General features: G+C 48.3%; 2 protein-coding genes and 1 long non-coding RNA gene across 6 annotated transcripts in view; 1 reads left to right on the top strand and 2 right to left on the bottom strand.

Annotated features, from left to right (window-relative positions):
- The window catches only part of TTC9 (tetratricopeptide repeat domain 9), a 32,666-nt gene extending 12,236 nt beyond the window's left edge, over positions 1 to 20,430 (top strand). Inside the window, exons 2-3 of the mRNA XM_040641716.1 lie at positions 14,396 to 14,578; positions 16,220 to 20,430. Of these exons, the coding sequence (XP_040497650.1) occupies positions 14,396 to 14,578; positions 16,220 to 16,299 (263 nt within the window). The 3' untranslated portion in view covers positions 16,300 to 20,430. The remainder of the gene's footprint in view (positions 1 to 14,395; positions 14,579 to 16,219) is intronic.
- Positions 20,431 to 34,865: 14,435 nt separating this feature from the next.
- On the bottom strand, positions 34,866 to 48,545 carry LOC121105219. Of its 2 annotated transcripts, none has more exons than XR_005837674.1 (4): positions 47,837 to 48,545; positions 40,082 to 40,417; positions 37,241 to 37,300; positions 34,866 to 35,148 (listed from the first exon to the last, which is right to left on the bottom strand). It is a non-coding gene; the product is annotated as an uncharacterized LOC121105219 (long non-coding RNA). The 2 variants fall into 2 exon arrangements; XR_005837675.1 differs by lacking the exon at positions 47,837 to 48,545 and adding an exon at positions 47,263 to 47,445.
- Positions 48,546 to 62,207: 13,662 nt separating this feature from the next.
- MAP3K9 (mitogen-activated protein kinase kinase kinase 9) lies at positions 62,208 to 137,876 on the bottom strand. Of its 3 annotated transcripts, XM_040641715.1 has the most exons (12): positions 137,474 to 137,876; positions 130,186 to 130,599; positions 93,886 to 94,066; positions 84,255 to 84,403; positions 83,153 to 83,328; positions 78,793 to 79,033; positions 77,209 to 77,331; positions 75,501 to 75,654; positions 72,996 to 73,064; positions 71,484 to 71,596; positions 69,744 to 70,547; positions 62,208 to 68,435 (listed from the first exon to the last, which is right to left on the bottom strand). In XM_040641715.1, exons 1-12 carry the CDS (start codon positions 137,874 to 137,876, stop codon positions 67,951 to 67,953), a joined length of 3,312 nt encoding a protein of 1,103 aa, XP_040497649.1. In that variant the 3' UTR covers positions 62,208 to 67,950. The 3 variants fall into 3 exon arrangements, with proteins under 3 accessions (XP_040497649.1, XP_040497648.1, XP_040497647.1); XM_040641714.1 differs by lacking the exon at positions 72,996 to 73,064; XM_040641713.1 differs by lacking the exons at positions 62,208 to 68,435; positions 72,996 to 73,064 and having other exon boundaries at positions 68,835 to 70,547.
- Positions 137,877 to 143,308: the final 5,432 nt, after the last annotated feature.

Here is a 143,308-nt window from a genome sequence, read left to right as displayed (position 1 = left end):
TGATCCCACCATGAACCTGGGACAGGTCCCCATCTCTCTGAGCTTGTTTCCATTAAAGGATGGGAGCGATAATATGCACCACACAGGACTGTGATGGTGATTGACATGAAATGATACATGCACACGTGCCTAACACAGGGCCTGGCACACAACAGGCGCTTCATAGATGATGGTTTATGTAACTAATTCCCACTCCAGGAGGTACTAAGACAGGAGAGTATGTGAGAGGGGAGGAAAAAGGACTCAGCAAAGGAGGTTATGGGGGAAGATGGGAAGCAAGGGAGCAAACAGAGGAGGACAAAAGAGTGGTCAGTGGCTCCAGGGCAGGGGAGGTGAGCAAGGCGTAAACCAACAGCCTTCCGTGTGGGTGTTTCCTACCTGTTGAGTTGGGTTCCCTGGGGAGCCTCACAAGCAAGCAAGCTTACTGGTGGGAAGGGGCGATGGAGGAAGGCAAGACCTCTGTGGGAGGGAGACATCCAAGGGAGAGGCTGTGAGGCCGGCAGCCTCATGCCTGCCCTGCCTGCCCTGTTGGCCGCACGCTGGGGGTGCCAGCTCCCTGCACTTCCTCCCTGGTGTCTGAAGAGGAAAGCCTCAGGCTTGCTCGGGCATCCTGAGAATGAAAGCACCACTTTTCTACCTTTCTCCAGTGTATTTAGGAAACAAGGAGTTTGGGTCCTATGTGCTGGGGCCACTGCCGGGACCCCCTGGTTTCCTTCCCCGGTCCCCCCCCCATGCCGTTCACTCTCCCCCCCAGTGTCTGCAGGGGGGCGGGAAGTTCTGCTCCCCCTTGTTGCGTCTTCCCTCTCACGCCCCCTTCGGGCTGCAGAGTTCCTAAAGGTTACGGGGTACACAAGGAGTTTACATCTCAAAAACTGAACATTCAAAATTCTTTTTCGTAAGACTCAGTTTGGCTTGCAGACTACCAGGAGTTTTCTTATTGACCGCTGAACTTTTCTGGGCAGCTTCTAACAACCTACCATGCTTCTCACTCTTTTTTCCCCCTCCGGCCCTTCTCTGTCTCTGAGGCTCTTCCGCTCTCAAATTCGCGTCCTGTTGAACACAGAGCAGTTTGCTCATTGTTTTATCTACCTTTCTTTGCCTCCGACTGCTCTCAAAGTCTCACCTTACCCACTAGAGCAGTTGATGAGGGCATTCTTAAAAAAGGATAATTGCTTCCCGAAGAGGAGCTCTGATGCCTCCTATTACAATTCTTCACCCAGATAGAAACACATTTATTTTTCACAAGATTCAGGTTGTACGGAACAAACGTTGAACCACCTTTGTTTTCCCACCAATATTTTCCACTAAAAACATGTGTTCAGTATCACTCAGTATTTTTCTTCAGCATGATTTCAATATCTGTGTCATGTTCCATTGTACCCATGTCTCGTTATTTATTTAAGCCATCTCCTCCTGGTGGATATTTTGGTTATTTCCAGCACTTGGCAATTCCATGTGGTGCTGCCCCAGAGAGGCCACAAAAGTGCTCTTTCAGTGACATCTGTGCCTGTCAACTAACGTATCCTCCAAAACACCTGGTGACATGCTGTTTGCACTGGTGCCGTGGAAGGATGGTGGGAAAGACCACAGGAACAGGAGAGACGTTGCTGGGTCATGAAGGGGTGGCTGGAGAGGTGGTCAGACCAGGGACAACATTCTTTAAAGTCCAAAAAGAGAACAGGATGGGATTTGGGCTTCTGAGATTTCCCCTCCTCCTGGCTCAGAATTCCTGCCAATAAGCAAGACAGGTGTCGTGCTGGGCCAAAGCCAGCAAGGTAAAGATAATTCGGGCAATGGGCTTCTTCTGTTGCTGGGTATGTACTCATCTCCACATCCCCAAGGGCCCCACTGGCCCCTCCAAATCCCACTTCCAACCCAACAAAAGGGTGTTAATGTAGACTGCAATAAGCAGGAATCCTGTCCTACGTTCTTCCTACTACTCCCTTCTCTCAGTCTACCACAATGAAGTCAAGAGGGAGAGTTAGGGGCCACAGGGGTCCTATGCTGCCATAGGACCCGGGTGCTTCCCTCATGAACGGTGGCCTGTGACAGGCCCCAGCAACCTGATCTGTCCTCAGGCTTCAGCGTTACAACTCTGTGGAGCAGACTCTGATATCCCTTAAAGGACTGTCAACATGAGCCTTCAACGCATAGGATTTTCAATGGGTTTTTCACCTTAGCTCTCTCACCTGCCACTTTGCCACCTCAGTGCTTGGCCAAGAAAGGGTGAAAAAGAAGAGTATCAGCTCCCTGAAGATAGCAATATCTTTTCAACGCTCTCCATTTTCCTTACGAGGCCCCGGGCATGAGCCATGATGAATGAATCTTTATCAAATAAGTTTACTAAGAGCCTCCACCCAACATTGTGTGGCCATGGCAAGAGGGACACAGCATCCCTTGTTCACGCAGCCCTTGACCGCTGGGGACGTCCACGTGAAGAACTCAAAGGGTGGGCAAAGTAGACCTCTCCAAAACTAGTGTTGCTAACGCAAAGAAAACAAAAGAAACCGTTGGCGGTGTTTGTTTGAATCAAATGCAAGCATGTGCTGGATTGGAAGAGCAGAAGGTCAGAAGCGAATGTGAATGGAATCAGAGGAGAATGGAATCAGAATGGAATCTGTCCACACCAGACAGAGCCACACGATTCGTGGTAGTGGGAGCCGTGGCATCAGTCGGGGGAGAGCTCTTGTCTGGGCACCAGGCAGGGCAAGTCTGGGGTGGATCTTCCTGCTCTTAGAGCTCCCCAGTACCTTGGACTCAGAAAAGACCTTTAGAGATCATAGGGTCCAGGTTTCCATTCTTTACCACCAGCTCGGCTGGAGTGGAACCAACATGGGACTTGGGTTTAGATAACACTGGCTCTTTCCTTACACGTCAGATGGACCTAGCAAGTCACTTAACTTCCTTAAGCCTCAGCTTCTGGAAGCAGAGCTAATAATACCTATTTCCCACAGTTATCCTGAGGGTCAAGTGGGTTGTTAAACAATTTACAAGTGTTAGGTAGTGCTACTTATGGAGCATACAATGTAGGCAAACCAGAACGATGCCATTTTGCTGTGTGGGGGTTTAAAGATGCCCCACACAGGGGCACTTGGGTGGTTCAGTCCTTTAAATGTCTGACTCTTGATCTCAGCTCAGCTCTTGATCTCAGCGTCATGGGTGCGAGCCCCACATTAGGCTCCAGGCTGGAGCCTACTTAAAAAACAAACAAATGATGCCCCACAGATACTATCTAGAAGGGCAAAGAAGACATGTTTCGTGAATAGCTGCAGTGATGGGCGTGACCCCACTAAAGGGTCAATTTGATGATTGTACCTGTAGATCTGACCTCATTGGAAAAAGACTACCCAACGTGAAACCATTACCATCCGCTACTAGGAAAACAATAATTCCCCAGCAAGTTAGAAATACAAGGAGATTACCTGACCTTGATAAAGAGCATCTACAGAACAATTAAGCTAACGCCATCCTAAATGATGACAGATTGACTTTTCCCTCAGGACCCAGGAATTGCCGTCTCAGGCATTTGCCCCAGAGAAATGGAAGCTGTCTGTGACTGCTCATAGTAGCATTCTTCACAGTAACCAAAAACCCGGGAACAGCCCAGATGTCCATCATCAGGTGAACGGTCAGACAATGGTTACTTCCACACCGTGGGTACGACTCAGCAGTACAAGGGACGAACTATTGGTCCATGCAACAATTTGGATGCATCTCAAGGGGATTATGTGGAGTGAAAAAAAGCCAGCTCCCAAAGGCTTTCTACTGTATGATTCCCTTATGAAATGACAAAATTTTAGAAAGGGAGACTAAACTAGTGGTTGTCAGGGGTTAAAGAGGACTTGGGGATACAGGAGGGACATGGATATAGTTTTAAAAGGGCAGCAGGAGGGATCCTGTGGTAATGGAACAGCTCTGTAACTTAACTTTGATAGAGGAATCTACATATGTGATAAAATGGTATATAACCAAACACACGGAAGTACAAGTAAAGCTGGGAAAATCAATCTGTGGATTCTATCAGTGTCAGTATTAAGGTCAATTTATTGCACTGTAGTTTTATAAGATGTTACCATTTGGGGGAGACTGGGTAAAGGGTACACGGGAGCTCTTTATATCATTTCTTGCGATTGTATGTGAATGTACAGTTACCTCAACAAAAACTGCAATTAAAAAGTCATACCGTGGGAGTTAGTTTCACAAACACCAGCGCAGGTAGGGCTTGGTTCAGGAAGACACCAGAGACCCGTCATGTCAGTCGTATTAGGATAACGGTAGACTCTCGATGGAATTGGAGATGCTAGTGGTTTTAGAACTTAACAAAAAAAAAAAAAAAAAAAAGCCTTGGTGGAAACCCTGCACTTGGTTTTGTTTGTTTTCCTCTTTGATGCAGAGAAACAAATACGGTAGGGGGTCCTAGAGAGTTGTATAGGAAGCTTCCAGATGAGAAGTGTACATGTAAAGTGAGCACAGTTGGGCACCGTCAGGGCCTCACGCTTAGGCCTCATGAGACGCAGAGCGCGTGCCTCAAATCGGTCCTATGAAGGAAGTGAGTTAAAATGCATTACAGGCAGTTGAGCCTCCTAGGAGGGCAGCGTGTCTAATGCCTACGAGCACACTCTCGGGTGCCACGTGCCTTAGGTTCAAATCCTAACCATAACACGTAGTTGCTTTGTGACCCGGAGCAAGTGACTGAACTTCCTGAGGCCTCAGTTTCCCCATCTAGAAAATGGGCAAGATACTAGGGCCTACCTCTTAGGTTATTATCAAGATGAAATGAGTTAATGTGTAGAATAGTGCCTGGCCCATTCATGCTAAAATAAAAGTTATCTGCTCTTACTCTTATTACCCTTCTGGAAGGATGGATGAACACTGCTTACAGGGCTACATTCTCTTGAGCTCATCATGGAGCATTTCAGCCTTCTGCTCTGTTTCTCCATTTCCCTGGCCTGGGCTCCTGTTCTCCAGGGAGAAGTCTCTAATCACTCAGAAGAGAAAAACCCAAAACCTCACAAGCTGATCATCTGACTGAGAACAGTTGTTTTCCCACATGTGCAGATTTTTCCAGCTCTAGGACTTGGCCACCTGGGACCTGTTTGACCTTGTGGGTAATCCTGGAGCTGCTCACGGCTGTCCTGGGCTCTCAAGGTTTAACCAGCTGCGTGGTCCTTAAGAAACATATCTCCAAAATGCTAGAATATGAAGTACCAGCTCAGGAGGTGAAGGCCCCTGCAGGTGTCTACTGGGGACTTCTTAAAAATGTGTATTAACTGCGCTCCACCTTAGCCCTTTGGAATCTGCGTGGCTGGGCATGGGATCTAGGATCTCCATGCTACACAAGTTTCCACGGATGATTTAATGCGAAACAGTTGCCTGCAGGGTTCTCATCAGATGTCAGAGCTTTTTCATCCTGCCAGCAAGCCTTCAAGGAAAAGGTAGAAAGCAACCATAATTATCTTCATGTTTATGCATTTGAAAGTTGAGACCCAGAGAGGTGAGGTGTTTTAACCCAAGGACATATGTGTAAATGCCAATGCCAGGGACGCTGTCTTGAATCAACTAGCTCAGAGGCACTGAACCTGGCCAGCAACTTCTCTGCTAAAAATACTTCCCCCTCCCCTCCCAGACTCTCTAAAGCCCTATAGAGTCAGGAACCAGGCGTATTCATTTTCCTGCCACCGCTGGCATTTAGAGCTCCTAGCTCTCCTGAATTATGAGGACCCCAGAGGGGCGCAGCTACTTTGGGTCCATCCCCTCCCCATCCATAAAGCTGTCAGCCAGATGCTGGCTGGGGAACCCATTCATCTGTTTGCAGCGAGGGCGCAGGTGCAAGCAGTACTAGCCTTAGCTGTTTGGGGGGTAGAGGGGTAGAGGCTAGAACCACCCGTTGAGGCTGTCTCGTGTCCAAGCGAGACGAAAATAGGCCCCGAGCCCCACTCCATTCTTTCCTTTACGCCCCTTTTTCTGGCTGCAAAGCCACTGCTGTAATGTTCTCTGCATCTACCCACCCGCTCCCAATAGAGAAAACACACCTTTGAAAGGAAAACGGAGAGGTCAAACCAGGCAGCAAACCTAGGCTTGGGAAACACTTGGAGCAAGTGTGAGTTTATGTACGTCCTCGCCCACGAAACAAAAACGAGAAATCAAAAGAAGACAGTTGTTTTCAGAGCCCTGAATGCAAGCCTTTGTGAACGCAGAGGAGAACATCGGCGCCTTCGTGGAGGGGTGGGGTGGGGTGGGTCATTGCAGTCCCAGACATGGAGGCTCAGAAGTAAAATTTTGGCCATTTCACTGCCCAGGCCACATTCCCATTGTTCTGCCACAGAAAGACCCTGTTCTCCCCCCTCCACAATGTCTCTGACCTCGTCTTGAAAATTTGCTTTAAATCAAGCTTTAGCTCTGTGTATGTGTCATACGCCGTGTGTGGGACTCAAAATGGAAATTTTCTCCGGTGATTGTACGTGTTGCTGGGGAAACCATATTTGACAAATGGTTTCCTAAAGAGCTAGCATTTATGAGAATCTGTTTCTGTGCCCAGCACTGTGTGAAGCATGTAACATACATTAATTATCTCATTTTATCATCCCAAGCGTTCCCGCAAAATAGGTATGATTATCTCCATTTAATACCCGAGAAGAGCGAGGCTGAGGGAGATTAAGTGACAAGCCCAAGGGCCTGGGCTAGTAGGTGGCAGAGGCTGGACTGCAGCCCAGGACTGCATCTCCAAGATGCAGCGATGAATGTTCAGCCAGGACACCCCAGAGCTGGCGCAACACCTCGTGCATCTTGGGTTTGGCTCTGATCTGTCCCAGTTGTTAAACAGTCCCAGTGTCACCCCTGCCCAGATCCAAACTCCATCCACTTCACTACTGTGCCGTTGCCCCTTAAAATAAATCTGAAAACCAAATAATTTTGTCCCCTTGGGGGAAATTTTCCCCCAGTAATATGAGCCCACCTCTCAAAGGGATCACCAGCAAGGTGTATTCGTTTCCTAAGGTGGCCGTAATAAAACACCACAAACTATGGCTTAAAATACCAGCCGTCTGTTGTCACGGTTCCAGAGGCTAGGAGTCCGAGGTCAAGGTATGGGTAGGGCTGGTTCCTTTTGCGAGCTGTGAGGGAGAGTCTGTTCCATGCCTCCTTCCTAGCTTCTGGTGGTCGAGGGTTCCCTGGCTTATAGATGGCCGCCTTCTACCTGTGTTTTTTCACATCGTCTTTCCTAGGTGTGTGTCTGTCTCTGTGTCCAGACTTCTCCTTTTTATAAAGACACCAGCTGTATTGAATTTAGGGCCCATCCTAGTGACCTCATGTTGACTTCATGACCTCTGCAAAGAAAGGCCCTTTCTCGGGGCGCCTGGGTGGCACAGCGGTTAAGCGTCTGCCTTCGGCTCAGGGCGTGATCCCGGCGTTATGGGATCGAGCCCCACATCAGGCTCTTCCACTATGAGCCTGCTTCTTCCTCTCCCACTCCCCCTGCTTGTGTTCCCTCTCTCGCTGGCTGTCTCTATCTCTGTCGAATAAATAAATAAAATCTTTAAAAAAAAAGAAGGCCCTTTCTCCAAATAGCCTCACATTCTAAGATACTGGGGACGAGGACGTCAACAGCTCTGTTGGGGAGGACACAACTCAACCCATAAAGTGAGGCAACCACCTTTTCCTCACTCCCGGCCCCAGTCTGATCTTTCCTTCCCTCCCATCCAGCCCATGCTTCCCTTCTGGGCAGCCGGTAAGGGCAAATTGTAGCGAAATCAGTCGTAAGAAGAACCCCAATGGTTGCATGAACTTGTTCTTCTTCCTCTCATTCAGTTTGCCTTCATCTCATGCCAGCGAGTGGCACTTTGCCCAGGCAGTCACTATGCCCTGCGTGCACCAGGAAAAACAAAAACAGAGCAGGTGCCAGAGCCAGTAGAACCTGCCATGTTTTAGCCTGAGGTCTCAGTGTGGTTGCTTTGGGGAACATCAAACATAGGATTTCCACTGTCCCCAGTGCACCACTGCACAATGGGGTTCTTTCAGTTGCTGGTTCTCTAGCTTTTTCCTACCACGGACCCCTTTGCAGAGCTAAGAAAGCCTGCCAGCTCCTTTAATAAAACCATACCCTAAACACCCAAGGTTGACAGTGAAAGAGGAATCTCCATGTGCAAGGATGGTTGGAACTTAATAGCCCAATTCTTGTCCCCCAAATTTACCTTTCTCTTGTAACTTGCACCATCCACCCCTTCTGTCACCACTGTAGGCTTGGGGAAGGCTTTTCTTTTCTAATACTTCTTCCCAGCCATGACTAGAAGCTTGTCTGAATCCTCCATGGCTTGGCTGATTCCAGGCGGTAGCATTTATTTAAACCCATCTGAAGACCCAGAGCCCAGAAGGTTAATAACTTTGCTCTCAAAAGGGCTTCTGGGTGTGGTTGTCTGGGAGCCCAGACCCATCTTCACATGTCCATTGTGGACATGTCTCCCCCCTTCATATGCCTTCTGCCACTGACTGACTGCATCTTTGAATCCAAATATATACCCAGAGTCGGGGCCACAGACGGGAACAAGCTCTCTCTTCAACCAGCATGAGACCTGCCTTCCTCAGTTCTCAGCCCCTTCTGCTGAAACTGACCGACAGAGGCAGGGCTTACTCCTTTCAGGAAATATCTTGCCCCAGAGCCTCGCCTTGGGAAGAAGACCACATAATCCAATCTCTATGCAAAAAACAAAAAACAAAAACAAAAACAAAACAAAACAAAACAAAACAAAAAAAACCAAGAGGCTCCATGTGGATGGAAAGTTGTCTTACAGAAGCCCTTTTGATCACTGCCCAAGTTCCGAGTGTCCTCCCCACCAGAAGATGCCTCACCATAAGTAGTAGGGAGAAAGAGTTCCTTTTGAAGAGGAACCAGTGAAACAATGTCGTCCTTCTATTAAGTGGCCAGCATTTGTATTCATGGGCTGTTAGATTGAAATGGAAAGTAGAGATTATTCAGCCAAGTGAAGGTCTCTCCTTGTACAGACGGAAGACTGAGGCCCAGAAAGGGAAAGTGATTTTCATACTGTTGGCTAGTGGCAAAGGTGGGACTAGAATCTAGCTCTTCTGATTCCCAGCCCAGTACTCTTCAAAATACTGATCCATTCCATATAGCAGAGCACATAGACTGTCATATTATAAACCCTAATTCAAATACAGACCTGGTTACACCAACGTGGAAGAAATTTCCGAATCATCAGTGAATCCAACATGGCAGTCTAATCCCTCCTGGATGAAGGGCTCTAACCACATGAATGTTTCAGAGGTTCCCTAATGCTAGTCAATTCTGTCTCCTAGATGCCTCTTAAACAAATCCCTCTCCCCTGTCTTTCTGCCTCCACTTGAATCAACCTAGTCAAACCATTTCATCATCCCAGAGTGACTAAGAATAAAATCCCAGATCCTCAACATGGACCAGAAGGGTCTGCGTGTCCTGGTTTCCCCTTGCTTTTCCAGCTTCCTTCCCATTTACCCTTCCCTTCAGTCTCTCTGCTCCAGCCAGGCATAGTTCCTCAGAAGTCCTCAAATGAGTCAATCTCCCTCTTCCCCCTACTCTGGATCTCTTTCTCTGTTGGTTCTGCCTGAAAGCATTTTCTCCTTTCCACCTAGATCACTGGTTCTCAAAGAGGGGGGCGGTATTTTACCACCACCACCACCACCACCCCGGACATTTTGCAATATCTGGAGATGTATTTTTGGTTGTCACAACTGGGCTCTAGTGGGTAGAAGCCAGGGATGTTGTTAAACATCATACAATGCACAGGACATCCCCCTATAACAAAAAACTATCCAGCCTAAAATGTTTATAGTGCTAAGGTTGAGAAACACTCCTTCTTCAGAGCCCCGCTTAAATACCACTTCTTCCATGAAGCCCTCCCATGATACTTAAATTGGTTGAGGGCCCCTCCCCCTCAGTGTGCTCCCTCTCTTCCCTTCTTCTCAGCTCGGCACATGGGAGTATTCGAGATAATGGAACGTCTGCCTTCCCCACCAGCCCATTAGTTCCAGGATGGAATGGCATGTTTTGTTCACCACTGATCCCAGCACCCTGTACATGGCGCAGGGAAGTTAGGCATTGCTTTTTGCCTTGTTGACCCTGGAACACAGAGAAAGGTAGTTTACACAGGCGATGTGGCTTTTACCAGGGGTTACATGGAAAGGCTTCAAATGCAGACCCACAGAGACCCATGGTCAAGAGCACAATGGAGATCCTGGCAGAAGTGGGTGGATATCATAATTCTATCACCTCCTAGTTGAGTGACTTTGAGCAGGTTACTTAATTTCTCTGGAATGGGTTGCATCTTATGTAAAAGAACCTGTTTCTTGTAGTTACCATGAAGACGAAAAGACATAGTGGACGAAGGTACCGAGCACCAGCTCTGACACAGGGTAGGGGATTAACCACGGAGAGCAAGCAAGGGCACTGGGTTGATGTGACCGTAGCCCACGGGCCCTGGGCAGTGGACACAGGGATGTGGACGGAACATCAGGAGACTGCGGTCAACCGCTCCTTCTGAACTTTCTCCATTCTAAGGATGTGCCTACAAACATCCTGTCTTACCTCTCCCTTAGGCTTGTTATGTGAACCCCAAGTAACTCCCCACCCAAATTATGGGGATACCTAAAAATCCCCTGTAGGTAGGGCTGAAGGTAGCTTTCCAGATGATCTCTTACCCCCTCGACCCCAGACCCCCTTAAGAGCTCTGGCTGGCACCCCAAGTTCCTTGTCTGGGTTCCACCCCAGCCCAGCCTTCAGGACGGCAGCCCATTCGGACCCAAGCTGACTCTAGATTTCTCCATCTTCCTGGACTCTGCCTTGGTGCCAACAGGGGCCCCATACCCTGTAACCTGCCTGGCCCCACTTCCCATGGGGTCTGAAACCTGGTCCACAGCCAAGTATCCCAGCTCCTGCTGGGTCTGGAGTCACAGGGGAATTCGAAACACGTTCAATGAAGGACTCCCAGGTTTGATGGCTATTCTTCCTTCGCCCCTGGGGGTGGAGGATCTTTTCCATTTCCGGGCCTTTTGGTTTCCTTTCCCCACCACCCCACCCTCATTTGAGGCATTCAAAAGCTGTGTTTAAAAGAGACAAAGGCCCATTTCCTACGCTGCTCAGGTCAGCCGGCAGAAGTGTGTGTCTGGAGATGGACGGGAAGAGGTCTGCCCCGCCTGGCCAGAGAGGACGCCAGAGGAGGCACGTGGGGGCCCAGACAGGAAAGGCTTTAGCGTGAGGTCAGGTGTTGGAGCCAAGCCCCACACAGGTAGCCAGTGAGGTCCACGCACAGGAACCCCTCCCTGTCTGCAGAGCTGTGTGAGTACCAGGGTGGGCTCCAACCGCTTGGGGGGCAGGGAAGGGTCCCCACAGCTGAGGGAGGAGAGGAGAGGGAGCTGCTGGCATCCGCTCGGCCAGACACCCGGCTGCCAGCACATGCTGGTTTCCTGCGACCACAGCCACCCACGCCCAAGAGGGTAGCAGCCCCTCACTTCTGTCTCCTTGTTTGGCTTTCTGCCCTGGGGCCTGTGAAACCTGATGGGTCAGTTTCTAGATCTGGGCTGATGCTCTTCCACTTCCTGGTTCTCACACCTTCAGCTTCAGAGACTGTGTGGTTCACCTCCCCCTCAGTCGGCAAAAAGGGTGTGGGTGGGTATTTTTTTCCCCCAAAATGTCCAGTGAAAGATCTGATCTCCTGATCAGCAATTCTCATCCCTGGGGAGTTATTTAAGGGATCAAAACAGCTGAAGTTAGACCTCTGAAGGTTAAATCAGTAACTCGCCTCTACCCAGAGAGAGAGCGGTCCTCCCGTGTGCGAGGGTCTGAGCACAAGGAGGAGGCATCAGCCTACCCCCGCCACCCAGTCTGGTCTTGGCGGGAAGAGCACTTCTGCCTCCTACAGCTCTCTCTCCCTCTCTCTCTCTCTCTTTTTTAAAGATTTTATTTATTTGAGAGAGAGAGAGCATGAGGGGAGGTGGGGCAGAGGGAGAAGAAGAAGCAGACTCTCCACTGAGCAGGGAGCCCCATGAGGGGCTTGGTCCCAGGACTCTGAGATCATGACCTGAGCCGAAGGCAGACAGACGCTTAACCAACTGAGCCACCCAGCTGCCCCGAAACATTGGTGTGATCTCATGGAGGGGGAGGTAGCTCAGCAGGGTGGGGAGTTAGGGGAGGCAGGGGAGGCCACTGGGCGCACAAGGAGAGGGGCATCACTCCCCAGGGTCTCATGAGCTTCCGGGCCCTGGCTCTGGCCCTGCAGCTGATGGCTGGTACAGAAAGCTTCAAGGGGAGGCGGTTTACTCAGAGACGGCTGATAGAACATAGGAAGGGGCCCCACCACGGCACCGGCCAGCCTCAGCTCCCTCTTACCTGGTACACGGGGCCTCCTCACAGGTCCTGAGGTGTGCTCTGTACGGGCTGGGCCCTGGCCCATCAGAAGGCCCCTGCTCCCAGGAACTGCAAGGACAAACTTGTGTGAACGAGAAGTTGAAGATAGTCGGAGGCAGTTGTCACTGAAGGGGTGCACGGTTGAAAAGAATTATAATAATATTAAATGACACTTAGGGTAACTTACTCTGTGCCAAGCCCTGTGTTAAATACTTGACTGCCATTATTTTATGAAATCCCCTCAACAACTCGATAAAGAACTTGGGCACTGGAGCCAGGCAACTCTGATTTAAATCCCAGCCTTGGGACGCCTGGGTGGCTCAGTTGGTTAAGCATCTGCCTTCGGCTTAGGTCATGATCCCAGGGTCCTGGGATCGAGCCCCACGTCGGACTCCCGGCTCAGTGGGAAGCCTGCTTCTCCCTCTGCCTGCTGCTCCCCCTGCTTGTACTCGCGCGCTCTCTCTCTTTCTGACAAATAAATAATCTTTTCTAAACCAATCAATCAATCAATCAATCCCAGGCTTGCCTCTGCCATATATGTGCCCTTGGGAAATGACCTAATCTTACTGGGCCTCAGTTTCCTCACCTGTAAAATGGGAATAATAGTAGGACCTACATCATGGTGTCCTGAGGATTATGTCAGAATACAAGTAAAGCAATGCTACAAGGATCCCACAGCAGGTGAGCCCTTGACGAGTACTCGCCACCGTTTGCGTCATTAGTACCTCTTGCAGCTTATTCCTCGGGCTGCCACAGCACAAGTCTCATGAACTGGCAGCTTGAACAATAGAAATTTATTGTCTCATAGTTCTGGAAAGTAGGAGTCCAAGATGGAGGTGTTGGTAGATTTGGTTCCTTCGGAGGGCTGTGAGGGAGAATCTATCCATGTGTCTGTCTTACCTTGTGGGGGCTCAGACGTTCTTGGCCTATGGATGGCCATCTTTTTCCACGTTTCTTTACATTTTCTCACCTCTGTGTGCTTCTGTCTCTGTCCAAACTTCCCATTTGTGTTTGTCCGTTTGGGCTGCCATAACAATAGCATAGACTAGGCGGCCCAAACCACACAATTGATTTCTCACAATCCCGAAGGCTGGGAAGCCCAAGATCAAGGTGAGAGTCTGCTTCCTGGTTCATAGACAGCCGTCTTCTCACCTTGTCCTCACGGCAGAAGGGGAAGGGAGCTCACTCAGATCTCTTATAAGAGCACTAATCCCAATCGTGAGGGTTCAGCCCTCATGACCTAGTCACTTCCCAAAGACCCTGCCTCCAAATACCATCACACTGGCGAACGGTTTTCAACATATGAAAGTTTCAACATTTGAACAGTTTCAACATATGGTTTTCAACATATGAATTTTTGGGGAACATAAGCATTCCGTCTATAGTGTACGTTTTTTTTTTAATTAAAAATTTTTTTTAATGTATTCATTTGAGAGAGAGAGAGAGCAGGAGCGAGCAAGAGCAGTGGGGAGGGTCGGAGGGAGAGGGAGAAGCAGGCTCCCCACTGAGGACAGAGCCCAATGACGCAGGCCCAATTCCAAGACCCCGAGATCATGACCTGAGCCAAAGGCAGACCCTTAACTGACTGAGCCACCCAGACGCCCCTATAGTATGCGTTTTTATAAAGATGCCGGTCATATTGTATGGGGACCCATTCCAACGACCTTGCTTTAACTCGATTACCTTTTCTGTAAAGAACCAATTTCCAAATAAGGTCGCAGTCTGCTGTACTAGGAGTTAGGACTCCAACATATCTTTTTGGAGGGAACACAATTCAACCCATTATACAAGGTTAAATAACTCACTCAAGGTCACACAGCTTGCTGGTGATGAAAGTGGGCTCTAGAACCCTAGATTATTTGATGACTAATCCCATGGCAATAAACCCCAGCATAAAGCCGCAACACTACTAAACCTTTCCTGGGCAGGGAGAACGAACCAGAGAGAGCCATTCAGAGTCCTCTGTGTCATAGCATTTTCCCTTCCCTCTCCCTTCCTCCGTAGCCTGCCTGCTGCAGGCTGAGCTGGTGAACTACGAGCGAGTCAAGGAGTATTGCCTCAAAGTCCTGAAGAAGGAAGGAGAGAACTTCAAGGCCCTTTACCGGTCTGGTGTGGCCTTCTACCACCTTGGAGACTATGACAAAGCACTCTACTACCTGAAAGAAGCAAGGACCCGACAGCCAACAGGTAAGGTGGCGACTGATGTTTTCTTACCGGCAGTCCCCTCTGGCAGCCCCGGAGGCCTCCCCATCGTGGCGCACAGCTGTCATGGATGGCAGGGCCAGGTGTGGCTCAGGACCTGAAATGAGGAGCGTAAACAGTCCACGTGTTTGCCTGGGGTCTGGGTTCCAGGGAGCTTGGGCACCTCCTTTCAAACAGAATATGGAATTCTTTGGGGTTTTTCCAATCCAGAAGCCAGCTCTCTCCACTTACTCAATAAATACATACTGAATTCTTAGTTTTTGCCACGATTTGTGCTGGGTGCCAGGGATGTAGATGAGAAGACAGCGTCCGTACTTGTGAGGACCTCACACTCCAGTTGGCCAGACAGAATACGAGCGGCTACCCTTGGTGCTGAGCTCAGCATCGTACTGGAAGCACGCCCTGACTTCTCTGGTCAGGTCCCATTTCTTAGAGCCTGCATTACCTGGACCATTTGCTCAAATTCCTTTCCACCAGCTCAGCCACCCCTTCATTCCACACACATTTACTGAGCAGATACAATGGGTCAGGCTCTGTTGTAAGTGCTGGGCAGATAGAGGAGTTTATGTTATAACAGAGGAGGATGGACAGTAAACAAATGGACAGATAGGTAATATAATATTTAGTCGTGCTAAGTGCCAGGAAGGAAATAAAGCAGAGTGAAAGAATCAGGAGGAAAGGGGTTGCTGTTTTACACCAGGTGGTCAGGAAGAGCCTCTCTGAGGAGGTAACATTGAAACAACAAGTTTGACTTGGTGTCACCATTGTTGTTCCCATGGCTGATATTTTAAAAAATGCAATTCTCCGTCCAAGAAGAATTTAAGAACTTCAGGATCAGTTTGCAAATATCCAAATGTATACTTTTTTCTATGTTCCTAAAGAATGCCCCTATCTTTAATGTGTCACTGTTTTTCGGGGGTTTTTTTTCTGTATATAAATCATGTTCTATACTCTAAGCAACTTGAGGACTAAGAACTGGACTCATTTAACAGAATTTTCTTGAATACCTCCTGTCTGCCAGCCCTGCTAAATGCCTCACCTGGCATTTTTGGGCATTAGACAGCATTCATTCCTGCTTCCTGAAGTATAACATCCCAGGCAGCCCCCGTAACCCTTGTCTCCGGCTGTGTGCAGAGCTAGACAGCTGTTCCAAGCCACGCCCTGCTTACTAATTTAATGCAGAATTGGGGGAAATGCCTCCATTTCTCCGGAGGTGGCTGCCTGACCTTTCTTACAAGGACAAGAGTAAGACAATGAAGCAAAGTCATTTTAAACTCTTCAATTTAAAAAATTTACATTCAATTAATATTTATTGCTCATTGGATGAAGCACTTTTAGACTTCTCTATTTTGGTCCTGCCGGCAATGACCTGACGAAGGTACTATGCTCCCCAGGGCGGGCAGGCGGCAGAGTCTGACGCAGCACTTAAGCACGGGGCTCCCTGGCGCCTTCATCTCTCCAGGGGCTCGGTTCTCCGTTAGGTCACAGCGAGGATGAGGATCCTTACTTTGCACGATTGTCATGAGAGGAAATAGATGATGAAGGGAAAAAGCGGAGCACAGAGTAGGATTCCGTGTCGACGGGTCCCCCCGCGAGGTGCTCCCTAAGGTGTTTCTCTCCTCACAGACACCAACGTGGTCCGGTACATCCAGCTGACGGAGATGAAACTCAGCAGGTGCTCGCAGAGAGAGAAGGAAGCCATGTAACAGCCGCAGCGGCCCCAGAGCGGGGCCTTGCAGGCAGCCCCCTGGAAGGGGTGAAGAGCCCCTCCTGGGCTGGGTTCCCTGCTCCCCACTTCTGGCTCCCCCTTCTTCTTCCTGCTGCCCCTCAACAATCCATCTGCTCCCAGTGTGAAAAGAAGAGAGACCTGCAGCTTTGGAACCTGGCAGGTTGCTGCCACGGAGACTCCCCTTCTGTAGCAGGTCAGCTACTGGCAGGGCCCTAACTTCTTCGGGGACAGCTGGAGAGGACTCTTACAGGGCCGAGAATGCTGCTGCAACTTTGACTTTGGCCAGGGCTTCTGAGAGAGCCAGAGCCCGGCAGGTGGACCATCCCAACGGCAGCAGGCACGGAGCCCACGGGCTGGACCCCTCCACACTTTCCAGACAGACCAGAGCATCTCAAGGCAACCGTGACAAATCCAGGGATGAGACAAACAGCAGAAGCATCGGGTTAGGCCAACAGACCGTGCTTTTGTACACTGGATTCCCCACCCCCACCCCCAGTCACCTCAGCCCCTGCCTCCCTCCCTCCACTTGTTGTCTCGGCCTGGCTTTCTTCTCGCCCCCTCGGGGATCTGAGACTGCCAGGATTCACATGCCACTGAAGCCCACTCTCAGTGCCCTCTGGTGACCACACATACCATTCTCCCATACTCCCACCCAGCAGGCAGCTGTGGCGGCGGAGGGGCAGGGTGAAGCGGGCCAGGGGCTGAGCACATAGGTGATGGAGGGGAGGGGAGATGACATCCAGGGGAAGGAGCGTTGTAGAGCCTGCGGGATGGAACTGTGGACTAAGTGAGTGTAAATAAAGATAAATCAACAGGCAGCGGTCCTGTCATTTCTGTTGGAAGCAGCCCACTCCCTCGCTGTCACCCCCCCCCCCAACTCTGAGTCAGAGCTACTTAGAGCCAGGCAGCACGGGGCTCCCCCTGAAGCAAGGGGCCGTTTGTCCAGTGGGAAACAATGTTGGCTGCCGCTTCTGTACGTTAGAGTGGGCTGGCGTGGTGGAGACTGCCCAGGGACTTGGCTCTGTGGGAACTCGTACAGCCTCCTTTTGATGAAATTATCTGGACTCAATATCTAGCACATAGAATGTGTTCAACAAATATTTGTTGAATGAATAAATTGTGACTGCAGACTGGCTCTCCTGCCTTAAACTAATTTTATCCCAGCCTAGTCTCCCGATATCTATGCTCTTTACGCTCTGCCATGTTGCTTCGGTCAAATAAGAAACATTTACTGAGGGCTTATTGTTTGCCTATCATTGTGCAATACGCTGTGGGACAGAGGATAGAGTCCCGGTCTTTAAGGAGATGGAAGAGTTGAGAAATACTCATATGAGATTATCACCAATGACACCTTTAATTTATATGATGCTTTAAATTTTTCAAAGCACTTTCGTGTATTTTTTGTGGGATTAGTGAGACAATATTGTACAAATTAAAATATATACAGATGCAATAATGTTAATAGTTAGCGTTTATTAAATGTACTATCCTCAGACCTTTACATGTATAATCTCATTTCTTTCCTGGAATTACCCTATGAGATACTAGTCCCACTAGGTGGATAAGGAAACTTAAAATCCAGAAACATTGACTATCCCAAGGTTATATGGCCTTACGTGACATAGCTAGGATCTGAACCAGGTCTGTCTGACTCCAGAGCTCCGGCTGCTAACTACCCTATAGTTAGTTGCTGCTCTGCAAAGTATTATATTGAGTGGTTACAACCATTAGGGAGCAGGACAGTGCGTATTCAGTTGAAAAGCCCTGACTATGCTAATGATGGTACGTGGGCTGCCTCTGTATTTAGCCCAAGGTTTAAAAAGGTCTGTAACACCAGACTCCCTAGTGGTCAGGGCAGTGACAGGCCAGAAAAGACAGCTGAGACCTAGCAGTTATTTCTGTGTATTATTCATTCTACTTTCTGATGTCAGCACATATCCAAACCCACCTAGCGTTCCCCCAGCATTGGGGAAGGTTCACAATTATAGGTAGAGATTGAAAGGAAACACAAAGTTAATTATGGGTTCTTTGTGTAATCAGAGGCTCTACCACTGCAGGATCCCATCACTGCTGAGGGGCCCAGAAGCCAACAGTCCAGGTTATATTCACATGGCTCCTGAAAGGCTTCCAGCAGGGCCTTCAAGAAGGTGCTAGAAATACCCAGGGGCCTGCAGTTGCTTGCCTATAGCTCACTTCCAGGCAAGAGGAAAAGGAAAATGCTGTTACAGCTGCCACATTCTCCCCCCACCCCTCTCCGAATCTTCTGTCTGCCCTCTTCTTCCAGAATGGCTGCACGTGTCCCCAGCTCAGAACCGTCTGCAACATACACAGCACAGGCAGATGTGCAAAACTCCCCCGTTCCCAAGCTTCCAGCCCAGAAAGCTTGCGGGTTGGCAAACTGCTTGTCGGTCAGGGTCTGAAGGATGAAGATGAGGTCAGAGGTGGACTGCAGAACCAGTTCAAACCAGCAGGGCCTTCCTTTGGTCTTCCTACCATCAGGAAGGACTTGGACTAACCATCCCCAAAACAGAGCAGAAGAGAGGTCTTGCCTCAACAACTAAGTTGGGGCCGAGCCAGACAGATGGGGATAAGATTGTTGCCATCCTTCTAAAGAGAAAGGTGGAAAACTAGAAGTAGGTGAGGACAACCCTGGGCACAGGCCATCTGCCTGTCCCGTGGTTCACATACACTTGCTTACTGGAATCCATTCACTGTGACCCAAAGTTAAGTGATCCCAAAATAAAAAGTTGCCTGGGGGTGTTGTTCGATGTTTGGGGTGGAGGAATTGAACTTGCCGTGCATTTGTTCAACAGAGACTTCAGAAAGCTGTTAAGCAAAATCAGGTCTATTCACCTTAGCAGAACTTCAGCTTCCTGCTCCCCATCCCTCCCCAAAACAGGGACCGTGATTTAATGACACGCTTTGTTTGCAGATGTCACTGCTGGACTGTACCTGGAGCACTAATCCTGGATCTGACCTGCTTTGTCATTTCCTGCTTGGACTTTTGTGATAGACTCTTTGGGGAAAAGATTATACTTTTCTTGTTATTGTTATGAAAGCCTCACATGTGTATTGTAGAAATTTTAATGGGGGCGGGAGAGACAAACTCCAACCCATCATCTACCACCCAAGACAAACATTGCTATCCTTTTGGACTTATCTTTCAGTTCTTTTTGGTATAAATGTACACATGCACATGCAGTTTTTTTTAACAAAAACTGGATTATACTGTATATATACTCTTTAGTAACTTACTTTTCAAAATGTGTATTTATATTTTAGAATATGTAATACATACACAGATACAAAATTCAAAAAGGACACAAAGCTCTATAGTAAGAAGTAAATCTCCTTCCCACCCCATCTGCCAGCATCTAGTTTCCCTCCAATTACTTGTACTGTATATCCTTCCAGAAACATTTATGCATTTTCAAATATATGTGTATATATTCTCTTGTCATAAATGGTAGCATATCAGACTTTTTTTTTTTTTTTTTTTTTGCACTTTGGGCTACTTCACTTACTAGAGCATGAACGAAACATTTTTTGTGTGTCTCCCAAACTTTCTCAACAGCATCCTCATTATGCAGCTAGACTCTCACTTGGTAACCCGTCTCCTTTCAGTGACTATTTCATTTGTTCCCATTCTCTATTGTAAATAATGTTGCAGCAGACATTCTTGTAGCTAAATTTTGCACACACCTATGGCTATCTCCTTGGGATAAAATCCAAGAAGGAAATTGCTTGGCTATCTTTAAGAATTTTGATATATGCTGCCAACTGCCCTCGGAAAGTCTGTACTAAACTTCACACTCTCCTGTTCGCAGGCTTGAGAGTGCCCCGTTCCCTGCAACCTCACTAACAGTGGGTATGGTCACTTACCAAATCTTTACCAGTCCAGTAGGAAAATAATACTATGTCAATGTTATTTGAACTCACTTCTTTGATTATTAGTGAATAACATCTTCAAATGCCTATTGACCATTTGTACTTGTTTCTTTGTGATTTTTCTGTTTATTTGATATTGGTATGTTTATCTTTATTCTCAATATGTAATTTTATTAAGAATATTATTTTTGTCAAGAAACATTGCAAATATGCTTTCCAAGTGCTTTGCTTTCAAATTTTGTTTATGGTGCTTTTTGACACACATAAATTCTTAATTCTGCAATTAATTTGGGTCTCTGTTGCCAGCTCCTTCTGCCTCTGGTTCACCCTCTCGTTGCTGTCAGCGCTCCCCTTCTAAAACACAATCTGATTATGTCACTCCACAGCTTAAACACCCTTAGTGGCTCCTCACCACTTTTAGGATAAAGGCCAAACTCAACATAACACCCAAGGTCCTCCATGTAATTCCTCCCACAGACTCTTGCAGGCTCCTTCCTGGTCCTCTTCCAAAGTTACCCTACAATTCACCATTGCACAGCTCCCTGTGATGCCCCAAGCCAATCACTCTGGGTCTCTGGGCCTTTCCATGCGGTTCCCTCTGCCTCGTGGGCCATGCCTCACCCCTCCAACCCCCTCTTTGCCTTGCTAACTCCTATAGGACTCGACCGAGGCCTCACTGCTCCAAAGCTTTCCTTGACCCCATGGTCTGTACTCCTAAAGCAGCACGAGCCTGCCTCTGCATAGCATTTGCTACAAGGAACTGGAACCTCCTGTTGATGTTTGTCTCGCCCACTACCTGGCTATTCCTTGAGGCAGGCACTGGGGTTTCTTCATTCTGTGCAGCCAGAATGTTCAGCACAGCGCCTGGCATGCAGTGCGTGCTCGATAAATGCTGAGCCCTGAATCTGGAATGAATGAATAATGGATTCAGTGGCTAATGTTACTTGGGGGAAATGCAAGGCTGGACTGGATCTGTGCTTCTGAGAACCAAGAAACCCTAGGAGACTCGGGTTGGAACAGAAGCCACGTGCTCCAGTGCTGTGCTTTCCAGAACATCAGAAACACTTGAAGTAGCTTTTTAAAAATGCATAATCTCAGCTTCTGCCTCAGACCCATTGATTCAGACTCCCGGGGATAACACTCAAGATACTATAGTTTTTTTTAATGTCCTGAAGTGTTTCCGATGACCAGCCAGGTGAAGCAGTGCTGTGAGGTAGACCAGCAGACAAATCAGAGCACCCAGCTCCACCATTTCTAATCATGTGAGCTCTAGGAGTGGGCAGATAGAGCTTTGTTTGAGTACCAGCTTTGATGTCCACTAGCTGTGTGTGATCTTGGGGCCATTGTTTGAGTTTTCTGATCCTCATTTTCCTTCCCTATATATGAGGATAATTTTATATTCCTTAATGGGCTATTGGGAGGATTAAGAAATAACTTGTCTCCTAGCTCAGTGCCCTGCACAGAGTAAGTATGGAATAAACATTCATTTCCTTCCCCCAACCCCCTGAGCCCCCAGTTCCTCAGTTATGGTATGGCTAATACCTTTACGTTCATCCTCCTGTTCCCACCCTGCACTCTAGAAGGAAGGAACTTCCAATAGGCCTTCAGATTACTCTCTCAAGCAACAGGACAAAGACTTGGTTGGGGGGATGGGGCAGAGGAAGCCACATACTACTCTCTCACGTGGCCTCTCCCAACATATCAGAGACTCCACAACAATCAGCTGGAATAATTCTGCTGGTTGGCAGAACCAAGCGTCTTCTAGTCACATCCAAAGATCAACCCAGTTTTCTTCCTATGGTAGCACACAGGAGCCAGTGGCTTCTGGGCTGCAAGAGGAAGGCGACTATCAGGAAAAAGAGTAGTCACTGCCTATTTCCTCCCAACGTCCTGGGATCCTAGTCACATGCATCAGAGCACGAGAGACTGGCTGTGAGGCCTAAATAGCTGATCTGCAGCTGCTCTGATTAAGGCGTCCCCGCGTCCTGCTCCCAATACCTACATGCTCTCTCCCCCCAGCCCAGGGCGGGCCACACAGGGAAAATGCGTTCAGCCCATCAGGCATGACAGAGTTCAAATTACCAAGTCAGCATGAAAAGTCCCACTCTAAATGGACTGAAACTGGATTCTATTAAAAACCACACTCAGTGAGGCTCTTGGCTATTAATATTTGCGAAGACATGGAGGAGGGGGGAGGCAGAGGCCCCTGCAAAAGGTTGGGGATCTCAGCTGTTCAATTGAATTGCTTGTCTGGAAGGAAGCCTATAGTTGAAAGTCAGTTTGCCGTGTTTTCAGCATCTCACAGCATATTAGGGCTGGGAGGAATCTTAAAGCTCACTAGTTTAACCTTTCATCTTACAGCTGAGGGAGGAAGTCCAGAGAAGGTGAGTATTCAAGGTCACACAGCTCATCAGTAACAAAGCCAGGACTGGAAATAGGTCACTTTTCTGACAACAAATGTAATATTCTGTCCACTGAGCCAAAATACACTTACACAGCACCTATCTTTAAAAGAAAGTAATGTTGTAAAATTATTCTCTTCTAGAGAAAGAAGGAACATAGTGCACATTCATTCATTCATTCCCTCACTCAGTATTTATCATTCCACTCACTTCATTATAGGTGGTTCAAAGGTCAACAAAGTATTTTCCCTGCTTGAGAAGCTTAGAGTCTGTAAAGAAGAAAGAAACGTAAACAGGCAACTTCAAATCTGTGTAATAAATATTACAAAATGCCATGGGCATACCAATCCTGGAGGATCACTGGAGATTTTCCTGAGGGGGTCCCAGCTGGTAGAGCAGAATAGGTGAGAAATGAGTGAACTTCAGGGTCAATGGCAAGGCTCTACTATTCCTTTTCTTGGATATAATATGAAAGGATTTGAGACACTCAACATGAGCTATCTTTTCTCACCCTTTTCCTGGTTTTTCAAGCCTGGGCTCAGGCAATGTCACTTTTACCACCTGTGTAGGCCCAAGGGCTGAGAAGTCACAGAAGACCTTACAGGTTATATCTGATTAAATCCCCTCTGTGTAGAACAGGGGCGAGAGGCTACATGTGGTGTCTCTGATTGCAGTCAGAAGCTCTTCAAGACTTGTGACTTCCATAATAGGCAAAAATCCTACACCAGGTTTCACAAATGTAGCTCCAGACGCATAGTGTCATGAGCGCCCTGGATTATTCCATTGTTTTGTGTTCTTTTATTTTCTCTGATTTCATCCTCTTTATTCTAGAACAGCGCTGTCTATCCGAAATAAAATGTGAGCCACCTATGTAATTCTAAATTTTCTAGCAGCCACAATTAAAAAAGTAAAAGGAGGCAGAAAAATTACTTTTAATAATATATTCTAAGCAAAAATAAAGTTAAGAAAATAACCAGAAAGAATAAAATACTCAGGAATAAATTTAGCAAAAGAAGTACAAAGCTCAAACTCTGAGGACCACAAAACATTGTTGAAAGAAATTAAAGAAGAGTCAACTAAATGGAAAGACAGCTCATGTTCATGAATTGAAAGATTTGCCATTCTCAAGACGTTAAGTTCCCAACTGATCCATAGATTCAACACAATCCTTATCAATATCCCAACTGACCTCTTTGCAGAAATTTACAAACTCATCTTAAACTGCATATGGAAATGCAAGGGACCCAGAAGAGCCAAAACAATCTTAAGATAGAAGAGCAAAGCTGGAGGACCCATAATTCCCAATTACGAAAGCTTGCTACAAAGCTGTAGTAAGCAAGACCATGTGGTGTTAGCATAAAGATAGATGATAGATCAATGGAATAGAAACGATAGTCCAGAAATAAGCCCTCACATTTACAGCAGATTGATCTTCAACAACGATACTAAGATATTTCAATGGAGGAAGAAAGAGTCTTTTCAACAAATGGTGCTGAGACAACGGGGTAGCCACACGCCAAAGAATGCAGTTCGACCACTACCTTACATTATACACACAAAAAGTGTATTCAAATGGATTAAAGACCTGAATGTAAGAGCTAGAACTTTAAAACTCTTAGAACGTGGGTGTAAATCTTTGTGATCTTGGGTTAGGTGATGTTTTCTTGGACGTGAAACCAAAAGCACAAGCACAATTTTTTATTTTTAAAAGACAAAACAGATAAAATGAACTTTTTATCTATTAAAATTAAAGACTGGTGCTTCAAAGGACACCATCAAGCAAAATGACAACCCACAGTATGGGAGAGTCTCCCATCTTTTGCAATCATGTGTCTGATAAGATATGTGTATCCAGACCATAGAAAGACCTGTCTGTTGGTCTTCCTGGCTAAGCGCTGTGCAAGGCCAAGGGAGGTCCTGTCAGAAGCGTCTCGGAAGAGGGAGGTAGACACGGGGATGGACTGTAGCAGTCGCCCATGGCCACGGCCAGCATGCGCCGGTGCAGCACGGCTCCCACCCACAGGAAGAGTGGGTCCATCAGCCACACAACGTGGAAGCAGACGAGCTGCTCCCACAGCCTCACACTGAAGTTGTGCAAGATGTCCCCGCCTGCAGTGGCCCGTGGCCCCTCCACCGCTCACCCAGCCAGACCCAAGCAAGGCTAGAACCAACCTTCTTACACTGGGCTAGAACCTGTCTTCCAGTAGTTTCCATCCACAGCCTGACTTTGGCCCTCTTCAGAGCCAGCCAGGTCTTGTCTTCAGCATGACATTCCCCCATCTGGACTCTTTTTGAAGTCTTCTGTTTTCTGGCCGATATGTTCCAATTCCTTCAACTATTCTTCCCTCACAAGTTTTCCAGCGCGGGCCATTGTCTTTCCCTCCATTCATGTTCCTCTTGAAATGTGACACGTAGAACCACACTGGCCAGCACAGAAGACAGGGGACCCTCATTGTCTCTACGTCTGGACTGCAGAGGTGCCCAGCTTTTTTATCAGATCATTTCACAGCTGGTTTGTGGTATACGTGTGGCCCCATCTTCTATTTATACCACTGATTTTAAAATTGTTATTATTGAGTTATGATTCTGTACTACAATATGCACAGATCTCAAGTGTCAGTGGATACGTCCTAAAAGTGAATACACTCCTGCAACCAACACAGCGATCATAATATAGAACATTGCCTTCACCCTAGAAAGTTCTCTTATGCCCATTCCCATCAATCTCCTTCCTGAAACCCTAGAGGTAACCGCTACTCTGATACTAGCTCCATAGACAAGTTTTGCAAACACAAAACTTGTTTTTGAAATTCATATAAATGGAATAACAAAGTATGGTCACATGGTATTTTTATATTCGTGCACAGTTTTATTCCTATTAAATTTAACCACATTGGTTTCGGTCTGTCCTTTAGAGCTTGTGGTGAGTGTTTTCATCTTGATTCCATCACCCGTATCTGCTAATTTCCCCAACTTCAAGCCACCTACAGATTTGACAATTCCTTCTGTTGTGGATCCAGCATAAAACAAGAACAACGATGGAGAGTGCCACAGCACTCAACTAGAAACCTCCCTTCAATTTTTGAGCTTAGGAGATGGAGCCACTGGCCAAGAGGAGACATGGGGAGATGATCCTGGTCAGTGGAGAGGGCTGGGTTCTGCTTGGAACGCATTGAAAGAGGGAGATGGCGACAGGTCACTCTAGTGGCGTATGTGCTGGGAGGGGGCAGAGCTGCCGAAAGTCTGAGTTCACATGCATAGCAGGGAGCACTGAGGTGGAGGAGGAAAAGAGCTCCCAGGGAGGACATCCACGGCCAGGCCAGTCACCTGCAGTCAGAAGGCCCTGAAGTTTTCCATGGTCGCCTCAGGGGTCCCAAGCTAATGTTATTGGTAGGTCTGTTTTTATGTTTGGTTTGGTTTGGTTTGCTAAGCCCTAAGTGGAGTCTGGCAGGCTGCAAGGAAAATTATTTTCTTAGATTTAGAATCTGCTGCAATTTTTAGAATTGCAGGGAGCTCTGTGTCTCTCCTCTCACTCCCTCACCTCGAAAGCAATGAGTGAGGCTTTGGGTCCAGGCTGAGTGTAGGCTAAGGGCTGAGGGCTGAGAGCTGGAGCTGGGGGAGGATGCTGGAATGTGGTGGCTCTTCTAATCTTTCAGCCAGGGGACGACCCTGCCACAGGAAAGGTCACCTTGCCAAAATGTTGCTTGCATTTTTACTTTTTGGTTACTTTGGATTCGGCATGACAGGGCTCCTGTTTCTTTGACACCCACACGTGGGCTTGGAAATGCAGATAAGCACAGACCTGTGACTGAGGAGGCCTGACCCTCACCGGATCGGCCTTCACCGGCTGCGGGGCCCTGAGCCTGCGGTGGGCCCCCACAACCTCACCCTCATCTATAAATGGGTGAAGGTGGGTCAGAAATCTTTCCGGGTCTCACAATCACCCAGCCAGCATTTTTAAAAATACAGATGGTGGGGTTTAGGAAATTGCATTTTTTTTAAAAGCTGAAATTCTGTTACTGGTTCAGAGACTGATATTTGGGAATCACTGAATTGCATTAATATTCTATAAATATGTGGTAGGATATCTTCGCTGACTCCCAACAGAATTGGCCCTTCCTGATCCATGTGCTTATTTCATGTATTTGCTTGAATTAATAAGCATGTTAATCAAAGATAACAACAGGTTTGGTTTTTTTTTTTTTTTTTTTTTTTTTTTGGTAGAGAAGCTTGAGAGAATATCAAGGGGTAGAAATAAAAACACGGGGTTGTCTGATCATCAGGTGTGGTAGAAATTTCTATGATAAGGGAATGAAGAAATTAAAAAGTCCAGTGCCCCTGTTTGGCACACAGTTCAGTATAAGGAAGGTACCGACACCTTGTTGCCAGCGGACCGGACTGTGTAACCTCTGAGGCAACCTAGGGCTCTCGGGTACCATCGGCACTGACCCTGAGCTTGTAGGGGGGCAAAATTCCTTCGTTTCCTCCATTTCCTTTCCACTCCTTGTGACCACAGCTACCTTTTGAGCCACAAAGCCCCGCTGTCCTGGCCTGGGTCACATCCTGCACCTGCTTGGGTTTGTACCAGCTTCTCGTTAAAAGCACCTGAGGTCTTAGTTGAATCATGTCTTGAGATCCAAACAAGGCAGACTAAAAAGGAAGAGGAAAAGGAGCTGAGAGCTGTTCAATGAGCTCTCTTTGTCAATCATGTTGATCATTTTGCCAGTGAGAAACCGAGGCACAGGGCAGTGATGTGTCCAAGGAGCCATGATGGAGGCAGCAAGAGCACTGCTAACCTGCCTTTTGCTCCTTCAGGGATTCATTGCACAGAGACCTCAAGGTCTCCCTTCAGGATTGCTGGAGGTTGCTTGAACTGATTTCCTGTATCCTCTAGCAGGTGGCAATAGGTGAATTTTAAATAAGAGTATTTATAGAAGTTATCCATTAGGGAATATCTAGTGAATCCACTAATAGAGAAATTATGTCTTGTGATTTAAAAAAAAAAAGCTCATATTGAATATTGCTGATGTTAACTTGTGTATATAAGCCAAGGCAGGAATATTTGATATGTCAGAGGCATATTGGTAATGTGGTTCCCTTTTGCCATTGGTATATATACAAAGACTTTATTTAAAGATGAGCCCATTAAATTATAAAGTTAATTTAAAGTTAATTTAAATTTAAATGGAATCTGGTTCTTAGCATCACATGATGGCATTCTGTCCTGGAACAAAGAGTTTTAAAATACCAGCAGCTCACATATCCTGCCGTGGACAGCCCAGGACTGAGCTAGGTAATTGTGAACACTAGTGCCTCTCACACTGTCATGGGCCCACAGATCACCTGGGAATCTTGCTCAAAGGCAGGTTCTGATTCCGTAGCTCTGGAGCAGGGCCCAAGATTCTGCCTTTCCAACAAGATTCCAGGTGGTGCTATGCAGCTGGTGTCTGGACCATAGTCTGAGTAGGGAGAGAACAGAATAGCTGGACTCCTGAGCAGAGGCAGCCAGTCTGCAGAGTCAACTAGTCAACCCTATATTCAGATACCCCCCTCTGATACCACCATTTCTTTATCTAGCCACATATTCTTTATAAACAAATCACTGTATTCTTAAGTTTGACTGAGACTCTTGAGTATTCCCACCACTCCAAACATCTTAAGAATCAGGAGAAGAACTCCACGCCCCACCTCTACCTCCAACACCTTCTGCTAACCCCTAAGTCTTTCTTTGCACCGGCACCCCCAATCCATCCCTTATAATTTATACTTCCAAACCTATTCATTCCCCATCTTCCTCCCTCCAGCATAATGCCATCCTACACTGAGCGTCTTGGGCATGTGAGAAGTTGGTTAGAGTGACCTCTGAGACCCTAGTCTCCCTGCTACCTTCCTTGGCACCCCCTTACAGCCCCCTCCTCTACTCTCTTCAGGAGCTTCTGTCTCCTTTTGTTCTCTAACCTCCTTTCCTTCCACTTCAAAGGTGGCTTTTAGAGAAAGATCTGAAAGGACTTATTATGACTCCACACGCATGAGTTTTTTTGAGGCAGTTTGCGTTTTAAGCCTTATCATTTAATCAAGGGAGAAAAGTCTCAGGGAACTCAGGTCTGAAGGATAAATGATTGGTCATTAGACCCTGGCTGAAAAGGGAAGTGGGAGAAAGAAGGGCATTCTGGGCAGGAGGACCTATTCTTGCATATCGTTGTTATTCAATAAATGTCTGTTGATGAAACACTGAGGACGAGAAGGGCACATTTAGTCCACTGGGATCAGAGAGGACTCTCCCTGCAAAATCCCTAGGCTTCCCGCCTGAGCCTTTTTGTCCAAATTGAAGAGAAAGAGCTGGACAAAAAAGGCTTAATATGTAGTGTCTTCCCTCTTCCTCCGGCCACATAGGTTGATTTTTCCTTAAATGAGTGTTCTAAGAGTAAACATACTAATTCCACCAGATACCACTTAAAGAAGAGGAAGTCTATGACTGCCGACCAAAAGGCACTTATCTCGACAGAATCAGTTGGTCTTACCCTCGCACCGGCTCATTTGGTTACTTAGGGCTCCATACAGTTTCTCCTTCTGGGATTTCTGCATAGTTATTTGGAGTCTGGCCTCTGACCTCTGGGGCACTGTCAGGAAAGGGAACCAGAACCTAGAGCTCTGCTGGCGGGGGGGGGGGGGGGGCACACCTCAAGCCAATGTGTGACCTGGTAATTCCACCCATTTTCTTCGTGTGGCTCATTTTTCTTGCCTTCACCCTCCAACTCCTTATCTGAGTTATGGGGACCTGTGCTGCTCCCCTAAGAGAGAAGGCAAAAGAGAAGACAGTGGTAAAGTCAGCTCTGGGGCAAATTTTAGGCAGCTAGAGGGATCCAGGATTAGTTTATGACTTTGCACCTCTGAGTAGAAGTATATTAGACTAGACTAGACTAGACTAGACTAGACTAGAATACAGTAGAATAGAATAGAATAGAATAGAATAGAATAGAATAGAATAGAATAGAATAGAATAGAATAGAATAGAATAGAAAAGAAAAGATAGAAGTGTGAGGAATGGGAACCTGGGGATGCCTTAGGATCACAGGTATGGGCCAAGGAATAAGGGCCCAGATAAACAGCCAGTTCTCCTCTTATCGTCTTCTGAAACATCTCCCCGTTATCTCTTGGGTTGGGAACCCGGGCTGCCTCACCAGTAAGTGCCTATGTATAAGAACAAAGGGCAAGATGAATGTGTTAGCACAGACATTTAGAAGGAAATGTCTAAACAAGTGTGGAGTAAGAGCATCGTAAGTATTTGAACCAAGTCTTTTAACGAGTTGAGCATCTTACCAGATAAACAAAAGAAAGGTTCTCATTCACAGAATGTTTAGACAGTGACCAAAGTACTAGCTATTCTAGGGGCACCTGGGTGGCTCAGTCGGTTGAATGACCAACTCTTGATTTCTGCTCAGGTCATGATCTCAGGATCCTGAGATCGAGTCCATGTTGGGCTCCATGCTCAGCAGGGACTCTGCTTGAGATTCTCGGTCTCCCTCTCCCTCTGCCCCTTCCGCTAAAATAAATAAATCAAATCTTAAGAAAAAAAGGGAATATGGGCTTTCACATCATTGGCTGGAAGGAATAGCTCCCATGCTGGCTTCAAGACAGCTGGCAGTCCTGGTGCAGAACAGAGATCCCACCCCCCTGACCCAAGCGAGGAGAGCTCAGATCTTTTCTCTACAGCCACTCCTACTATGCTGATGGCTCCCAACAGAGCTGGTGAGGGAAGAGTGACGCCCAAGAAATGGATGAGTCTGCATCTTGACAACCAAAATTTGCTCTTTTGTTGCCTAGACATCATGCATATAGCCCTGGAGCTTACAGAGAAGTTTCGTTTGCTTTCTGAAAGACAACTCACAAGAAACATGAGAATAAAGGCAACTGGGAACAAGGAAACCAAATTCTGCAGGTGTCACCTTCTCTCACCCCTCATTTCTGCTGACTCACTCCTTCTCCCTCCAGAGATGAACATCTTTAGCTCAGGCTCCCGAGTAAGGCCCATTGCCAGGATGGTGATGAACTTTCCAGGCCTTAGCCTGGTCACCTAGTTCAAAGGCATCCTCTCTGTCATCAGGCCATTTGCAAAGTCGTTGACCTATCTCTCTTGATTTATAGTAGGTTAAACTTAAAAGAATGAGGACTCTAAGAAGCAGAATCCAGAGAAGTAAATATCTCGGATAACAAAATGCTTTCATTGCACAAATTTCACAGGCCCTTAGAGCTTGAAAGGAGCTGAACATGTCTGCAGAGACACACATTGGAAGGACTGGCTGGCAGGAAGAAGGACCATGTGCCAAGTTATGTTTTAGGGCCCGGAATCAGAATTTATGTCACTGCTAGCAGAACAAAGCAGTAGTTAAGCTGAGCAAATCCTGTCAGTGCAACTTGCAAAATATATCTGGGATCTGACCACGTCTTTCCACGCCTGTTATGACCCTTCTGGTCTAAGACATGAACACTACTCCCTGAGCAACATTCTAACAAGACTCACTACCTCTGTCCTTGACCTCCTCAGTCTATTGCAAAGTGACTCTGTTAAAACTTGATTCTCCTCTGCTTAAAATCCTCTAATGGCTTCCCTCTCACTCAGAGTAAAAGCTGAAGTTCTTACTATGGACTACATGATCCAACAAGATCTGGTCCCGTAACACTCTGATTTCAACGCTACCACTCTCCATCTGTCTAGCAACACCGGCCTCCCTGTGATTCCCTCATGGTGGCAGGCCGACCCCTACTTCAGAGCCTTTGCCCTGGCTGTTCCCTCAGTCTGGGATCCTCTCCCCCATCCCATAACATGGCTAGCTCTATGGCTTCTTTCAAGTCTTTAATCAGAAGACGCCTTCTTAGTGAGGCCCTCCCTGTCTACCTCCATTTCAAATATCAACACCCACCCCACCTGCCTGACATTTCACATACCTCTTTCCCATTTTATTTCTTCTCGTCAGCACTTGCCCGTAACATATTACATATTTTACTTATTTATCTTACTTATTGTCTTCTTCTCCCTCTAAACACAAATACCATGAGGGATCACTGCCTTACCTCCAGCAACCAGCGCAGTACCTGGCCCACAGGAGGTATTCAACTGACGTCGGTTAAATGAGAGAATGAATGAAAACATAGTTTGAGAGCTTAAGCCCCTGACATGATCGTGCTGACTTGCCCTCCAGCTGGGAATTAGGAGTCAGGCCTCCTAAAACAAGAACATTCCACCATCCCTGTCCCCAGCTTTTTACAACTCTGTCTCCCCAAACAGTGGATGAATGGAGACACATTTCCCATACTCACACCCCCTCAGCCCATCCCTTCTGAGCTTCCTTTCTCACCCAGGCCCACCCTAGCTCAGAGACCCTCCTGCCGAGTCCAGAGAACCTTACCCTGAATAAGAGCCGTTGTTCAAAGAGCGACAGAACTTCCCATGTATCAGGTCAGTAACGTTATTCCCATTTTCACATGACAAAACTGCCAAGAGACGGCAACCCTACTTTTTCTCTTCCCTGAGAACCTCACATCTACCTGCAAGGGTGGGCTCCTGCTGGCATATTGTTACCGAGGACACACGGGCAACTCCTCAGGCCAGGGAGGCCAGGGTAGAAACTTGACCCCCGTGGGGCAGGTTTCTTTTCCCCAGACAGGTGGACGCTTGTCCTCACTGTCAGTCCCCTCTAAAGGTGGGACGGGGGCATGCACCATGAAAGCCGATTAAGAAAGAAGAAGGAGGGGCGTCTGGCTGGCTCAGTCAGTGGAGTGTGCGACTCTTGATCTCAGGATTGGGGAGTTCGAGCCTCATGTTGGGTGTAGAGATTACTTAAAAATGAAGTCTTGAAAAGAAGCAGAAGAGGAGGAGGAAGGGGAGGAAGAAGGGGGGAGGAAGGAGGAGGAGGAGGAATCAGACGTGCTGAGACAAGCAGGAGCAGAGAACTTTGCAACTCCAGAGAAGGAGAAGGGGGGAGAGGTCATGCCGTGGTCCCACGGTGGCTCTACCACCAGCACCCAGGTTTCCTGGGCGTCTGTCCTATTCTTCCAACTGAGCCCTCCTTTCCAATTAGGACAGACCAACGGGTCTGCAATTATTCATAACCAAAGGGACTTGACTCAGAGAAGTGAAGTAACTTCCCTGATGCTACAGAGCTCCAGAGCCTGCACATTTCTGTAACTGCCAAACCACCCAGACCTCATCTTCCTCCCAGAGGCGGGAAGGGCAGATAGAGGGCACTCCCTCCCAGATCACGCTGTGTCCTTGTCCCTCCTTTCACACCGGATACATTTTGCCCAAAGAAAATTGAGGTCAGAGTAACTTCCAGGGCAGCCTCAAACGGGGGAGGAAGTCACTCAGTGATAAGAATGAGTAGGAAGTAGAGAAGGGCAGCACCATTTTGGTGGGTAGGGATGAGGCATCATGGTTAAGTTTATGTTTTTGGCAAGTCTCAGGTCTTTGAGGGAGCAGGGGGAGCCCTGTCCTTCCCTCTCTGAGCCCCAGCAAAGCCATGGCTAGGAGGGCAGAGGCCAGGAAGGAGTATGGGCGGAGCTTCGCCTTTGGAGCGGGGACTTTGTCCATGAGGCCTCCGGGTCCAAATTCCTCATCAAGGGACTGCATTTAGACTTGCCCCAAATATGCAATCCAACCAGGTGAGGCCCAAAGGAAAGTGGGTCAAAAGCTTCTCTGGGCAGATCCATTCGAGTAGCTGCTCCCTTGGAGCCACTTGAAGCCTGCAGCTCCTGGAGCTCTGTTTATTGACTGTTTATTTCTCTAATTTGTCAAGTACTGTCTGCAAGCTCAAGCTTGCCTCCTAAGTGCTCAGCTTCTAGCCCGCCTCACAGGCTTCCCCAATTTGATTAGCGTACTCTGCACTCCATCTCTTAAGTCATTAATGAAAACACTGATGAATACTGGGCACAAGTCAGACCCCGGGGAGGCCTCTCCTGGGCTGCAGGATCCTCTTGCCCGGCCAACAGCCAACAACTGGGCCAGGATGACCCCTCTTTTCGGACGGCCTTTGCCCACCGTTCCAGAGTTTGCGTCCCCTCTCTTCATTCACTCATTTGCTCACTCATTCACTAATACTGCTAGAGCTAGAGACTTTGCACGGTTCCTGGCAAATGCAGATTCCCAGAAAATGCTGAACAGATGTCACCTATTACTTCTGGGAGGCGCTGCCGGGGAAACAAACGCAGGGACAGCCCCCAGCCCCCCACCGCAGGAGTGGGAATGAGAGTGGCAGCTGCCACTTACCAAACTTCACCAGTGCCGAGCGGAGGATCCTACAGGTCTTACCCCGCCTGTGCTGCCCGCGGGCTCGCTTGGGAGGCCCGGGTCGGTAACGGTCAAGAGGAAGGATCCCGAAGACATCCCCCGTTTTTACTCTGGCTCGTCCACTTACTGGCTTAAACCTTCTTAGCTTTAGATTCTCCCGCTGTCCGTGCGCCCCATGCGGTTGTGCCGAGGGCTCCAGCTGTCACGCACGCACGGCGCTTGCAGCAGCATGCGTGCACGTCGTACGTAATACGCGTAATACGCGTTCCACGAACGCTCGCCCTGACGCTCACTTTGATGAGGTTGGGGACTACAGGTGAGGTTCAGCGGGGTGGGGTCCGGAGCCGACGACCAAGAAAGAATTCTTGAGGCGTCTTTGGTGCAAAATGGTGGTTTATTAAAGCACGGGGACAGGACCCGTGCGCAGAAAGAGCTGCTGCCCCGGGTTGTGAGGAATGGCCCATTAGATACCCTCAAGTGGGGAGGGGGTTAGGGATAGCGTAAGTCTCTAAGAATTTTGGAAGCAAGGTTTCCAGGACCTTGAGGGGGCTAGCTACTGTTGGGAAAAGGTCATTTATTACTGTCTAATAAACCTGAGTCATGAGACCCTTCAGATGTATATCTCGGTGGGCCACATGCTTGGGGGATGATTACCAACACGTATCTTGGGGGGTTAGAGATAAAGGAAGTTTCCAAAGGAATTTTTATATGTTAAAGTAGACTTACAGGATCTTGGTGGAGGGGAGGGGGTCAGGCTAGGACTGCCTTTTGCCCCCAGCAAAGTATTAACATCAAGGCAGCTGAATTCCTAGAGGAATGTCACCATGCCTGTTTCAAGGACTTGTCAATGAGCTGTAGGTAGTAAGGACTGTTTCTTTGTCCTTTAGGGCAGCCAGGAGTGCCTGAGGAATGTCACATACATCCCATGGGGGGGGGGGGTTGTAGGGTGTCAGCTTCTGCTTTGTCCTCAGCTTGCCTTCCGTTCCCTCGTCATTTCCCCCCTGAACAATTTTGACCCTTAAATCTTTAAGGTTGTTGAAGGTGGAAGGTCCCATCTTCTGTAACTTCTTCCTGCTGAATAGGGGCATAGAGATGTTCCTCCCTATGGGTCAACATTGGTCAGTTGGGGAACATACAGGGGAGTTATGAAAGGGGAGGCAGCTGAATCCAACGTGGACAACATGGATGAACCTCCTTGAGGAGAAGGTATTATCTGTTAGCCAGAAGTTACGGTGGTGAAGGAGTCTTGGCACTAGGCAAGGAGACATCAGATATGACAAAACAAGGTTAATATTATAAAGAGAGATCTGAATAAAAGATCTTTGATAGTTGTTCTTTGATAATTTTCCTCCAGTCCAGGAGTTTAAAGCAATCACTAAAGGAAAGAAATCATTTAAAGCACCAATTTGAGCATTCATGTCAGGTAGAAACCCAGAAGTATTTTGTGGTAATCTGGACTGTATACACAGCATTGTTTTTATGCTACCACATATTTCACCTTGTGTAGCAGTTAAAAACATCTAACATCACTCTATTCTATAGAGTGTCACTTAGGGCTTTGACCATGTATTCAAGAGTTTCCATGTGCCAAACAACATTCTCTAGTCTCAAAGAGGTAACAAAGATAGATGCTAGGTGGTCATACCAGTGAGACACAGAACATGTCCACCATGGTTTTAAATTTGGAAGGTTGGCTGGGTTGGTAACGGTTTTAATAATGCATCCATGCATCCAGGCAAAACCCAGAGTACAGTGGCTTATCCAGCAAGGAGGAAGCTATGGACACAGGTTAAGTTGCAGAGCCATTGGGTCCCAGCCAGGAGCCAGTCATATAATACTGGGCCTCCTTGAACTGCAGTCAGGATTTCAAGGGCTACTTGGCTTTGGAGGGCCATACATATAATGATTTCAGGCCCCTATTCGATTGGGGAGTTATGGCTTGGTAATAATCCCCCTTTCTTCCAAATTACACCGTGAGCATGGAGGACCAGGAAAATATATTTAAAGTCAGTATAAATATTTTTAAGGCTTTTGCCAATTGCAAAGCACAGGTGGGCGCTATTAATTCTGTTTTGAGGGCAGACATGTTTGCTGACAGGGCTTTGACCTCAACAGTTTTAAGTTAGACTTGACTATAACATACCCAGTTTTTCTTACCCCTCTTTTCCATGAAACTGTTACCATTGGTGTACCAATTGTCCTCTGTATTTTCAACAGGGACATCTTAAATCTGGTCGACTAGAATAGACAAGATCAATAACCTCTGAACAGTTATGCTCTACAGAAGTACAATGGTCAGGTCCAGGCTTAAGAGTAGCTGGGTTTAAAGTTTTACAGGTTTTAAGTATTATTTCAGGTGTACCTATAAGCATAGCCTGGTATTTAATAAGTCAGCTTCCCATCACCCATTGGTGGCTTTTGCTCTCTAAAACATTCTGGACCTGATATGAAGTCATTACAGTCAGAGACTGTCCCATGGTGAGCTTTGAGGCTCCTTTTTACCAGGAGCGCTGTTGTATGCTCGGCTAAAGACTCTCCTTGTAATTGTATATCCGTAGAGGTGGCTTCTAGGCTTAAATGTAACTATGCAGGATGAAAGCATTAAGAAGCCTTCTTTGTTTGAGGTCTAGCCTTAATATCTTAACAAGGAATCACTGGCGAGTGGGGGGGAAGAATTGTCAAGAGATAAAGGCATCCCCAAGTCATCATCCAGTCCAGTCACAAGGAAAGTGGGGTCATCCATTATCTCCACAAGCCCATAGTTAACCCTATGGAGTGGGGTATGCTCTGGCTTTTAGGGAATGGTTTCATCATCCCAGCCACATTGGTCAAGGTGATAGCTGAGTTATGCAATCGTTGGGGAATCAATCCCATTTCCCAGTTATTCAAGTAATTAATTATATGCCCATGGGGTCCTGTTATTAGCCCCATAGAATAAACAGCATGAAGATTATCTATACATGAGCTATTGTATAGGAATAGAAAAAAGCTATTTCTCTTAAGTTTACCTCAAGTTGTCTAGCTTAAGCAAACATTTAAGGACAATCAGATCTAGAATTTAACATCCACAAAGGTGGTTATTTAAACATAATTTTTCTCTCTAAAATAACCCACATTTCCAGAGATAGCCAAATCAGGACTAATTTGTTTGCAAAACAAGTCTAGTTTTAACAAACTTGGCCTAATTATTTACATAAGCTCAGCAAGGATAGTGACTGATCACACAGATCTTTTAGAATCTGCTTTGCTGGAGCTTTTACAAGGAATCTCCAGGTTGAACGTTTAGTAGCCTCTCCAGGCCAGAAGCCAAGCCAAGTACTTGCCATCAGTCATGCCTGTAATACCTGTAGATTTGGGCAGATTCCTCTCCACGAGGTCCCCAAAGTATCCTCAGGTTCCTGCACCTGCCAAGGAAGTGACATTCTTTACTCACCTGGTGAGGCTGCTGGGAACTCTGTAAGCCAGGTGTCAGGCCATTTCCAGGGGGCTTTATGGCTCCAGGTTTCATAAAGTCAACCTTAGTTCCTGAAAACTGTTTGGTCATATCTGAGTCTATGCATGTCTCTCAAATATGACATTCCAGTCAAAGCCTTATGGTAAAATAACCAGTGTTTCCAATGGTGTCCTGTTACAAGGAGAACAATAGTTATTGAACTTATGCAAATGATTATGATTGCCATGGAAGAAAGAATACTTACTGAGACCTTTTTAATCTCAGAGGGTTCAGGTAGAGAGAAAAGTTAAATGTTTTAATTTGCTTTATTATTATTTCTGTATATCACTGATGTCTTAAGAGGAAGTTTCCTCAATCTGGAAGAGCAAACATTAGAGAACCAGTAATGTTTTAAACAAGAGTGACAACACTATAATCTTTTAGTTAATTTAGTCCTATGTTACTAATTCTTGTTTAGCTTGAATGCAGCTTTAGTTAGTTCTGGAAATTTTTACCCATTTCAGTTTTAGGGTTCCATAAAGATGTCGAATACCTGTACCTGTCCTAAAAAGTCCTTTATATGAATCTCTTTGAAGATGAAACTCATTTTAGAAGAGAATAAGAACAATTACAAATAACAAAAACACAGAATGGACATGGTTAGTAACTGATGAGTTTACAGTATAGCTGGCAAGGAAGTCAGGTTCCTTCTGTGACACACAACACTTCGATAGCCAGAAAAGAGTGATGACGACCTTAAATTAAAACATTAAAACTTTAGGAATTGCGTATTATCTCTAGAATAGTTACAGCATTTACCCAAAGGTAACCTAAGGCTTATCATTTGTTTAACAGTGCTTGCAGAGTAACTCAGCACACCAAAGAAAAAGGCCTAATGAGTTAAAGAGACTTCATTTACAATTTAAATCTTGGTAAAGTTTGTTAAACCCTTAAAATTATAGCATAAGCCTGAATAGGATTACAGATCACTACAAAACTCTATTTTTATTTAACCAAGGTGACAACACGAGATTTGAAGGCAAATATGTAGGGTTCTATAGTTGTCAGCAAAACTTAGCTTAATACAGAGAAGTTTTAACAAAGTAATTGAAGACCTGTTAATGACAAAACATAGAAACTTTGTTTTCTGGGCAAAGAGAAAACTGTTTACATTTTCTTATCCAGAGCAGATGAACAATTCAAGAAACCTTTGTCTTTCTAACTTAGTTTAAATACTGACTTATGTTCCACCTGTGCCCACCCCATTTTCAGTTTTTACCTGAGACACTGGTGGGGAAATCTGGAATGGGTAACGTTAGGTCCAGGGGGTGCTCTTCTTCGCTCCTTGATGGTGAGGGCAGGAGGAGCCATGATGCCTGAGGCACCAAGGACGGTACAGAAGCCAGTTGGGCAGGCCGCACCCCAGGTGGTGCAGAGAGGAGGAGGAGGGGGAGAGAGTAGAGACAGAGTGCTGCCAGAAGGCAGAGAAAGGGTTCCCGGTTTTCCAACTCACCAGCTCCAACAGGAGCAGAGGCCATGTTTTAGCCATTAACCCGGGAAATGAGTGAGGGAGAAGCCCCCACATCTGTTAGAAGGAACAGTGAGAGAAGAGAGTTGAGTCTCCTTTGCTAGGGAGTAGAGGACATTGACGGAAAACAGTAAAGACAGAAGTCCATCATGGTCTAAGCGACATTCCAACACAGGTGGTCCTTACAGCCAACTTCCCTGGGAAACGGTCCGGTCCCCGGTTGGGTTGTAATTCCATCGGGTACTGGTTTCGGCCGGCTCCGAGGGGAGGTCCCTCGGCCAGAAGTGGCTAGACCAGCAATGCAGAGGGGATCACATTAGATCCATCAGGAGAAAACCTCACACGGGAGTCTTGGGAGTCTTAAGATTGGCAGCCGTGCTAGTCACTTAGGTGGCTGTCCAGTGCCCAAAACAGACGACTTTGTATAAGGACAGCAGTACAGAGGGGGCCTCAAGTTTCTGGGTCTTATTACCATCCCAGCCAGGGTACTAACTTCCAGCCAAAAGGCAGGACTTTACCTCCCCATAGAGTAGCCATGGGCTAGAGGATTACAGCCTGAGCAGTCGGCATGAAAGTGTTCCAATAAGACCGTACTCCTTGAAGAGCCCCAGAAAGGAGAGAAAAGGAGGAGAAGGGAAAGTACTCACCAATTTTGCACCGAAGCTCAATGCCCCACGTTTGGGCGCCATTATGATGAGGTTGAGGACTATAGGTGAGGTTCAGTGGGGTTGAGTCCGGAGCCGACGACCAAGAAAGAATTCTTGAGGCGTCTTTGGTGCAAAATGGTGGTTTATTAAAGCACGGGGACAGGACCCGTGGGCAGAAAGAGCTGCTGCCCCAGGGTTGTGAGGAATGGCCCATTATATACCCTCAAGTTGGGAGGGGTTAGGGATAGCGTAAGTCTCTAAGAATTTTGGAAGCAAGGTTTCCAGGACCTTGAGGGGGCTAGCTACTGTTGGGAAAAGGTCATTTATCACTGTCTAATAAACCTGAGTCATGAGACCCTTCAGATGTATATCTCGGTGGGCCACATGCTTGGGGGATGGTTGCCAACACGTCTCTTGGGGGGTTAGAGATAAAGGAAGTTTCCAAAGGAATTTTTATATGTTAAAGTAGACTTACAGGATCTTGGTGGAGGGGAGGGGGTCAGGCTAGGACTGCCTTTTGCCCCCAGCAAAGTATTAACATAGAGGCAGCTGAGTTCCTAGAGGAATGTCACCATACCTGTTTCAAGGACTTGTCAATGGGCTGTAGGTAGTAAGGACTGTTTCTTTGTCCTTTAGAGCAGCCAGGAGTGCCTGAGGAATGTCACATACATCCCATGGGGGTGGGGGGTTGTAGGGTGTCAGCTTCTGCTTTGTCTTCAGCTTGCCTTCCGTTCCCTCATCAATTTCAGGTGCTACAACCACCTGCTGGGACAACCACTCTCTGGGCCTCCCCCACACTGGCGCCGAGAGCCGGGGAGGCAGAGAGAGCCATGGGCCCCAAGTCCTGCCTTCGGAACGGGGTCCAAGCCCAAGTTCGTCTGATGCTGAAGCCCACGTGCTTTATTAGGACAACCTAGAGAGGAAGAAAATGTGCGAAAGTAACCAGTTGACAAGATAGAAAAGCAAATGGCGATGTGAAGCACGGAATATTTCATGAGGCTCAGTAGACCGTCGATAACTGCTACCGCATGATGAAAGTGTCAGCACCATCCTGAAGTTTCAGGAACAGGAGTTTTAGGGTGTCGCAGAGAAGAGAAATCATTTCTGAACGAGGGAATAGTTGGAGCCTTTCATGAAGACAGTAGCATTTAGGCAGCCTTAGCAGATGGGTGTGAGTTGGACACAGTGAGAAAAGTAGAAGAGGCATCCCATGTGGGGAAAGTGGAAGAGTGGGGCGCCCGGGCAGCGCAGTTGGTGAAGTGTCTACTGGTGTCCGAGGGTCGAGCCCCGTATCAGACTCCCTGCTCAGTGGGGAGTCTGCTTCTCCCTCTGAGCCTCCCCCCCCTCATGCTCTCTCTCTCAAATAAACAACATCTAAAAATATAAAAATAAGGTAGCTCAGTCAGTTAAGCCTTGTCTCTTTATTTCGGCTCAGGTCGTGATCTCAGGGTCGTGAGATGGAGTCCACGTTGGGCGTGGAGCCTACTTGAGATTCTCTCTCCCACTCCCCTCCCCCTCCCCCATGTGAGCTCTCGCTGGCTCTGTCTCTCTCTTAAAAAAAAAAAAAAGGAAAGTAGAAGAGCAAAGGCATACAAATGGGGATGTTTAGGGTATATTTGGAAAAAAATAGAAGAATTCCATTTAGATAGTGTGTGGCACATAAGAAGAAATACTTGGGAATGAACTAGAAAAAGAAGGAGACGTACCAGCTTTGATAAATGAGGCCTTGACCAAAAAACTGGCTGAAGCAGAGAGACTTCTAACACTCTGAGGGTCTCTGGAAACTCACACTAGAGAAAGAGCCATAGGAAGGATTGGAGGACGTGGAATGGGATTTCCTTAATATTCGGGCATGAGGAACTTCCAGAACTCCTGTGCCATCATCGGGTGTATGTGTGAGGTAGGGGTGAGGCAGGGCTGACATTCAGCCAACACCTGTGCATAGATACATGTTGCTAAAATATTAACGTGTTTTGAACCTCGAGGACATTGTGGCGAAATAAGCCAGTCACGAAAGGACAGATACTGTATATTCCACTCCTATAAAGTATCTAAAGTAATCAAAATCAAACCAATAGAAAGCAGAAAGGTGGTTGCCAAGAGCTGAGGGGAGGGGGATGGGGAATTAGTGTTTAGTGGGTATAGAGTTTCAGTTTTGCAAGATGAGAAAGTTCTAGAGATCTGTTATACAACAATGTGAATATACTTAACACTACTGAACTATACTCTTGAAAAAGGTTAAGATGGTAAATTTAATGTTACATGTTTTTTATAGTAAAGTAAAAAAAAAAAGTGATTACTAGCCCACCACCCCAAATATAGTAAAAGTGTTTTCCTTACAGCTGGTAAATGGCACTGCCCTGAGCCTCCAAAGGCCCCTCCCCCCCAACCTCCCTGACATGCTAGGAAAGGATTAAAGTTTGGCACTCTAGAAAATCACCCCTGGGGTTACGGAACTTGGCTTGAAGATGCTTTTGCATAACACTTTTTTTTAAGATGGAAAAACACAAGGATTGTAGATTGTATGGGTGAATGGGGGAGGTAGGCAGGGCTGTTGCTGGAGAGTGTTGAAAAGCCAGCAGACCCCACCAGGACACATTGGCCTCAGATCTTCCTCAGGGCGAGATTCCTGGAGAAGAGAGTAAGCCTTGCTCAAGCTCTTTTCCTGCTGAGTCACGGGGTGCAGGCTGGGCAGTGGCAGGCCTGCCCGGCCGTGTGGCTGTGTGATTTGGGAGTTCGGAGGTACAGACCCTGTAAGAATCCCCTCCTGAGCCCAGGGAGATTGAAAGGTCCACATCGGGACATTGGGCACCGTCACCACGCGGGCACACACGTGTCTGTTTGCCTTGCAGGCCCTACTGTTTTCCTGTTGCTTCCGGCATCGGATATCCCCGATCCCTCCATTAGCTTGGCAATGCTGTGGAAGGTGCCAGAAAAAACAGTCCTAAAGAGTTGGTTCTTGTCAGCTTTGGCTCAGTCATTTCTCTTCCTAATGAGCTAGTGGAGAGCCAGTTCTGATAGACATTTACTGCTCATTCCTCTACTCCCGATTCATCGTGCACAAGGCAGCTCTGCTCCCTCTGAAGCACCGGGCAGGCGAGAGGGGCTAGAAGCTGGGGCCTGCTCCCCGCTCCGCTGAAACTTTTCTTCTTCGCCCTAAATATCATATCTCTCAGCCCCTCAGTTCAAATCTAATTCCTCCTGTTCCCCACAGTCCCCTTTCCAGTCCCCAGCCCTTCACAAGAAAGAGCCAAGAGCAGGGGACAAGGGATCTGAGGCAGGATCCCTGATTAGGAAGGGCCCACGGGGGGGGGGGGGATTCCTGAGGTCAGATGGGAGCGGCGCTCCAGGATGAGTGTGGAGGCCCTGTGCCCCTGGTGCCGCTCTTCACTGGGGAGACGGCCCCACCCTTGAGCCAGGAGCTGCGGGAAGGGACTGCTGGACCTCCACCATCTGCCCTCCCGCTGGGTGATGACATTGTTTCTTGCATAAAAGCCAGAGCCTGCCATATGGAAAAAACTTAGAAGACACAGAGACAACCTGAACTCACTCTCCCTCAGGACTGGCTGCTATCAGAGGCTTTTCCACGGAGCCTCTCCCAGGAGAAGAGAGGAGAGACCATGATTGGCACTTAGGATGTAAGCAAGGCAGGAAGAGAGCAGGAAGTGGAGGGAGGGGTGGTGACCACTAAAATGGCCTTTCCTGGCCTCCACGTACAGTGGGGTCCCACCTACTCGTCCCCAGCAGGCTCCTGGGGAAGCGTTTCCATTTTAGCCATTCAGGTCCCCCAGCTGCAGAGGCAGGCCCTGCTCTGACCCCCGCTGGCCTGATGCTCACCCCCCAGTCCAGTGATGGGTGGAATGATGTCAGCCCGCCACTCGCCATTCCCTACTTCCACTCCCCTTCTCGACAACGCCTGCCTAGTCTCGGGCCTACTGTGCTGACAGGGGATTTGGCTCAGCCCATCCTGGGCATCACCAGGGCTAGCCCGGCCACTCTTGGGGCCCGCTCACCCCATCATGGCCCTGGATCCAGTATGCCATGCCTGGAAGGGGGCCTGTCCTTCACGCAGAACTCCTACTGAGCTACGGAACATCAATCTACATTCCAGAAGATAGCAACAGCTAATTTTTATAAAACTCCCCAGGCGCCAGGTGGCGTGCAAAGTGTTTACTCGCATCATTTATTGAGCTCTCCCAAGCCCTCAAGGTCTGTGCTACTGTTAACTCCGACTTCCGGACTGAAGAATCCAGGACAGAAGAGTTTAGTGACATACGCAGAGCTGCACATGCGGAGCAGAGCCTGGGTTCCAGCCCAGGCTGGAGGGTGTTCCCAGCCAGCGCCCACCGCGCTTCTGCGGGGCTGCCCTCCCTTCAGCCTGTGTGCCTTCCTGGCCCCTGGGCCCCCTCTGCTCTCTTTCTGCTTCCCTGGCTTCCTCTCCTCCTCACCCCCACCCCGCACAGCACCTTCTGCCAGGAGAACCAGCGTGGAGGACAGGGAGATGGGAACCATCTCGGCCCTCACAACAGATTCCAGCAGGGGGTTACTCCTGTCTACCCCTCTCTTCCCTGTTTCCCCAGCATACACACATTTGGCCCACAGCACATCCTGTACTCCATGATGGGGGGGGTGGGCAGGGCCTGCTCATTTCACCCCAGGAGGCCAACCCTTCCCCCAGGTCTAGGACATTTTTGGGAAAGAAAAATGGGGGCTTCCCATCCCCCTAGATCCTCTTCAGTTCAGCCAGATGTTTCCTATATAAATATTTTTTCCGCCTGTTCATTTTGGTGGGTGGCCTTTCCTCTCTCCCGCACCACCCCTGCCCCATCCCGGTCTGCCCCTGGCCTCCAGCCCCTGGGAACAGCTGGGGTGGGGTCCCTGGGTCTTCCCTAATCTTCTTTCTTTCTTTCTGGTGGTTGTCTCTCCAGCTGGCTGGATGGCTTTTTAACATTGCACTGAAGGTTTTTTTAAAACAAGTTTTTTTTTTTTAAAAAAAAGGACAAAACTGAAGACCCTAGGCGCTGACCCCCCTGTCTGAGGACTGACCCCAGGCCAGCCCGTGCAGCCTCTGACCTTAGCTGTAAGGCCTGACAGTGAGTAAGGGCCGGGGGGGCCAGGTAGGCAGAGATAGGCAGGGGGCTACACGATTCAGGCTCACTGAAAATTCCGGAAATGCTGAGGTGTAAGGACACCAGAGATAAGGGGACAGAACCAGACCACCTCGTTTGTCTTAAACATCAGAGATGAGATAGTCAAAGGAGAAGTAATCATGGTGCTATCAGGGGTGACGTCAAGAAGGTTCCAGTTCCCTGGTCAGTTTTCTTCAAAGACCAACCACGAAAGACCTCAATGGCAACCCATCGGGACCCCTCTCATTCTAGAGAGCTTTCTTTCTGTTCTCACCTTCACTTAATAAACTGTCACCTCACCCTTTTGTGTCCACAAGGTTCATTCTTTGGCTCTGTGAGACAAGAACCCTGTAACAAAAGCATTCAGTTCATCGAAGCAGCCTTCTTCCTGACCAAGTTTTCCAAAGGCGTGAGATGCCAATGGCCTCTCCACAGGGCTCCCCAAGGCCCGGGGAAGAGAAGGCCAGGAAGCAGACCCAGAGAGCATACCCTAAAGTTTCTGTCAGCAGGGCTCAGGGCATGCTAGGTGATGCCGGTCCCCCGGCGCTGAAGCAGGCTGCTGGCTGCCGGGACAGGCACAGGCCAGGGGTGAGGAAAAGGAGGAAGGCCACCCCAAGTCCCTTGCAATATCTTGTCAGCAGGCCAGTTGTTTTTTGGAAAACACTGCAGAGAAAACAGCAAAAATGAGACAAAGGATTTCCTTCCTCCTCTGGCATGTCAGAAATTCCCCCGGGGGGTCTTTCAGGAGCCATGTGTCTGTCCTTAGAACAATCCTAGACACTGGTCAGATGTGTTAATCTGTCCTGCAAACAGGAAATGGTGAAGGAAGCAAGATTGGAAAGAGGAGTCTGTCTGTCCCTGTCACTGCAGGAGCTTGCCAGTTCTTGTCAAGGGGGATAAGCTGAGGAAATACAGATCTTTCCGCATTGCATTTGATGGGGGGAGCTTAGACCCACAGCTTAGAACTGGGGGTCAGAGGAAAACAGAGCACACCGCTAGAGAAAGGGGCTAGTAGGACGGAAGATGGAGAGAAGCAGAGGCAGTTAGGGGAGGAGACTGTAGGGAAAAGAGAGGGAAGAAGGTGAGATGGGGAAGGAAGGAGGAGAGGGGAAGGAGAGAGGAGGGGGAGGGGAGGGAAGATGGGGATGAAAGGAAGAGAGAGGAAAGAGAGGGGGAGAGGGGGAGGAGGAAGGGGAGAAGGGGAAGGAAGGAGGTGAGGAGGAAAGGGTGAGATGGGAAAGGAGGGAGGAGAGCGGAGAGAGGGGGGAGGGGAGGGCAGGTAGAAGTGGAATCATCTTGACTAGTCTGTCTTCACTTCCCCCGTCTCTCCATTCTCTAGATGCCCCAAGACAGCAGGTTCTGGCCCTGACACTTAGACTGTCTTCCCTCTGTCAGCCTCACCCCAGCCCCTCAAGCCCTACTCCTCGCCTGGAGCAGGTCAGTGGTGGCCACTGGTGTCTTCAGCTTCCATTTCACCCAGCTCAGGTTTTCTCAGTTCATCAGTTCCTCTAACTCATCTCTTTATCACTCTAGGTTTACCCTCCCCCAAACAAAGTCTCCATGCCATTCTTCTCCTAGCATATCAGTTTTCCATAAACCCCTCTTCAACTCCCACCCCCCAGTTTGGTGTAATGAAAAGAACATGAGCCTTTTGTAGCCTAGACCTCAGGGGTTCTCACCCTCAGCACTATTAACCCTGGGGGCAGAGAATTCTCTATCCGGAGTGGGGGGGGGGGCTGTCTTATGCACTGTTAGATGCTTAGCAGCATTCCTGATACTCCCCATACTCAGTGACACATCCCTACCCACCCCAGAGCACCACTTGTGACAGCCAAACATTTCTCCAGCCAAATGTCTCCTGAGGGACAGTATTGCCTCTGGTTAAGAACCACTGACCCAGATTCAAATCCTGACTGTCACTTACTAATTGTGTTCCCCTGGGTAAGTGACATAACTTCTCTGAACCTAAGTTTCCTTGACATTAACAGAGGGCTAATAATACCTACCCCATAGAGCCATCGTAAGAATTATACAATAATTTGAACGCATACTTAACACAGTATCTAGCGCATGATAAGCACTCAGTAAATATTTGTTCTTTTCCCTAATCTGTACGTTTTCATCCAAAAGGTAATGACCGTAGTATATAGTACAAGCCAGAGGGTCCACCACCATTTAGTGCCATCTTCTATGTATTAGTTAGACTATCTCTCTGTCATAAGAAGGGATAAAGTAATGGTGGGTTAAACAAGGCAGGAATAGCTCTCAAGTAACAGTCCAAATAAAAGTAGTCCGGGGCTAATCCGGTGGCTACATGTTGTCAATATCCAAGGGAGAAGGAAAGAAGGGTGACCGGGGGAGACACGCCTCTTCCGTACACGGGCACATTGGGAAGTTGTCCACATCACTTCCACTCACTTTCTGTTGGCCAGAACCTAGTCACATGACCGCACCTACAGTGCAAGGTGCCATATGGGGCCCTCCTGGCTGCCCAAGAACAAAGGAAAGGGGAAAATCAAGTGGTTAACGGATCGAGATCACAGTCATCCAGGACATGAGTCTCCCTCAGTTTGCAACTGTCTTAACGATTTACAAGAGAAAAGCCATCTCCAGAAACCTATAGACTCACTTTCTTGGAGCCCTAACATCACCGTCCCCTCCATAGGCTAGAAAATCTGATATAGGGCTCGTGGGTGGCTCAGCTGGTTAAGCGACTGCCTTTGGCTCAGGTCATGATCCCAGGGTGCTGGGATCGAGTCTCACGTCAGGCTTTCTGCTCAGCAGGGAGTCTGCTTCTCCTTCTCGCTCTTCCTCTGTGTTCTTCCTCTCTCTCTCAAATAAATAAATAAAATCTTTAAAAAAAAAAAAAAGAAAGAAAGAAAATCTAACATAATCATCACTCCTCACAACCCCAGTGCAGTTCTTCCTGCCCACGGGTCCTATCCCTGTGCTTTAATAAAACCATATTTTACACTAAAGACATCTCAAGAATTCTTTCTTGGCCATTGGGTCCGAACCCCCACACCTCAAGCCACACCAAGCTGATGTTGGGGCATGGTCGCCTCTCAATTAGATCACAAAAATAACCTCCTTTCCAATCCCCTTTAATACACTCGCTTCTCTTCAACCAAAGTGACTTTCTAAAACAAGTGACAATGACACCAATCCCCTGATTAAAACCTTTTAAGGACTTAACCACTGACCTTCCAAATTCCTTCATCTGGCAAAAGAATTCTTCGTGCTCTGGGCCATTCTCTGGTCAGCTTCATCCCTCACCTGTCCTCCTATATTTTACTATATCACGTTACTTACAGTTTTCCAAAGAGTTCTATACTCTCTTTTGGCCTCCAGCTTTCACACGTGTTTCACTCTGTCTCAACTCCTTAACTTCCTCCTCTTCTCGATAATTCTTTGTCACTTTCAGGTCTCAGTTGAGACATTACTTCCTCCACACTTCCTTCCCAGGAACCAATTTCCTTCCCCAACCTACAAACACAGTAACACCCTCCCTGGCATAGATCTTTCCCATTTCCTAACCGCTGAACTCCTCTTGTACTCTGTTCATAGCTTTAGGAAAGCATTTATCATGCTGTAAACTGCTTTTGCACTCCTTTCTCCCCCACTAGTACACAAGCTCCTCGAGGACCCAGGCTGTGTCTGATTTCTGTGCTAGAAATTTGTTTGTCCTTCTCTGCTTTGTTGTGAACCCCAAGAGGCTGGCCCATCACAACTACATCAATGGAATGCAGCCAATGGAGAGAAGAGAAGAAGGTGAAGATGTTCCTTCACCAGCTGGATGAGTCCATCAACCAAAGGTCACACAGCTCCTGCCAAGGGGCCCTATCCACAGGGCTCTCTCCTGGATCCTGGGAACTTTCTCTACTCTTATCCCTGCAGCCTAGGACTGATAACCTCTTCCTGATGTTACCAGCTCCCGGGGTAATCCACTGTCCCTTGTTTTCCCATACTCTGTCCTCACTGTTGAAAACAGTCTCTTTATTAAACTGTCCTCAAATTACCAGTTACCCAGTTTAAGTTTGCCACAACCTGACTCATTTACTCTTTGAATCCCTTTCGAATAGTCTATCACATAACTATTGAATGAATATATGAATGAATGAAATGCGGAGAATGACCTAAGCCATTGGCTAGCTCAGCTGTACTCGATTTCACCCCCACTTCACAAGAAGGGGGACAAATCCCTAGTTTAGTAGTTGGAACTGAAGTGAGGCAGTTTCAGGGTTGGCAGATTAAGGGGATCATCGGGACTCCTTTGGCAGGAAGCGTGGTGGGAAATTGGAAGGGGCTGTTGGGCAGATGCCCGCTTACACGAGCAGTCCCCAAGCCCCTCCACAGAGCTTCCAGAGGGCTGAGCAGATCTCCCCCGTGATCACCCCCACAAGAGAAGTCTGTTTACCGCAATGACTGTCCCTGATTGGGTGGGAAACCTCTCAAATCTTCCTTATCTTTCTCTTGGTCTTGCCCCTAGGGAATTGCTTAGAAAATCACTGGAGATGCTGCCTCCTCTGTCCTCCCACTCAAATCCAGCAGCCTGAGACCCAAGCTCAAGAGTGTGGGAGGGGCAAGGCCAATAATCGTCAAAGCTGGATAGGCTGCGTTATGAAGCAGAGTGAGGTCAAGGCTACAGCCTGGGGGCAGGATCCCGGAGATGATTCATACACCTGTGGGGTCCTCCCCGGGTCCAAGGCTGCTGCAGCTACGAGAGCCCTCCGTGCTCATCACAACACAGGTCGCCAGGGAGGAGAACCGATTGCTCAAGATCACACAGTAAGTTCATGCAAAGGAGGTGCCAGAATCTAGGTCCCCAGAGAACAAACCTACCATCTCATTGTAAATACAACACATTGCCTCCTTTTTTTTTCTTTTTTAGTTTCACATTTTCATTTAAATTCCAGTTCGTTAACATACAGTGTAATACTAGTTTCAGGTGTAGAAGTTAGTGAGTCATCACTTACAAACAACACCAAGTGCTCGTCCCAAGTGCCCTCCTTAACTCCCATCACCCATTGAACCCATCGCCCACCCAGGTCCCTCCAGCAACGCTCAGTCTGTTCCCTATAGCTAAGAGTCTGTTTCTTGGTTTGCCTGTCTCTTTTTCCCCCCGTGTTCATTTGTTTTGTTTCTTAAATTCCACATATGAGTGAAATCACATGGTATTTGTCTTTCTCTGACAGACTTATTTCACTTAGCGTAATACCCTCTAGCTCCAACCACTTTGTTGCAAATGGCAAGATTTCATTCTTTTTTGTGGCTGAGTAATATTCCATGGTATATATACACCACATCTTCTTTATCCATTCATCCGCTGATGGTCATTTGGGCTCTTTCCGTAATTTGGCTATTCTTGATAATGCTGCCATGAACGTTGCTGAGGCTCGGACTTCCAGTACTATGTTAAATAACAGCACCACATTGTCTCCTGAGGACAGGCTATGCTTCCAAGATGTCAGGCTTCAGTGGAAGGGACTGTGTGTCCTTCAGTGAAAGTTCATACACACACAAAAGAAGGGCAGACAGACCACAAGCATCACTCGCTGAGTGGTTTGGAGAAGAGAATTAGCCCTGGTGGAGCCGTGGCTACACACCAGGCTCTGGCTACCATGTTGGCAAGGTTAGGAGTCCTGACTCACAGCTCAGACAAATGTGGACCTGAATCTCGTGTGACCCTGGGGACGTGACACAACTTCTCTAAGCCTCAGGTTCCTCTTCTGTACAAGGAAGATAAACAGAATACCTCACAGGACTAGGGAGAGGATTAGATAGAGTAATCCATGTATGATAGTAAGCACCTGGAGCATTTGAGAGCTGGCACTAAATAAGACGCAATGTATGTTTTTATTATTTTTATCTACAGCAGTTGTCTTCTGTAACCCCTCACACCTTCCTTTTAAGAGAGGGAGGACATAGGCTCAGAGGGGTAGGTTACATGCTCAGATTTATGTATTCATGCAAATTCATTAAGCTTCTGCAAAGGACCAGACACTGTTCTAGACACTGGGCACATCGCAGTGAACAAAGCTGATGAAAATCCCTGTCCTCATCGGGCTTCTGTTGTAGCTGGGGGAAGACAGATGACAATCAAAAGTCTAAGTGAAGTGCACTCTATGCTAGGGGGTCATAAGTGCTATGGAGAAGCAAAGCAAGGAAGGAGACGGGGTAAGGGCATGGAGGATTGCAATTTTAGAGATGGGCTGTGGAAGGCCTCCACCTGATGACATTGACCAAAGGCTTGAAGAAGGCAGGGTATAGTCATGTGGGTCTCTGGGAGAAGAATTCCAGGGCAAGGGAAGCGCAAGTGCAAAGGCCCTGAGGCAGGCACCAAGTATTAGAGGGACCGCACTGGGTAGTGCTCAGAAGCAGAGGAGTACAGGGAGGAGCAGTAGGAGAGGAAGTTAGAAAACGCTGTAAATCATGGTGCTGGAAGTTGGGATTTGAACCCGGAACTGATTTCTAAACCCATGCTCACACATACACTCCTTGCCTTGCTGGGCCCCATCACAGGCTCCCTAGATGATTGGCTGGTATGGTTGAGGGTAGGGGAGAGTGGGGTTGATTCTGTTCTTTCCAGAGAGGGCTTTGTATGTTTGAAGTCAGACACCAGAAGGGGGTGAAGAATTTCATTTCCAAATAATATCTCTATCTTCAGAACCAAAAATCAGAATATAAGTTACAATAAATACATGAACTTTTTTTTTTTAAGATTTTATTTATTTATTTGACAGAGATAGAGACAGCCAGCGAGAGAGGGAACACAGCAGGAGGAGTGGGAGAGGAAGAAGCAGGCTCAGAGCAGAAAAGCCTGATGTGGGGCTCGATCCCATAACGCCAGGATCACGCCCTGAGCCGAAGGCAGACGCTTAACCGCTGTGCCACCCAGGCGCCCCAATACATGAACTTAATAAAGAAAGTAGGACAGAATATTTGAGATGAGGGCACCCAAGACATCCAGGAACATGGTCACCTTAAACAAAAAAGCACAAATGCTCTTCGGTCCCAACGAGCCTCAGCTATTTTACCTTCATCTGTCTTCAATAAGGAGCCCTGGAAAGACTCCTCCTGCACTGGCCGGGGGAATGGAAAACTGGGGCTCCCTTAAAGCCCCCATCTGCTGCAGTAGCAGCAAGGTCCAAATGGACAGAGTGTGGGAGGGGAGGCCGGGCAGGCCGGCCAGGTCCTGACTTTGGGTCACTCTCATGAGTGCCTTCTTTCATCCTATAGGAAGAGGACCTTCATCTGGCCCCCTCCCCTGCCCGAGGGACTTGCTAGAAAGGATCAGAGAGCCCCTTGAAAGGGCTGGCTCCCACTGCAAGGAATTGCCAGGTAAGCACACGGTGTCTTCAGGATGTGAGGGGCCTGCGCTGGCGGAGCTGAGCCGAGGAAACGGCTCGCCTTGGAGAGGGGCAGGAACTCTTGCAGACCCTCACGGCCCACTGGGAAGGTTGCCTTCGCCAAGGTGCAGTGGTCCCCCGCGACGCCAAAAGTCACTCTTGTACCATTGCACAAAGCATTTCTGTTCCCTGGCCAGTCCACTCGTCTTCTCCGTCAGACCTTGCCGCAGTCTCCACGCTTCAGGCACCAAGGCGGGGAAACTGGCCGCGTGTCAGGGGTGGGAGTTCCCGCCCCAGGACAAGAGACTGCTCTGTAATCACGGAGGGCCTCAGGGCTACCCCGGAGAGGACCCCGGGCCGGTCCTGCTCATTTTCTGATCGCACCCACCAGCCGAGCGACCTCGAGCGGGTCAGTTCACCGCTCTGGCTCTCCGATTGCTCGTATATAAAGTGAGACGAGAAAGCCTAAGTTCACTTTCTGCGCTAAAATTCTGTGATTTTAAGCAGAGGAAGCGATGGCTTGGGGCATCTGTAATGAGTGGGGTGGCTCCTGATTGAGCTGAGACGGTCCGCCTTTGTTTCAGATCCACGAACCCCTTCAGCTGAGCGCCATGCGGGGGCCAGGCTCAGACCTAGACGGACATTCACACCCGCAGCCACACAAAAAACGAAAGCATTAAAGGGGCTGGTCCTTTTAACTCGGAGCTTGGAAGCCCTGAGGAAAAACAGCAAATAGGTAAGGACACACACACACACACACACACACACACACACACACTCAGCCTCTGCATTTTAACATCAGAGGATCCCTCAGGAGCTGCATCAACAACTTGGTACCCCAGCTGGTGCAACTAAGCCCTCACGCTTCCTTACGTGCCTGGAGCACCACAGTTCAAACTCCCAGCAAGCACGTGCTATGCAATTAAAAACAAACGAACAAACAAGCTCCTAATAATTTTGTTAGAATTTGTCCCTGCCATTCTCCCACTTCCCTGGTAACGCTAATGCTTGTCACCAAACAGTCCGCTGTTCCCTAACGCCAGTCCATCACTCTCCAGCTTCCCCCAAGCGGCCCCGGGTCAGGTGCCATTCACACCAACCATTTTGCTCCCTTCCAACCTGAGCTTCCAGGTCCCTGTGCTACCATTTTTCCCAGTGGAGAGACACGAGATTCCTGGGCTACTTTGGGGGTGCGGAGTGGATTTTGCATCATCAGTGACCTTGAAAGTTGGAAGTGAGACTTCAGATTCCAGCCTCGATTACTTTTCATTTATAAATCAGCTCTGCTTCCTCTGCCTTTCCGGGTTTATCAGCAGAAATTGGTGCCTAAGAGACATAGCAGGGAATAACAGGGGACAGAGAACCCTGAACCCAGGGCCCTCACTTTTGTACATCCTCCCAACCAAACGGAAGCCCCAACTACACATTCCTTTTTTTTTTAAGAGTTCATTTATTTATTTATTTGAGAGACCGCATGCACTGGCGCACGAGTGAGGGGTGGAGAGGGGCAGAGGGAGAGGGAGAAGCAGGCTCCCCACTGAGCAGAGAGTCCTACGTGGGGCTCCATTCCCAGACCTGGGATCATGACCTGAGCTGAAGGCAGACGCTTAACCGACTGAGCCACCCAGGTAAACCCCCCCCACCATGACACATTCTTATGAGAGCTGCAAGCAGCTATAAAGTCAGGGTTCATCTTGTCCCCCTCCCCCAGCAAATGCTCCACTTGGCCCAGAGCAAGGGAGGCACCACAGGGATGCTCAGGGTTGGAATCTCCACATCACATCCGTCAGCAAGACCTGGGTGTTCCACTTCCAAGATGGTGAATATTTGTCTCCCTCTCTTCACTTCCAGGGTCATCACCCCAGTCCAGGCTACCTTCTCTTCCTGCGTGTCAGGCGGACAAGTCCACCGGCCTCCTTTGACAGTCGTGACCTTTCTTGTCCTCCAGGCAATCCATTCTCCACTCCACAGCCTGAATGATCTTTTCGAAATTCAGAGTGGATTATGTTGCCCATGACTGAAGACACTGGTTTCTTTCAATTTAGAATAAAATCCAAACTCTTTACTACAGTCTGAAAGTCCCCCAATGCAGTCCTCTCTTGATGGGCTCCTCATCTTTCAGGTCTCAGCTTCTCAACCAGGAGTCATTTTGGCCCCCAAGGGACTTTCGACAATGTCTAGAGACTTTTTTGGTTGTCATAATGGGGCTGGAAGGTGCTACCAGCATCCGGTGGGCAGAGGCCAGGCATGCTGCTAGACATTCTGCAGCGTGTAGGATGGTCACTGCAACAACAAGCTGTCTGGCCCAACATGTCGATAGTGCCAAGAGTGAGAAATCTGGGCTTAAATTCGCTTCTGAGAGAGGCCTTCCCTGACCATCTATATTTAAAGTAGTTCCCGTCCCCTGGTCCCTCACATCACTAACCACGATCTGTAAATATGTTCTTGTTGTCTACATACTCATCGTGTGCTCCCCCAGGTTGGAGACGAAGCATGTCCTGTTCAGCTTTGCTGCCTCAGCACCGGTCATGTAGTAGGTGCTCAATAGGTACTTGTGGAAAGAAGGGCAGGAAGGGAAGGAAGACGGGAAGAAGAGAGGGCAATCGAGTTTAAATAGCACCCCACTGGAGCACCTGGGTGGCTCAGTCAGTTAAGTGTCTGACTCCTGGTTTCAGCTCAGGTTGTGATCTCAGGGTCATGAGATTGAATCCCACATCAGGCTCCACACTCAGCTTGGAGTCCGCTTGAAATTCTCTCTCCCTCTCCCTCTGCCCCTCCCCTTCTCAGTGCTCTCTCTCTAAATAAATAAATAAAATCTTAAAAAAAATTAGCACCCCACCCACTCTTTCTGAGCAGTATAATGCCACCTCCATCCTCACAGGGAAAATCGACCAGTCAGCTGGGCGGGTTGTACTGATTAGTTTTACTAGAGAATAAGCTGAGCGGACTTTGGAACATTGTAAGAAGACTGTGGTGGTGGTGGCATGATTCCTTCAGTATTGACTTGTTCTTTCAAAGCAATCCACCCCAGGGTAGGAACCATGTCTGTTGCAGCCTCCACGGTAGACCCGGCCCCGGCATGGAGCCTCCCGCCCGGAGGAAGCAGGTTCCGACCAATGTAGAAAGGAGTCAATGAATGAATGAATGAACAAATGAATGAATGTCAGAGGAAACATGTAAAGGCTCAACCTCCAGGGGAAGGCGAGTTGACACCACATCACACCCACTTCTCTAGCAGCTAATACACCCTTTCAGAAAGCCGGCCCCCAGTTTAGGCTCCAGCTCCTTTTGCTGGTGACCCTTAAAAGAGCATTGCCATTAAAAACTTCACCTCTGGAAGAGACTTCTATCCTTTGTCAGCTATTTCATACTGCCCTTGAAAGAAAAATAAATTTGGCTTCGTTTTCCCAGTGCCCATTTATAGTTCCTCACACAAAGCCCAGCCGTTTATACTATTTTGTCACCAGAGGTCAGTTAAGTCCCTCAGGGTTGCCCTTCTCTCCAACCTCACCCCAACTACCTCCTCCTCCACTCAGGGCTTCCAAGGGCCTCTGGGAAGGAGCGGCAGGCTGCGAGGCTCCACAGAGCACTCGTTGCTGGAATGAATCTGCCTAAATTTCACTCTTAAACCCCAGAGATAATGTTATCTTATTAGCAACACAAAATGGAAAAGACTGAGCTCTTTCAGTTTAATCTGCTTAGTTTCCCGGGGCTGCAGGGAGCTTCTCCAAGGAATGTGCTTGGCCTTTGTTAGGGGACATAAAAAAAAAAATAAATGAATAAAGTCCAAAGTATTATTTGGCAGATTTTGCCTATCTAATTTAGATTGTGAAAACCCACTGATTAAGTCCTGGGCCTGTCCCTTTTTTTCCTCCGGAGTCTACAAATATCATTGCTATTAGGAAATCTCATACTATGAAACTCACTACTGCAAATCCCACTTTAATTCCTCTCTCTCTCTCTCCCTCTCTCTCTCTCTGTGCCCCCCACCTTCTCTTTGTTCTCATTAGCGCCATCTGGTGGGCATTCAAGTCCTCTAGTGCTTTCAGACTCCAGAGCGCCTGCATCCGTGTGTGCACTATACCTGCAGTATTTATCTATCTTATTCGGAAGTAAAACCAAGAAAAAAGTTTTAATTTGTTGATTCATTTTAAAATGAAAATAATTATCTTATTAAATGTTTCACATAAATAACATATTTTAATGAGAAAGAACCATATTTTCCAAAACAAAAAAATTCTATGAACAGAGTGTTGATATTCACGTTTGCACATCTTTTAACGTCTGGCTTAATAAGTGACAGCCAAGCTCTAGATCTGCTTTTGCATTCAATCTGTTGCAATATCTTGTTTTGGTTGAAACATATGAAGAAAATCTGGCCTCAGACACATACGTAGTTGGAAAAAGGAGTGTTTTAATAGCTTTTTCAGATAATTGTGGGCATTCTTTTTTGATACTATACCGACACTCACAGGGAAATGAGGAGCCACAGGGAAATCAGATCCATGAACTTCTGTACGATGTTATATTAAAATCCATTGGTCTAGGGACACCTGGGTGGCTCAGTTGGTTAAGCGTCTGCCTTGGGCTCAGGTCATGATCTCGGGGTCCTGGGATCGACTTCCTCCTCAGCAGGGAGTCTCCTTCTCCCCTCTCCCTCTGCCATTCCCCCCACTTGTGCTCTCTCTCTGTCCTTCTCTCTCTGTCAAATAAATAAATAAAATCTTAAAAAAACTAAATAAAATTCATTGGTCTATCTTGGACTTTGAAGAGATTTCTGGTGTATGATTTTATAACTTCATTGTCATATGGAAACTGAGTTATGGAGAACTTCCAAGTGTTGACACATTTCATTATAGAACATCAAAAAAAATCAAATTCATTAATATTGCTACTGATCTCATCAGAAAAGGCTAAGTGTGGGGAAGGTGTCAAGCTCATAACAGACTCAAGTTTTCCAAAACAGTAATTTCCATTTGGAAGCTTGAATTTTGTCATTGGGAACAAATAACGTCGGCTGTTTTCCTTGAAGCAACAGTCCCACTACCTTCATTTTGGGGAAAATATCTGTCAAGTAGTCGAGCCCAAATAACCATAGTTTGCTTGACAATCAGTCTTTTGAGTAAAAACCACGTTCTGTGAAAAAACAGTGGCTCATTCGGCTGGCAACTCAATCCCACAGACAACCTGGGATTTCCATCTGGCACAGAAGGGCTTATGTGAACTTTACATTTCCTCACATAGGATGTTGAAAAGATGGACTCATGAACCAAGATGCAAATAAATTAACAATGTTTCCTGTTTTATCAAGGACATTATTCAGTGAAACTGGCATTTCCGTTCTTGTGAGCACGTGGTGGGGGAGGGGTACAGGACTGTCTAGTTAGCATCACTGCCACAACAGGAGCTGAGGTGCCAGGAGTTTATGCGCCACTGTTTCGCACCCCTGGTGCAGATATCAATACAGCAAAAGGGTAAATAACAGTTCATTATCATTGGGAAAATGGTTTTGACCTTGCAGACCCCCAGGGGTCTATGGACTATGCTTTGAAGATCATTGCTCTTCCTCCCAATATGGGCTGTTGGAGGAAGGAGGGAGGAGCTGTTATCGGCTGTCATTAATACCATTTGTTGAGAGATGGGATCAAGAAAAAGACCCCCTACGCCCCAAACCCTTCACCCCATATGCTATTCTCCACTGCCCGCACCCTTTTCTGATTCTCCATGGAAAGGCTCCTTTAAGACACACTGTCCCACTCACTCCAGGGCAGACTAGACAGAACGGCGGGGGGGGGGGGGGATCCCAGCTGGAAGCACCCACTCCTGCTTCCACCTGGGCTAAAATTTACCTGTGCTGCTTGTGGTCCAGTGATCACCTAAGCCCAACACTCACGATAAAGAAAAGGCTACAAGAACAGAATGGTCTGTGAGGGGAGGAAGGCAAACTAAGCAGTCTGGCAGAGGATGAAAAGCCTCTTCACAGGGGCTGCTCGATGAGCCAGACAGGAAACAACACATGTTGCCGAGGACACGGAGAAAGGGGAAACTCTTACACTGTTGGAGGGAATGCAAGCTGGTACAGCCACTCTGGAAAACAGTATGGAGGTTCCTCAAGATGTTAAGAATAGAGCTACCCTACAACCCAGCGATTGCACTACTGGGTATTTACCCCACAGATACAGATGTAGTGAAAAGAAGGGGCACCCGCACCCCAACGTTCTTAGCAGCAATGTCCACAATAGCCAAACTGTGGGGAGAGCCCAGATGTCCTTCAACAGATGAATGGATAAAGAAGATGTGGTTGGTTGATATATACAATGGAATATTGCTCAGCCATCAGAAAGGATGAATACCCACCATTGACATCGACGTGGATGGAACTGGAGGGTATGACGCTAAGTGAAATAAGTCAATCAGAGAAAAACATTTAGCGTATGGTTTCACTCATATGTGGAATATAAGAAATAGCACAGAGGATCATGGGGAAGGGAGGGAAAACTGAATGGGAAGAAATCAGAGAGGGAGACAAACCATGAGAGACTCTGGACTGGGAAACAACGTGAGGGCTGCAGAAAGGGAGGGGGATGGGAGGTAGGGTAACTGGGTGATGGGCAGTTAGGAGGGCACGTGATGTGATGAGCACTGGGTGTTACATGCAACTGATGAGTCATTGAACACCACACCAAAAACTAAAGATGTACTCTATGCCAGCAACTGAATTTAAATTAAAAACAAAAAAACAAGGGCTGCTCGAATAATCCTTGGGATCCCTGCTACCATCACCCCCCCGGGGCCTCTTTGGTCTTACTTTCAGGCCTCAGCTTAGACCTGGCTTCCCACCTCTCCCCCAGCCCCCAGCCCCGGCCCCCTCTGTACCCCCCCACTACTCTGCCCTTCTTGTGGGCTCACCTGATTTTCCCCACTACGTGGTAAATTCCTAAAAGGCAGAAGCCCTTTTCTGTCTCTTTCGTTGACTCTCAGGAAGTTTAAAGCACAGAGGGGACGTGTTGATGCATTCTTTTTTTAAATGGATGCCCTCAGATGGCGCAGGCCTCTCGGTCCACCGCCACCCTCTACCACATCCTACCCTCTCAAGAACGCGTCCCTCGGTGACCCGCCTGGGCCTGAACACAGCTGGAGTTTGCCGGTCACACTGAATCGCAGGCCTGAGTAGGCCCTCCGTCAGTATGTGTCAGAAGGATGATGCTTCTCTTTTCAGGGTGGGTAAAGCACAGAACAAGATGGGAGTCAGTGTCTCACTGACCATGGCGCCTGGGACTGCGTTTGTCACAGGAGTCCTGCTGTGCCTGGGAACCTGCTTCAGTGCGCCCGGCATCTCCCGTCTCTCCAGGGAGTGTGTGGCCTGTCAGAGGGCAGGGGCCCGTCTCTCTTCCTTACTTCTCTGGCCTGATGCTCCCTGGTGTCCTCCCACCCCAAATTCAACCACTTCATTTGCCAACCACTTAATCAGGTCACCGTCAGCTCAGACACCTGGGGAGGGAGCAGAACGTCTGCTCAGAAAGAAGAGAATGCTCTCGCCAGCAGGAGGCCTCAGTTCTGGCCATCCGATCTTACCTTACCGGGAACAGGAAAGGTACAGTCTCAGGGTGAGGAAGAGCTGGGGCGGGGAAATTGTGCCAGGTGTTTAGGACGGTAGGCTGGGACCGGATCGTGAAGTGCAGGGCCCTCAAGGCCATGCTAAGGCATGCGGATCTCGAGTCCTAGAGACATGGGGGTGTAACGTGACCAGACCTGTGTTCCACGAGCGTATTTCCTAGGGCGGATCTTCTGTCCCAACCCTCCCCTTCTCCCTTGATCACAAGGAAGCCTCCGGGGTCTGCCTTTGAGACTGTGCGAGAGGCTCTCCTGATTGGGTGGCCGCAGCGTGACCAGTGTCTGAGACGAGAAGCAGGGCTGAGCCGCAGACAACCCCCGACTCCACCCACCTTTGCCAAAACACGTTCTCCAACTTGAGCTGGTTGGACTAGGTTGGGTGGGGACTGCAGGGATCAGAGGAGTTGCACATTGGTCTCAGCCTTGAATGAAGCACATTCCACGGTCAAGTCAACAGGGTGCGGTTGTACCCAGCCCCAGCCCAGCTCCTTGCACAGAGGGCGGTGTGCGTGTGCTGCAAATGTTAGCAGCACACAGTGTGCCCTCCCAGGACCTGGCATTCCTAACCAGCTATGCCCTCTAGGAGACCTCTGTGGTGCTTCCTTCCAGAACTTTCTCTTCATGTGTCCTCGCTAGGTTCTGCTTGCACTCTGCAAGTGACTCACCGTTTCAGCACCATCTCTCAATTGGGAGGAAGAAATGAGAAGAGGGGTCAGGGGAGATTCCATTAGGACTTGGAAGCTTGTCCTGGTCCTGGCCATGGTCTGGAGTCACCTTGCTGTATGGCTCAGGTCAGGGAGCAGCCCTGAAGCAAGTGGCCTAGGCTTCTGGAACATCTGCAGAGAACCTGGTGTCATGGGAAAATACCCCAAACTACGAAATTCACCATTCTTTTGCTGAGTATAGAAGTAACATATATTCATCGTAAGTAAAAGTCTAAAAAATTCCAAAAGTAAGGAACACTCTTATTTTTTTTTAAGACTTCTTTTTTTTTTTAAGATTTTATTTATTTATTTGACACAGAGAGAGAGAGACAGCCAGCGAGAGAGGGAACACAAGCAAGAGGAGTGGGAGAGGGAGAAGCAGGCTCCCAGCGGAGGAGCCTGATGTGAGGCTCGACCCCAGAACGCTGGGATCACGCCCTGAGCCGAAGGCAGACGCTTAACGACTGAGCCACCCAGGCACCCCTAAAGACTTATTTCTTTAAGAGAGAGAGAGAGCAGGGAGAGGAGCAGAGGAGAAGGAGACAAACAGATTCCCCACTGAGCAGGGAGCCCAATGTGGGGCTCAATCTCATGACCCTGAGATCACCACCTGAGCTGAAATCAAGAGTCGGAAGCTTAACCGCCCGAGCCACCCAGGCGCCCCACAAGTGATACAAGTGCAGATGCTAGACTCAGAAAAATCCCAGCTCCACTGTTTGATAGTTGTGTGGCCTTGGGCGTGTTACTTGACTCTGATCCTCATTGCCCTCAATATATAATGGAGATAAAATGGGGTCTATTCTTAAAAATGTTGAGTTGTAAATAAGATAACATAGGTCAAGTCTTAACACAATACCTGGCACATTGTAGCTAGCGTTTATCACTAAATGCAATTTCTGCGCCCATGTTATGGAATAATGCCACATGGCCAAACTGCTTTCCAGAAACATGGAACAATTTACATGTCTTGCACACGGCCTATGGTACCTTTCATGGAATCTTCTCCAGCAAGGAGTTTGGTCATTTTTTCATCTTCGCCCAATCTGCCTTCCAAAGATTACGTGGGCCCTGGGCAAACCCACCTTGAAGCTCAGCCAAAGGTCATCTTTCTTCTCAGGCTCAGCGTCCAGCATAGAACCCCACCTCAGTCACCCCTCCTGGGTGGCAGCGGGCCGAGCCAACCGGAAGGCATGAGACTGAGGTCCCAGCATTAAAGTGGGAGGGTGTCAATATCGAAGTTTCAGAAGGCGTCTTCCACATGCCGCTGAACGATGAGATAGGGGACTAAGGCAGCGGGGAGTGGCCCCCAACATGAGTTTTCCCGTCTGCTCTCACCCTTGTCCCTACCCAACGTGTAATCCTGCAAGCGAGAGCACAAAGGCGGCGTGGCGATCCGCTTGCTCCAGGAGAGGCCCAGAGAGGCCCAGTGGCTTCCCCAGGGCACACAGCCAGCAAGTGCCCTTGAGCGGATCGAGACAAGCAAGCCAAGATTTTCCTCACAGCCGGCACATCTTGTCTAAAGTGTGCGACTCCATGTGTGTCCATCCTCTTAGCCCCGTTTACCACTTCCCCGGGAACACCAGGGTGGAGGATGAGAGGGGTGGGAGACGGCACATGCTTGCCGGGGGCTCTGAAAGCCCACGTGGCCCGTGCAAAAGTCAGTTGTGAGAAGAGACAGACTCATCTAGGCAGTGCTGCTCAGTGCCATGTGCCAGAAGGGCCCCTGTGGTCCAGCCGGGGGCTCCAGGGCCTTCGTTATCCACCTCCTCTTTCCCGCTCCATAGCCATGGGTTCTATTTTTCCCCACGTATGGAAATCCCCCAGAAAGAGCCAGTTACTTGGACATTTTGTTTAATTAAAAAGAGGGGAAAGGATAGCTTACGAAGCACATGGCAAACCAGAAGTCATTGTTGTAACAGTTTTATTCAAGTCTGTGTGTGCTCTGGTGGTGGGACCAGGCTCCATCAGCATTACACTGTAATACAAGAGGTTTAGCCATTGAACCAAGCCTGCTTGGCATCCCTAGTTAACAATTTACAGTACCTTGAAAAAAAAAAAGCCAAAGAAAAGAACCTGGTAAGTTTCCCTCAGGACTTTTCTACTTTTAAATATTGTTGACAAATTACAATAACTTAAATCCCAAAGCAAAATGGGAATTCAAGAACACAGGGTCAGGACATATGGACAAGACATTGGCACCTAGGAATGAAAACTAGTAGCTAATTCCAGAGAAACAAAACGAACACAAATGTGAACTTTCACTTTACCCAGACTCAAAGGCTCTACCGGGGAAGAAAATCCCAAAGTGTTTCTGCAAACCAAGTAAAACCTATCTCCAACCTCTTTCCTTAATCCTCCAGAAGATACAGTTTAAATGTGTGCAAGCATGTGAGTGTGTGAGCGTGCGAGTCTGTGTGTGTGTGCGTGTTTAGGATGGACAGTGAGGAAAACCAGAGGAGAAAGCTGACGAGTTCATCAGCTCCCTTCTTTGCTACAACTGGGGACCAAGGGCGTGTAACTCACCACAACGGCTCTTCTCTGGTCTAGCTGCAGCGTGAGCGAGGGACCCAGGGCAAGGCTCCGGTTGGGGTGAGGGGGTGCGGGGAGCCACAGGCAGTAAGAATCAGAAAGGCCAGTCCTTCTGGCTCCAGATTAAAGGAAGGAGCTCAACCTTCAGAACAACAAATGCTGGGGCTCCCTGAGCAGCCTGGGGAGGCCGCGGTGCTTCCAGAGCCCAAGACTGGAAATGAACAAAGGAGGGGGGCGCTGTCGGTATCTCATCAGGACAAATGGAAAATAGTCAACAGTCTGAGAAGTGGACGAGAGGCTCACCTGGCCTGCACAGCCACCCAGAGCTGGGTCAGGTTAACTAGGCACCAAAATCCCGTAACTTAGCCTTCATTAGCCAGGACGCCCGTCTCTGCGTCCCGCCTTCAAACGCCAGTGCCTGCGATGGCAAGTGCCCAGGTGACAAGGCCAGGGAGGTGCTAGGGACTGAGGACGCCCAGAGGCAGCAGTGTTTTCCTTTCTAATGTGGATTTTCACTCATTTGAATTCCTGATCTAAGAAAGCAAGGATCTGTCTGAAAGAAGAGAGCATTTGGGAACGTGCTTCTAATAACAAATGTAGCTTGACAAGAGGTCATCCTCGGGCCTGAAGCCAAGGAGAGAGGCAGGTGGCCTAGTGGCCGAACCATAGGAAACTGTCCTACTGGTTCCGACCTACAGCCACACACACACGCGCACACACGCGCACACACTCTCCACGAAGGGAAGCCATCTAGCAAGGTGAGGCTCATCGGTGCTGGACATTGGGTTCCAGGATCAGACAGCTGAAAGTCAAAGGGCTTCGTACTTCAGGCGGGGAAGGTAGGATCCCCCTCAGTTCGTGGCTGGGCTCAGAGGTCCAGAGAGGGGAAGAAACCTCTGCAACTTCACACAACTAGTATGGAGGCAGTTCTGGTCAACACCAGCCTGCCGCTCCTGCCTCCACGGTCACTTAGCATCACAACGTGTTGTGGGCTGCTCTCACCTCTGACCCCGGCCAGTCTCTGGCAGAGCTTTCAGGAAAAGCCTGGCACTGCAGCGAGGGCAACATCTGCTTCTTCCCCCAAATCCTTCAAGAGGCAACGGAGTGTTTCCCACCTGCCTGAAGGGGCGCCCTCACGTGTCTGAGCCAAAAGCACAGGCTTCACTGAACACACGAGGAAAAGGTCAAGGCTGCCTGAAGCCATCCAGCCTTCAGAGGCCGCTGCTCTGTGCTTTTGTGAAAAGCGAGCTTGAAGAGTTAGCAATGCTCAGGAGGTGTCTCCCTCCCTGTGGGGGGGGGGGGCAAGGGAGGAGGGGGCCTCCACTGTGGGGACTGAGGAGCAAGAGCATTGACAACAAGCCACACCTAGGTGCCCCTGGGGTGTCTTGTTGTGTCCCTGAGCAACCATGGTCTGAGGGAAAAGGGGCCTTGTAAAGAGCCTCATACCAGGACATGTATCTCAAGGGCCGGCAGACCTTCTCCCAAAGATTCTTCCAGGAATTGGCCTGATTCCAGACTCCAAAACAAAGCAGATTCTGGGAATGACTCCTAAACAATATGCGACCCCAAACTGTCATTCTGATGCTGCCTCCAGCCTCCCCGTCTCCTAGTTCCTCCTTCCTGAGACACTAGTGGTGAGGGCCAGCCCGACAAGTGGGGCGATTAGAAAGGATGCTTATAAACACCAGGTGCTACATAAATGCAGAACATGTGTCTGACCACGGGCCCCGTGCTAAGCCAACTCCAAATCACTACTCTTCCAGAAAGCAGACAAGTCCACTAGAGGCTAAAGTGGTGAGACCCGCCCTGTTCATGTCAGCAGTTCATCCTGATGGTAGGCAGGGAGCTGCGTGCTTTGCGACCTGCTCAGATACACGTCCTCATTGCCCTTGACAGGGAAGCAGGCAATGGTTGCTTTTACAGGAAGGAAATTTGAGAGGAGCTAAAAACCAAGCCCGAGGTGAGAGAGCAAAGCAGAAAGTGGAAGAGAGCCACCCTGTTCATGGCTCAAGAGCTCCGAGCCCAACTCAGCAGCCCGCCCAAGCAGCCTTTCAATTTCTCTTCCTTTGAATTTCTTCCTCTTCAAGCATTGCCTCTTCTCTACCAGCAAGTGTATCAGAAGGACAATGTTGCAATTTTGTAAAGGTCAGGAGGAAAGGTTAGCACTATTCAGTGCTGACCCATGTACGATATCGTCACCACCTTCACCATTACCACCAGACCCCTGGGATACTAAAGGATATGAAGCGAAAAACATCCACCGAAGCCTCTTAGAAACAACACATGGGGGAAATGGGGACATCCACTCAGCCCCTGGCAGTGGCCTGGATCCCCAGGGGGGGAAATAGAAGATAATCCTGTTTAGAATCAGTGGAAGGACCCAAGGAGGAAGAGCAGAGAGCAGTACCATCTTCCAGGTAGTGAGCCCCTGCCAAGAGCAGAAAGTGCTCCTGAGGAAAGAGAAGGAAAGAGAACAGGGGATGCTGGCTAATACCACAGCAGGGACTGATCCCAGCTTCAAGGCCTGCTCCTGACCGTGACCACAGAGACCAGGGAGCCAAAGCGGACAGAAAGCAACTCAAACCCATTATCATACAGGATCCTTATCCAACCGAGCCTCGCCCCACAGAGAGAGTGGCGGGCAGGAGCCCGTCAGAGACAGGGTTTGGAGGAGCTGAGAAAGAACTCGTCCGTCTTCGTGCAAGCTCAGCGAAGCAGCTGCAGACTAACCCTCCTTCTGCCTCTTGCATGTGCAATTCTACCCTCAGCAGACCCAGGCTTCCCCTGTCTTCCCTCTGGATGCGGGAGTAATGGGTTCCGTCTCTCACTCAATGCCAAGTGGCCACCGTTAAGCCTACACGGCAACAGTTATACTACCACTTCCAGAAAAGATGGGTGCAGCCTCAAAGAACAAAAAGTAGAAAACGGTTAGTTGCCTCACAGCACAGAGCACTGTCCAGAGCCAGCAGGGTTTGCATTTTGCTGTATGCTGCACCCCACCGAAGGGCCGTTCAGTGGAGCCAAACCCTTATCGATGCATTAGTGACTTAGGAACTGGGGCATTGGAGAGTCCAGGGAAGGGCAAGAACAGACCACGTGCCGCCCTCTCCCCATCAAGAATGAAGGGGAGCCATTTGGTTGGCTGGAACTGTGCACAGGATTCACATTTTCCCCCCTTCTGGCCATGGGGTGAGGGGATGGAGGCAAAAATCATCTCTTTCAGTCTTCACTGCACAAAGCAAGGGAGATGAGACCCAGCAGCAAAGCCCCGGGGACATACACTAAGAGTGCCTCCCACCCAAGGGGAGGTGGTGCCCTTGAGCCAAAGTGCCAGTGAGCTCCTAAAACAAGGAACAATTTGAAAACCAAGGTCACCCCTTTTTTCATTCCCACGATGGGACTTTATCAGTTAGAGAGAGAGACGGAGCAGTGACCAAACGCATGCCCTGAGCCAGCTTTGTGGCTCCCTGTGTTCTGGCCTCCAGGCAGCAAACGCTGGCAGCCTGCGGGCCGTCCTACGACACTTCCAGGGAACTATTCCGTGAGAGAGGACAGTGAAGCAACATTTGGAGAGTCTGGAGGGGAGAGGAGCACCGCCTAAAGCTCTGCTCTCTATCAAGTTTGTGTGTGTGTCCCGCACAAAGAGAACTGTTCACACTTGACACAGGAGGCCTCAGGGTAAGGGGAAAAGTGAAGGTACACAGGAGAAAGCTCCGGAAGCAACTCAACATTCAAGTTAAGGAAACACATTCCAGAAAAGTCGGGGTTGGCCTCTGCTCTCCTTCCACCCCAGTTCAGGGTCCAGAGCCCAGCAGCAGGGGCCACTGTGTACAGAGACAAGAGGCCGTGGTCAGTCTGCACAGCCTGGGGCTCAGAGCTTGCTGCACACTGGGGGCTCTCTAAGCACCTTACAAACATCATGGCCTCACCGTATCCATTTGCGGAAGGTACTAAGGCTCCGTTGTCCTTGAAGGGCATCCCAGAAAACGGATGGCCTGGCTGCGAAGAAATCCCCACCGGTCCAGCTCCCAGTGTCCAGGGGCCCCCACCCCACCCCCACCAATATGCTCTTTTGGAGCAGTGCCAAGTCTCTACCAACCAAACACATAAGCTGAAGTCCACAGATCCCGGGGATGGGAGGAAAGATCAAGGGAAGGGCAGAGCACATAAAGAGCAGACAACAAAACAGACAAACACAGGAACTTTGTCTCTGGCTTCAGAACTGGCACTGGTGAGTGAGTCTCCCAAGAAACGATCCCTGGGATGAGCATGGTTGTGGCAGAAACTGGTCTGGCCGCGTCCAGACCCCGGGTAGGAGATGGATGCCATCAACAGGTGCTGGTTTCTGCCCTGATTTGCATGTTTCCAAAAGGAACAAGGACAGACTCTGTGACCCTCTTGGCTGCCACTAGACTCTGGGTTTCCTCCTCCTCCTCCTCCCCCCAGTTCTCACTGAGGCAGGTCCCCTTAACCCTGCGAGGCTCAAATTAATCGGGGGGGGGGCGCCTGGAATTGCAGGCAGGTAAGTGCCAGATCCGTCAACTCCTGCACCCCACACCGGGCACCGTGCCTTCTATCCTCCGGCTGGCACGTAAGGGCTGAGGACATGGAAAAGCTCCTAACTCACCCCAAATGAGATTCTGATTCGTGGGTGTGGGGGAAGAATGTGGAAGAGGAACAAAATTAATCGTGGAGTATCCAATACTGGTGTTTGGGAAGGCGAAACTCCGGGCTAACAAAAGGACTCCAGGACAGGCTCTGGGCTTCCCTGGGGGGCTGAGGAGAGGGAGCAGCAGACAGATTTGGCTGAGTGACCCTGCAGGGTCACCCTAAAGGCGAGGAAGACTGTGGAGGGTGGGGGACATGCACGCACCCCTCCCTCCCCTACACAGCCAGAGCTGATGGCCACAGCCCCTTCCAGTGGACATGGGTAGAAAGGCCCTGCAGGGCACGGGACCCTCTGAAGTGGCCCTGCTTCCACCCCTTCCATCTTCAAAGTGCATTATCAGTGCAAGAAGTAGGGCTGGATTTCAGGGGGTCCAACTCTGAGAAAGGGCTGTGCCAGCCAGCTCCCCCGATCTCCTCCTGCTTCCCCCTTGGCCGCCCCCAACCCTTTTCACGTTAAGACCAGAACTCTTGCTGAATCTCATACGGGGCAGGCCTGTGTGTGTTCAGTCCAGCTCTGCACAGCGGCACAGTGCTGTCCTGACTCTGGCCCTCTGCGTCCAGATCCAGAAGCGTCCGCTCGGCGGAGGGCAGCGGCCCCGCTTGGAACGGGAGCAGGGCCGGAAGTCCGGGCCGTTCCTCCACAGTGCTGCTGCTGCTAGCAAAGCACGAGTCCAGGTTGCTGGGCGTCTCCGTGCTCGAGCTGTTGGCTGGGGAGGCGCTACGGGCATGGCTGGGGGACACGAACCACCAAGGGTCCAGCCGCTGCCGGTTGGCAGAAGGACGCGGCCGAGGCAGAAACTCCAGGGTCTTGGGTCTCTCCAAGGTGGAGTCCTGCTGTGTGTTCCAGCGCCTTGGGGTTGGGGGAAAGACCACATTGGGGTCAGGGAGACGGGGGAATTCACCGGGGTCTCGGCTGGGGCTGGGGGTTTTCAACATTCCTGGTCAAAGAGACAAAGGGAGAAGCATCAGACGACAGCACCACGTTTCTGGGCCAGGTATAAACTGCTCCCTCCCCACAGCTGCCATGTCCCCAGTCACTTGGACTAACCCAAGTAACAAATATTGAATGAGCACCTACTATGTGCAGGGCAGTGTGCTGGGAGGCACTGGGGATACAGCAGTGAACCAGAAGGCCATGATCACTGTATCTGATAATAAAAATAATCGTGGGACATACGGAGGTCACATCTGTGATGAAAGAGCGTAAGGTGGGACTGTGCTCCACGGGCCACCCTGTGTTGGCGAATAAAGCTTTAATGTAACACGGCCACACTTACTGCTTCCTCTCCCACTACAGCAGCCGTGTTGAACAGCAGTTACAACAGAGACCATGGGACCCCCAAAGCCTAAAACATTTACTATCTGGCCCTTAACCAAGTATGTTTGCTGACCCCTGACGTAAGGAAGCGTCTGTTTATTCCCAGTTCATGCAGTGAATAAACATGTGAGGCAGGAACAAATCGAGGTATCAAAACTCTAAAGATGAATCGTAAGGTCTCTTCCCAAAGAGACACATCGGAGTCCAACAAAGAAAATCTAAAGAGGGGAGGGGCAAGCTGAAGGGGAAAACACAATTGTCATTTACACTCAAATATCGCTGAAATCTCAACTGCTATCTCGTCGTCTTCCCCTGGGAGCGGTTTCAGAGCCAGACTTAGGTCTCTAGGGAGCAGGGGATGGTGGTGGGAGCGAACCAGGTTACGTATGCCCCGGTGGCTGGTGTCAGACAGAGAAGGCGGCCGTACTGGCAATTCACCTGCACCCCTCTCCGCGTCCGGGGTCAGGCACGAGCCAGGGATGAGTGATGTCGGGCAGCACGCACAGGAGGAAGCTTGCCTGTATGTCTGTACTAAGCGGTAATGGCAGGCAGGAGCCCAGCCACACGGCACCAAACACCCGTCCTGTGTGCGGCACGGCCTCCGTTCCGGGAACCTCAGTCTCCGCCTCCAGGAGCAGGCGGAGCGCGGCTCCTGGCCCACCCGAACCCTGCCAGCACGGCACTGCGCGCTCCGAGGCCCAGGGCCTGCATCCCACGGGAACCCTGGCTCTGATGCTTGCTAGAACCGGCCTGTCTTCTGCGACTGACGCACAGGCCGGACAGAAGGCAGCCAGCCTGGCCGCCGCTCCAGCCCCAGGGCGGCACGTCCTGTGAGCTGAGTCGGGAGGAATGGCACTCACTCCGGTACTGCCGCTCCTGGGGGAGGCACAAGGCAGGAAAGAGAAAAGAGGAGGAGGACCGGACTCACCTGCTCCAGGGCTGGGGCTCAAGCCATTGCTGGAGGGGCTCCTGCTGGCGAGGAGAGCCGCTGGCTTGAGGGCCCCGTCAGAAGGAGTCCGCCGGTGACCACTGGGCTGCGCGGGGGCCGTCAGGGTGACGTGGGTGGGAGTCAGGGACTGGTTAGGGTCTCGTTTAAAGCGCTCCACTCGGACGTTGACCAGGGGGTTGTGGGTGCAAGGGCTCAGCGGGGGGGCCTCGACCGGACTGACAGGCATCTCGTACACCACGATCTCATCGCTGTCCGAGCGCAGCAGGGAGCGGGTGGAGTTGCACTCCGAGATGGAGGAGAGAGAAAGCAGCGTTAGGGAGGCAGAGGGGTCTCCTAGCAACAGCATGGGCTCCTCCTTCTTGAAGAGCTTCCGGGATGGGGGGCTGGTGCTCCGGCGAGGACGGCTGGCCCTCTGGAAAAGACCCTCGCGCCTCTTCTTCTCCTCCCGGGCTGGTGGCTCAGGCTCCTCCGGGGGAAGCAGCTGGCACTTGCCAGCTTCTAGCAGGTCAAACCCTAGGCCTGTGGCTGCGAGAACAGCCCCACAGCCGAGCAGAGCCACCTCACAACGGCGGTGGTGGGTGCCGCCCCGCTTGAGGCTGTTGGTGGGCGTCAGCTGCGGGGTACTGGTGGCTGAGTTGACCGGGGTGGGCTCCTCATGGACTCCATCGCTAGAGGGGCCCTCTCCATCCTCTCCACGAGGGAATGGGATACAGAGGTAGGACTGGTTGGGTGAATGCTGTAGACGGCTCTCCCCACTCCTTGGGCCTTCGCTGTCCTCATCCTCTGTGAAGATGAGAGGAAGGGAGGGGAGACAGCAAATGGAATGAAGCAGCAAGTGGAAGAATCTCGTCCTTCTCCCCAACCCTGGGCCTCCTGGCGGAGCGTCAGGAACGCAAAGGTCAAGAGTCTCACAGGCGGGATAAGGAACCGGGCATCGAACCCCCAGGGCTTTGCCCTCCGCACTCAACTGTGACCAACACAAGGAAATCCCTCTCCATTCCAGAGCTTCTTTTCGTGTTTTCAGAAAAGGAAATCTGCTACTTTTCTACTTCTTTCATCGGGACCCTCAACACAAGAGGTGAGGTTCCTAGAATAGTGGGTAGAACAGTAACATTCCTAATTTTTTGCACCTTAAACTTGGAAGGGATCTTGAATTTCTAGGATGGCCCGGAGACCTGTCTTAAGACCACTCCACATGTGAAGGTGCATTTACTCTATCAATGGACCTACTAAGACCTTGGAAATCTTCAGAGAGAAGAGGACTTACTACCTGAGAGAGAGCCTGGAGAAGACCTTACCCGTTCAGCAATCACAGGCCACTGGAAAGCTTCCTTGGAGAAAGATCACAGTGCCTTCTACCACCACCTCCTGTTTTGCAGACTCCCCACATCAGGATACAAAGGAAAGTGACCCCGCAAAGGGAAGTGCCTGATTCAAGGTCTCACCCTCCGCACTGCCCTAAGGAGACTATACCTGGCTCCTTGAGATAGGAGGCCAAGGGCAGGTCCCAATGGCAGCAGTAGGAAGAAACTGTGATTTGGGAAGGTTCGATGAATTGGGAGTAGAGCAAGCCAAGAGGGAATTGGGTGGGAGCCCAGGAGTTGGGTAAAGAGGAGACAACCCCCATGAAGGGGCACTAGGGGTCCTGAAACAGTCCCAGAAGCTTGGCCAAAATTTCCCGCAGGGAACAGTGACAGTCAGGACAAAGGCAATGCTCACCTATCTCCATAAGGCTGGTGAACCCTGGCAGGGCTGGGCTACTCCTCGGGCCCTTCCCCAGGTTGGGGGCACTGGACGACCACTGTTTGTATCCATCTACCAGGGACTTGAGGCTAAATAGGAGGAAACGAGGAAGTTGTGAGAACTGGTTACTTCCCTTACTCCACCCTCACCTCCATGGGCCTGTGCAAATGTCTCTACCTGTGTGCTTAATTCCACCAAAGCCCAAGAGCCTTGGGGTACAGGCAGCAAACATTACTGAGTCCCCTTGCATCACGAACAGAAGTGCACATGCTCTAGGAAAGGAAAGGCAGTGCACGAGCCCACCCCTCCCCATGCTGCTGTGGGGCCGGGGAAAGATCTAGCAGGCAGGCTGGCAGGAGAACAGGAAGAGTGAGGACTGCCCAGCTCTGCCAGGGTCTTGCCCGAGCCCATCTTCTGGGAGAGGCCGTCACTCCAGGACACTGTCTACAGCGCAGTGCTGACCTCGGGGACACCGCAATGCCAGGCGAGCCCCGGGCAGACGAGCCAGCAGACACGGACAGCCAGGCTGCTCCACTCAGACCGTTTCTCCACTCCTTCCAAGCTTATGGCATGCTTAGGCAACTTTCAAAGCCAGCCACTTTTTAAAAACAAAAAACAGTCAACAAAGCTGCGCCAACCCAGTGCACTTTGGGACAGACCTATGTGGGGAGTACATAATACTGTACTCGAGCCCCTGGTTTGCCTGGGAACGGAGGGGAAAAGGGCAGGAGCTTGCTTTCAAATCCCTGTGATGCACTCACACCCTCAAGCCAGTAACTCTGAGGATCCTGACGGGGTACCCTCCCACCCCCTCATACGATGGGGGAATCACAGGCCTAGAAGCACTGTGGACAATAAAGAGGGAAGACTGAGGTAATCTGTGGGTTATAGATTGCCTTGGAAATACCAGGAATATAATCAGAGGTGGCTCTCATTTTAGGGCCAGAAAAAGCTATTCAAATAAAGCCCACCCTTCCCAGTCCATCCTGAGGGAGAGAGAAGGACCTATGTTTCCCCTCATTTCAGATCTCTGTTTCAAGTGCTATCAGAAATACCAGCAAATTCAGGTACATTCCAGCCACCGGTGGTTTCTACCAAAATACACAGCCAGAGATAAGCATCTCCTAAACCCCCAGTCTGGGACTTCTAACTGATAATCTTCTAACATCACCTCCAGCTCTGTGTTGAAGGGAATCCTGATTAGCAAAGTCAAAGCCAGTGCTAAGGACGAAAGGATAAATTGCCTTGGATCGTCTCCCTATAACTAAGGGTGCCAGGAGAATCCCAACAACAGGAGTGGTCAGGGAAGAAAGGGAAAGTCAGACCAACACAGGAAGCTCCCAGGGTGCACGAGGGTACCAAAGAAGAAAAGTCAGCACAGCCTTGGCAACAACGAGGCTCGATTCTATGGGGTGTGCCGTGAGAGCAAGGAAATGGAAGGGAGACTATTACGAACACATTCGATGGAAGGGTGAAGGTTAGACTCACCCCAGGTGGAAATGTGGAGATTCTGATGGGGTACTTAAACCATTAGCTTTCTCACGTCTCTGAGGGGATCTTCAATGAATAAAGAAAACGAGTAGTAGGCAACAGTGGGTGCATCCAACTCAAGCCTGTCCCACATGGGAGCCCTCAAGGCTCAACTCCAACTGTGTGGCCAGCTGCCCTCCTCTGGCCCGGTCAGCACAGCCCACACCATGCAGGAATCTCAACGTGGTGGCCCTGCTTGAGCTGCCACAGCCCCAGGACCTCCCAATCTGTGGGACAAAGGTCCCCGAGCCACCACAGCACAATGCACAGACCGCATGAATCCACAGATCCCAAGCTGTCTACGAGGCAGTACATATGTTCCCTCTGAGATACATACTATTTTTTGAAATGATGGAAATGCAAATTCACTTAACATTACTGAATTCAATACAGCTTTCTGTTGTGACATATTTTCTTCCGTTGATAGGGACTAAAATTAGAAATATTGTCATACAGAGGCTCTCAAAAATGTCTGACATGAAAGAGGTCTTTACTCGAGAATGAATGGAATATACTTTATTTCTTGAATAGGAACTGAGAATCATAAAAAATTAAGTCCTATTTTGAACGTGACAACAGTTTTGAGGGCAAATCTATGCAAGGGGGAAGAAAATGCCAAAATTAATATTTTGGAATGTGAAATGAAGTTAATTTACCAGCAAGACAAAAAATATCTATCAATGAAACAGAACTACTGGGATCCACAGGAAATCCCATCAGGTGAATCTATCAGGAATCACATGAGTGTCAGAAATACCAAGGGATTCAGGGTGACTGAGTTTCTCAGACCCACCTCAACCCTGCTCTACCCCAGGGCTCAAAGGAAATCAGCCTGAGAGCTCTTGCCCTACGTTACCTCCCACGGCAGGGCACTCTGCCATCCCTAGAGGGCTCAGTCACCGAACTCTCACGGCGCTTAGGGAGCTGGCCCTAAATACCTAAATGTTCTTTTTCTTTCTTCCTTTTCCTTTTCTTTCCTCCCTCCCTTCCTTTCTTTGCTCTGTTCCAAGGCATCTAGTAATTTATAAAGCCTGGCTTCAATCTGTTATGCACCAAACTGGTATTTTCACCTTCAGCTCAGATCTGACATGAGAAAACAGATTTTGGACCTGAAATCTTCTTAGTAGTCAAAGGAATCCCAGAGCCAGGAACAGGTCCAGGCACAAGCTCGGGAGAGTCACTGAAAAGGGAGAAGGGGGTTGCTGCTGCTTCTCACACTTAGAAAAGTCAAGAAACAGGATTCCAGATTCTAACAGCAAGAATAAGAGCTATACGCCACTACGCTCGTTCTCCAGGTGTGACACAGAAATCGCACGCAAAGCGCGGAGGGACCCTCAGAGCAGTATTTACACAGGCTCACCATGAGCCAGCGGATCTTGTCCGCCCTTCCCAAGGAGGAACTTACTGAACCCTCGCATCAGCTCCACGAGGTGGGTGCTGACATAAGCCCCGTTTTACAGACGGGAACACCTAAGCCCACAGGGCGAGGCCTGGTGGGGCCAGGATTCACACCCAGGCGGTCTGGGGTCAGTGGTTACGCTCGCCACTGCTAACTACAGGGCAAGGGACTGGCCTCTGAAGAACCGGGACTTGAGACAATTTAACGTGGAAGCCACAGGAAGAACACAAGCACATCCAAGACACAAAGCTGGGTCTCGTGCTTTTCCCAGAGGAGGCGCTCACACCTGTCAGGGTGGCTTAAAAGAAGTTCTGGTGGGCCCGTGATGTCATGAGCACTGGGTGTTAGAGAAGGCTGATGAATCGCTGAACTCTACCTCTGAAACTGTTAATTAATTGAACTTAAAAAAAAAAAAAGTTCCAGTGGCCTTGGAGTTACATCTGAGTGCACTGACTACCAGGGCTGGGTTATTCCGTCCACCCCTGCTTCGGCATAAGCCTCCAAGTCAAGAGAGTCTAGTAAGCCCTGCTCGTCCTTCTCTTTGCTCTGAGCGGACGTTTGAAGGGGACGAGCCAGATGGAAGTAGAACATGTGGCAGAACTCCTCATACTCGGTTACTGCTTGGTCTACTTGCTACTCTGAGCCAGACGCCTGCAGGGGTCAGCAAACTATAACTGGGGGGCTAACTCCCGTCCACCGCCTGTGTTTATGACGTTTTACTGAACAAACATAGGCACGCTCCTTCATTTACGCGTTGCCCGTGGTCTACGGCTGCTTCGGCATGGCAACACGGGGCGGAGCGAAGGAGCTGCAAGAGAGATAATAGGACCCACAAAGCCTAAAATAGTTATTAGCTGGCCCTTTACACAGAAAGTATGCTGAGGGCCGTCCTAGGGGAGGTTCCGGGGAGCAAGGAGATTGGAAAACCGTTGCAAAGAGCAAGAGGCTTGTAATTTCTCAGAAAGCAATGAAACGCACAACAGAGCAGAAGTATTTCACATCGTAGTTTTAAAAGGGAATACCCATCTTTAAGTGGAAAGACTCTCCTGCATTCTGGCTCTTACCCTTCATCTCCTGAGGCAAGCTCCTTCTGACCAAGCGTACTTGGCCCCCACGTCCGTCCTTTCTTCTTGGGGGCCCTCTTCTCGTCCTCCTCCCCTTCCTCTTTCGGGATGACTGAGCTCCGGCCCCAGGTTTTGCTGCTTTCACCTGGTGTCACTGTGAATAACAAAAGTTGGATGGGATCTGGAAAAAAGATAGACAGAGTCCCCCCAAAACTAGCCTCTACCTCACCAGACACAGACACGCACACACATACACATATGGAGTTGCAGGGAAGAAGTCACACCTCAAAAACTCTGTGCCCAAGTGGAGCCTTCAAGTCCTCAGGCACCAATCATGGAGAACTCTCAAAGTACCAAACATGGAAAAACTTCCCAGATTCTCCTAAGTCCAATGCAAAGCTGGAGCTCAGGCCAGCCAGACATCAGAGTTCCAAACAGATCTGACTTAAGGAACTTGTTTTGTTGGGTGGAACTGGCCTGGGGGTGGGTAGGGAAGGTGGTAGGTAGGAAAGAAAAAAAGATAAGGGGGTGAGGAAGACTTGGAAGTGCAGAAAAGAGTTTTGGTAAGAAAGGAAGACAATGAGGGGGCGCCTGGGTGGCACAGCGGTTAAGCGTCTGCCTTCGGCTCAGGGCGTGATCCTGGCGTTATGGGATCGAGCCCCACATCAGGCTCCTCCGCTGGGAGCCTGCTTCTTCCTCTCTCACTCCCCCTGCTTGTGTTCCCTCTCTCGCTGGCTGTCTATCTCTGTCAAATAAATAAATAAAATCTTTAAAAAAAAAAAAAAAAGAAAGGAAGACAATGAGGAGCTCAAGACTATGGAGCAGGAAGTCGGGAATAGGAGGAGGAGGGGAAGGAAGAGGCCTAGAGAAATACAACAGATAAGAGAGGAGGAACGTTCTTCTGACATTGCTACCTTACAGCACAAGTTGAAACCCAAATGTTTCAGAGACTAGGCTTACATCATAAATGAGTGGATGGTTCCAGACACCAAAAAATAGGAGCTGAGGGGACTGAAGCGAAATACAGAGCATATGGAAGCCACCATCGCTTCCAGCCAACTGTGGCCACATGAAGGAAGGGAATCCACAGAAATGAAAGGATTTTTCAAGCACAGCCAGCTAGGGTTTGTTTTTTGGTTTTGTTTTTAAATGAAATCTCTATCTTTAAGTTAGGGAAATGACTCCATTCATACACACACACATGTGTGTAAATTCTTTTTAATAAACACTGTGGTCAAAGCAAAATTGGTTCAGATTTGGCCTATCACAAAGTATTTGGCAAGTTTCCTTAGGACCTACACTTTGAAAACACCCTTCCCTGGGAAGCATGAACAAAAGAAAAACAACGATGCCCCAAATATGGCAGAGAGCACACAAGGCCCCCAGGCCAGGTACCACGCTATCTACATCACACACCAGTTTCTGAATTGCTTTGTAGTTCAGGAAAGATCCCATCAATACCCACAAACCCCTCTGCTGGTCTCTAGGGAAAAGCAGGGGAGGCAGGAGTATAAAGCTAATGGAGAGAGACAAGCAGGAGGGCCAAGGGTTTGCGTACATATGTGCATGTATAGTATCTACACACTGCCGAGGACAGGCGGCAGAAGTTATGGATGGAGCAAGCCTGGGCCAGTCGGTGGCTGGACAGAGCAGGGGACAGATGCCCCTGGTGTGTTCTGGCCCCAACTAATTTGGGAAACAGTCTCACACTGGATGGCTCGAAGGCGAGGAATGATGGTGGGGCTCGCTGGAGGACTGGAGCGGCTGTTGACGAGACTCTTCCTTTTATCCATGGTGGGGGAGGCCTGAACCGTGAACTTGTGCTGGAAATCTGCTTGGGGAAAAACAGACACGTGTGTGCATTAGGATTTTCCATACCCCAGTTCCTATGAGAAAAGTGACATCTCCTGGCAAGCTTGAGGGACAGGCCCTGGTTTCCTAAGAAGCCCCCTGTTCTCCTGGGAAACCTTCTCTTTCAGAATCATCTCTTTCTCCCCAAAGGTGGCAGGACAGCAAGACGAACGTATGAGGAGAAGGAAAATTCACTCTCCAAGTCAACCTCATCTACAGTGGACACTGGTGTAGCAATTACACATTTACGATAGTTTTCCTAAGATCATGAGACTTGCTGATTATTCTAGGAAATCTCACTTAAAATTCTGTTTCTTACAATCTATGAGGACAGGCCCCCTTTTCTCGGGGACCAAAGCGGGCAGACGGATACTCCTCACTAAGGGCAGCAAAGCAAGGAATAAGGACTAATCCTTGGTGGGAACCTAGGGAGGCAAGCGCCATGGGGCTAATGGGATGCCTTCCAAACGCACTGACGGCACAGCATAAAGAAGGTAAGCCGTACAGCCCTGGCTTTCTAAGTCCCAGGGTCCTCATCTACCAAGACGTGTAATCAACAGCTGAGCGTCTGCACCTGGGTCTCCCGACTAGACGTGGTCTCCCTGAAGGTGGGAGCTACTGTTTCCCTCTGAGCTTCCCCAGCACACGGCAGCAGGCTGCCACGCGCGGCACGCTCACGAGGGGCTCACAGACTCTGCTGCCTGGCCAGAAAAAATGTGCAAAAAGGACACTGGTAAACATGTCCCACAAACTCATCCACTGAATTTCACTGAATGAATTCCCTTGTCTGTACCGAAGCCATCATCCTGGTGCTTTTTTAAAATCCTCCGCTACTGTCCCTATGATGCCATTTTCCCTTGGTGTCCTTACCCCTCTACTGAGTTTGCTTCCCAGGACCTTACAGGCTTGGAATACAATAAACACACACTTGAGCGCTCCCCTCCCTCCGTGGGTCCATTACACCCCACAGATTCTAATTCCTAGTTTCCTATGACTTTGCATTTTCCCAAGGCTGAACATACTACAAATGTACCTTTATTCACCCAAAGTGCTTCTGAAAGATTGTAGGTAAATCAAATTCCTACCCGCGAATCCTAGTCTCAACTGCCCACAGAAAACTAGTTAGTTAAAGACACCCTGAGATGAGCTATTCTGCAGAGCCCGGAGTTCTCCCTGCGAGCCGCCACGCTCTAGCAGTCTGGACGCCTGCTGTCCGGTCCGCCTGTCGCCGGTCCGTCTTCCTTCCCGTTCTGTGGCTAGTCACACTCAAAACCTCCCCTGCAGGGGGGCAGCTTTGCTGCAGGCCAGTCTTGCTCCTGAACAGAGCGGCCCACCTGGAACCTGCTCCGTCCTGAGACCCAGCACGTCCTGCCTCCGAGCCCGGTCCCCGGCTCCCCCAGGCCCCCTGCCCCCACCCCCCAGCAGGTCCCCGGCCACTGACCGGAAGGGAGGCTGATGCGGTTCCCATCCTTGAGCTTCAGCCGGCTCTTCCTGAACTTGCCCTTGCGTTTCTTCACCCGGGGCTTCTCCTGGCACAGCTGGTGGATGATGATGTTGAGCTCCCGCTCCAGGATGTCGATCTCCCGCTCGGCCAGCTCCTGCTCGCGGCGCCGCAGCAGCTCCTCCTGGGTCTTCTGCTGGAGCGCGGCCCGCGTTAGCTCCTCCTCCCAGGTGCGGAGCTCCTGCAGGGGCAGAAGCATGGCAGAGAAGAGGGGGTGCCCAGGGCAGGCGGGGAGGCCGAGGCCCTCGAGGGCTCTTATAATGCCCCCTACTCTCATTCCCAGGCAGGGGCTCAGGTCTCACAGTTGGCTGGTAAAGGAATCGCTGACCACCCCGGATGCCGGGGAGGGGCAGGCTCAGCCCAGCCACACTGAGGACACAGCTATGGTAGCCCTGGAGACAGGGGCTGAGAGTTTCTAGCTGCTCCTTGATTACTGATTAAAACTGCCTATGACTGGAAAAAAAAATGGGGGTCTGGGTTGAAAATATTATCATGTACTTAAATTTCACAGCCTTGGTTCTATTTTCATTTTTTCCATTATATGAAGGACGTTTTTTTAAACCAGAGCCAACTTAATGTGATCTAGCTGAAAATGTGTCCATGATAAATGAATTGCCCTCCAGGTATCACCTAACATTCGAATAAAATTATATTTCCTGAGTGATTGTTTGAAAGGTAATGAGGCATGTCTTCTAAACCTCTATTCAGCTGGTGAGGGACTCCACGGAGGCATATGGTTTGAACTCTCATCTTGAAGGGCAACCATGTGCTCTGGAAGGATCGTGAGCAAAGAGAAGAGAAAACGCTTCCCGAAGTCTCTGCCAGGCACTTGCTCTAGCACCGCTGCTGTCTTAGATGGGCAGAACCTCTCCCTTCCTCCCCTTTCCCTTCTGTACCCAGCACGGAGTTCCTGAGATGGGGCGGGGGAGGGGGGAGGTGTATGGAATCAGGAAACCGAACAGGTGCGTACAATGATCGAATCTGGAATCTTACTGTCAGCGCTGCTTACCCAGGGCCTAAGACTGGCCTGGGGTGGGATGAAGCACTAAAACGTAAAAAAGTGGGGCATTTCTTCAATAAAGCAGTGAGAGCAACACTTCCGTGGTGGAAACTTAAAATTTCTCCATGGAATGTTCTACTCTAAGAAGTCATTCTAGACGAAAACAAAGTACTGCAGAAAGGGAGCCTAGGGCTAGAAAAAAGCATGTGAGCACATACTGGGGAGGCTGAGCAGCGAGCAGAGAACAGAAGAGAGAACAGGGACAAGAGAGGAATAAAATATTCTGATGTTAGGAACTTTTCATTCAACTTGCCCTCTATTCTCACGGGAGTATCAAAGTTGATAATAAAAATTTAAAATAATAAAAGTAAATGGATAATAAAAGTGATAGAAAGGGTGTAAGTGAGAAAAGGATTAGCACCTTGAAAATTGTCTTGGGTGCCTCTGGGTGGCTCAGTTGATTAAACGTCTGACTCTTGGTTTTGGCTTGGGTCATGACCTCAGGGTGGTGAGACTGAGCCTCACATCAGGCTCCACACTGTGGAGCCTGCTTGGGATTCTCTCTCTCTCTCTCTCTCCCTCTGCCACCCCACTCCATCGCTCCCTCTTAAAAAAAAAAAAGAAAGGAAAAGAAAAAATTGTTCTGTATATGATGGGTGCTCAGTGTCAATGAATGAATGAGAAAGAAGGAGGGGAAGATAGAGTTCAATTTTATAAATGCAATCCTTTACAGGAACCCAGATTCATCATTAAGTATCTGAGAGATGAGCCTGAACTTTTGAATGTCTCCTTCGATGAAATAAACCAAAAACAGATTCACTGTCGTATGCCACCCCTCACCCCCAAAGCCTTGGCTCTCCTTGTTCCACTACTGTTTTCACCATCCAGAGAACAAAAACATGTAAGATTCAGAAAAATCATTCCTGGCTGGGTGATTTGCTGATAGATGGGAAAGTTAAAAAGTTCAAGCTAATTTCAGCCTTCCTAAGTCTTCCTCTCCTACCTGCTCTTATCTAGGGGATGGTTTGTGTTGTAGACCCTTCCTTTGAGGGAACTCAGACCCCAGTCCAAAGACAAATCCATCATCACGATACCTGGAAGCAGTAAGTTGAGACAAACTGAGAATGAGCTGAACCACATGGGAAACCAGGACACTCACAGAATACTCGCCAACGGCACCATATTATCAGCCAGACCCTCAAACACGGTGAGTCTCCTCCTCCTTGTGAAACACCCATTTGGGGATCAGCCTCCTAGTATGCAAATCACATCACCTGCATACAATGATGTAAGAGGCATCTCCCTAGAGAGAAAGGTCATTATCCATCCCTCACCCTCACTTCCCCAACTAGGAGTCTTATAACGGACAGGCATCATAGCACAGTGGTTAAGAGCAAGGACTCTGGAACAAACCACCTGAATCGTGGCCTGGGGCGAGTTACCGTGGGCATTATACGTAACATGGAGTCAACCGCACTAACATCACACAGTTGTTTACATAAGACAATTATGATCTTATTATGTAAGATTATGTAAGAATTCATATAAATCACTTTATAACAGAGCATGGCACATAGTACATGCCCTACGAATGTTAGCTGTTATGAGAATGGGTTTGGCTTCTCCTAGTAACTACCTATGACAAAATCCAACTTTCGTTTTCTTACTGGCAGGTACCTTTATAATTTCACCAATCAAGAGAAAGAAAACCAAGAATCAAGTGATTCAACAACCTAAAGGACCAGCAACTCTAGGTTTCTTCTAGTTGGAACAGCATTAGTAACAGGAGCACCTTCTTTTTTTTTTAAGATTTTATTTATTTACTTATTTGGGAGAGAAAGAGAGAGAGAGCAGGAGTAGGGGGAGGGGCAGAGGGAGAGAGAGAAGCAGACTCCCTGTTGAGTGGGGAGCCCACCGTGGGGCTCGATCCCAGGACCCTGAAATCATGACCTGAGCCAAAGTTAGATGTTAAACTGACTGAGCCACCCAGGTGCCCCAGGAACACCCTCTTTTAATCATTCTGCCCAATAGTCAGCGTTGGTCCCCTCCCCCACCCAGGTCCCAAAAGATTTGTCGTAAGCTCACTCCATTCCCCTGCGGAACACTCACTGACTTGCCAAATAGTACCAGGTTTAGGGTTGCTATGTGGCATAAAAAGGGGTTTAAATCTTCAAATCAGCTCCAGAAATAATTTTTAAGTCATTTGTTTAGGCAAACACTATTGGAGAGAAGATGGCTTTAGAATCAGAAGACCCAGGTTGAAGATTCTATTTCCCCACTTACTGGCTGTGTGACAGGTCACTGACCCTTCGCCCTGAGATGAGAAAGACAGTAACACCTGTCCTCCTGGGGGCAGGCAGGGGCCATGAGACTCCTGGATAAAAAGGACGAAAGGTTCTTTCATCATCACATCTTTCAAGGGAAAGAACTGGGAAGCCATAAGATGTACATAATTTCAGCTACTGTTATTATGTGGCATCCCAAATGCCCAGAGCAGACAATGAGAAGGGAAACAAGAAATTAACCAAGAGACACATGGACGCTTCTTGGGCCCCTAGCTGTAGCCCTTAGATCCAGCCTGGTCCCTGCGGTAGAAACAACATAAGTGCTTGTGATCTGCTTCCCCTCTGTGGACTCAGACTGCTCTCCAGACACCATGGGCCCAGAGAGGAGCCATGTAAGGAATGGCCACCAAAATGAAAGGCAGATGTCTAGTAAGCTAAGAGTATCTGAACTCCTCAGTCAGTTCAGGCTTGAGCCTTTTTCATAAAAACATGCAAAATACCATATAATTTCAGAACCATGGTGCTTTTAGCCCATCTGCTGTTTCTGATTCTGACACCAAAGACAGTAGCAGGATATGCTGGTAAGTGTGCTCAGTGCTGAAGTGTCTCCATCTCAAGTTAACCCCCACTCTGGAAGTCCAGTATGGAACCAAGAAACGTTTCTAGAACCCTCTCATATTTTCTGCTGGTACCTGCCCCATGGCGCTCTTCCTCTGGTTTGGACAATGAAGTAGATACTCTGTGTGAAGAACTAAGGACTCATGACACCCCTACTTGTTCCTGCCAAATCACAGAAAGAACGAAAACGTCTCTACTACTTCAGGTCACACCTGAGACCTGGAGAACTCTCTCTATGGAAAGTCAGGAAGAAAAAGCTGCTCTGGTACCTCAAACTAAGCGGGAAGGTGGTTGTGTCAGAATCTGTCCAGAGGCCCCAGTGGGGAAGGCCCAGTGAGGAAGGCCCAGTGAGGAAGGCCCACTGATTCGATGCACGCCTTCTTCTTGTTTTATTTACCTTTTCTTTGGCCCTGAGTTGGTCAAACATCTCCTGAATCTCATGTTTCCAGTCATCCTGCAGGCAGTGGAAGGAGTCCTTGGGCATCTCAAAGAAGCCGGACTCCTCTATGGTAGTTAGCTGGTCCAGGATATTTGTGAAGGATGGTCGTGAATGAGGGTCAGGATTCCAGCAGTCTGCATGGAACACGAGAGTAGACAGAGAGCACAAATGGACAGAGACAAGCGTAAGACAGAATATTATGTGACCTCATTTACCAGAAAACTCCCTCTCATTTTTCCTTCCAGAAACAGAAACACAGGGATTTCAGCAGCCATACGGAGGGCTGGGGAGGTAAAGCAAGCTGCCCAAGCTCATGACCGTGAAGAGTGAACGTGGAAATAAGCTGCAGCAGTTCTGCCCCCAACCGGCTCTGCCTGCTGATTTACCATCAGAAAAGCAAGTCTGAAGAGCTTGGGCTCGACAACCAGGATGTACCATGTTCCTAAACGATTCCAGTCCTGATAGTGGGTAACTAGACTTCGGACCTCAATTTCCCACCAATAAATGAGCAGCCTTCCCCACCTCAATGGGATGATGATCAGGCAAAGATAAAAAGGACTGGACTGGGTGTCAGGAAAAGTGAACTCTACCTATTCTCAGCTCAGACACTAGCTAACAGAGTGCATTTTGCCCCTCTCGGTTTTGGATTTCTCACTCAGGGAATTATAGGGTTGGACCAGGTGACTTCTAGAGTTCCTTTCTTCTCAGATATTCTTCGTTTCTAGATGTAATATGCTCAGAGGTCCTGAAAATAAAAGCTGCTGTATCTTCTCATTTTGTATTAAATAATAAAATACTGAAGTACTGGATAGTGGGCTTTAGTTACTAAGTTGAGCTCTACAGTCGCTGGAGATGGACAGAAGGAGCACCTGTGACATCAGCATAGCGGGTGCCCACATCATCTGGAAGTAGCTCTTCCAACCACCCACAGGACCCCTCCTTGACTGACTCGTACTTCATCTCCTCTCTCCGTAACGGACCCAGAATTGTCTGAAATCTACCCAAGCGCTGCTAAGAAGGTAAACTTTCTCCAGTGTTGTGCCAGTCAGGGGTCACTTACCTTCCATGAGTTTGGCAAAAGGTTCTGGGCACGTAGAAGGAATGGGGAGGGCGAGCTTGTTCATGGCCACTCCATAAGCCACAGCTAAGCCATCGATTCCTCGGAAGGGCACCTCGCCAGTCAAGAGCTCCCAAAGTAGCACCCCATAGCTGAGGAGAGGAAGAAGACAGAAGCAATCTCAGATTGCCACAGATGCGACCTCACGGACAGAGCTTGCGAGGCCTTTCGGAGCTAGCCACATGCTCTCTGCCACGGAGGGAGGCTGACACAGCAGACGCACTAATGGGACACAGGCAGGAGACCAGGAGGCCGACCCACTAAAAGCAAAAGTTCTTGAGTTGGGCACACTTGGTGTCAAAGTCTTGTTCCTCAAATTCCCCATCTACAAAGTGTGAATAACAACTCCAGTCTCACAAGGATGCCATGAGACTCACTGAGCGACTCTGAGTGTTGAAATCAGCGCTCCCCGGCCATAGCTTTTCTGTTGTTGTTACTGTTAACTTAAGACTCTGGAAGAAGAGGTCGCCTCCTAAGAATCCATTTTTTCCTGTTTTAAGAAAACTTCAGCTTTCGTCATAGATACATTCTGATCACCTACGACAAACAGATTTTGTCCTGTAACAGGTTTCTTGGAAGGCACACTAGATTGGACAGATCCCTGCCCCTGATCAGTTAACAGAGTCCTATGTGTAATTCAAAGGGGAAAGTCACACGAGGGTGGCCTATATGGGAAGAGTGGAGCAGTGGGTCAGCTGTGAGGACCTCAGCTTCCTCCTGACCTTTCAAATCCACATGAAGAATTTCCTTTCACATGTCCTGTGAGTCAGAGAATGGGGAGCACAAAGCTCAGAATAATTATTCTACGAATTCACAATCAGAACAAGGCAAAATCGGGGCGCCTGGGTAGCGCAGTCATTAAGCGTCTGCCTTTGGCTCAGGGCATGATCCCGGTGTTCCGGGATCGAGTCCCACATCGGGCTCCTCCGCTGGGAGCCTGCTTCTTCCTCTCCCACTCCCCCTGCTTGTGTTCCCTCTCTCACTGGCTGTCTCTCTGTCACATAAATAAATGAAATCTTTAAAAAAAAAAAAAAAAAGAACAAGGCAAAATCACATAGTGTCCAACCCTTCCAGGAACAACAATCCTCCCAGGAGAAGCAACCATAAGGCCACGAATAGTTCAAAGAGTGGCTCTCCTTGTATTTTCAACATAAAGCTCAATTTTTTAAAAATACTCATCAGTAGTTTACAACCAACAAAGTCATGTTATTTTAAGACAGGGCTCAGCTGGTGGAGTAGGTGACTCTTGATGTCAGGGTCATGAATTCAAGTCCCACGTTGAGCACAGAGATTACTTAATGGAAAAAAAAAAAAAGTAAGCCCAATACCTATTTCATCATGGTACTTTGTATGCACAAGGTGCCAAGACATTTATAACATCACCTTGAATCCCTACCATGAACCTGCAAGATAAATATTATCACCATTCTGCAGAAGACGAAAGCAAGTTTCAGATAAGTTTAGGGCATACATGGAATAAGTCATGGTGGACCTTGGAACAAGTCTCAATTTCTTCTCTCTAGAATCCCCTTCTACCACTTCTCTGCTTGGTAAACTCTAATCGTCTTTCAGGATAAAATTCAAATGCACCACGGTGTACTCGTTCATTTCACACATCTACTGAAGATTTACTATGCGTCAAGCTCAGTGCTGGGCACCGGGATACAGGATACAGGTCTTGTCCATAAAGAGACTAGTGAGAGGAACAGAAAAGACCATCAACTAGAACACAGAGATGAGCCAAGAGAGACACTATGAGTGCACAAAGACACCCAGATGCGCTCCTGGCCAGACCAGGATGGGGGCAGGAGACAACTAACCTTGACTGCCAGGTAGAGGAAGACAGGGATTCAGAGACAGGGGTCAACACGTACAAGCCATGCCTTGCCCTCAAAGAATCCCAAGTGGCCTCGCATGGCTTCAAAGTAAAGCAACAGGCCAACCAATGCACCAGGGCATCCCAGAAGATCCCTACAGATGGCCCCCCAGAGTGGTCTGGCCAGTCTCCTTGGACAATGGCTTTTCCTTGGTGAGCCCTCCAAATACCATCACTTTATGTATCTCAACAACCAAAAAAAGCCTGGTAGACAGTTGCAGGTCTTGTCTTGACAGTGAGCTGGATTTTAACCTGAGGCTGATGGCAACCAAACTGGACACTTCAGGAAGCCTTCCCTGACACTCCCAGGTGTTTCGGAACCCTTGTCCAGGCTGCAGACGTCTGTTTAGCGGTCTGTTGGCCAGCCTACGGGCTCTTCAAGGGCAGGGATAGTAGTTTAATCTTTGAATTCTCGGGCCTCATACATAGTAGGGACTCATATAGTAAATGAGTTGGTGGGTGGGTGTGGGGAAAAGTGCATGGTCAGATGGTCCTGCAGGCTGCACTGTGGACCCTCGAGTAAGCCCCAAATACCAAGAATTCCACTATTATTCTTCCTGCCAAACTTTTACTGTCACTCGTTGAGACAGCGGTGGTGCCAGGCAGCGCTACTCAGTGACCTCCAAGAACTCTCAGCACTGCCGACGAGATTTCCGGCTCACAGCGATTCTCATCTTCAGTTGTCTGCTCCTGGCATTACTGCCAACCTCCACTCTGGGCAATACAAACCCCAAGTCCCGAAGAACCCCTCTCTTCTATCTAGGCGAAGACAACTGGTGTCTGAGCCCTAACTACCTGGAAAGACAATAGAGTGTTTCAAAGATCTAAACCTGTGTCCTCTTTGTGTCCTTGCGATGCCTCTGGGATGGTTTCCATGGAGATGCCTCAGGCCACCTGGAAGAGGGAGGAGCTAGGGACTCTACCCCTCTCAGTTTCGAGGAGGGCAGCTCTGCTCTCGCCTGGCTTGTTTCTTCGTTCATCTGCATCTCGCTCCATTGGAAAGGCTCCACAACTAAGAGGAGCTGGTCAAATGCTGCTCAAGGAAGATTCAGACAGACTTGAGTCAAATGTCTACTTTACCACTCACAGCAGTATGGCCCTGGGAAAGGAAGCTCCTCGGTTTTCCTCGCCTGTGCAACAAAGACCACACTTCCCACTTCACAGAATAACAGCAAGGGATAAATAACGTGACTACTACTTCTCCAGAAGCTTCCATGTATGGCTAGTGAACGCTGTGTTTCCCCTTGGGAAGGGCCTGGAACAAGCAAGCATCTGGTGGGGTCAGGGAAAGCCCGCAGTGTCGGCTGGGCACCTTGCTGAGGGACACCAGCATGCAGGCGAGAAGCCTTCTGGGAATGAGTGAACCAGTTTCCTCTGCCAATGTTCCTCTTTATTTCTGTAACCGAAGGTGGTAATGTAAATGAAGCCTTGGTGTTCCTTTGGCAGGAATACAGTCCAAGAAAGGAACTAAAGAATCACACACTGGGTGGGTCTGAGCCCCAGGGAGAGGTGGGCAGAAGTCCACATGATTTACCTCAGGTCTGACCTACTCTGATGTCCTCCCAGGGCTGAGAGAAGGTCAAGAGGCCCTTTCAAGACTGTGTGCAAGCAGCCAAAGTACCAGCTCAGCTGAAACTCTGCCTCAGCCCCTCCCCCAGCAGAGAGCCGCCAGCTCCCCCAGTGCTCTCAGTGATTTCCCAGGAGCCCTTGCAACCTCACCCCAAACCCTGGGGAATGCACCCTGTGTCAATAATTAACCACCTCCAGGGGTATGGTAATCCTTTCCACTATTTGGTGGGTGGGGTCATAGGTCAGCGAGGGGTGTTCTGTGTTTTCAAAGTGAGGAAAAGCACCAGAGTGGCTAGCAGCCCGACCAAAGGCACAGCAAATCCTGAGCTGGACTGGGATGATTTTTGTTTTTTTTCTTTTTTTTTTTTAAAGATTTTATTTATTTGACAGAGATAGAGACATCCAGCGAGAGAGGGAACACAAGCAGGGGGAGTGGGAGAGGAAGAAGCAGGCTCATAGAGGAGGAGCCTGATGTGGGGCTCGATCCCATAACGCCGGGATCACGCCCTGAGCCAAAGGCAGACGCCTAACCGCTGTGCCACCCAGGCACCCCTGGGATGATTTTTCTTATTAACCTATGTGGTCTCTAAGACACACACCCTGAAAGGAGAAGGCGTCCCTCGAATGGGCTGCTACACGTGGTAATCAGCTGTGACCCCACATTCCAGAAACCACACTGACTGTTCTATGACCTTTGGCAAAGGGGCGCCTGGGTGGTGCAGTTGGTTAAGCATCCGACTCCTGATTTTGGCTCCTGAGACAGAGCCCTAAGTTGGGCTCCGTCCTCAGCATGGAGTCTGCTTAAGACTCTCTCTGCCTCTCTCTCTGCCCCTCTCCTCTGCTCACTCTCTCTCTCTCTCTAAAATCAATCAATCTTTAAAAAAATATCTTTGGCAAAGACAGTTGAACCATCACATGAGAAAACACTCCATAAATTGTAAAGTAACATTAAACTATTCTTGTTGCTAACCAGACCTCATTCAAAATGATTTATTAATGTATGTAATATATACATGAATACATTGACACAATATATATTTATTGATACGGTAATATGCTCATGCTATATTATATTCCAAAGGCAGCTTATGAAACAGAATAATCCCATTTAAAGGGATGGGTAGATGAGCATGTGAACAGAAATACATGTACCGTAATATTAATAGAGGTTATTCTTTATTTTTTTTTTTAAGATTTTATTTATTTATTTGACAGAGACAGCCAGCGAGAGAGGGAACACAAGCAGGGGGAGTGGGAGAGAAAGAAGCAGGCTCCTAGCGGAGGAGCCTGATGTGGGGCTTGATCCCAGAACACTGGGATCACGCCCTGAGCCAAAGGCAGACGCTTAACGACTGCGCCACCCAGGCGCCCCTAGAGGTTATTCTTTAGAAGTGGGTAATGGGTGATTTCTTTTTCCCTTTTTTTCCATCCATATTTTCTAATTTTTTTCATTTTACTTCTGTAATTTAAAAACTTAAAATGCCTCTACTCCACCCCCCCCACACCAGGCAAGATGTCATTACAGGAGACCACTAACCACTGCGCTCCCCACACAGCACCACCAGTGGGTAAGGGTTTCGTCAACTACTCTTCCTGAGGCGGTCTAAATCCGAGCAGGTTAGGAAACATATGAAGTTGAGGATCTGGGCCACTACCATCATATCCTCCATCACAGCATATGGAAGAGGCCCAGAGAACTACACACTCGAAAAGCAGTAAGACAAGCTCAGCTGGCCTTGGGCACCCAGCACCAGCAGAGGCCGAGAGGCCCCAGACCCCAGGGAGTTCCAGGAGGGTGGGGGGTGGACGCAGGCTCAGCCTAGTACCTGGCAAAGAGTTAGCATTCAACAAACAATTCCTGAATGAGTAAACGAATTATAAGTCAATTTGGGAATGAGCTTTGTCCAACTTCCTAGGCCTGCTTGGGTCCCCTCTGGGACATCCTGCGGGGCCCCAGGCATGGTGCGCCAATCATCCTGGGAGAGGCTGCCCAAAGTGCAGGAATAAGAGTATACCAACGGCAACAGTTGGTAGGCACAAAGTTCCAAGAGACATAGCTAGTTTCTTTTTTTTTTTAAGATTTTATTTATTTATTTGACAGAGAGAGAGAGAACACAAGCAGGCAGAGCCCCAGAGGGAAAGGAGAAGCAAACTCCCTGGAGCCTGATGCGGGGCTCGATCCCAGGACCCTGGGATCATGACGTGAGCTGAAAAGCAGATGCTTAATGGACTGAGCAGCCAGGCGCCCCGAGACATATCTAGTCCTAGTCACAGCTTTACCTCTACCACCTGGCGGAACTTAGGCAAGTGACTTAAACCATCTCAGCCTCTGTCACCTCATCTGTATAACTTGGGGGGAGTCTTGTGAGGAACGAATGAGATTAAAAAAAGAGGCACAGCGTTTGGCACAGAGCCTTGCTCATAAGCATTTGTGTAGGTGGTGAATACCGTTACCAGGGTATGCATATTGTACATACAGCAACGGGCGCGAGATTTCCGCTGGTGAACGTACAAGAGCACTTGGAGCCACTTAGGTAAGTAGGCTCGAGGCGGGTGCGATTAAAGGCGCATCTGATGGGCTCCAATACACTGCTGCTTGCAGGAAATGCTGCAGCATGGAAGCTGACTGTGGCAAGTGGCTGACTGTCCCCCAAATCCATTCTCCCCTTCTTCCATAATAAGAGTTTTAGCTGGACACACAGTTATCCAGCGGGAGCCTACATTTGCCTCCCTCCTTTGGAGCCAAGTGTGCGCACATAACCGAGAGCACGCAATGGGTGCGTACAGAAGACATGGGCACGACTTCTGGGTTGTCTCCAAATCAAAGACAAGCTGCTTGCTGATGGATAAGCTCTTTTTTCTCCGTTTCTGCAGAATATAATGCTGAACTAATAGTCACTCAGATGTAACCATTCAGACAAGAACAATGCACCGAGGGACCCAGAACGAACCTGGGTTTCTTTTTCTTCTTCTTTTTTTGAGAGAGAGAGAGACAGAGAGAGCACACAAGCAGGGGAGGGGCAGAGGGAGAGGGAGAGAATCTCAAGCAGGCTCCATGCTCAGTGCAGAGCCTGACGCAGGGCTTAATCTCACAATCCTGAGATCATGACCTGAGCCAAAACCAAGAGTCAGATGCTTAACAGACTTAGCCACCCAAGGGCCCCAAGAACCCTATGTATGTTTTTTCCTATACATACATACCTATGATAAAGTTTAATTTATAAATTAAGCACAGTAAGAGATGAACAGTATACTATAATAAAAGTTGTGAAAATATGCTCTCTCTCTCAAAATCTCACAGCTCTACACTCACCCTTCTTCTTGTGATGATGTGAGATGATAAGAAGTCTACGTGATGAGATGAAGTGAGGTGAATGATGTAAGCATTGTGACACAGAGTTAGGTATTCTGATGATGGGTCTGGCCTTCCAGACCATGGTTGACCACGGGTAAACGAAACGATAAAAAAACAAAACCACTGATAAGGAAGGACTACTGTAGTCACAGGCAAAAAAATGAAGTTAAAGGTAACATAGGTATAAATATTCATAACCTTGGACATGATTTCTTAAATATGACACCAAAAGCACAAGCAACCAGAGAAAAAAATAGATAAATTGGACCTCATCAAAATTAAAAATGTTTGTGTTTCAAAGAACACCATCAAGAAAGTAAAAAGAGGGGCGCCTGGGTGGCACAGCGGTTAAGCGTCTGCCTTCGGCTCAGGGCGTGATCCCGGCGTTATGGGATCGAGCCCCACATCAGGCTCCTCCGCTATGAGCCTGCTTCTTCCTCTCCCACTCCCCCTGCTTGTGTTCCCTCTCTCGCTGGCTGTCTCTATCTCTGTCAAATAAATAAATAAAATCTTAAAAAAAAAAAAGAAAGTAAAAAGAAAAAGACCACAGAAAGGGAGATAATATTTGCAGATCATGTATCTGATAAGGGACTTGTATTAAGGATATATAAAGAACTCTTTCAACTTAAAAAGAAGACGACAACTAACCCAATTTTAAAATAGGCAAAGGATCTGAATAGACATTTATCCAGAAAAGATATACAAATGGCCAATAAGCACATGGGAAGATGCTCAACATGAGTAGTCATTACGGAAATACGACCAAGACGCCACTGAGATACGCATATCTAACAGGATGGCAATAATTAAAAAGACATATAACAGCAAGTGTTGAGAGGATGGAGAGAAATCAGAACCCTCCTATGTTGCTAATGAAAATGGAAAATGATATAGCTGTGGTAAAAAATAGTTTGGTGGTTCCTCAGAAAGTTAAACACAGAATTACCATATGGCTTGGCAAATCCATTCCCAGGCATATACTCAAGAGAACTGAAGATATGTTGACACAAAAGCTTGTATAAAAATGTCCACGACGGCCTTATTCACAACTGCCAAAAAGTGGAAACAATTCAAATGTCCAGCAGCTTATGAATGGATAAACAAATTTCCATACAACGGAATATTATTTCGCTACAAACAGGAACAGAGTTCTGACTCAAGCTACAACACGGATGAACCTTGAAACTGTGATAAAAGAAGCCAGTCACTAAGACCACATATTGTATGATTCCATGTGTATGAAATGTCTACAACAGGCAAACCCACAGAGACAGAAAGTAAATTAGTAGTTGCTGGGGGTAGGGGGAGGCAGGGTTCAGGAATGACTACTAATAGGCACTGGGTTTCTTGTGGTGTGATAAAAATATTCTGGAAACAGCAGTTGTAGTGGTTGGAATGGTAACCCTAAAATGATATGTCCATGTCCTAATACTCAGAATCCTTATGTGGAACAGAATCTCCTCTCAAGTCTCTACAGGGAGTGTAGCCCTTCTAATACTAATGTCAGACTTCGGGCCTCCAGACTGCAAATGTCCATTGTTTAAAGCCACCAGGTCTGTGGTAATTTGTTACAGTGGCCCTAGCAATTAAACAATGGTGATTTATACAAATTTGGTAAATTTACCAAAAAGCATTGACTTCTACATTTTAAAGGGTGAACTTTATAATTAAGATCTCAATAAAGCTGTTACTTAAAATACACACTCAGGGTGCCTGGATGGCTCAGTTGGTTAAACATCCGACTCTTGACTTCAGCTCAGGTCACGATCTCAGGGTCGTGAGACTGAGCCCCGCCTCGGGCTCCACACTCAGCGCAGAGTCTGCTTGCGATTCTTTCCCCCTTTGTCTCCCTCCCTCTCCCCCCTACTCATGTGCGCTTTCTCTTTCTCTCAAATAAATAAAATCTTAAAAAAAACCCTGAAATACATACACTCACCATATACACACACCAGCTCACTTTACAACTCAGCAGGAAGAAACAACTTCATGGGCCAAGTACAATGATAACCTATGGTCCTTTCTTTTGGCATACCACGTGACGTTACTATCGCTCAGCCATGACGATGCACTCTGTAGAAGCTCATCCTCCCACCAGTGAGGACAAGATTTTTATTACTTAATTAATTTATTTATTGAAGACAAGATTTTTAGATCCATGTCCTTATGACCTATTGGGCTGATATTTACTAGGGGGTGGTTGGTCTAATCTGTGACCCTGAGGTTCTGGGTATCTGCTTAAGACCCATCTTTTCCCATTTCTATATCACTGTTCAACAGATAGAGCCCTGACTAAAAGGTTAACCAGACAACTAGAAAGGATAATTTCCAACCCACGAAAATGAAAGAGATTGCACAAAGAATACTCATCAGTTGAAGAGCTTACCATGGGGACAAGTCCAGCAGTAACAGCCACAGTTACTAAGGCAGCCAGGATGACCCCGGGAAAGGTTCCCAGGAATGACCGGGTGCCCTCGCCACCCTACGGTCAGATATGGGAGTGTCCACTGCCCCTGGGATCTACTGGTCTTTCCTATGAGCAATCACCAACACATAGAGGTGGTACCTGCCACCACACTAAAGGGACTTTGGGTAGGTGAAGGCATTGGAAATGGTCCCATGCCAACCTGGAAATTACTGTAGATTGCTCTGAAGGGGTCGCTTAGACCTATTTGGAGAGCCTGGGAGTCTACGCATCTTCAAGTCTCCAAGTCCTGAAATGTGTGTGCAGCCAAAATAGACCTGGGAAGCACTGACCCTGAGCCTCTGGACCTTACCTCCACACGTCACTGCCTTTGGAAAACATGGAGGCACGAATGACTTCGGGTGCCATCCAAGCATATGTCCCTGCTGCGCTCATCTTTGTGGTTCGGTGCCATTCTCGAGCCAGGCCGAAATCAGTGATCTTCAGAATCTTGTTGCTCAGGTCTCCATTCTCCACCTTCTGGAGGATCAATACTGGGCAAGGAAAAGACACAGAAGAAATTAGAAAGTCTTTATAAATCACAAGAAAACCAGTGAATACAGAGTCCTCCTGCCAGACTCTTGTCCTCTCCTTCAGGCTCCCTGGGTAGCTACCATGGACTGATGGTAGGAACCATCATTTTTGGTAAGATTTTTTGAGCCAAGTCTTTAATAGGCACTATCTTTAACTCACAACCACCTTATGAGGTGGGTGCCATTGCCATATCCTTTTTACAAGATGAGGAAACTGAGATACAGCACCAACGAATAAGCCAGGACTGCAACACAGGCAGCAGGACTCAAGAGTCTATTAACCCTCACGGCGTACAGCCCATTCACACCCTATGGAAGGAGCCGTGAGGTCACAGCTGACCCTTCTGAGGACAGCCTACTTGGGTTTCCTGTCTGCCTGGGCACTCCTGGGCCATAACCACTCTCAGACCACAAGGAATGGTGGAACACAGTGGATTTTCAAGGTTTCATACTGTACCTGGACAGTTTCTATGAACCTCTCCAAGTTACTTTACTTAAGCCTATAAGAAAACATGTCTTTGGGCACAGAGATTTTCCCTTGACCTGGGAACTCACTCCCAGGCTGACAAATTGGAGAAGTCAAAGGGTACACACATGTTCACAGCCACGAATCTCTCTGTGGATATGACCCAGGAAGAAAGAAATAGTGCACTGAACCAGTTATACCCTGGGCCTGTCTCCCAAGTTCTAACACCAAAGCACCACCGTGTGGAGCCATCTTGGCTCTCCTAGGATGGTAGACGAAGCGGCCACCTCTCCAACAGGATGGTTCCAGGGATATGTGTCCCCTTGCAGGAGCCAATCTTCCTAAAAAGAGCAGAAATGCTAACTGACTAAAGTGCTGTAAGCTAACTCTGAGCGGGTGATGGATGCGAGCAAGCCAGACCTCCATTTCCACAAGTAGGATGGTTCTGAAGGTTCCATGTAAGCACCACCTCTCGTGAGCTGGACATTGAACTGCCGAGAATTCAGAGCTCTATACTCAGGATTTCAGAGAAGGAAGAGGAGTCTCTCCCCCTCCCTGCTATTCAAGTCCAAACGGGGAGGGTGGGGAAAGGAACCCACTGAAGACAGAATGACAACTAAAAACAGGTTGACTCAGTTCTTCCAGCCACTCTGTCTAGGTAAACAATGAAAAAATGAGTTCTGAGCCCTACATGGGCCGGGTTACACCCTTCCTGGGTTGATTCTCCACCGACTCCCACTGAGGGGCTCTTAAGAAGGCTTTACCTTTGCCTCTCTGAGAGATCTTTGCAATTTAAGACTCTCTGAGAGCTCAAAATCTTTCGGTATCTAAAGAAAGGGACCTGTGATGGTGGTACTTTGGGAACCAAGGAGGGGCTTGGGGGTACCTTTGAGGGCAAGGGCCTTAGACAGTTCCCTCAAATCACACACTGTACTTTTCTCTTCCTGCCCCAAGCCTGCAAATGTCCACTGAATTGTTACATATTGGAAGGATGTGGGCCAAAGATCTCTGCATCCTACGTGCTTTTCAGAAAATCAGCAGTGAAGAGGGATTACAAGGAGCTAGGAGCTGGAAGCACAAAGAAAACAGTGCCAGCCCCTCCCTAGATCTAATGGACTGGGTGTCCTTCCTCCACACCCTCTCTTGGACTCCCCTGACACACCCCACCCGGCTCTGAGTTGAATGGATCCAAGCCTCTAAAGGCTTGGACAGATTTAAAGAAAAAAAAAAAAAAAACTGTCTCCATCTCATCAAATAACAAAAATCTTTCCAGATTCTTCTGTGCCCCTTCCCCATCTCTGCCAGCACAGATAACAGACAAATATGCACTCAAATTGCTGGGCCAGTGGCACTAAAGAAACTCCTCATTCCCTGTACTGAGGCAGCCACCAGCCGCTGACCATTTCTAAGCCGCCCTAAAACCAAAGATTCGGAGTGAGCCCATCCGCTTACACAGCCAGTGGGGTTTGGTCTTGTTACCCACCGCCCCTCCCCCCGACACCAGGTGCTGGGACCGGGTAAGTGGGAGGAGGGTAACAGTTTCACGATACATAGGGCCAGCTGAGCTTCTGCAGAGTCTATGCTGGAAGGGGGAGCAAAGAAGTTTAGGTTCTATTGGAGGAAATGGAATTTTAGAAAATGAATGGCCTGGTGAAGACGATGTTTTAAATACCCTAGTCTGTCAGATGGCTTAAGAGGGTTGGCAGAATGATGGAGATGGGGCAAGAATCAGCCCAGGAAAGATCTGCCTGAGTATGAGTGCCTTCAGATAGGGCAGGTCCAGTCCAGTTCCACCTAGTCCCCCCCACGCCCTGCTGCCTGAAATCCAGCGGACTTCAAACAGGTTTCCCCATCTGTCGGACCCCTGAAGGCATCAGAATTAGAAATCCCTGGCCTTGGGGTCCTGACTTCAGCAAAGAGGAGAGGCTGTTCTCAGAAGCCAGCCAGTAATCCTGGCTATGACTCTCGATCTCTATCTAGTTCCAAAACATTTTTCATCCCCAAAAAGGAAATCCATACTCATCAGCAATCATTCCCCATTCTCCCCTCCACCTGGCCCTCAGCAGCCACCAATGTGCTATCTCCATGGATTTTCCTATTGTGGATACTATGTACAAATGGAATCGTGCAACAGGTGACACACCTGGTTATGCCACGTAGCATAATGTTCTCAAGGTCCCTCCATATTACAGCCTGTAGCCACATGGCATTCCTTTCTAGGGTTGAATACTATGCCATGGTATGTATACACCACAATTCGTTTAGCCACCTGTCCAGGACAGACACCTGAGCTGTTTCCACCTTGTGCTTATCGCGAGGTAGTGCCGCTCTGCACACATAGGTACGTCTCTTTGTTTCTGGACCTGTGTTCAGTCCTTTGGGATACGTACCTAGGAGTGGAATTACTAGGTAATTATGATAATTCTATGTTTGCTGTTTCCACAGCAGCTGCACCATTTTACATCCCCACCAGCACCGTATGAGGGTTCCAATTTCTCCACATCCCAACACACTTATTTTCCTTTTTATTTACTTTTTAAAATTATAGCCATCCTAGAGGATGTGGAGTGGTATCTTACTGTGGTTTGGACTTGCTTTTCCCTAATGACTAATGATGCTGAACATTTTTTCATGTGCTTGTTTGCCGTTTGTATACTTTTTTTTTTTTTAAGATTTTATTTATTTATTCGACAGAGAGAGAGACAGCCAGCGAGAGAGGGAACACAAGCAGGGGGAGTGGGAGAGGAAGAAGCAGGCTCATAGCGGAGGAGCCGGATGTGGGGCTCGATCCCATAATGCCAGGATCACGCCCTGAGCCGAAGGCAGACGCTTAACCGCTGTGCCACCCAGGCGCCCCAGCTGTTTGTATACTTCTTTTAAGACTTCTTTCTATATATTCTGGGTACTAAATCCTTATCAAATATATGATTTGCAAATATTTTTCCCCTTTCTATAGGCTGTCTTTTCACTTACCTGACAATGTCCTTGGATGCACAAAAGCTTTTAACTTAGATGAAGTCCACTTCATCTGTTTTTCATTTTGTTGGTCATGCTTCTGATGTAACATCAAGGATACCATTGCCAAATCCAAGTTCGTGAAGATTTACCTCTATGTTTTCTTTTAAGTGCTTTACAGGTTCAGCTCTTATATTTAGGTCATTGACCCATTCTTAGTTCATTTTTGTGTATCACATAAGGGTGCTCAACCTCATTTGTTTGCATGTGAATATCCAATTGTCCCATTTGTTAAAGAAAAAGGCTTCACTTTTAAAAACAGAATGGAGTAGTTCCCTCCCAGTACACTTTCCCTGGGGAGAGAAAGGTTATAAACACAGCAGCTCACTCTCTATACTACTGCAGTGAGACCCTTCTGAGCTCCTACCACTGACAGCCACAGCAAAAACAAATTATTGTGCTTTACTTCTTAGAAAATTTAAGAATGTTTTTTCCAAATCGAATGACGTCCATCCAAGTGTATCGTATAAAGCTCACCCCTCACGGGTACGGCAGCAGAACAAATGCTGAAAACAAGACCAGGCCAAGTCAATGGGGGTGCTGGCCAGGTAGGTGGAACAGAGAGGAAAAGGTGCATCTGAACTAAAAGCCTTAGTAACTAACCAGACAGAGGCTTGACGGAGAAGGGGAAGGTCCCCAGCCTTACAGACGTGGGTGACGAGTAGAATGGTGGCACCCCTGACTGAAGTTGAAAGGCAGAGCCTTTGGAGGAAGCCAAGTTCAATTTGGGATATAATGGGTATAGGGTGGCAGTAACAAGAGTCAGTATGGATCAGGAAAAAAAAACCCGAAAGCAGACAATTTAAATTCCAGCTTTAACACTCTATACGTGACCCTGGGCAAGTTCCATAAACTCCGCACTTCTACTCTCCCTTCTATAAAATGGGGATAAAGACTAAAGGCGATGTAGTAACGAAGCACCTAGCAGAGTGCCTGACACCTAAACAGGGACTCGGGACACCACAGCTATTATTGTTACTATGATGATTGAGTGTCTCCTCTGTAAGTGCGAGCCACGGGACTCAGCGTCCACGGTACTGACGACACTGGTGGGAAGCCTGGGGGTCCCTGACAAATGATAACCATGCAATAATTTTTTGCTGTAGAAATAAAGGGAATGGTTGGTAAATTAATGCTAGCTACCCATTACTGATCCCTTGCTATGTAGTGGCATGATGCTCTTTGCATAATATATGTAAAGAGCTTTACATACAATGCTTTGGTTAATCCTTAAATCAACCCTATGAAGTAGGCACAAGTATTTCCTCCCTTTTACCCATGCTGAAACGGACACAGACCGGTTAAGTCAGTTGCCCACAGTCAGAGAGGAATGGAGGGGGGGTCCAAAGCCAGACCTCTCTTCATGTGCTGTGCCATCCAGAGGACAGAAAGGAATCCTATTATCTTTCGGGCTTACTTCAATTTCTGCCAGATCCCTAGACAGTCATTGGTTAACTAGTCTTCACTGCTCCCCCTTTTCCTGAATTACTCCTTTAGTACCCAAAACCATTATCACACAATTTAACACTATATACTTCCCCTAAATCATTCCCAAGTGTTGCATGCATGTGTCTCATGAGCTCCTCTGGAAGCTGATAAACAGGACTCCTCAAGGGCAAAAACCCTATTCTCTTTCTTCTGGAACCCACACTGTTCTCTCTCCAGGAACCAGCACAGAACCAGACTCTCTGAAAGAACTGACCCCTCACTGGCCACTTATTTCACTGAAGTATTTTGTGCATCTTCTCAGATTACCCACTTCCCCATCCCATGGCTGCTGGGCGGGGGGGGGGGGGGGGGGGGGGGGGGGGGGGGGCATCCCCCCAGGGCCATCCATCCCTGAGGCATGAAGGGGAGCCAGAGTGTACCAGGCAAGATAATGAGACTGGAGAGAGAGGAACACCTCGGCCAGGGGTCACTGGTGACTAACACATCCAGCTGCTGCCAGGTCGGGTGGGGGACCGCAGGGAGGATAAGCTAGTAATTCTGCCCTTAAGGGCCTTCTGTGCAGACTGTATGGAAAGATACAAGATAAAATTGGGTATTAGGTCAAGACAAAGTGTACATCAATAGGGGCCTACGTTTTGCTACAATCATGAAGATAAGCAGTTTTCCAAACCTCCGTAACCCATGGACATTATTCATGATTGTTTCCAGATCAGGACACCACCCATATACCATTTACTTAATATTTTTCTTTGCATTGACTTTTTAAAAATTACTAAAAGAAATCTTATACTATTATAAATGAAAAACACAAATATTCTATTATCAGCTAACCTGTACAAATAAATGAAATGAAAACAAAAACAACTGTTATTAAGTTTCAGTAGATCTTGTCACAGGTCAAACTCTGACCCTAAGGCCTTCTGTCTTGTTAGAAAGAAATATTTAGAAGTGTTGAGAGAAATAAAGGCAAACTAGTGCCGAAACGAATGTCGAACCTCCATGAATATAGAGAGGTGGAGTGACTTTTCTATGGGATTCAGTGGTATTTCGTACAGACCACCTAAAAGGCCAGCTCTTGTTAGGTTATCAGAGGGAGAAATGAGTCAGGCGGGGGTGGCCACAGAGGGCTTGGAGTCTGACCTAATATCATTTAGCTGGAGGACAGGCTCTCAAAACTTGGCATAACTGAGGAGACACTCCCATATGTCGTAATGGTAAATTTAGCTTTGGTTGATGATTTATCATTTTGAGATTTCTTATTTATTATTCATCTCCATTAGCACAGGGGGCTCTGATTTGCTAAATATTCACCTTGGCGCCAAGACTCCCGTCCCCAGACCTTCATGTAATTTGAATGAATCAGCACCATCTCTCCCAGATTAAGCAACTGGTCTACCTCTCTTTTGAGGGCTGTGCTCTGCTTGGTTTAGTCTTTTTTCCCCCCAATTTACTGTCATATGTATATACACATAGAAGAGTGTGTGTATGGTCTAAAGAAAAGGAGATGAAAACTCCTGTGACCCCATCCAGTCCCTGAGAAGCTCCGTGTGTCCCTCCCCATCATATCCCTTTCCCGACTTCTGTCATTCGTTCCTTTACTTCTTTTTATAATTTCACCACCTACGTATACATCCCTAAATAAGATATTATTTAGTTTGGAAAGAGTGAGGAGCAAATAAAAATGGAGCTGGGTGTACTGGTTTTCTAGGGCTTCCATATTACATGACCACCACAAATGTGGTGGCTTACAACAGAAACTTACTCTCTCTCAGTTCTGGAGGCTAGACTTCTAGTCCAAATTCAAGCTGTCGGCAGGGCTCCTCTCCCTTCAAAGGCTCTGGGAAAGGAAGAATCCTTCCCTGCCTCTTCTAGCTGCTGGTGGCTGCCAGCAATTCTTGGTGCTCCTTGGCTCAGGGCAGCATTAACTCCAACGTCTTCATCTGGCTGTGTGCCCTGTGTGTGTCTGTCTCTGCGTCTTCCCATGGCCTTCTAATCTGTGTGTGTCTGTATCCAAACTTCCCTCTTCTTATACAGAAGCCAGTCATTGGATTAGAGCCAGTCTTAATCTAGCGTAGCCTCATCTTGACTTGATTACATCTACAAAGACTCAATATCCAAATAAGGTCACATACACAGGCATGAGCTCTTCTATATTTCCTAGCTCTAAGTTCACCTTGGCCTACCTCTAGTTCTCGGGTTGGGCAAAGAAAACACTCGTCTATCCGGTAAGGGGGGCAAGAAGGAACGCACAGGAGCTTCATCAGCACATGAGCAAGACGGCCAAGTGCAGATAAGAATCTGGACCAGGCTCCTCCAGGCAATGAGTCCTCAGGTTCAATCAATGTAACACCACCAGCTGCTGAGTTGGCGATGACAGCCCTGAGTCACACTGCCGGATGTCAACTGCCCAACCTCTAGGTCTGGTGCTCAGCCATGCTCTTGGAGTTCCCCTTCACAGTCCATGGGGCTTTTCCCTCATCCCTCTCCTGTGTTAATTAATCGCTGTGTCTGGCACCCCACTTTCTCTCTTTGCTGGCTTCTTCTCTTGTTTTGGTGGTGTGCGTTCTCTAGTAACTCCTTAGAAAAGGATGCATGGAAGGTGCCTCTTTGTTGTTGTTGGAAAATGTCTATTTTCCATCCCTATACCTGGTATAAAAACGATTAGAGATTTCCCTCCATATTTTTGAAGACATTATGCATCCGTTTCTTGCTTCCAACACTGCTGTTAAGAAGCCTCAAAGCCATTTTGCTTCCTGATGCTCTGTAAGTGATGTGTCTTTTTCCTTTGGGAAATTTCTACTCTCTTCTTAGTCCCCTGTGGTCTGAAATCTTAGAGGGATGCAGCTTGAGGTGGGAACTTAGTATTTTGAAATCTGCACACTCATGTCTTTCAGTTACAGAGAATTTTCTTGAAGTATTTTACTGTTAATTTCCTCACCTATATTTCCGTTGTCTCTCTCTAGAACCTCTGTTATTCAGATGTGGGCTTTCTAGACTGGTCCTCCAATTTTCTGATCCTTTCTCCTCTATTTTTCCCATCTTTTTTCCTTTTTGCTCTTCTTTTGGAGATGTCGTCACTTTACCTTCGAACCCTTCTATTGGGTTTTTCATTTCCCTATCATGGTTTTAATTGTTAAGGGAGCTCTTTTTCCTCCTCTGAATTTTTTTTTTTTTGGAGTGGCAAGCATAAATGTATCTGTGTTAACAGCTGTTTTTATAATACAGGCACAGTATCTTTTCTTCTACTGAGTATATCACTGATGGTTCTTTTTTACTTCTTTGTTTTCTCCCAGTGCAGTTTGCTTTAGCTGCTTTTCCTGTTTGTGCTTTGGCGTCTAATGCTCCTTTGCTCAGAGTCGTAACAATCCTTGGCTGTCTGTTCATGACTGAAAATCAGATTGTGCTTCAGTTTTAAAAAGAAGTCCTTACATTTTAAAGTACATACTGAAATATTTACCAGAAAAATATGAAATGATGCTACACATTTCCTTCAAGATAATCAAGGCTGGGAAATGAGTGGGATGACAGAAGAAAGATTTCCCATGAGCTGGCCAGTGTTGAAACTGGTGAGTACAAGGGCTCGTTAGGATTCTCCTTGCTTGTAAGTCTTCCATAGTAAGTAGGCAGGGAAAGGCATGAAGAACCCAAAGCAGACTAGAACCTCCTAGCACATAGGGGGAATCTGTCAATTTTGAGCTTCATGGTGGGGAGATCCGGGTCAGCCTAGGCAAGAACATCGCGAGGTCACTTCTCTTGAGCTGGTCAGGTGCTCTCAGGGAGCAGTACTTTTCTGAATGGCTAGGAAAGGGAAGTCCTGGCTACCAGTGTGCTGGGAAGCCAGTCCCATGGAGGGCCGAGGTGCTCTCGGAATGCAGGCTTCAGCCTGTAAACACTCACTTCATCCCTCCTTTTCTTTATCAAGTACCCACACCCTCCACTGTGCCTGGTGTCCCTGTCCAGAAGCCATCTACTCCTTCCAAAAGGAGAGGTGGTCAGGTGGCTGCACGACTGGAGAAGAAAGATCCACGCGACTCCACTGCATGTCGTACCGTTGCTACCTGACCTTTTTTACTTGAGGACCCCACTTCATCCCAGCTCCAGGTGCCTGGTGCTGCCCCTTGTGAGATTTTTTAGGTGTCTGTGATATAAACTGATTGGTTCTTTGCTTTCCTCACTGTCAGCTTAAAATGATCTTTCTCAAATGTCTTAAGTCAGCTAACCGTTCACCCACCTGTTTTCCAGCTTCCCAAGCTAGGTTGCCATGGCCTCCTCTCCTGCCAGCTGTGTGAGCTCCTGCAGTTTTAGCCGGGTTTGGAGAGCGAGCACCAGCAGACGCAGTCTGTGCACGTGTTCAATCTGCCATCCTAGCCCGGGATCCTGCCGCAGTTTTGTTTTCTCGGTATAGGGAGAAGGAAACTGGTATGGTCTGTACCCAAGGGCAAGCTGCAAGGGACCTTTCCCTGGCTTAGATCTTCCATCTCTCCAGTTGTGTAAAACCTGTGCTCCTGCTTGGTCCTGCCAAAGCTCAGTTCAATCACCAGATCTACGCCCCGGCATCCCCTCCCTCCCACCTTAGCGGGAACAGTCTCTGAGCGGCAACAAGGTAGAGAGAAAACAGCAAGAGCTGAAGGCCTAGAATGTCTGGGTTCTGCTCCACCACTGTGCGATCTGCACCAGGCTGCTGTTCTCCTACTTCTGACCTTCTCTGAGTCTGTAACTCCCTGAAAGCAGTGTGGGGCTTCCCTGGGGCTGCCAAGCTCCACCACCCATCCCAGCTGAATAAGAGCTAAACCCGAGGGCAAAGAGGAGTCAGGCAAGATGACTCTACCCCAGAGAAAAGCCCCATTCACTAGACACAGCCCGGCCTCAGGGCACCTGAGTCAGCACTAGAGACCTTTGCTTCCTGCAGCCCCTTGTCTCCAGTGGAGGAAGGAAGATCTCAGGCTCCAGCCCCACCCAGCAGCCCAGAGTGCCAGCAGGTTGGTGGCTCACACACAGCAGCCTTCCTGTGGTGCTGACGCAGCAACAGCCACCTGGAAGGGCTTGCCTCATGGAGCACTAGCGTGCGGTGGGAGCACGGCCAGCACGCCTCTCCTGGCCCCTGGACCTCAGCCCACTCTGTCCCTCCAGGCAGGCCCAAGAGAGGCCAGACTTGCTTACCAAGGCAAATGATTGACCACCTAGACTCCCCGACTGTCCGCCTCGGCAGGTGCGGTGCAGGCTGGAGACGGCCAGTAGGAGATGCAGCCGCCGAGGCCGCAGCCAGGTCAGCAATGGCCGCAGAGTTCCACCGAGGTCCACTGGCACAACCAGCGAAGCCGTGCTTCCCGGCAACACTCAGCACAGGCAGCCACAAGTCCCCGTCAGAAGCGCCACAGAAAGGCGAGAGAACTGGGTGCTCGGGCACTTAGGGTCCACCCTCCCTTGGTGGGAAGAGGAAACCAAAAGAAAGCACTGGATGTGTGAAAGTGCTCCGGGCGCAGCCAGACAACACTCAGCACAGCGACCTTGTCCTGTGACCCAGAGCCGGCGCACAACCGAACCGCGACGGCCTCCCTTTCCACGCCTCTAACCCGAGGAGCCATAACAGATGCTCGAGAAGTATTTTTCCTGACTGAGTCAATAAATGAATACAAATCATCCCCAGAGGTTTCTGAGTGAATCCGTTTAGACGATGCTCCCCAAACCTGTTGAAGGGCTGGCGACATCAGAATCACCAAAGAGGCTACAGCAGTGATTTCCGACCTCTTGAAATACGTCCTTTCAGCTTTGAGCAAATGCTACCATGATGGTCAGTGTACGTTTAGTGTTGCTTAAGAAGAAAACACTCGCCAGAGCTAATGTTTACGGGGGCTTCGTGCTGCGCCCCAGGCTAAGGGGTCGGAATTCTCTCGGGAAGTCAGGAAGGCACTTCGAGATGTGGAGACTGAACTCCAGAGAGGCTGGTCCACAGGGGCTATGAGATACTCTCTGCAAACACGCTTAGATTCAAAAAGACCTTGTAGCAGCCCCGCGCCCGGGGTCTGCAGCCCACCACTGGGAACCCGTGATCTCTATGACATGACCGGAAGCCCGCGGGCAGAAAGCGGAAGGCTACCGCCCTTGACGAAAAGATCTATCTGTTGGCCACCATCTCACATCCAAGCAGGTGTCTTGAAGCCTCTGACTCCAGAGGCGTGGATGAGAGAGAAATCTCCAAGGAAGGGTTAAAACAGAAGGACAGAGTCAGCAGCGTTCCATGAGAAAGAGAAAACAAATTGAAAACACAGCAGAAAAGAATCGCTACATTAGCAATCCTGGCAACATATCATGGAAGGACTAACAAAGGATTAATGATAGGAAAAGGGCCTGAAAGCTGTGACCCAGACTGGCAGTCGCCCTTCCGTGGTTATTCTCCCCTCATTCCAGAGTAACAGAACCCTCAAGTGCAGGATGGGCACCTGGCCACGTGTAACATTAACTACGTTTCACATCCTCCCTGTCCCAAAGCACAACCAGCTGGCTCAGAAGTATCAAGTGGCTGCCTTCTGCAATCTGCCTTGTAGAGGTCTCAGCTCACAGCCTTTGGTCCTTCTTCACCCCTCCCTTCACTGTGCTGCCTGGAACACAGATGTGATGGCTGCAGATCTAGCTGCCACCTTGGACCTTGAGGATAAGATCCTGCCCCAAAGTCGGCAGAGCTGTGAATGGGAAGGAGTCTCGGGCTTATGCAATGGAGATGCCATGCTAACTATGGGCTGTCTCCTGCCAGACTTCAACATAAAAGAAAACAAGACTTTTTATTGCAGCCATTGTTACGTTGGGTAACTTTTTTCTCGTTAGCTAACCTAATCTAACAGATACAAAGCTCAGTTCCACTACTACACCATCTCTTAGAGCAAAAAGACATACTAAAATTGAAAATCTAAACCAAAAGCAACATTCCAGTCAATAAAATCTCCATACGATACAGCCAAGGATTTGGACAGCCTCTCCAAGCTTCTATAAAATGAATCAGCTTGACACATCTCAGCTGCATGTTTTTTAAGGAGTATGTCATGTTCTATAAGTGTTGACTTAAATCTGCTTTTTTTGTGTTTTTTTTTTTAAAGAGCCCCCCCGTAAAGAGAGCCCATATGCACTGTGCTAAGTACAGGGTGTTCAAATGTAAATTAAACTAGCACCTCCCCTCAGGAAGATCACTAGCCAGGAGGAAGACTGGGGAGTAAGAAAGGATAGAGCAGGAGACCTTGGTTTTTTATTATACACCTTCTGATATGATTTGGCTTTTTAATAGATACTATACATGCACTTTATTCTTTTTTAAAGATTTTATTTATTTATTTGATAGAGACAGCCAGCGAGAGAGGGAACACAGCAGGGGAGTGGGAGAGGAAGAAGCAGGCTCATAGCAGAGAAGCCCGATGCGGGGCTCGATCCCAGAACACCGGGATCACGCCCTGAGCTGAAGGCAGACGCTTAACAACTGAGCCACCCAGGCACTCCTATACATGCACTTTAAAATGCATATATAAAAAAGATGTAGTAGGCAATTTAATAATATATGTGACTATATTTTAATAAAACATTGTACACAATTACATCGTTTGATCAGATTTTTTTTCAGATTTCTTTTTCTTAAGAATATGCTACCTGTTTATCACACAGAAAAATGACCAAAGGATATATATATATCTAAATGCTAACTGTGGTTATCTCTGGGCACTGGGATCTGGGGTGATAAGTTTCTCAGATACTCATCTATATTGTCAAAATTGTCTACGTTAAATAGGTATTTTTTGGTTAATATTTAAAAAACTAAGTCATTAAAAAAATACATAATAGCAGTAGCTACGATTTCTTGCATTCTCCTGGCATCCCAGGCACCACACTGGGAATGTCACCTATGTCACCTCATCTTGCTGTCACGGGAACCCTGCAAGGTGGGGTAGCACGGTCATTTTACAGACGAGCAAGCTGGGGCTCACGGGTGACTTTCCCACATGTGAGAAGAGACACAGGCAGGACGGGAGCCCTGCTCTGGCTTCTGTGCCTACGCTGACCATGCTGTCTCCCCACTCGGGGCTCAAACGTCTTGTCATTACATCTTTACAACGCCCGGTACGTCTCTACAGTGCTGCTCTCTCCGACGCCACTGCGTACAACCCACATCTTCATTTTATGTGTTTGGGGCAGTCTCATCTCATAGATTAATTGGGCAAGAACCTCACCTAATCCTGTGTCCTGTACAGAGGAAGAGCCACGGAGTGGTTTTCTCACAGCACTGTCAAGTTGATGGCTGCGTCTCCGTGGCAGGGAGGCAACGAGGACGGATGAGGAGGGACCCATGCATTTAGCGCAGGACAGAACTAGCAGAGAAGCCACCAAAGTAGGAGTCCAATCTAATCCTACCTGTAAGTACACTGTCCTTTTCACTAGAACCCTGGGGTCTCAGACTCAAGCCAGACCCCCTGAGTCGTGCTCTACATCCTTCCAGGGAAGAGAGCTGGCTTTCTGTATTTAGATGAGACTGCTTTAGAAGTAAAGACTGTATAGATGTATATATGGAAGCTTGCAGACACCCAAACCAGGGAAGCTTTGGCGAGGAGTGGTGGCAAAAGCCTGCTGATGGGCAACATCTCACCAGGCATAATTTAGGGCAAATGTGTGCTAAAAGCATCGTGGCTGAGACAGTACATTAGCTTGGGGGGAAGCAAGGGGAAGGTGCTGATGGGCAGGACAAGTAACCCTCCTATATCAGATCTGAAACCATTTTAGAAGTGGGGAGTTTTGCTTGGAGTTGTGCAGGCTGGACCTTGCAAACTCAGTATGGGCACTGGTCACCTTCGAGCCACACCCCCCAGAGGGTTCAGCAGTGAAGTCAGTGGGGAGAGCGGACTTCATGTTAAAGGTTCAAAAGTACGAGGATAAGAGCTACTAAAGCAGAGGAATCCCGGGACCTTGAGTCCCGCTCTCTCCACTGGACCTTCACCCTCAAAGCAGGTGTGTATTCGGTGCTGAACAGTAGCAGGAAGGTTCAAGCCAACTGTTCACAGAATGTTCCTAATCCAGGATCTGTGCTTTGACTTACAGAATTCTCTCCCATCGACCCTTCAGGAAACACCCTTGACTGACCGTCTCCAATTTCCCATCCATCACCAGAGCCCTGTTGCTTGGTCCAGTGCCTCTGTCCTACCCCTTTCCCCGTGGAATCTTCTGTCCCTGTCCCCATCCATACGGCATCCCCCTCCTCATCTTTTTCCTTTTCTAAAATGTGTGTCTTACCAGGCTAGTATAAAGGGCCTCCAGAGAGGAGGAAGAAAGGTCGAGGTTCACAGATCAGAAACGCAAAGAACACGGGTCAACTCCAAAAGCTCTGTACCTCAGCTCCCCTGTTCACTAAGAGCCACGGTCAACCACAGGAGAAACACTGCTCACTGCTCATTCACCCCAGGAAGGCCCATTCTCTACATCCCAAAATGGACGGAAGGGTTATTTTAGAGAGGAAGATGTTTCTTGCTCCATCGCAGCCCAGGGGCCAGAAAGTCTGCCCTGTAAGACTAGCCTGGTGCTATTCAAAGCAGTCAGGACACCGGGTGGAGCTCTGAGGAACAAGGGTCAGCCCTTCACGGGAGGGTCCCGGTAGGTCAACAATTACTTACGATGTTAGGCTTGGCCCGCAGACCACCAGGCCCCGCCCTGCCTGACTGTAGCGCCCACCTTCCTCTCTGGGAAGAAGGCACCACACCATGGGTGGAAAGGGGTTAGCTAAAGCCTCTAACTACAACGAACATCCAGGATCAGAACGGTCACCAGGAGAGAATCTAGGTTGTCACTCAAGAGAACAAGACTCCTCCCTGTTACCATTCCTGCCTGAGAATCTACTGACTTTGGCCATTTAAAGACACCAACAGCTCTGGTTCCTGGCAAAGGTCAGCAGTCCCCTACACAGGCAAAAGGGAGAGGGGCAGGGAGGGATGAAGAGATGCTTCTATAAAGGAAAACAGGGTGGAACTTACCCCAGTCTCACATCCCCGCCCTGGTCCTAAGTCTAACCGCTGCCATCATCACTGCCTCTACTCACGGAGCAGTAACGCCACGCCAGGCACGTGCCGAGCATTTTACATGCACTACCCCAATCAAAACCGCGGGCAATGGGTACTGTTTCATCGCTACCTACAGATGAAGACACTGTGGCCAAGTGAAGTGAGTATACTCCTCAGAGCTACGCGGCCAGTAAGTGCCACAGCTGGGACGACTACCTTCCACTCCCACGCTTTTTTTTTTTTAATTGATTTATTTACTTGAGAAAGAGACGGGAAGGGAGAGCACACGAGCAGGGGGAGAGGGAGAGGGAGAGAAATCCTCCAGACTCCGAGCCGCACATGGAGCCTGATGTGGAGCTTGGTCCCAGGCCCCTGAGATCATGACTGCAGCTGAAATCAAGAGCTGGACGCTTAACCGACTGAGCCACCCGGGCGCCCCTCACTCCCACGCTCTTAATGACGATCTGATTCTACTCCACACGCCCATCTTGCCTATGCATCTACTGTGGGGCATTACGGAAGCAAGAGATGTAGAGAGGACGAAACGCCTTGGAAGGGAGTCAGAACACACGGCTGCTGTCTGAGCTGTGAAGAAAGGACAGGGCTTGGTCCAAGGGAAGGAATCAGGAGAAGGCCATGCTCAGTAGGAGGGAATAATGTGGCTTCAGGCCAAAGAGGAAAACACCCTGACACATCTAGGAAAGAGGACATAGTCCCTTGCAGCTGCAGCAGACCTTCACAAGAGAAAGGGAGAAGGTGGAGCAGCAGTGAAGGGCTGGGACCGGACGGGAGGACTGCAGGCCACGCAGAGAAGCTTGGAATCTACCCTGGAGTGACAGGCAGTTTTGAAGCAGGGAAGTGGTGTGGCTGCAGTGAGACAGGCAGCACGGACACAACAGTAACCTCCACAATTACCTGGGGGAAGTGGTGAAGAAATCCCCACAGTATTGGGGATGGGGACGATGGGCCAACGAGACGGAGAAATTAGTCACATGAACAGGGAGAAGGAGCAGCCAGTGAGTCCTAGGAAATCTCTCTGGCTTCACATCACCCATTCGCTCCGGCTGGGTACCTGTATGTCATCAATCTTTCGGGAAGGTATGAGCATTCAGGGAGTAGAGGGGCTCTTAGAGGTTCCATTCCCCCTACCTCTGTGACAACATACACCCACCAACTCTTGGCTTCCAATAGGAACTGAAGCTTTCCACCCCCTTCCAGCTTTCCATAACCACCTGGGAACATGGTTCCTTCGTTTCCACGTATAGCCACCAAGTCACACATTATCAGCTGCCACTGTCTGGACCACATGCAGTTCCACAGTCCCGACGTGCTGAGACCAGACACCAAGTGCCAAAGCAGCTCGGTCCTGCATTCACGTGGGACACGGGCAAGCGCCAGCTCCGAGCGCACCGCGCTGCACCACGTCAGCCAAGGGCATGCAGCAGAGAGCTCAGGGAACGACACGGGCTGAGAACGAGGCCAGAGAGGACAGCACTGACAGACGGGCTTCCCGGGGCTGGCTACTAGGCTGCTCTGGAGAGCCAGTCCTCAGGCACCTGGGCCATAAGCACAGTGTTCCGACAGGCCAGTTAACAGGACTGTGGTGCTGGGGCCTCGGTTCAAGCCTGGAAAGTGTCCACGGTTCCAGGCCACTCCCAACTCTGGCTGGCTTTCTGTGAACACGTGCCACGAGGAACAAGGGAAAAGACGTATAGGCGTAAACCAGCTCAAAGCACCAGGTTTCTTCATGCTGGGCGCACATCTGTGCCTGCCACACGGTTCAACAGCATGACGGTTGGACTTCTGCTGCTCTGTGGGGCCGGAGGGTAGAGGGGACATGATAGGGAACTCATATTTATAGACTAACAGCAGCTGGTCTCAAGAGACATAGCACAATTCATCAGCCTGTTTCAAGCTATTTTCCCGTGACCCTCTTAACCAGCCCCGGCTTTCCATGGGAACTTCCCTTTCATCCCCTCTTTGGAGGCGGGACCCCCTTCCCACCTCTCTCATGCTGCTGAGGAAAGGTTTTCCTACAGCCAGGCTCAGGATTAAAACAGACACATCGGCGCCTTCTTTCCGGCCCAACTTCCCCGCGTGTGTTTGCAGGACACCTTGCTCTCTCCAACATCCTAAAATAGGACTGTTTCAGTTCGGGCACCTACGGCAGTTACCATCTTGTACTAAGTAAGCGCAGACAACACAGCTGGGACTCTAGCCCCGAGCTGGTCCAGACACAGATGTCACCACAGGAAACCGAGAGGCAGAGCAGCCTTGCCGCCGCTTTTACTACGGAACCTCCCCGCAAACGCCCGCCTGCCCCAAACCGTCCCCACGCAGGGTCTCACACTGACTGAGAAGGGCTGCAGTCTTTGTCGTGCCTCAGAAACACCCGGCTATAAACCGGATAAGAAGAATCCAAGAAGAGGCAGTGCATCAGACCTTTGATGATTTTGTCAACAAGAAGTCATTCTTCTTTCTTGGCACATGGGCTTGGGGTGCTGCTGTTGCCTGGGCTCTCCACGACCCGTGTCCCCACACTCTGCCACCAGAGTGGCCCTGGCAGGCACAGCAGGTTGCATTTTCAAACGGGCACACCCTTTCCTACCTTATATGCTTTTCTCCGACGTGATCTGAACACTCCTTCCACGGAAAGGCGGGTTTCTGTCCCCTCTGCATCTCTGTGGGCCTAAGACTCATGGTAACTACTAGAATGCAGGGGAAGTGACACTGCATGACTTCGAAGCCAGGTCAGAAAAGATGATGCAGCTTCAATCTGTGCTCGAAGCCTTGAGCCACCACGTAAGAAAGAAGGCCAAGAGCCCTGAGCCAGCCACACGTGGAGGGGTTACACGTGGGCACCGCCACCAGCAGCCCTAACCTTCGAGTCCTCCTGGCCCAGGCACCAGACACACCTGTGAACGAGCCTTTCTGACTTTTCCTGCCTCCATCTACGGCCTCATCCAGAGCCTCCAAACTGTCCCAGCTGAGGCTCCAAACACAAAGAAGCAGGAACGAGCCACTCCTGCTGAGCCCTTTCCAAATTCCCAGCCTGGCTTCCACGAGCATAACGAAATGGTTCTTGTTTGGGGTGGTTTGCTCTGAAGCAACAGTAATGGAAACAGTTGCTGGCACACTTGTGAGTCTATTCTCAGGTCCGCTGCTAGCAGGGAAGCAGCTGCTCTTGGAAACAGTGCTCTTAAAAAAAGAAAAGCTCCCTTTTATTGAGCACTTACTCTGTACTAGGCATTATGCAAAGGGCTTACGTGCATAATTTCATTTCATGCTCATTACAATGCTACGAGTAAATACTAGGATTATCCTCATCTTAGGGAAGAGGAAATGGGCTCAGAGGTTGAGGACCTTGCCCACAGCCAGATCTGCCTGACTAAGAGTCTGGAACACTATACCATGTTCTGCTCCCCGGCCACTCGGAGACGAGAGCTGTTTCTATATGGAAGACTCAACTAGTTGGGGGCATGGCTTTCCTGTTCAGTATTTCCCTCCAGCGTGCGAAATCCCTAAAGAACCCAAGTGACAGGGGCACATGGGTGGCTCAGTCGGTTAAGTGTCTCCCTTGGGTTCAGGTCCTGGGATCAAGCCCTGCGTCAGGCTCCCTGCTCAGTGGGGAGCCTGCTTCTCTCTCTCCCTCTGCCCCTCTCCCTGCTTGTGCTCTCTCTCTCTCTCAATAAATAAAATCTTTAAAAAAAAAAAAAAAAAGAACCCGCATGACAGAGGCACAGCATTGATAAACATTAAGCCATGGCTGAACAGGGGCACCCCCGTCCCCTGGAAAGTCACTGCTGTGGCCCACCACCCTATTACCAACCCCCCTGAACCTCACTCCTTCTTCTAATGCCTCCATCCATGCCTGCCAGAAAATTCGGCCTTCTCTGGACACCATCTCACGTACCCTTGGCACACGATTCCACGCGGCATCCTCCTGTCCTGGTTGTTTGGGCGTGTTTACATAGCACGGCTCCGGAGGATGAAAAGAATGTGGTGGAAGTGATGCCTATGTTACGTGTATACTAAAGTGACGTGTTGTATTTCCTACGGCATCTGCGTAATCACGGGCACGTCAGTTTCTCAGGAGGACCTGTTGGTTGAGAATCATAACCCACGCACAATGAAACACCTAAGCTCTGTAGCCTCGGCTTCCCCCAGGGCATCACAGAGGAGAAAAGATTTTCGGGTGGAGGAAGTAAGCAGCACAACCCACCACAGAAAACCATCACCATCACCTTGCAGGCAAGGAAGCCAACCACAAAGGCTCAAAACAACGGGAGTTGCCGTGTTGAACCACAAGTCCTTAATAGTCCTGGAAAGCTTAGAAACACACATTAAAGTTTCCTATGACTCACTCCCCAACCTCTCATCTAAGAGTAGGGAGAGGCCCATCTCAAGGAATGCCTCAGGCTAAGACTAGCTTTGTTCTGACTCACAATCTTCCTGTCTATGCTGTGGCTGCCTTTCCGAGTCCCTTCCTTCCACCTCCATGCCCACTGGGATGGGTGAGCCGAGGTTTGTGCCTGTACCTTCCCGGCCTACCTCCAAGATGACTCTACAAATTGTACCCACCATGTGATGGAGTGGAGCACCTTACTACGGTCAGGCAAACTCAAAACCACACAGATTCTCAGGGTGGTACACCTCAGCTTCCGGGGGGAGCCAGTCTGTGGCTGCTTCCTTCCCTGCCACTTGGAAAGGTATGACGAGGGAGCAGAAGGCAAACTGAGGACAAAGCACAAACTGACACCCCACAACCACCCCCGCCCCAGCTGTGGGATCTGTGTGATATTCCTCAGGCACTCGTGGCTGCCCTAAAACTAGGGGAAAAACAAATGGTTAACTGATACAGGTCACAGTCGTGCCAGACAGGAGTTTCCATCCAGGCTACCAATGTCTTCGTGATTTACAGGGGAAAAGCATTCTTATCAGTAGCCTAACTTTCAGAGACCCATAAGTCCATTTCCTGGAGCCCTAACATGACACTCCCCTCCATGAGTGATGTGGGAAACAGAGGCAGAAGGGAAAGTAAACAGAATTAAATTCCTTTATGACCTGCAGCCCATTGACGAGGACCTGAGATAGAGTATCACATTCCTTCAGGAAGCTCCCAACTGCCTTAATGTTAGTGCCTTACTAGAAGGAAAACACAACTCGGCAATAGCCAGGCCTCCAGTATCCTACAAATCTTCCCTAGCATGTGAAAGTCCTTTTGGACACCTCCCTTTTCCTTACCTCCCCCCAACTCCCAAGTATATAACCAGTCACCCCTCACAACCCCAGTGTAGCAGCTCTTTCTGTCCATGGGTCCTGTCCCCATGCTTTAATAAAACCATCCTTTTTGCACCAAAGACATCTCAAGAATTTTTTCTCGGCCATTGGCTCCGGACCTCACTAACATTCCGAAACTACATCAGGTAGGCATAATGGGCGTACCCAGAAACTGCTGGAAAAATGCTCAAATGCCTTCTTTCCTGCCCTCAGGAAACCTTCCAGTGAGGAACAGTCTCAGCAAATGTCCCTTTTCCAGAGCAGGGACATTCTTACTCTTCCTACAAGGTCATTATCAGTGACCTTCCCATTCCCAGCCTCTCCTCCAATATACTACGTATCAAATCAAGCACCAAAAAAGCTTATGAGGACCCTAAAATTGGCCAGATTCATGGTCCACATGACCTAGAACCTTACATATAAAGTCAGCCTTACATGTAATGATCATAGGGCAGAAATGTGTCCAATGGGGGGGGGGGAGTGGCAGCATCTGAAATAAATCAAAATCAGTTGGACTCTACTTATTTCGCCAGGCACCAGAGGGGTCACATGCTCCACAGAAACACTTCTGCAAATCCCCCATTTCTCTCCCATTCGTTGCCCTCACATAAAGAAACTCATGAATTTCCTGCTGAAAATGCCTTTCTAAAAAACATTTCTGTCAGGATGAATTTGCACCATTCCTTTCCTGTCCCCTCTGCTTTCCTCCCATCACAATACCTCAAAATGCTGGTGGCAACGAAGTCAAAACTCTCTTCATAAGGAGGGAGAAGGGAGCAGCTGGGAAGCCTCACTCATAATAGTTTGGGGGCTATTCCGTAAGCAATCAGTTCAACTCAGAGCATTAAGGGATGAAGGATGGAAAGTCAAATTTCTCTGTCACGACATTCATCTAAAAATAGAAGTGGGCACTGCCAGCATGCCTAGCCGTCCTCCACGGGGGATACGATCGCCACGATGGTCCGACCCAGTCCATCTGGTGACAAACTCGGCTGCAGAGGCAACACCCGTAGAGGGCCTGCTCACCTCCAAGAGGACAGGAGGCTAAGAGCCATGGCATCCGAATAAACCACATGGGGCTCGGATATTAACAAACGTGTCCAAACCCTTTTTGAATGTTTACATTACTTTTCTTTTTTTTTTTTTTTTTAAAGATTTTATTTATTTATTTTGACAGAGAGAGACAGCCAGCGAGAGAGGGAACACAAGCAGGGGGAGTGGGAGAGGAAGAAGCAGGCTCCCAGCAGAGGAGCCCGATGTGGGACTCGATCCTGGAACACCAGGATCACGCCCTGAGCCGAAGGCAGCCGCCCAACGACTGCGCTACCCAGGCGCCCCTACATTACTTTTCTGGTTAAACTTTTGAAATTCCAAGGGGTGCGTGGATGGCTCTGTTGGTTGGGTGTCCGATTCTTGGTTTCTGCTCAGGTCATGATCTCGGGGTCGTGGGATGAGCCCCAGGCTGGGCTCCACATACAGTGCGGCGCCTGCTTGGGATTCTCTCTCTGCTCTCCCTCTGCCCCTCCCCCTACTCACACATACTCTCTCTCTCTTTCTCTATCTCTAAAATAAAACCTAAAAATTTTTAATTCCATAAATAAGCATCTGTGAATTTATCTGAAATCTATCTATATTTCCCTTGTTGAAACAAAAGCAAAGCCACAATACCAACATAAGCAAAAACAAGAATGAAATAATGTGGGAACTTCGGTTACAGTCCAACTTTTGGACAGCTGTATATCAGCATAGCTTTGGTTCACAAGGAGCACTAACAAGAGGCAAGGCGGAGGCTGCAGAATGATGGCTAAGATTCACATTGCGCTTCTGGAGGCGCCCTGGGGAAAGAGGAAACGAGACAATAGCCCTCAGCTCCTGTGCATCAGAGGACCATCAGGCCTAGGGATGCCAGGCCCCTGGGCTGGAAGCGTGAAGGATCCCCTCCCTGCAATTCCAGATATGGGGATGATCCGCCCCACAGAGGCCCCAAGACCAGGTTTAAAGCCAGGGCTAGCCCCAGCGCACCCAAACTCTGGTGAGTCACGGGGTCCAGCCTACAAAACCAGCTGCGAGAATAGGGTCTCCTACTACAGTCTGTTCCTAAAGAACAGAGAAGAAAGACCACCGCACGAGTGCTGGAGAGCCTGGACTTGAGTTCAGGCCCCACGACTCTCTAGCTATGCGTTCTTGGGCAACACATTAAACCTCTCTGAGCCTCGGCTTCCTCTACTGTAAAATGGGGCTACTTGGAATTCTCTGCCTGGACTGCCTTAGACAGATACTGCTCCGAATACAGTTCTATAGCACCAAACACAAAACAGGCTTTCCTCATCCCACCTCTAGGAATACGGGGGGGTGGGGAGCGGAGGGCCATTTATTACTGTCACCATGAGTAATAAGCTAAGGGGAAAAAAATCAGATAATGTCACTAATGATCTTAAATTACCTTATTTTGGAAACATGTAAGTTGATTTTTCCTTACCATCCATGGGACCTGATGGGCCACCCTTCTTTGTCACCAGCTGCCATGCACTTGGGAAAGACAAGCTAATTTATGATTGATTTATGAGTTTGAGGGAGAGAGCCGAACTGACATTGACAGAGAGAGTGCTACTGTTCCACCACAGGACTCCTATCCCCAAGCACAGAGAGCAAGGAGCTGACTACTTAAGAAATACAAATGTTTTTTGATCTGATTAAAAAATGGGCAGAGGACCTTCTTTTCCAAAGAAGACAAAGAAATACTCCACAGACATATGAAAAGATGCTCTACGTCACTAATCATCAGGGCGATGTGACTCAAAACCACCATGAGATACCACACCTGCTAGGACAGCGATTACCAAAAAGTGGGAGAGAACGTGTTGGTGAGGATGTAAAGAAAAGGGAATTTTTGTGCACTGCTGGTACAAATGGAAATTGCTGCAGCCGCTACGGACAACAGTATGGAGGTTCATCCAAGAATTAAGAGGAGAATTACCATATGATCCAGCAATCCGACTTCTGGGTATATATCCAAACGAAATGAAATCACTATCTCCAAGAGCCATCTGCACCCCCATGTTCACTGCAGCTTATTCACAATAACCAAGATATAGTAACGATCCGAGTGTCCATCTATGGATGAATGGATAAAGGATATATGACGTATATACACATACAGTGGAGTATCAGTCATAAAAAAGAAGGAAATCCTGCCATTTATGACAACGTGGATGGACCTGGAGGGCATTATGCGAAGCGAAGTAAGTCAGAGAAAGATACATAGTGTATGATCTCACTTACACGTGGAATCTCAAAAAGGCAAACTCACAGAAACAGAGCAGAATGGCGGTTGCTAGGGGTTGAAGGGTAGGGGAAATGGAGAGATGCTGGCCAAAGGGTACGAACTTCCCATTAGAAGATGAGTAAGTTCTGGGGGTCTAACATACAATATGGTGATTAACTATAGTGAACAATACTGTGGGGGCGCCTGGCTGGCTGTAACTCTTCATCTTGCGGTTGTTGAGTTCAAGCCCCATGTTGGGTGCAGAGATTACTTAAAAATAAAATCTTAAGGGCGCCTGGGTGGCTCAGTCGGTTAAGCGTCTGCCTTCGGCTCAGGTCATGATCCCAGGGTCCTGGGATCAAGCCCCGCATCTGGCTCCCTGCTTCTCCCTCTGGTCCTCACCCTGCTCCCACTCTCTCTCTCAAGTAAATAAATAAAATTTTTAAAAAATAATTAAAATAAAATAAAATCTTAAAAAAAAAAACACGACAATACTGTATTATAGTCTTGAAAACTGCTAAGAAGGGTAAATCTTAAATGTTCTCGCCACACCAAAAAATGGTAATTATGGGAGGTGACTGATGTGTTAACTAAGCCTGCCGTGGTAACCATTTCGCAATATATATGTATATCAAATCATCACATTGTATACCTCACACTTACACAATGTTACATGTCAATTATATCTCAGTACAGGTGGGGGGAGGGGTGGGGAGTCTTCATTGTTTTCTTTCTGAAAACTAAAACCCCTGGTACAACCTGAACACGGTCTCTTCCATATATAGAAGACCCAGTGAAGAAATGATTGAGTTTGTTTTTGTGGGCAGGAAAGATTCAGACGTGGCTGCTCAGCTGTGACCTCTGGGGCTATAAGCAAGGCATCCCTCATTCCTCCGATGGTGTGGAGATCCTGCTGTCGCCCACAATACTTGGGACCTAGCTGGAAAACGTGGCAGAGTACCAGGCCCCACTATCAGGGGCTGGGGGTGCCTGAAAGAAAGGACACTGTCACGAGACTCAGGCAGCCCAATAGCTTGACTTTAGGCAAATTACTCAACGTCTCGGGGTCACAGCTCTAAGGTTCCTTCAAGCTCTCATCTTATCTATAAACACAAAAGGGAGTTATGAATGACTGGAAACTGGAGACTATCACCGTTTCCCCCAACTACAATCTTTTTCTCCTCCTTCTTGGATTCTGAAGGTTACCAGAATGCAGAAACAAACAAAAATAAAATGTATCCAGATGGCCTGCACTCTCCGACTGACGTGGCAGGAGAAGATGAGCTACACAGACAGGAATAGGCAAATCGCGGAGAAAGACAAAGCAGTCGCATCTGCACTGTGCAATCTGGGATAACTTTTTCTTTTTTCAATAACACTTTTTCCTGTTACACTGCCTTATCAAGGCACATCAAGTTGCAACAGTCACAAGGATCTTCAGAGAAAGGTCTGAGTTACCAGATCAGTCAGTGCCAGGGCCCCACGGCCCCACTGGTATGGTTCAGGTCCCACGGTAGACAGATGGCAAGAGTCAGAGCCTCCGTAGCTGGCAAAACTCCAGAGGCAAACATTAGGCTTCCGACTACCTGAGGTCCAAGAACACCTTCCAGCTTGTTCAGTAGAGGAGTCTGAGTCCATCCAGAAGGGAGGAGGGGCAGAAAATGCAAGATTTCAGGGCACCTGGGTGGCTCAGTGGGTTAAGCTCAGGTTATGATCTCAGGGTCGTGAGATCAAGCCCTGTGTTGAGCTCCGTGCTGAGTGTGGAGCCTGCTTAAGATTCTCTCTCTCCCTCTGCCCCCACCCCCCCACTCCCTTTAAAAAAAAAAAGAAGAACAAAAGAATAAGGCAAGATTTCACAGCAACAAGGAATTGTATGCCAAGTCCTATACTGTGTGTGATTCGTGGGAGAGGGGAGGTAGGGAGCAGGAGAAGATGGAAAAAAGAAAAACAACAGTCCTCTGTTGTCCAGAATTCTACTGGGATTCTTATGTTTTTACAGAAAAAAAATATCAAAGGAGACCAAAAAAACCTCCAAAAACTAAAAAAACCCAAACCCCCCCCCATCTTAATTTCATTTGCTTCTAAGAAGGAAATTTAGGGATTAGGATAGGAAACAGATCGACTTTCCTTTGTATTTCAATGTTGAACTATTCTTACCTGAAGGTATATATCCCATTTTGAATTTTAAGTATCTATAGTGCAATTGGAGAGAATGGGACTAAAACACTGAAAATTCAAGTACAAGACAATTTATACTCAAAAGTACAAGATCACAAATTGTGGATTTAAAGACTGAGGGAATAAACGCAGCCTCTGGACTTACAATAATTACGATCAATACATGGAGCCCTTACCATGTGCCAGACGGTGCTAAGAGTTTCATTTAGATTATTTCACTGAATCCTCACCTCTACCCTATAAAATGAGATCCGTGGAATTATAATTATTCCCATTTAACATTAGCGAAAACGAAAGCACAAAGAGTTTATCGTTTGCGCAAGGTCCCAGCTAGCAAGTAACAGAGCCAAGACACAAACCACTTCTCACCCAGAGCTCACATGGGCTCATCTCCAATGAACGAGAGGGTTCACATCCTAAATGTGAGCTCTAAAGGAGAGTTTGGGCATTGTTTAGCTAATGTCGTGGGTTCGGGGGAGAGGTTATTAATGCATGGAAACAGGCGCAGTGCTGGAATCTATAAACGACCAAACCCACCATTTCCTGAGCACCTACTAAGTGCTGTGCCCACCAGATCTGAATAGCTACAGGCAATAAAGCCGCTGCACAGAGATGGAAATGGGGCAATCATGTTTCATGCTCCTGCCAAAAGAAGACCACAAAATTCAACATAAAATCTCTTTGGCCCACCCTGAATATTCCAGTCTTAGAAAAGACTGTGCAACAAAAATGCTAAGTTGGTTTGGGGAAGCCGGGAGGGGGAATGAAAAAGGCATTCCCTTTGACCTTGGCCGTAGACTGGTGCGGCGGGGAAAAGAGAAATATACTGCCTTCCTCCTGGGGCAAAAGCATTTTAATTATCAGCTGAGAGGCCAGCAGAGCCATAAAACTGGCCAGCTGTCCCATTCAATCAGGCCAAAGGCCATAACAAAACAAGGCAGCATTTCTCACGGGGCCAAGCACTGTGAGTTAACGCAGGTCCAGAGGGAGCGAGAGACACCGGCCTTTTCCACAAGAAGTCCAGACACAGTTGGAAGGGGCTGCGGGGTATCGATCCCCTTTTGTGGCTTCGGCTGAAATAAATCTGCCAGGGTCAGTGGGAATGGTAAAGCTACCCCCGGCCTACTTGGGAAAGGGAAGCTCAGGGCTGCCTAAAATCCTCATGCTACTTCAAAAAGGGAAACCCAGCTATATCCTGTGTCCACCTAAAATAACACGGAATAGAAAGACGTTTCTCCTTCTCCTTGGAAAGAGGAAAAAACGCGCAGCCCCATTAGTGAACGTGGCTCCCGTGTGACACGTGGCACGCGCTGCCGTATACCGTCTTCAAACAACACCGCTCTTCTGTATTGCCCACGTTTTACACACGAGGCTCCTGGAACCCCCAGAGGCTAGCCACTGCTCAGTGTCAGAGCTCAAGAAGTAGCTTTTCCAAGTCTCTCTGACTCCCAAGCTGGTGTTCCTTCCTTTAGACCACAGTGATTCCCAAAGCCGAGCTTAAGGGGAAATGCTTTCTTCTCAGATCAAAACCTCCAAGTTTCCTACAGAGAGCACAAATCCCAGGGATGAGCAATCCTCAGCTTCAATCTGTCTCATTTCTCGACCACACTGTCACGCTCCGGTGCCTCCACAGACACAGAGTCTCCCTGCAGCTCCGCTGGGGAGGGGGACAGAGGCACACAAACACCTACGTGGTCTCGAGTCCCACCTGAAAAAGACTTAGGTTGATTCAGAGCAGTGGGTGGGAAGGCAAGAGCAAAGCCCCAAGACACCAGGATGCCCCTCGCTCAGCCCCAAGGACAGAAGTGTCATTTGACTTACTGCGTCCTGCCTCCAGCCTCCAGGATGAAGGCTGCCTTTGGTTTATTGTGAATCTCTCCCTCATGATTCATGTGACCGGAGCATCTTCTCTCCGCAAGGCCATCTGTCATGCCCTGGGCAGCAAACGGGGAGGGGTGCACCTGTGAGCTCCTGTCAACTGTTTTCTCCCTAAACCACTTGGAGAACATTCCCCTCATCAGGAGCTTTGGTCCTTGCAACCAGAAGCCAGAAAGCGGGGGACCTGGGCGCGTGCTGGCCTGACACACACACAGACCACATAGTCGCCACCTTTTCCCAAACGCACGCACGCGCATAATGTCAGTCCTGGAAGGGACCTCAGAGACCATCTCATCCACACCTTTCATTTCGCCCACGAGGAATCTGAGGATCAGAGAGCACCCGGCCCGTCAGAGAGCACCCAAGGCAACCCGGCCCGTCAGTGCCAAGGGTAGCACGTGGGCCAGTGTTCCTTCTACGCCAATTCTCCTCTTACCCAGATGCCCAATTTAAGAAGTTCTCTATAACGGTGTCGATTCATAACCTTCTCAGAGTCTTGGATTAGTCAAAGTAGCAACCCTGTCCCCCCAAATGAACCCACATTCTGCACTGATTCTAAGGGTTTCAAGGGCGCTATGTTAACAGCCCTTCCCTCATAAGAAAAACAAGGATAGCTCTACACGGAGCTGATGGGGAATGGAAGGGGATTCCAAGGTAAGGAGACGGGAGACCTGGAGAGGAAGCGACATATTTTTCTTGCTGCAACAAGCCCACTCGCATCATCACCTGTGTCTCACCTTCTCCATCCACAAGCAACCCTGAGCTACCTCCCAGGAATGAAGTAAGACATCAGGTTAGGAATTGAAATTTTCCAAGGGACAAGGAGGAAAGGACAGGCAGGCTCTGGTCTCCTTAGAGATCCGGAAGCACAAATTTTGACCCTGAGCAATGACAGGGCCATGGACCGGCTGCAAGGGGTAGACAACACCACTTAGTCGTTACCAGGTTTGCCTGGGGAGAGATGTGGGAAAGAGAAGACATCATAATTTGACCTTCAGGGCAACAGCAGCTCAAATCAGAGGAAATGAAGGGGAAGACACTAAGGAATCATCTGGAATCAGAGCCCACAAACCTTTAAAAGCCCTTCTTGCCCTGAACCTGCCCCCTCACTGAGGCTGTTTTCCCCAAGATAACCGCTCAGGGTCCAGAATATCTACCAAGATCCTTCATCTTCTGCTACAACTGCAGCACGGGCTTTATTAGGTGCCTAACTGTTGCCCGGGGCCCAGGCCACCTCCTACACCACTGAGCATGCTGCAGAGAAGCTCCCAGAGCCACCAACGATGACGGCAGGCACTCCAGAGCAAGCTTGGGGAAGGATGGCAAATTTCCCTCCTGGTCCTCCTCGGCGGCCCCTCGACCCCCAGCAGGCACAGGAAAGGACCCTGGGAATGTCAAGGGCATCACCTGCCTCCTGGGGGACCATGCTCTCACTGGCCATTGGAGTCTGCTGGTCTCCCTGCCTGGACCGTCCTGGCCCTGCCCACCCTCACCCCTCACTGCTTTGTCTCATTAACTCCCCTTCGTTAACTCCCCTTCGCTCCCTCAGGAAATTCTCAGGCCACGGCATGCACCACAGTCCTGACTTAGGTCTCTCCCTGTGACCCCCCAGGGAGCTCCTTCAGGGTAGGGCAGATGTCTGTTACTGCTTACTATTATATTCTCAAGCACTCAAATTAACACACAAAGGAGAACCATCTTGTGCTGGGGATGGCCATGCCCAACGGGAAAAGGGAAAAGCAAGGTTCCCAGGCAACGTTAAGAGAACTGGGAGCTGCAACTCGACCCCTAGGTCAGACCACCTGGCCTCACCAGTTTCAACTGTTTGCTTTATTTCAGCTTTTATTTATTTATGTCTTTTGACTTGCAGAACATGCCTCTGTGTTCATGCAAATTGCTAGCCCTCAACTGAACGGAATTCTCTGTTACACGCCTGGTGGCCGCCGGCTAACCTTAGGTATTGCCTCCTACAACTGAAATGATCCAATTCATTGATCACTTGTGTGCGTTTGCCAGGGAAAATCCTCAAAACACGTCCAACACCCTCCAACTCTGAAAGAAAGAACTTGTAGCAAACAAAGAACCACAAAGACCAGAAATGGAAAGGAAAATGGGGAGAGAGACCCAGCAGCACCTAAGCCAGGTACTGTCAAACGTATCTCATTTGGGGATGCCTTCATGAGACATAAAAAAGTCACTACACACCTCTTAAAAAGGACTAGGAATTGGGTTCTCTAACCAATACTTTGCTGCCTCCCAGATCCATCCTGGCAATGTTTTACAGTTTCTTTTATTCTCCTATAGGAAAAACTGCTGTTATGGCTACTCCTCATCCTTTTCTAGGCAAGTCCTTCCTGCCACATTGCTCATGGCCAGGATCCCTGCACCCTACACACTTCTCCCATCCATTCATTCATTCCTGCACATCGGAATGTGCTCGACCTCAGTGTACAGGAAGAAGAACGCCAGCATCTGGAATCCAGTGGGTCACAGCATTCCGCAGCACACTCTCAGCCCGGAGAAATCCCCCCCAGGAAACACAGTGTCCAGTCCAGGTATAATGCAGGGCTTAGAATGTTACAGCCAGTCTGAGGTCAAGGGCGTGATGGAAGCTCTGTCTTCCTTCCACTTCCAAGAAAGGAAGGCTCCTGCTTCTTTATCTTGTGAACTCTTGAGAGAAGGCTGAGAAGTGCATAAAGCACAAGTGAGCACAGAAATTGAAGGGAGGGGTGCTACTCAGCCCGTAGCTGTCAAGAGGAGCAGCCAATCGAACAGGGCCACAAAACCAGAAGGGAGCATGTGAGGGGCAGGACCGGGACTTCACAAGGTGGGAACACAGGGCGTGCGCTGAGGCTGGATGGAGCCGACTGGCAGCGGATGCAGGTGGCAGGGGGCGTGGCCTGCTCCCGCAGCAGACACACTGCCAGTGAGTTATTTGGGGCCCGCATCCCGGAAGGGTGCAGAGAAAAAAGAGGGCAGAGGCATTGCAGGTTGGTAACAAATACACTGTGAAAATACCACCCTCGGCACCCGAAACGTTGACAAACTGGGACATTAGGAAAGGGGCAAGGGCCTGGAGCTTATAAAGGGGATGAAACACACGTCCGCACAAGTCCAGGAGGATGCAGGACATCCTCCGACGAGAGAAGGGGAGGTTTGACACTTTGAGATCCCATAAGCAGACCAGTTCAAGGGGTACTTTATTCATTCATTTACGCATTCATTCATATCCCTAGAAGCTAAAGACACAAAATCTATTTGGAGGTCTAGGAACGCTCCTGAAATCATAGCCAACAAGCAGAGGAGGCCAGGGCATGCAGGGCCAGGGCAGCCCACGGCAGGCCAGCTGCGCTTTGTTCGATCTTCCAACAGCCCACGCCGGACGGAGCGCACGCTCACTGCTCCATCATTCCTCCCAAGCCCTACAGCTTCACCCCAACTGCTTCACAAATGTACTGACCCGACCGGAAGACATCTGAGCTTGCAACCGCTGGCCCAGCAGCTCTAGTCCCTTGTCTCCCTCATGTTCTCCCACATGCTGTCAGGTACTGTGTGTTTAGCACCAGGTGACTATGTAGCACTGACCACAGTGATGGGCTGTTGGGAGGGAGCAGTCGCGTTTGCACTGAGCACAGGAAAACAGGTAGGGTTTGGACAGGCAGAGAGCCGAGGCAAGAGCACCTCTGAAAGCCAGGTTATTCCCACAGTGAGGGTGAGGGTGCTGAGTGCCTTGTGGCTAGGAGGCACAGAGCACATTCCAGAGGAAAGAGGAAACCAGCCTGGCTTACGGGGGAAGTGCCTTCAGAAGAAGGAGATAAGGCAGTGAAGACCTCATGAGAAGTTTCAACTGACATCACACCAAAGAAGGGAGGTGTGGGGGCGCCTGGGTGGCTCAGTCGTTAAGCAGCTGCCTTCGGCTCGGGTCATGATCCTGGGGTCCTGGGATCGAGCCCCGCATCGGGCTCCCTGCTCAGTGGGAAGCCTGCTTCTCCCTCTCCCACTCCCCCTGCTTGTGTTCCCTCTCTCGCTGTGTCTCTGTCAATTAAATAAAATCTTTAAAAAAAAAAAAAAAGAAGGCAGATGTGGCAAGTCCCAACCAAATGCAGCTCACCACTCACCTCTGCTTTCCAGCTATGAAACTACGAGTCAATCAGACCTTAAGGAAACGTGGACGCTATGGCTCTGTGAGTAGGGTAATACTATTCCTAACCCTGTAAAACCAAAGCGCTACGGGCTACATAAAATAATGCCGTGAAACGCCCCAGCCGCCCACCAGCAGTGTGCCAGCAACGGTGCGGTGACTGAGAACACAAGCAGAGGGGTCAGACCTGGCCACAAAGTCTGTTCTTGGGACTGGCGGCGAGACCCTGGAGAAATGGCTGACCCCGTCTGAGCCTCAGTTTCCTCCTTTGTAAAATAAACACATTCATCGTCTCTACTCTGCGGGACTGCTATGAGAATGAAAAGAGAACCGACACAAAAAGCTTCATGCTTAACCTTAAAGAGGGCACTCCATAAGCATCAACTGTATTATTATTATTATTATTATTATTACTATTATTACTATTATTATTATTGTTATACAGGGGTTCGGTTTAGTTAATGACGTATATCTAAGTAGTGGAATCCTGTGCAACCTTTAAATATCTTGTGGTGGAAGAATATTTATTTACGTAACATGTCACAATATGCGGACAAGTCGGGGGCACGAAAGCATGCTACAAGCAACACGGTTATTGGGATTTCCCGTGCACAATTCCGAGTAAAAACAAATATCCGTAAGTGCAAAAACTGGAGAAACACACAGCTGTTACCTCTCTGTTCTTCTGTGTTTTCTAAGAGGAAGAAAGAAGTTGTTTAATAATAGGGAAAAAAGCAATAACACAACCCTCACTTTGGGCAAGGCTTTTCATTTTCCAAAGCTTTTTCATATGACCTTGTTTTCACACTAATTTAACTTTTAACAACCGCTATTGAACTGTTATTCTGCCAAATGCCTTTAAGCCAAAATCCTGAGATCCATCTACGTAACCTTCCAACGGCCAATCTTTCCACTAAAAGACCATCTTTCCTTGACACCTTTGCTGACGATCAAGTGGCCAGTTTTTCCCAATTGAGGGAGCAGAGACACGAATCCATTATTAGAGCCAGGGCTTTCTGCAAGTAGTTTTAAGAAGTGATGTCTGAGTCAATGATGCAATGTGGTAAAGTACTAGAAGCCATTAGCTAAATCAGGGGTCTGGGCCACACGTCCCAGGGCCTGGCTAACCTTGTTTGGCTGTATGATGCTAAACATCCGAAATAAACAGTTCTTCCCAACGCATGTCCCACGTTAGGATTCCATGGGAAGACTGCCAGCTGCTTCCCCCACCAGCCCTGCTCTCACTGCCACCCAGATTAAAGTCCTGCATCTCCCAGCCTCCCCTGCGCCAGCCATGGCTATATGATTACATTCTGGCCAATTAATGCAAGCAGATGTGTTTCTGCTGGACTTCTGGGAGGACCACGGGAGCCAGCTCAGCTCCAGGAGTACCTTTTTCTGTGCTTCTGCTTTTCCTCCTCCTTTGGGCCTGTTACTTGGACCAAATAACTGGCATTTTCGCAGCCATCTCAGACCATAAGGCAAGCCTGAGGATGCAAGCCATGTACTGGGACGGAGTGAAAAACAGGAGCCTGGATCCCTGAGGACACTGGGATGTCCCTAACCCCTGCAGACTTCTTTTCAAAGACGAATGAACATACACGTTGTTTTAGCCGCTGTTATTCTGGTTTTTAGGTTATGTGCTGTCAAACCTAAACTTACTGAGGATTATATATCAACATACGATGCTGCAGACATTCCACTGCCAGTTAACCGCAGTGACTTTTTAAAGTAGGTGACCAGGATAGTAAAGCATTGTAATTAATCACCTTTCCACTGAGCCTTTTGCAACAGTTAGATGTCTGTCACCAACTACTTTCTTTTTTCCACAAAGACAGCCCACATATATACATCTCTTCTCCCTAGTGGACCTAAGTCAACCAACACATACGATTCCTAGAGTTCTCCCCTCACATGGCAGCGACCAAAATCCAACTCTCTAGAACCCTTAATAACAACCAAGAGAGGGACACGTGGGTGGCTCAGCTGGCTGGGCGTCTGCCTTCGGCTCAGGTCGTGATCCCAGGGTCCTGAGATCGAGCCCCACAACGGGCTCCCTGCTCAGCGGGGAGCCTGCTTCTCCCTCTTCTCCCCACTCATGCTCGCTCTCTCTCTCTCTCAAATAAATAAAATCTTAAACAGACAAAAACCCCTAGAGACACAAGCCAGCATCCTCAAGTCTGCAAAACACAGAGAAATTGTGACTCTCCAACGGGCGGGTAAAAACTAGCATAACATTTCCAAAATGATTTTTTAAGTCATGCACACAGAGCACTGGAGTAAAAACAACAGTGACATCAAGACTCATACTGGATTCACACAATCCCAGGCAAACAGCCACCACAGACCAATGTCAAGGAGCTACCCCAACACCCCTGTGAGATTTACAGCAGGCATCAATATCAGCACCAACCACACAGCCCAATGGACTCCGCACATTCCCGGGCATCGGCAACCCTGATGAGGTCAAGGGTCAGACTATACCACGTGTAAGTCCAACCCGGCCACAGCACAGTACACCAGAGCCCACTAAAGACAAAGAAAGAACAGGGTTTTTTCTCCCCAGTGACAGAATGACACTGAGGTCTCTTGCCACCTCTTGCAAACGGCAGAACTTTGGCAAGCTAACTTTTCCTTCACAAGAGCCTGGACCTTCAAACGCAAATCTCACGGAACATAAAACCTGGTGGTTACAGCTTGAAATTACACCCAAATTTGAAACTTCCTGGAGGAAATGGTTGACTTTTACAATTCCATCATTCTAGCCCAAGTTTTTCAAAGGACTCAATACGTACGATTAAAGCACTCTGCTTATGTCTTCCAGCATAAGGATATAAGAAAAAATAAAGGTCAGCTTATCTGCCACATTTTCTACCAACACATCTGCTTATTCTTACCCCATCATCCAAAGCAATGTCTAGGCAGAAATGTGAAAAGGGTCACCAAAAGTTTTAATTTCATGTGTTTAAAGAACAGAATCTGAGAGGAGGGATGAGAATAATCATGTTTTATTTTACGGAACTTAAATCCTTCATATGCATTATATATAATGTTCCATGCTCTTACAACGATGAATTTTTCTATTATTAAGGGAGAAGAGGGCTGAGGTAGAAGAGAGAAGGGTAAGAAAGGCTATTTTAAAGTAAATTGGAAAATCTATTTGTGTGTGGGTATGTCTATATGTATAATTATAGGTGTATATATATTTATATAAACATATTTACTTTAAAAATGTCTGGGAGGATATGCCAAATGTAAGTTATACTCCCTGAAGGAAAACATTATTGGTTACTTTCTCTTTTTTATCTACACTGCTTAATTTTTGTACAACAAAAACATCTACTACTTAAATAACTTTAAAATGTATTTTTAAACGTAAACATTCACAGTAGTATCGATGGAAAAATAAACCACATCTGGAACAGCTCAGAACAAAACAAAGTCTGAAGGATTTCTGGGCTCAATGCCGAAGGAAACAGAGAGTGAAGTTCCTGGGACCCACACCACTCCCCCAAACCTTAACACCTGCCTCTCCACACAGGATGCTCAAAGTGATTTTAAGCATATCCTATTTAACAAATGTTATCCTCTCCACCACACAGTTCAGGCAAAAGAGAGCACAAATTACCACACAAAAGAGGCACAGTCCCAGTGCCTGCAGATTCCAAGGGAAGAGACTGGTTTCCACCAAATCACCATGTAATTATGTACTTGCTTTACAATCCAGTTTATGGATTCCGGATGTTTAATAAACAGTTACTTCTCAGTTCCCTGCTATTAAACACTAAGTAGTTACAACAATTAATTAATAAGACCCGTAGGCTATCAGGAGTCTATAATACTACCAGCCAGGTCACGCTCTCCCAGTGGACACCGTCACCTGAATCGGCCCCAGAGCTTAAACAGCATGCCTATTCTTCCTTACAGTCCCTTCTCTGGGGGGTACCTCAAGTTGGGGTGGTCAGGTAGAATGTAAATAGGCGTTATAGTTACCTGTTGTTTCACCAAAGAGGGAAACCCCTTTTGTAATTACAGACACACTTCCCTAAAGTGGAAAAATATATCTATTTATCTATGTATCTCTCTCTCTATCTGTATGTGGATATATATTGCACAGCATAGCAGAATTATACACCACCAACCTTGCCTGCTAATATGAGCTCAGAATTATTCCAAACCCCTGAGGTGCCTCATTCTTCTCTTTCTAAACCAAATTTTCCTGGCACTCATTCCGCCCCTACATCTCAACTCAAGGATGGAAATGGTTTTAAGCAAGGAGTTTCAATGCCCATTGAGATTCCTTTAGGAATCCACTCCCACCAAAGCCATGGACTGAGTATAAAAGTACTCTTGAGCCCTCCAGCCCCACCTCGTCATACTCACTGTTACTGGACTTAAGGTCGCGGTGGATGATGGGGACAATTGCCTCATCGTGTAAGTAGTTCATCCCTCTGGCAATCTGCACAGCCCAGTTCACCAGGATGTCTGGGGGAATCCTTTTCCCAGATAACACTCTATTCAAAGGCCCTCCACGTGCAAACTCCATGACCAAGCAGAGGTTGGGTTCCTTCAGACACACACCCCTAAGGGCAATGATGTTGGGGTGCTTCAGCATGGCGAAGAGCTTGGCCTCCTGGCGAACATTCTCTATAGTCTGGCTGATGTCCTCATCAGGGTCATGGCGAGCTGCTTTCACGGCAACCTCATCCCCTATCCAGAAAGCACGATAGACCTTCCCAAAGCCCCCGATGCCAATAATCTCTTCCAGGGTTAGCTCTGCAAAATCAATCTCTAACACTGAGAAAGAGAAGAAAAAAAGAAGTCAAAAACATTCTGAAAACACCACTGAATCACCCATTTACCAATGGGTAAACATAGCAAGTTATCTGTTCACTTGGCTTTTTTGTCTTCCCACTGTAAGGTAAGCTCCATCGAGGCAAGAAATGTGGCTACCCTATTTTCTGTTGCATTATTCTTAATGACCAGCACATGTGGGCATTCAATAAATATTCATGTAATAATTTCTACTTGGAACATCATGCGGAATGTCAAACCATGACAAACCATTTTAACTAAAGGGAACAGAGGGAGATCATTTTTGGGAGACTTATTCATTTTACTGTGTCCTAGATGGTGAGAAGCATACAATCCAACGACAAGACAGACACACAACAACCAAACCACAGTGCGAACAGAGCCTTCGTAGCTCTATGATCAGATTAGGAAAACCACCAACTCCCACTGCAGGACAAGATTAAGAGGGTGAGTGGGAAGGGATTCTCAGGGAAGGCAACACTGGGAATGAGTGGGAGGGAGAGTGCCTGGCTGGCTCAGTCGGTAGAGTGCGCAACTTTGGATTTCGGGGTTGTGAGTTTCAGTTCCATGTTGGGCGTAGAGATTACTTAAAAATAAAATCTAAAAAAAAAAAAAAAAGAAAGAAAAAGAAAGAATGAGTGGGACGAATCTCATCAGGCAGCAAAGATCAGGACGGAGAAGGACAATCCAGGCAAAGGGAAGGTCATGAGCAAGAACATGAGGTATAAGAATATATGGCATATCAAGAATTTCAAGGAGTCTGGCTGGTGTGGCTGGATTATATGTGTTAGGATAGGAGATGAGGCTCAGGGTCTTGTTGGGGTCAGCTAGGCTGTGAAATGGTTTTAAAGTCATTCTGAGAGGCTTGAACTTCACACTGTGAATGATAGGACTCAATGCATTTTTAAGTAGGGGAGTGTTACTAGACTGTGATTTAGAAAGGACATCAATTCTGGCAGCCATGGGGATATAACCTGGAGGACAGGGAGCCTACTCCAAAAGGAACCAGTAAGGAGGCCACTGAAGTAACCCAGGCACCCAAGCACAGGGTCTGAATATCAGCAGCAGGCGAGACGGAGAGTGTGGAGTAAATTGGGAAGATATTTTCAAAACGTGATTCTACCAGGACCTGGTGACTAAGATGTGCAGGAGAGGAGCCTCCCAGGGGACATGTCACTCCAGAAGTCACCTGCTCCACAGCTCTATCCCTGATGTCCCCAAGTACCACACCCAACCACTCATCTCCTTTCCAATGCAGAGTATGAACTGAGGGTACCTGGTGATACCTTCGGGCTGCTTGGAAAGACTTCCATGGATAGATCATAACAGCGACCAGTGATTACAAATCTTGGGCTAGATAAGGTGTTGCTACAGAAGTAAAGTGCTATTTCATGTTTCTCTCATGAAAACCCTGTGCTCTGTCTTCTCAGTCTCTTTGTCTTCACGTGGCTGACTCATACTCAACCCTCAGGTCTCAGCTTAAACAAAATCTCCTAGAGGAACTTTTCCGAAACCCCGCCTAAATGAGGTCAGGCCCCCATCAAACGCGTCCATAACAGTCTCTGTTTGGCAAGACCCAACAAGGTTTAATTACTTGTTCAGTGCCTGCTGTCCTGCTAGATTGTGAGATCCACAAGGGCAGATTCTGTCTGCTTTATTCTCCACTGTACTCACCCTGCTGAACATTCAGCAGGTAAGCGACAGAGTAAAATTGGAGGTGGGGGGGTGGGGGGGTCCATCTCAGTAGGAAATAAACCAAACTCAAATCTGAAAAATTTTTTAAAAATGCATTGGACCTCCTGAAACAGAGAGAACATAGTCAGTTTGTTTAAAAAAAACAAAACAACAACAACAACCAAAAAAAACCTAAGAAAACAAAGATCTATTTCTGAACTTTTGCCAAGACCGAAAGAGGAACTGCCCACTGCTGGCTGTTCCCATCCTTCCTCAGCCAGCTCCAGGATGCCTCCAACCTCCACTCGCATGCCGGTGGTGCTCAAAACTCTATTCTTGCTTAATTAGAGTATTCATCCTATCTAGGGCTAATATTTGTTTGTATTTTACAATGCAACAGGCAGTCTGCACAAAAGAATACAAAAAGACATACAATAAGTATAGCCCATCTTGACCCCCAAAATTGCAATTTCAAGCTTTCACCTCACCTGGCACTCCTCATGAAGAATAAATGTTACAGCTGGCCCTGCACACTAACAATCGACGTCCACTCTAAAATCCTCTAGCATATCTTGTAGTACAGAGGCCAGAAAGCGAAGAACTACATTTCCCAGACTCCCTGATGGCTACAGGTCTGCTTCTGCCAGTTAGATGTATGAGATATGGAAGGCAGAAGTGAGATGGACACCATCTTCTTACCATTTCTCCTGGCAAGCATGGCTGTGGAGAAGTGGGATTTTTCTGCATGTCAGTGTCTAATCACTAACTCTGGGCAGATGTAGAAAGGAATGCTGCAAGGCCAAGTGGTTGCCTAATCTCTGGACAACAACTACAAAAGGGTGTTCTTGAAATCGACAGCTTCAATGTCAACTCCTGATTCTGTACGTTCCCAATTAGGGAACAGTAGCTTGCTGGGTGGGTTAGGTCTGCAATGTTCTGGGAGTTGTTCCCATAGGTCCAGCTAAGAGCCCCTTCTCCCTGCCCATCCAACAATTCTGTAAGCACCCAATTTCCTGGGCTAAATCACTTTCTGCTTAAAATATCTTAAGTGTTCCTGGGTCCTAAAATGAACCCTGATTACTAATTCTTGTCTTATCTTGTCTATATGAATGAGAAAAACAACGTGTATATTAAGGAGAGATAAGAAACCCTCTTGGAGAAATACGTAAATTATGTTATGAGTCTCCTTGGTCATAGAGGGAAAGAACATTCACTTTTTCTAACAGCTTTTACACTAATGAAAAGATATCTATCTCTTTAACAAGTCTGCATTCACACATCTTATTTCCTCAACTGAATATATGAATTTTCCTTAAGGGAATTAACTGTTGTATTTTTCTCTTATATCCTTCCTCCTTTCCTCTGGTCTGAAGCATAGTTGTGAACACATAGGATGTGTTAAATATTTATTTAAATGTATAAGGATTTAAAAGAAGTGATTCTGAACCTGGGTGCTGAAGGGACAGCTCCTCAGATGGCATTTCAGAAGAGACGGAAAACCTCTGTGGGGAAGGGAGAGCAATAGTCTCTCTCTGGGTAGAACAGAAACACTCAGGTACATGCTAACTAGTTAAGGAAATATTATGACCAACCTTCAAGAAAAGTATAGAACACAGCTTGCAAGCAGATAGAAGACAGAAGAGTGGGGACTGGGGGGAGGGTACTTTCTTTTCCCTTCCCTGTGAAGAAGTCGCTTTGGGTAGGACCTAGACCTTCAGCTGCAGCTGAGAGAATGTGGGGCTCTCCTTTCCCACAGTCAAGACCTGGTTTTAAGTAAGAATCAGGTCAAGTCAGATTCAGCACATTTTTCAGTTTCTATGGATGGATATTTCCAGGAATATCAGGAACAAAACCTTATTTCTTTCATTTTTGTCATCAAGATGTTATTCTCTCTCAACTGCATTCTTGAAAACTAAACATACAGGCACATTCTGGTAGGTTTGGGGCAAGTGAATGATACATACCTCACTCATTTAAAAATCCCAAGTACCCCTGAAAATACACCCTTATATTTCTAGTGGATGCAAGAAAAAAATGTAAATTAGTAAAAATCTTAATTAATGCCCTGCTTGAAAACAGACACAATTCTCCTGTAAGAGAAACTTTTTTTTTTAATACCTAGGACTATATATGTCCCAAGATGATAAATTTGGAACTGTATATTTTTCCTCTTTCACTAAAAAAAAAAGATGAGTGAGCTCCTAGGTTATTCATATTTGTCAGCACCATGGAGAGCTAAACTTTCATATCTACATTGGAGGGGATAAAGGCACTATATAAATATTAGATGATTTCTAAATATCTATTATTTTTTTTTATTTGTCACAAGATTTGGTAATTTCCCCCTCTTCTGTTCTGAGTAAAGTTTGAAACAAAATTTTCAATTTGAAAAGCAATATTTAAAACTGAAAGTGGGGGCGCCTGGGTGGCACAGTCGTTAAGCGTCTGCCTTCGGCTCAGGGAGTGATCCTGGCGTTATGGGATCGAGCCCCACGTCAGGCTCCTCCACTATGAGCCTGCTTCTTCCTCTCCCACTCCCCCTGCTTGTGTTCCCTCTCTCGCTGGCTGTCTCTATCTCTGTCAAATAAATAAATAAAATCTTTAAAAAAAAAAAAGATAAAAAGATAAAACTAAAAGTGAACATTCTTACTTAACTGTCTGCTATTCGTAATCTAACGTCACAATTCATGCCCCAGAAGAGAAGTTCAAAAGGGTAACTGAGGAAAAGCTGTCAGTGGCTCAATTTCATTACAAGTTTTTGGAAACAAGGTTGTCAATTACTTTATTTTCTGAGTGACACTAACTAAAATGGTGGATGCAGGACACCCATCAGAGCACCTGTTAGCAATTTCCCACGTCATCTTTATCAAAGCATTGTACCAACATGGTGTATTTATATCACCAATCTCCCTCAGGTGTGACTTATAAGCAACTCCTTATCTTACCATTTCTTTATCTCCTGGTACTTTTTTTAAGTTTTATTTATTTAAGTAATCTCTACACCCTACGCAGGTCTTGAACACATGACCCCCAGCTCAAGAGTTGCATGCTCCACCAACTCAACCAGCTAAGCACCCCTACCTCCTGGCATTTAATACGGTATCTATCCTTTGCTAGGCACTCTAATTAGTTTTTGAATAGAATTAAATTTTCTGAATTATCAAGAATTAATTCCATTCAAGTTCAGAACTCCTGATGAGACTAAATAAAATAACTTACCAGGGCCTTCAAATGTCATGTTCTTCAAGTCAATTCTTTCAATAAGCACAAAGTACTTCCTACTTTCTTATCATCTGAGTTCTAGATACAGAAATCTAGTCTATCTAAGGTAACTTTTGTCACAATAAAGATAAAGTCCTGGGCACCCAAGGAAGAAGGAGCTGCTGACGTAGCACGCTGTGGCCACGGCTGGTGTTCTGCAGATGAGTTTTTCCAGCCCAAGTCACATTCACTCCTGACTGCTCTGACACCTGGGGGCACAGAGATGGAAGAAACGGGGTTCCTGCTCAGGAGCCTCACACAGCCCTCCCACTCTGACATTAGCTGTACAAAAGAAAATCACAAAACATCCCCCATAAAGAACCTCGAACCTTTGATTTATGTATAAAGAATTGCACTAATATGCCAGACGATTCTTCCAGTATCTCTTCCGGTATGTGACCGAGCTCCTCTTCAGCACTATTTCAGACACTACGCTAGGACCCTTAGCCTTCACCTTCCCAGTACTAGAGCCAAAAAGATTTAACACCCAGAAACCATTTAAAATCATTTGTTGCCTCCAGGCATTATAAAGATCAAAATGTAGAAACAGGAAGTTTTACACTGTATGAGAGGGAGAGAGAAAGGGAGCTAAGGATGTGAACGTCAATTTGATGGTCAAAACACCAATAAAGAAGGAGAATAGAAAAATAAGGAAGAGGTTATGATTTTCATATTAGGTGATGGTACTTAAAGAAAACATCTTAAATAAAGTAACGCAAATGTTCAGGTGAAAATGAGTTACAGGACTGAAAGATAAATGTTATAAACGAAATTCAGAAACTAAATGCCTAACGTTGGCCCTTGGTAACGATTTTTTTTAATTAACTAAAATGCAAAGTATACAAAATATGGAGTAAACAATAATAAATATGTATTAACAATATCTTGTAGCAGGGAAGAAATTATGGAGATCCTCAAATATAGAACAATGTAAACTACACAAGAAGATATTTACATTTTCTAAAACCACCTAGCAGAACTAAGGGATTCCAATGGCAATTTAAGTCCTTTGAAAAAAACAAAGGAAATGTCATTGCAGGGTGTGGAACAGGGGGCTCCTGGGAAATTGGTGAAAACCAGGACACGGGGAAGAAAGGCCCTGGGAGGGACCCGTGGGCATGGTCCCCTTGAGATTTGGCAAATACCAAATATAGGCAAGGATCTAGGGTGAGAAGAAAGGAAAAAATGTATTATCCGAACAGCCTGGGTGTCAAGGGACTGGGATTTAGTCACTGTACCCTGTGTTCCTGATCTCTCATGGGGAAAGGACATACTTTTCCCTCTCCAATCATTTCTCCACCCATCATCACCTGCTTCTTCACACACTCGCACCCTTCTCAGCACATCATTCAGTGAGACTCCTAAAGGTACAACTTCTGAGATACAAGATTGCGATCCAAAAAATCAACACGACATTTCAAAGGCACTTCAGCCTTGAGTTCGCACAGGCTTCCGGGACTTGAGAGCCAGCCCAGCCAGCCCTGCGGGAGACACCCCCTTCTGCTTCAAAGCAAATGCCTTGAAGGGGCGGGGACAGGCGGTAGAAGAGGTCAGGAAGGTCCCTGATTTGGGAACTAAGGTTATGACAGAAACTACCAGCTGGCCTGAAATCCTTCCAGATTTGGGAAAGCCGGGAGTGCGAAATGGGGAGATTCTCATGCTGGGGCTTCAGGATGTGGAAGGCAGAAGCCGTGGCTGAGGTGGTCAGATGAAGGTTAAGAAGCCCAAGCGCCTGAGGTTCTGGGCAAGGCCTGCAGCGTCTCTATCGTACCCATCGCACCCACCAGAGCAGCCCCTGCAACCCGAGCGCGCGCACACACACCCACCCCCAGGTCAACCATTCCCCACGCGCTCTGCGACCACCCCCTAGGCCTCCAGCCCCCCTTCCCCGCCAGGCTCCGCGGCCCCGCCTTCGCCTTACACTGAATGGGCGGGTAGCAACTGGGGTCCTCGCCGCCGTGCTGGCAACGACTGGAGAAGGCGCTGCGCGGGGTCACGTAGTTGCTGGGGAAGATGCCCACCCGCTGGTGCAGCTGCCCGGTCCACCAGCCCTCGTCGCCGGACACCTGCGAGTCCTTGGACAGCACCTCCACCACGTCGCCCAGCCGCAGGGTCAGCTCGTCCTCGCCCGCCGCCTCGTACTCGAACACGGCCGTCCAGTAGGGCAGTGGTGCATCGGAACCCAGCTCCCCCGGGGCCGCCGCCGCCGCCTCCTCCTCCTCTTCCTCTTCCTCCTCGGCCCCAGCCCCCGCTCCATCCTCCCCCGGCGGGGCGGCAGCGGCGGCGCTCGCCAGGCAGCCGAGAAGCGCTCTGGAGGGCTCCATGGAACGGCCGATCCATAGGGTGCGGGGCTGCCGCCGCCCGCAGGAGCCGCCGCCGCCTATTGTTCATGCGGCTCCGCAGAGCTGGGGGGACCCCCCTCCCCCGACGGCGGCCGCAGGTAGGGCCCGGGCTGGCGGGGCGGGTAGAGCCGGCTCGCTGGGGCTGGCGCGGCGCGGCGCGGCGACAAGTGCGCCTAGAGGGAGTGCTCACCGCGGCATGGGGGCGCGGTGGAGCCCCCGCCTTCGTGCTCGCCCCCCGGGGGCGGCCTGGCCACCTCCGCCGCGGGTACCTGCTCGCGCAGCCGGTGCCCGCCGCCGCGCGCCGGCCGCCGCTCCCCTCTCCGCGCCGCGCCCCGCCCCCAGCGCCGCCCGCACGCCCGGGACCACCTGACGCGGGCCTGGCTCCGCCCCAGCCCTGCGGACCTGAAGGGGCGGGGATTCCCGGCACCGGGCCCACCCCCTCCACGCCAACCCGCCCTCCCATTGGTCGCTGCCGACTGTCCGCAGGTTCCTCGCGCCGCCGCTGGGGCCGCCCCGCCAGCCACCGACCCGCCCCTCTCCACCCCCTGCGCCTACGTGTCTCGCCCCGGGGCCCGCCCCCTTTTGCGGGCTCTCATTTTCAACCCCAGGTCGACCCATTTCTGTCTCCCATTGGCCCGCGGCAGCTCCAGCCATTGGTCCGTGGTACCTGTCCATTTCCTGCGAGAGTTCAACACCTCCTGGCAGGAGGAGGATGCGGCCTCATTGGGTGCATGAGCAGGGATGGGTGGATCCTCAAAGGTAAGGCCGAACCTCCATTCAGGCAGAAGAGGCTGGAGGAGGCCGCGCCCTTTGTTTGCTGTGGTAGGGCAGGGGCCCCGTTGAGCAGCACCTGTGCTCTTGATCCTGAAGTGAGCTTTTGAGAGTGAGCAGAGGAAAAGCGAGCTGGGTTGTACCTCCCCCGCCAGAGCCCTTTCTTCTCCAGCTCCCTCTTACAGTTGGATTCTTCCCGCTCTTGGGTGTGCCTCTGCCCCAGTCCAACCAGGTGGATCAGCTTCCGCTCCCGGCCCCACTCCCACCTACGAAACCTTTCATCTCCATAAGGCCTTTAGGCCCATTGGAATGTTCTTTAGAAGCACTCTTGAAACTACAGTTCTCACGTTTTTACACAGCTCCCTCGTGGCTGGTTCCTGTAAAGAGAGACTCCAACACCGTCACTTTTCAGAACTCAGAATGAGAGACCACCTTACTGGGGCTTCAAACTGAGGCTGGAGAGCTCAGTTTGAAAGCTGTCCGTGAAGGGGGCTTGGTCTCTCTGAACCGACTCAGTGTTTCTACAGTTGTTTCTTTCGCTTGAGTGAATTTCACCTCAGATCATGGTGACCCTAGAAATGTGATCAAGAACCGAAGAGGGATATACCTACGAGCCAATACTACAGTCCATGATCAAGGGCCAATCTTTTCCTACATCCTTGTGTTGTCGTTGTTTCTCAAACGTTAAGAAAGAATGAGATAAGGGCACCTGGGTGGCTCAGTCCGTTAAGCGTCTGCCTTCGGCTGGGCTGGTGATCCCGGGGTCCTGGGATCGAGCTCCTTGTCAGGCTCTCTGCTCAGTGGGGAGTCTGCTTCTTCCTCTCCATCCGTGCTCTCTCTCTCTCTCAAGTAAATAAATAAATTTTTTAAAAAGGAAAGAAAGAATGAGATAAGTGAACCCTAATATTTCTTCTTTGCTTTAATCCTATCATAGTAATGTAGATTTCCAAGGAGAACCCTTTCTGACATTTCAAAACACATCAATTCTGAAAGGTCTAGCCCAATCTCTACCAAACTGTGTTACCTTTTCCCCTTCAGCGGTAGGAATAAATACGATTCGTTTAGCAAGAAATAGTGCTTCCCCCAGTATTTTCTGTTTAATTTTAGTTTGAGATTGATCGTTAGACAAATGAAGACAGGCAATTTGTAAAGATAATCAGGGCTGGCATCTTCAGCCCTGTTCCCACCAGCTGTCTGATCATGGGCAAGTACTTAACACTGTAGCTCAGTCTGCCCCTCCTTTATGTGAGGGGTGTGGACTGGAAGATCTGTGTTCTTGGAGGCCCCACATTCTGTGGTGTGTATAAAAGTATCCCTACACTGTGTACCTAGGCATCCCACACATTTGGAGTCTTGGAGAAGACCATCCAGTGTAGGTCTTGAGAAAGGATTTGTGAGTAAATGCCCTAAAACTAATGTTCAGATTCTTATTGGACATAGGATTAGTTAACAGGAAAAGATATGGATGAATCTTTGAGTAAATTCTCCAAGTGTTGTTCAATCTAGAACAAACTATTCCACTCCCAAGCAGAAGAGCAGCAAAGTGGTGGTAGAGGTACTCTGCTTTAAAAAAAGACCGTAAGAAAAAAGATTTTCTTTTTTTTTTTAAATATTTCATTTATTTATTTGAGAGAGAAAGCACGAGCAGCAGGAGGGGCAGGGGGAGAAGAGGAGGGAGACGCTGACCCCCCCCACTGAGCAGGGAGCCCAACAAGGGGCTCGATCCCAGGACCCTGGGATCATGACCCAAGCCAAAGAGAGACACTTAACCCACTGAGTCACCCCGGGTGCCCCCTGGAAAAAGATTTTCTTGATAAAATTTTAATTTGGAGGGAAAAGAAATTTTTCATAGACATGCACACATAGAAATAGAAACAGAAACAAAGAAAACTAGGAAGGTAGAAACTTGTCAGTGGTAGATCTCTTTCAAGTAGTAGGATTATGAGGAATTAGGCAATTTTTATTGTCACTTTGCTTATTGGCAAATTCATATACTTTACTGTAGCTTTTCTGATCTCCATTCTTCTCCCAACCAGAGGAGAAGAGGAAAAAAATCTTTGATCCCTCTCAGTAGGAAAAGTCTAACTCCACATAGAATGTAAATCTTTAATACCACAGCATGTGTTTAGGACTTTATGAAGAGTCAACTCATCAAACATTTCAAGAAGTCATTCAGTAAATATTTGTCTGATGGGTAAGGACTAGGAATTCAAATGAGGGAAGATCCTTTGGGCTACAGTTGTCTAGCAGGGTTTCATGGATGGGGCAGAGCCAAAGCTATTCCTGAAGGAAGGGGTAAGGGGTGGAGCAGGGAAGATTCTTCAAGAAGGAAAAAAGGGAGAATATGAGCACAGCCACAGAGGTGGGATGGAATGAGTAGGCTCGTCCAAATGGAATAAAGGATGAGAAGGAACTGAAAATACGTTGAGACCAGATTCTAGAGGGCCTCGTAATTGCTTGAATCATACTAATAATTGTTTAGTTGATGATTTGTAATTATTTAATGCCCAGTTTGTTCACCATAAGGGTAGAAACCTGTCTGTCCGGTTCTCCACAATTCTCCCAGCACCTAGAGAGTGCCTAGCACATAACTGGCTCTTGGTACACCTTTGTGACTGAGTGGCAAACTTGAATACCAAACTAAGAAGCCTGGCTTTTGTTTAGCAGATAAAAGGTCATCACCAAAAGATTCTGTACAGGGCTGTGAGGTGATGTAATATCTCCGTCACCTAGGACTAGAAGAGATGAGGAATGCATAGAGAGGTTCTTATGTTGGGCATTGAAGGATGGATGTCACTTGCAGAGTGGAGACTAGAAAGGGTGCTCATGGAAATTAATGTGATAGACAGCAGTGACAGAAATACCAGCCTGCAAAGAGGGGAGAGTGCAGAAGGGGAGTTGTGGGAAATGAAACAGACTAAATAAAAGAAGGGCAGGTAGCAAAAGACTTTGAAAGCCAGAGGGAATTGCCAAGATTTTACCACTGTTAAGTTCTCGAGCAGTGGTTGACAAATATCACCCCAAAAGGACCATTTTCTCTATCACACTGAAAAGTCTAGCATCAGCGGTACAGCTCGACACCAGATTTTACACCAGATCATGATTTATCCTGGCTCTGTCCATTAAAAACTGTGCGACTTTGGGGGTGCCTGGGCAACATAGTTGGTTGAGTGTCTGATTCTTGGTTTCAGCTCATGTCATGATCTCAGGGTCATGAGATCGAGCCCCATGTCAGGCTCCCTGCTCAGTGCGGAGTCTGCTTGAAATTCTGTCTCTCCAAAATAAATAAATAAATCTTAAAAAACCAAAACCAAACAACAACAATAACAACAACAACAAAAAAAAAACTGTGTGACTTTGGGCAAGAAGTCTGTTTGAACCTCAGTTTCCTCATTGCTAAATAGGGATAGCAATAGAACCTCCTTTTTCTAGAGGTTTATAGAATTTCAGTGAGACAAGTCATCCAGAAGTTCTTAGCATGCTGCTTAGCACCAGCTGAATAGTCCAGGTATTTACTTGCTTCTTTCTGCTGCTCGTCACTGTCAGAAACACCCTTCATCACAGCCTAGAAAGCCGCAGAGGCTTCCTGACTGGGAGGTCAACTATAGTTTTTCCCTCTAGAAAAGAGAAGGGAGGGAAAAGGAAGAAAGGAGAAAGGAGGCAAGGGAGACAAGAAGGGAGTTAGGATGGAGGGAGGAAGGAAGCAAGGAGAAGCAGAAAGAAGCAGACCGATGGTTAAGTCTGGGACCTCGGACGCTGACAGAAACGGAAGCCATACTTGCTGTTTGCCATTAGGCAAGGCAACCTCCTGGTGTCCCAGATCCCTCTTTAGGAAACTGGAGATACTCGTACTTCTCTTACTGGGCTCCTGGAATGATTACATGACAGGATGTGTATTACATGCTCAGCACAGAGTCTACAAAGAGTAGTTATCATTATTATTACTTGAGCCTAAAATATGATTTGGTAAATGGATGTCATGCTCTCCTCAGTTCTTCTGGGAAATACAGTAGTAGCCACCCCCTGCCCTGTCCTGGGTTTCACTTTCTGCAGCTTTAGCTCCCCATGGCCAACAGGAGCAGATGATCTTTCTACTGACCTGTCATCAGGAGGTCCGTAGTAGCCTAATTCCCCATCACAATGCCGACGTCCTCAGCCTCACTTCGTCTCACCAGGGAGGCTGTTATCACCTCACATCACTGCAAGCAGCAGGAGGGTGAGTACAATAAAATGAGATATTTTGAAAGAGAGAGCATATCCACTTAACTTTTATTACAGTACCTTGTTATAATTGTTCTGTTATTACTTATTGTTCATCTCTTACCATGCCTAATTTATAAATTAAACTTTATCACAGGTATGCATGTGTAGGAAAACACATATTATATACAGGATTCAGTGCTATCTATGGTTTCAGACATCCATGGGGGTCCTGGAATATATCCCGTGCAGATAAAGAGAATTTTTTTTTTGAGAGAGAGAGATAGAGAGTGAGCAAGAGAGCATAAACCAGGAGGAGAGGCAGAGGGAGAAGCAGACTCCCCACTGAGCAGGGAGCCGGATGCAGGGCTCGATTCCAGGACCCTGAGACCATGACCTGAGCCGAAGGCAGATACTTAACTGACTGAGCCACCCAGGCGCCC

This window comes from Ursus maritimus, unplaced genomic scaffold, assembly GCF_017311325.1.
Source record: "Ursus maritimus isolate PB19 unplaced genomic scaffold, ASM1731132v1 scaffold_25, whole genome shotgun sequence".
Taxonomy (NCBI): domain Eukaryota; kingdom Metazoa; phylum Chordata; class Mammalia; order Carnivora; family Ursidae; genus Ursus; species Ursus maritimus.
This window is presented reverse-complemented; position numbering and strand designations above follow the sequence as displayed.

What these genes read in the sequence shown, in the direction of transcription:
- MAP3K9 (XM_040641715.1), bottom strand. Translation starts at nt 137,876, where the DNA reads ATGGAGCCCTCCAGAGCGCTTCTCGGCTGCCTGGCGAGCGCCGCCGCT. An exon ending in CACCAGCCTTATGGAGATAG is followed by an intron (nt 70,548 to 71,483) that starts GTGAGCATTGCC and finishes TCATCTTCACAG; the next exon opens with AGGATGAGGACAGCGAAGGC. An exon ending in GAGCCCCAGCCCTGGAGCAG is followed by an intron (nt 68,436 to 69,743) that starts GTGAGTCCGGTC and finishes CTCTTTGACCAG; the next exon opens with GAATGTTGAAAACCCCCAGC.